The sequence below is a fragment of the Chiloscyllium punctatum genome, chromosome 35 (genome assembly GCF_047496795.1).
Source record: "Chiloscyllium punctatum isolate Juve2018m chromosome 35, sChiPun1.3, whole genome shotgun sequence".
In the NCBI taxonomy this organism is placed as follows: domain Eukaryota; kingdom Metazoa; phylum Chordata; class Chondrichthyes; order Orectolobiformes; family Hemiscylliidae; genus Chiloscyllium; species Chiloscyllium punctatum.
The window spans coordinates 29213945-29358123 of NC_092773.1; the positions used below are offsets into that span (position 1 = coordinate 29213945).

Here is a 144179-nt window from a genome sequence, read left to right on the forward strand (position 1 = left end):
GCCTGGCACACTGTACCATTTTTCCAGGAACGCACATCTCTTTATTTGCAGAATCACTCGTGTCTCCCCTGATACTATTGCTTCACTTCTCACAAGTTGTGGAGCGGTGACTTCCAGCTGCCACTGTCTCTCAAATACCTCATCCTGTGACCTATAAACTATAACGCTACAGTGGACCTCAGACTAAGGTAGTCATGCTCTCGTCAGCATCGTCAACACTTCTGCTTCTCACATCCCCCAAATGTCTTGAATATCACTTGCTATACTCCCTATCCAAGAAACATTAATATCTCTAACTTCTTGCATCACTAATTGTGTATTAGCCTTTTCTACGACCAAGGCCGTCTGTTTGCACTCCAATCTTACCTCTAACAGGAGAAAATCATCCCTATCAACAATTTAATTGGCGTCTTTTTCGTCACTAATATTATTCTAATTGGCAGAACATCCCCCTACCTTCCATTTCTAATCTGAATGGAGCTGTAAATCGATTTAACCGTGATTTCCCTGAGACTCGTACAGTTTTAACAAATTCGCTTGACGTGGGAAAGGGAGGGGCATACTGCGACTGTACACAAGTGAATGTGGCTCCAGTATCTATCATCGCCAGTGTCTGCAGCCCTTCCATATTAACTTGTACTGCTGATTTTTGATCAGCCTCCAATGTTACTACAGGATCGTGCCACTGCCCATCCAGGTTCTCAGGGCATCCAGAGCATATCTCATTCGTGTAAACAGGTCCTGCTGGACATATAGGTAAATGGTAAGTGGACTGGGGACTCCCGCCATCTAGGTCTGCTCTGGGGCAGCGAGGGTCCAATAAGGGCAATTCCTCCTGATGTGGCCGGGTTGATGGCATCCCCAGCACATCATTTCTGCCTCCCCCTTGAGCCTGATTATTTATCATGACCTTAGTCCCTTTTCCAAAGCCGCTGTCCTTGGGGATCCCAGTTTTGTTTTGGCTGCTCTTTAAACGTGACCTGCCCTGGTTGCATCTCCAGCGCGAACATTTCTCAAAAAACCTCCATTGCTGGCATGGGACTTTCTGGCCCATGACCACCTACCTGGTAGAACACCCCTTTACACCAGCACTTGGTGCAGCCAGTGTTCATTACTGTGTCGGTTCTTACTGGCAACACATTGTTAGCCTTCTCTTTTTCTTTTTTTTGAAGCTCTTCAAGCTGCATTTGCGCCAGCTTGCTTTGCACCTCCTCCTTCTGCTCAGATAATTTCTGTTGGTCTTTTCGAAAGCTTTCAACTGCATGAACTAGTTGATTACTAAACTCCTCATGGCTCAATGAATACGCCACACCCTCAACGTCCTCCCAGTGGATCCGCTCTTAATGACTGAGGGCCCATGTTTGGAGGATTATAGTCTCTTTCGGCCTGCCATGCTCGATCAAACCCAACCCCATCAATCATTGGATTGTCTGCCACATTTCAAACGGCCTCGGGCTATTGTTTCCTTTAACTTATTGAGCCATTCTAACCTAACCAGCAATACCTTCAAGATTCCTATATCCAGCAATCGCCCTGTGGTTTCACCTTCAGACCCCGATGCACTGTTCCGCTCCCTCATGTAAACTGGGCAGTGCAGTTTCCAGCCCTTCCAGATCCTGAGTTCTCCAAGGAATGTATTGTGGCTTTCTCCCCTATTTTATAAGCAGCGGTAGCATCCTTCCCTGTTGGTCGCTTTCCCCTTTATCTGTGTTACTTCTCAATAATTCCCCCTTGGAGTCTGTGTCCGATGCTATTTCCAATTCCTCCCATTCTTTAGGCACTCAGTTGTTTTTCTTTCCTTGTCTCTCTTCAGCACTTTCCACTTCCTCTGCGTCACCTTCTCTTCTTCTCTCTTCAGCCTCCCTTTCAATAAGCCAATAATCAACAACTGCCTTTTGTTTCCTTATCCCAAGCGAGACAATGAACGGTTGCCCGTCAGATCTGCTCTGCTTTTGCTGGTAGCGTAATCAGGAGGAATAAACGTGTGTTTTCGGACCAGAAATTGAACCCAGGCAAACGTAGCAAAAACGCTGAATCCTACTGACGAGACCACCATGGATAGAATTGAGCGCTACTTCCATCGTTTCTAACGGGAACAGTTTTAGCTTTTTTTATTCATTGGAGATAAAGTTTTCATCCAAAATGTTGAGGTCATCCAGTTGTTACAGAACTGATAAAGGCCCATCATCCTACATTCCATAATTTAGCCGATTGCTTTTCATGGTCTGACGTTTCAAGTGTTCATCTCATTTATATTTTCCCTGAAACGATATAATCTCAAACGACACAACGACAAGGACTGAAGTTTGAGATGGCGAACAAAAACACACGTTGTAGAAAAAATGCTGAGCAGGTGTGGCAGCATCTGTGAAGAGAAATACTAGGTAATGTTTCAGGTCCATTCAACCTTCCTCAGAACCAGCTTTTCCAACAATTCCTATTTTTTCTGTGAGATGTGAAATCTATGTTCACGCCCCCTCGTGGATCTGAATCGTATTTCCACCAACAGAGGTTAACGTGAGGACACATTCCCCCAAGAGTGATAGATGCCTCAGGAGAGGGCAAACAGAAAGGAGGATTTCACCCACTTGGTTAATTTTGTCCCATTTCAGACTTCAGCAGCAGAACCTGGTTGCATTAAAGTACTCCTTTGGATGGGGCAGGTGTACAAAAGTTCACATACGTATAAGCTACACTCGCTCTCACAACAGCAGGTTTTTAATCACACAACTTCAACCACTGAGCGACAGCTGCACGATAGTCCAGCTGATCTCTCATGAAGTAGATACAGTTGTATAATAGACGACTGGATAGCGTTTCTGATGAAATATAATGTGACAGAGCCCAATTAATCCGCACAGAACGATGAGAGAATGCATTGCTGAATCAGATAATGCCGGAAAATATAAACAGGAATCTTCTCTCGTCGTCTAGTTATTAGGATACACTGCTATCTGTGCTATGGCCTGTTAATGGATAATTTCTAGAGTATTAATATGAAATACTGACTGATCTTTCGTCGCAGAATATTACAGTGTATCAGTCATAGAGTCAGAGACATGTAGAGAATGGGAACAATTCGGTCCATGCCGACCAGATATCCTAACCTAATCTAGTACCATTTGCCAGCACTTGGCCCACGTGCCTCTAAACTCAGCCATTTCAATACCCATTCAGATGTCTTTTAAAATCTGTAATTTAACCAGCTTCCACCACTTTCTCTGGCAGCTCATTCCATGCAAGTACTACCCTACGCCTTGAAAACTTAGCTCATTTGGTCCCTTTTACATTTTACCCTTTTAACAATGGATCTATGCCCTCTAGTTCTGGATTAGCGCCAGCCTAGTGATAAGATATTGTGTATTTACCCTACGCATGCCCCTTATAATTTTATAAACCACTTTAATGTCGCTCCTCAGAATTAGACTCTCCAGGGAAATGAGTCCCACACTCGAGGAATTACTGACTGTTCGTTACTCCAAAGCTACGTGAAGAAGGTAGATGGGATACCGTCAAGGGAAGGAAAGTGAACCAGCAGGCAGTGCAGGGATCTCCCATTGTGGTTCACCTCAACAACAAGGATACCATTTTGCATACTGTTGGGGGAGAGTACGACTTACCAGATGTAAGCAGTGGAGCACAGGCTTCTGGCGCAGAGACTATCCATGTTGTCAGAAGGGGAAGGGAGAAAAGGAGCTGAGCTTTCGTCATAGGGGATTCCATAGTTAGTGGAAGAGAAAGGAGGTTTTCTGGGAATGAGAGGGAATCATGATTGGTGCGTTGACTCCTTGATTCCAGGTTTCGTGATGGTTCTGATCGTGTTTTCAGGATCCGTGAGGGGAAAGGGGTATTGGCCCAAAGCCGTGTTCCAGATCGGCACAAACAACATAGATAGGAAGAAACGTGGGTTTCTAAGGCAGAAAGTCAGTGAGTGAGGGTGGATGTTTAGAGGTAGAATAATCAGAGTTGTTATCTCTTGTTTGTTGCCTGTGCCACGTGCTGGTGAAGCGACAACCACCAAGAGAGTGGAGCGGAAGACCTGGCTGCACTGATGGTTCAGGAGGGTGGTTTTAGGATTCCTGGAAAATTTGAGCTCTTTCTGGGAAATATGGGAGGTTTTCACACAGAATTACCTGAACGAGAGCGGGAACAATATCGGGGGTGGGGGGTTAAATTTGTTAATTCTATTCATGGAGATGAGGGCTTTAACCTAATGTAGCAGGGGGATGGGAATCTGAAATGCAGTTCCACCTTACAGGATGTTGGCAGTAGTGAGGTCAGGCAGAGGTCTGCGGCAATCAGGATGTTGGTTTCATATTTGTGTACATCTGGAACAAGGTGAGTGTACTTACAACATGGGTTGCTACCTGGAACTTCGATGTTCTGGCCATTTAAGAGACATGGCTCGAGAAGGGACAGGAATGATTGTTGCAGATTCCAGGATTTAGATGTTTCAGTAAGAACAGGGAAGATGGTAAAAGAGGTGGGGGTGTATTAAGAGTAATTTTACCTCAGCTGAGAGAAAGTATTAGAACTCATTCACTGGGGTAGTTTGCGCCGAGGTTAGAAACAGGAAAGGAGAGGTCACGCTGTTGGGAGTTTTCTATAGACCTCCGCATTGTTCCAGGGATGTAGAGGACAGGGTATCAAAGACTTTTCTCGATAGGAGTGAGAGTAGCAGGGAAGTCGTTTTGGGGACTTCAACTTCCCCAATCATGACTGGGAATACTATAGTTCCAGTAGTTTAGATGGGTCAGTTTTTGTTCAATGTATCCTTGTGAGACCACTGTGAGTCTGATTTACCTACACATTTAACCCTGACTTTGCCCTTCTCTCTGCCTGCAATACATTTTCCCTGGTTTTGCTTTTCTGTATACCTGCAAAATTTTGCAAAGTATTCTTTTACAGATTTCACTTCAAATGTTAATTTTCCATTCCAATTTATTTGTGACTTGATACACTTCTTCCATGTACTGGTACCGAGTTTACTGTTTTGTTTCCATTTCTTGGTGATCTGAACCGAATCCCCCATTTACAGATGCAAGCAATATTTCACTTTTTCATTGATTCCACCCCATTCTCCCACTTCGACATACGATGTTCCAGTTCTCTACTGTATTGGCACTCGCACCAATTTTCACGTGTACTTTCCTGGCTGTGTGCAACAAATGGCTAATTAACTGGCGCCCAGTAATTCTTCCATTATACAAAATAATTACGCTAATTATTTCCAATTACTGATGCACTAGCCCAATTCTCCCATTTTGAAGTTTCCGACTCGTATTCTCCTATTTAGTGTTGCCGTGTACCAATTCTCTGCTGTGCATAAGTTCTTCCATTTAGTATTTCTCTCCAACAGTTTTCCCATTTAGAGGTCCACTGCAAGATTTCTACAATTTTGACGTGTCCTCCTTGAAATTTCAAAAAGAGCATTCCTGCAACTATGGTGCTAAACTGCAAAAAAAACTCTCCAATTTAGTTTTCTCCATACACTTTATTTAATTTGCAATTTAGAAAATAAAAACTTCTAATTTAGTGGCACTGTGCATCAAATCTATCCTTTACTGATGCCCACCAATTCTTCCAATTACTGATACCCTGACAAGACATCTCTCAAAAACTGAAGCCGTAGCTCAAATCTACCATTTAGATTGCCCAGCATCAATTATCATCGTTAGAATATATAACATAGTCTGCAGAGTATAGAATTGAAAAAATCAGCACCACACTTTTCAACTCTGGAACTCAATCATCTGTCGTCCTCACTTTTTCCCTGCAGAATATAGAATCCCTATCCAGAACAGAAATAGGCACTTCAGTCCAACAAGTCCACACCAGCTCCCGAAGAGAAATACATACAGATCCATTTCCCTACCCCATCACTTCTGCTGTATTATAGATGGGACATTAGCAGGAGCAGGATCTCTGCTTCCTCCTGAATTACAGAAAGCAATGTCGCAGAAACGGCGGCTTTCATTCCTTCTGTTTCATATAAAAAAGTAGCACGAGTAACTTCTCTGCTTCCTCCTGTCTCATACAAATAAATATCCCGGGACCAAAGTCTATGCTTACACCTGCATTATAGAAAGTGAAGCAGCATGTGCAGCGACTTCGATTCTTCCTGCATTATCGAAGTAAGTAGCAAAAATAGGCTCAATATCGTGCCGCATTGTGATGTAGTCAAACTGAGATGTTGCTACGCAGGTATCGGATCAGTGGTGAGGTATTGCAACTCTCTCAGACGGTATGAGTAATTGGCTTTATCTCAGGGTTTGAGCCCTGAGAGTGTGCTGCATTGTCAGAGGGTCAGTTCTGAAGCCGTGTCTCATTGTAATTGGGCCCGAATTGAGGGAGACCTGCACAATTAAAAGGTCTGCAGTGCAGCATCAGAACTGGGAGATATCTTAGAAGTATCTGTAAATTGGAGATTCAAGTCAGTGTACCATACAATGAAAAAAAAAGTAAATTATGCAGGAGTTAGCCGGGACCACAATTCTGGTATTTACTTACTATAATACAGAAAGAAGCAGAGAGGCTGCTCGTCCTACTTTACTTTCCTCCTGTATTATATAAAGTGCTGTAACAGAAGCAGCGTATCTGCTTCCTTTTGGATGGTGAAAAGTGAAGGAGTGGGAGCAGCGTCTCTGCTTCTCCCCGTAAATGGAAAGTAAAGTAGGCGGAGCAGCGTTTCTGCTTCCTTTTGTGTGGTGGGATGTAAAGTAGTCGGAGAAGTGACTCTGCTTCCCCCTGTATAAGAGAATCAGAGACGCTATTCCCGCTAGTTTAATTTTCAGGATATCGGAGGAAGCTGCGACGCTGCTCCTGGTACTTTCCTTATTGTAATACACGAGGAAACAGAAACGCTGTTGCTGCTGCATTCCTTTCTACAACAGAGGAGGAAGCAGAGCCGCTTTTCGTGCTACTTTGCTCCGTATGATAATGGCAGAAGCAGAGCCGCTGGTCCTGCTACTTTACATTTCATGATACTGGAGGAAACTGAGACGCTGCATCTGCTACTTTAATTTCTATAATACAGTAGAAAGCAGAGACGACGATCCTGCTACTGTACTTTGTAAGTACTGGAGGAAGCAGTATCGCTGTTCCTGCAACATTACATATGATGTTGTTTCTCCTTCTCCTTTTATTTCGATCATTCCGTAGGAAGCAGAGACACTTTTCCTATTAGCATACATTCTATCATAGAGGACCAAGCAGAGAGGCTGCCCCTGCCACGTTACTTTCTGCAATCCAGCAGGGATCTGAAAAGGTGCCCCTGCTACTTTATTTTCAATATTGAAGGAAAAAGCAGAAAATCTGCTGCTGCTGGTTTAGTTTCTATAGTTCAGGAGAAAGTTTAGCCGTTGCTCCTTCTAACTTATTTTCTATAATGTCGGATGAAGCAGAGGCACTGCTCCTGCTACTTTATTCTCGATGATACAGGAAGAAGCAGGGACGTTGCTTCTGCCACGTTAATTTCTATAATTATGGAAACAAACAAAGTCGCTGTCCCTGCTGGTTTACTTTCTCTGATGCAGAACTATGCAGAGATGCTGTTCCTGTTACTGAATTGAACTGAATTGAATTGAATTGAACTGAATGGAATTAAATTGCATAGAATTGAATTGAACTTATTTTCACGTGTATCGAGGCACAGTGAAAAGCTTTGTGAGCAAAACGGGCAGATCACATCTTTAAGTCGCATAGAACGTAAATAATAGGAAAACAGCGGCAAAAACAAAAAAAAAGGTAGAGGCGAATGTTAAGAGTTTGTGAGTCCATTTATTATTCTGACAACAATAAGATAGAAACTGTTGCGAAACCCGCGTATTTTCAGGCTTCTGTACCTTCTATCGAAGATGAAAGTGGGCAAAGATGTACAAGGTGGAAGAAAACATGGAAAAGAGGTGTTCATGTGTGTGATAAATTCAGGTGAAATAGTGATCTGCAGAAAAGTTATGATGAAAACTTATAACATCAATAGTCGAATAATATAGATTGAGAAGCTTATAAAATTAATGCAGCACTTGGTGGAAGGCTGCTGTGAAGACTTCTAATTACTTTATCTGGGTTAGCACTTGTCTGATGCTTCTGTTTACAGAGAGCCGATCCAAACCAAAACAACAATATATATCCAAGATAGTCATTGGAACGAGACAATAGTGGTCATTTAACTCAAATAAAGTCATAAATAAGTATAATCATGACGTTTTCAACTCAGCAACTCATTTCAAAAATATCCGTTAAGTCAAAGAAGAATTCTTTCGTTGTGCTAATGAGTTCAGCCATGTGCAATTGGGTAATGGACGAAAGGCATTGATTTGACTTTCACACACACACACACACACACAAAGTAAATGACTCCAACTCTATGACTGTGAGTTGAGTAAACAGATACATTGCAGGACAATAACAAAATGAGAAGATGATGATCAAGAAATCAGAAAAACCACAAGAGATAAAATATGTCTTAACTGCACGTCTGTACTAACGATTAGCAGGTTGAAGTTAAATTGTCCAGGAATATATTCAGAATTGCTGGAGATAATGTTCATACCGATAATATAAACATACTGATCTGAAACTGTACAATTGAAATAAAACATTTTGCTATCATTGTAAATATGCTGAACAGGAAAAATATCACACGATATATTAGTGGTCTGAAATGCACGTCTTCATAAGGGTCATAAAGGTCCATATTTAGATCTTTGCATAATAAGTTTAAACTACTGCCTCTGAAAGTAATGGCCATGGTATCGCGTAGTTTGAAGCCATGTTCCATATGAATCATCTTTACATGGATTGAATATTAATCCGAGGAGGGAGCTTGTTTGTGTTTGCCTTTTGAAGCATTATAAAAGCCTGAGACGCTTCATATCTTTTCGTGGAAACAATGAAAAAGATCACTGAGCAGGTGAAAACGAGTATTTCCTCATCTTCAGCTGTTTTTGTTTTCATTGTCTGAAATATTCAACATTCCATACTTTCTTGTTTTCCTTATCTCTCATCTTGCAACTGAATATAACGCCACGAGGTACCTTCATCTCTGTGAAAACAGGCCATAACAATTGCAGTGTGCCTCTTTTGCTCATTAGGATAATTACTGAATACAGCAAGACGAAAAAAGCTAATTATCTCCCTGGAGCCCGACATACACTACAAATCTGACAATCATTCAGTGCAACGCAAAACGGGTGCAGACTATCTAAACGAAATGCATGGAACACCAAAGGGTTTGCTTATCGCAATTTACTATCCAATCATTGCAGCTATTGGTGTTCCAGGTAAACACACTTTTTGATATTAAATTGAATCAATGTTCCAATTTCACAAATGAACTTTGTGTTCTGAAGAATTTCTAACCTCCAAATTCATGGAAAAGGTTCCCGCTTACGTTGGGATTATTTGGTCTCGGAACTGTTTATGCGCGATTTTCGGAATCTGCATGATATCCCATAGTGTTCCTGACTGTGTCACTGTTAAGTTTTCAAAAATAAAATTCACCCGATAAGGACAACGCTGGCTCGGCCAGTCCTTAATTGTCCACAGGACAGTGAACAGTGAAACACGTTGTTTGGATTTGGAGTCACATGCCGACTCCAAACACTTGGTGTGGTAAGAATGGCAGTTTTCTTCTTTAAAAGATGGAAATAGATCAGCTGGGATAGCCGACATTAACAATTGATTCATGGTTATCACTCGATTCGTGATTCCAGATATTTGCTCAATTTACATTCCACTATCTGCTTTGATGGGATTTGAACCTGAGTCTCAAGATTGATACCTCAACCGCTGTGCTAATACTTCAGTGATAATGCTACTCAGACATCGACCCCCCAGTGCATGTTATTTAGTGTTGCTGAAATTAATTCTCCCTCGAAAATGTTCATGGTGTAAACCGAAATGTACAGTGTTTTTGTCACTGTCACTCTGAGGATGCTTGGTAGTGTGGAGGAACAAAGGGATCCTTGGGTTCATATTTTTCACTGAAGATGAGACTGTTGTCAAAAAGGTACGTGGTGTGTTGGCTTTCATTTGCAGAGGGATTGAATGTAAGAGCTGGGAAGTTATGCTGCAGCTCAAAACAACCCTGGTTCGACGCCACTCGGGATATTGTGTCCAGTTCAGTTCGCCTCGTTAGAGGAAAGATTCTGAAGCTTTAGAGAGGCGACAGAGGAAATTTAGGAACATGTTGCCTGGATTGGAGTGTATGTCTTGTGAAGAATGATTGAGGGAGCGAGGGATTTCCTGTTTGGAAGGAAAAAGGATGAGATGTGAGTTGATAGAAGTGTGCAAGATGTTGAGAGGCATAGCTAGAGTGGATAGTCAGAGATTTTATTTTCCCACGGTGGAATGTCTATCGTGAGCGGGCATAATTTTAAGGCAATTGTAGAAAGGTTGATTGGAGATGTCAGAGTCAGGTTCTTTGCACAGAGAGTGGTGGGTGCATGGAATGCACTGCCGGAGTGGGAGTAGTTTCAGAAACATTAGGGACATTTAAGCGAGTCTTGGATAGATATGTGGAAGAGAGTACAATGTAGGTTATGTAGTTTAGTCCGATCTTGGAGTGGTAAAACAAGCTGGCAAAAGATCGAGGGCCGAAGGGCCTTTATTGTGCTATTCTCCTCTGCGGTCTCTGCTCTTCTCACATTCTAAAACGGTGTAGAAGTTTGACAATTGTGGGAATTTGCATTTTTCGTGTATGCAGTGTTAGACTGTCCGACAGGTTTGAATTTTGCTGTCGTTTTGGGTTGACGAATTTACCTCTGCTACCACAGCCTATTTCAGACCTAGTCTCATTTGAATAGTTACACTGATGGATTAATTTCTGAAAACGGTAAATTAATTAGATGCTTCAGCGATTAGATGATTTTTTTCATTGATTTACTAAATTAATTGAGTGAATGGATAATATGCGTCGAATGGCTTTCACATAAAAGCAGTAATTATTTTGTGACCAAGAATATAACCTTTCTACTGTAAGATTATGAGACATTGAATTCCCAGTTTCTCCTCCTTCACATTATTTGATGAAAACAATTTAATAATTCTCATTATTTGCATCTGTCTTTTTTAAACCTTCTTCACCTGCCATCTGCCAATACATGTATCTTGGTTTCTTCAACATTTGTGAAGTAACATCGATATTTGTGATGTCACTCGATTTGAGGAGTAATATTCACCACTAAGTATCCACTTGATTCCTAAGCAGCGGGCAGTACTGAGGGACTATGCTATTTGGAAGGAAACGTTTATCTGTATAAATCTTCAATGATCTCAATCTTCCTTGTGCCAGATGGGCAAGGTAACTCTCAAACTACTTTGGATTTATCGCTTTGACTAAATCAATGCCTCTGGAATCAAACACCATTGAAGCTCCTGCATAATGATGCTTGATTAGTTTATGTTATTTTCCAATCAAATTATTTTGAGAAATATAAATGTTCAGAGTGTACAAACACAAGTATTCATCTGAAAGCAGTAAACCTGATACAAATTTAGTGGAAAGATAGATGTTCTAAAGTATTAACACCCCTTTCGCTTTCAGGATCCAAGGTTTCCTCTTTCGATAAACAGAGCCTTACTGAGACAAGACCTGGTCAATTGTTGACCGTTTTGGTTTTCTAACCTTAACAAACGTGATATGGTGATGTCTGCACAGCAGCAAAGCTTTACCAGGCTCATTTTTGTGATGGAAGGACTGATATTTGACGAGAAAATGTACCGGTTCAGAATGGTTAACCATCCACTAAAATGTCGGATTTTATATCTTTGGAAGGTCCCTGGACATGAAAAATAAAATCTGTTTTCTTAGCACAGTTACAGCGAAAGCTGTTGAGATTCTTCAGCAGTTTCAATTTTTCCAGCATACGCAGTTCTTTGATTGTTTGTTCTGGAGTGGGGGTGAGTAGGGTGAGGTGCAAACTATGTTCACTAGAGTAGAGAAGAACAAGAGGAAACTCATAGTGAACTATAATAATTAACAAGGGCCAGAGAGTATAAAAACAGGAATGCTGTATTTCAAGTTCAGGCGTTACCGAACCAGATGTCACAGTCTAGGGATACAAGATCAAGCATATAGGAAACAGATGAGGATAATTTCTTCAGTCAGAACGTGTTAAGCTGACTGTTGACATTCTCTGGCAAGAGAATGGAAGAGGGAATCACATTGAACAGGGTGGACCAGTGGATGTTGTGAACATGGATTTTAGCAAAAGATTTGAGAAGGTTCTCCATGATACACTCATCCAGAACTTTAGGAAGAATGGGACACAGGAATGTCTGCGCTCTGGATACAGAATTATAGACGACAGAGACGATAGGCCCATAGACGACAGAGAGTGATAGTGGATGGAAAGTATTCACCCTGAAGTTCGATGATCAGTGGTGTTCTGTTGGGATCTGTTCTCGGAACTCTGCTCTTTATGATTTTCATAAATGACTTGGATGAGGAAGTGTAAGTCTGTTTGTGTATGTTTGTCGATGACAGCAAGGTTGGTGCAGTTGCGGAGAGTGTAGAGGGCTATTCTCGGTTGCACTGGGGCAAGAAGTGACAGGAAGCAGAGAACGTCTGAGAACTCGTAAATGCATTTAAGCTTGAAAAATTGTAATGTGATTAATTTTAGACTTTAGAATTTGGATGTAGAATACAGAGTTAAAACACATGTTTCTTAGCAATGTTGAGAGACAGAGCGATCTTGGGTTCTATGCCCATAGATCTCTCAAAGTTACCAAACAAATTGTAAAGAAGGTGTATTTTGTTTTGGGTTTCGTTAACAGGGGGCTTGAATTTAAGAGCTGTGAGATTATGCTGCATTTCGATAAAGCCCTAATTAGACCACATTTAGAATATTGTGTTAAGTTCTGCTCGCCGCAATGTAGAAGGATGTAGAAATTTTCGAGAGGCTACAGACGTGATTCATCAGGATTCCAAATGGACTGGAAGGTATGAATTAAGGAGAAATGCTGAGGGAGCTAGACCTTTTCTCAATGGAGCAAAGAAGGGTGAGCGACGAGATGATAAAGGTGTACAGCATGATGAGTGACATTGATAAAGTGCATAGCCACAAACGTCTTCCCATGGCAGAATTGTCTATCCTGAAGGGGTACGATCTTAAGATTATTGAAGGAAGGTGTAGGAGAAATGCCTGAGGTAAATTCTTGCTACAGAGAGTTGTGGGTGCGTGGAATGCACTGCCAGCATTGCTATGAGAGTCAGATACATTACAGCAATTTAATCGAATCTTAAATCTACACATAGCTGATAGTAAAATTAAGCGCATGAAAGATAGTTTGATCTCAGCGTAGCATGAACATTCAGCACAACATCGAGGGCCGAAGTGCCTGTACTGTGCTGTACTATTTTGTATCCTCCGTTCGACGGAGAAGACGAAATAGATAAGAGTACCTAACGAAAAATAGATCGAAGATATGCAGTGAAAATGGAAATATGTTCTGATTTGATGACAGAACTGGCTTGAAGGATTGAATGACCAATTGCTGTCCCAATTTCCATATCTCCATATTTCATTTTTTCACTGTTATCACTTCCTCTTTCACCTTAATGCACACAGATATGTGTTATTACAACATCTCCTCTTCTCTCTTCCTATCTGTTCTCCAGCAAATATTGCTGTTATTGTGATCCTGGTTCGAGGAAGGTGTGGACTCTCGAAATGTATTACCTCCTATCTGGTGTCCATGGCAGTGGCAGATCTGTTACTCATTATCACCGCTGTCGTCATAAATCGGATTTTTGGGATTTTCTTGCCATTTAGTGTCTTATCTCTAACACCATTATGCAGAGTCCGTATTGTATTTATCTATGCAGTCATCGACTGCTCTGCCTGGTTAACAGTTGCTTTTACCTTTGATCGATTTGTTGCCATTTCTTGTCAGAAGCTGAAAGCAAAATACTGCACCATGAAGACCTCTCAGCGCGTCATAGGAATCATTTATATTCTTAGCTGTTTGAGGAATACGTTTTTCTATTTTGTATATGAACCTTTATACATCATTGACAATGTTCCCTGGTTCTGTGCCATTAAGGAAATATTTTATACGTCAGCTGCATGGGCCACATTCGAATGGGTGCTTATTATTTTTACTCCTTGTCTCCCTTTCATTCTAATATTGTTACTCAATGCCCTGACCGTCAAGCACATTCTGTTAGCCAACAGAGCTCGCAGGAGACTCCAGTTCCAAATAAATGGAGGAAATGAGAATGACCCAGAGGTGCAGAAGAGGAGAAAGTCAATTGTTTTACTTTTTGCTATCTCTGGCAGTTTCATCTTGTTATATCTGTTATATTTTATAACTATTGTCTATGTTCGGGTTGTCGATGTTTCTTATTTCTCAGGAACCAATTTCAGTGACACATCCCTTTTGGAAGAAACCGGATATATGCTTCAATTTTTGAGTTCCTGCATTAACCCATTTATTTATGGAGGAACACAGAGCAAATTCAGGGACGAATTAGAACTTGGGTTAAAATATCCACTCAGACTTTTGAAACAGTTCAGTAAAAATTAAAATTGTAAGACAAAACATTAATTCTTTCCTAATTTCTGTGTCCCGTGTTTCTTACAGGTGTCAGAAATGGCTCATATTGCAACATGTGTAATTAATTGCTTTGAGATCTTTCGTGCCCTGAATTTAACAATGCAGAGCAATAGCGTATTCTAAACACGACGTAGAGCCATAAATTCAAATAAATTAATTTCAAGTTTCAACCATGTTGCTGACAGCATGCTTGATGCTCATTGCCGTAAAAGTGATGCTTTCCACTCACAGTCTGACCTTTAATCTATCATGAAACAACAAAAACCTTTGGCAAATGAAGGATCTCTAATTTCTATCTCCATAAACATCCAATTAGTACATATTTGTGTCGTATTTTTACGTCGATGCGAAACTTTTTTAAAAAATTATGTGTGTTGTTCAATATGTAATGTCAAAAATCACGTATCTATCACCATAATCTCTGGCAAAGAAGAAGCCAGAGGTGGAGTGTGGAGCGTTGCGGAAAGTAATTACTGGGCATTTTATTTGTCACTGATAGCAGTCAATCCATAGTAATTCATTGGACAATCAAACGGTTCCCAATATATGGTTAATTATGTTGAAATATGGCAAAGTACAATTGAAAATTGGGCGATCATTAAAAGCACAATCATTTCTATAATTAGTTTTAAATTTATTAGCAGTGAACGGTACAAGAAATATACAGGGGTGGAAATCAAGGGCACACAATGAATTACAGGAATGCATCCCAACCTGTTGTCTGGAATTTCCGAACCCAGACAACCGTCTCTGAAACACAAGTATGAATTCTGCTTACACTGTTGTAACAGTGCAGCTTTGGAATTCCAACTGTATGCAAACGCTGAAGAAATTGCACATGAAATTGAATATTTTCCATGCGATTTTTCTACACCTGAAGATGTATGAAAAATTCATATCAATCCTAAATCCCAAGAGGTCTATTGAAATGAAATAAATTGTTATTCCGAAAAAGGTAGATACTTAAGAACATTATTAAACATATATTAAACACGCCCCTAACTAATCTAACACACGACGAGTAAAACCTCCATTGGATCCTTTGCAGCTACAATCGTCCACCGTGTTCTCCAGCATATCGAGTCCTTACTTTCTCCCAGTTGATTTTAAAACTCCTGCGAAGCCCCTTCCAATGATGCCTACCTTATAGAAGTTCTCCTCCCTCTCCACAAGGATCCCAGTGAGTCGCTCTCTACCTTGAAGTTCTTCAGGCATGTTTTCAAGCAGACTCGCTACTTTAGCCACATCTCCTTCCCCAGTACTTGCCGACAGAGTCGACTGATCACGCATGTACTCTGGAAAAGTAAGATTTGGAGTTCAACAGGACAACAAGAATATATGACAAATCTGAAACATTCAGAAATGGTTTTCCTTTTGGATCCTCCATTCTACACTCATAACTATGTGCTGCCAATTCCCCTCCTTACTATCATTCCTGTCTCCCCTCAGGGCCACAGTATCACAGACATGCAAATGACCTCTGTTGTTTAACATTCTCAGAAGTATTCACACGCTAAATAAATGTTTTTTTCTTTACCATATCCATCATAAAAGAACGTACGTTAAACAAACGTTCATGTACTTAAATCAAAACTCGGATTTGCACGGCCATCCCAGAACCTTCTCTGGGCCTCTTGAACCGTTCAGAGGGAATTAGCGACTCAGCCACTTCAGGCCGACGCCGTGGAGAATTATGAGCCGCTTCCACACCCACTGAACCAAAGATCACAGCTACTGCCAACTGCGCCTCCTTCACGATCGCCATCCAGACAACAAACTTCATTATCCCTGGGAAGATGACCCCCTCCGCGACCGTCGCAAGATCTCCTGCTGCCGTGATCGCCAGCACCGATGAGATACCTAACCTGTACGTCACTTCTGCCATCGCAAATGCCGCCACCGCAGTCACTTCCATCCCAAGATATATCACTCACCAGAACACCGACGGCTAAAGCATGACATCAATTCTGGCATCAGTGATGTCACTCACCAGAGCTCAACTGACGACGTTGTCATCACGCGTTATGCCACTTCGTCCCGCATGTCCTGCAATCAGCCCCATTTCCGCCTCTATGATCAGTGTCATGGACGTTGGTGATGTCATCCCAACACCTTGGCGGGCCAATTCCCGTGGCAGTCTCTGCCCCCAGTCCCAGCTCCAGCCAGACCCCAGGTCCTGTGTCCATACACTGCTGCATTTTCACTATTTCCCCAGACCTCCCCCTTACTGCGGATGAACGTTCAGTCCTTAGCAATGGCCTCAACTTCATCATTCTATTCTCCCAGATTATTGAGTTCCACACACGTTGTTACATGGAACATTTATTTTACTGCTTCTCCCTTCCGGCCCACTTATTCAATCCAAACTCTTGCCCACACTCCGCAGACGCCCTCTCTCATCTCCAACACCGCCAACCTACCTGAACACCCCGTGCTGGCCTGTTACCCTTCCATTTCTAACTGCTGCCATGATGTAGACCATCTCGGCTGTTTCACCCCCTCACCAACTCCAATGTCCCGCCCTCGCAACGAGCAGCACTCCACGACCTCCACTCCAACCCCAAGCTCGCCAGCAAACCAACTGACAGTGGGGGCGGGGTACAGTGCCAGCTTGGCGCATTGACTTCTACACAACTGAAGTCAGGTGCCAACTCGCTGACAGCTCCTTCTTTTGCCCACTCGACCATGATCTCAACTCCTATCACCAAACCATCGTCTCCCAAACTATCCACAATCTCAACACTTCCTGGGATCTTCAATCCAAAACCTCCAGCATCATCGTCCAAGAACTACACACTGCCTGATCCTACCTCCGATGATGATTCATGAACTTGACTGCCCCGGCTGAATCATTGTCTCGGCCTGCACCTGTCCCACTGAATCCATCTCTGCCTACCTTGATGCAATCCTGTCCACCTTAGTCCAGGATCTCCTCACCTATATTCGGGACACCATTCACGCCTTTCAGCCCTTCCAATACTTTCCTTTCCGTGGCCCCATCCTATCTTCACCATGGCCATCCCTCCCCTGCATTCATCTATCCACCACGATGAAGGCCTGCAAGCCCTCCGGTTCTTCCTTTCACTCTGTCCTAACCAGTAATCTTCCACTGATCTACATGGCTGAACTGGTTCTCACCCATAACAGTTTCTCATTACAATCTTCCCACTTCCTCCAAGCAAAAGGGGTAGCCATGGACACACGCATGGGTCTAAGCGAAGCCTGACTGTTTGTCGCATAAGCGGAACAGTCCACCTTCCACAGCAACACTGGCATCATTTCCAACCTTGTCTGCTGCTACATCAATGATTAAATCGGCGTTGCCTCGTGCTTTCACAACTCAGCGCAAACAAACCTGACACTCCCATCAATAAAAAGGGGCTCCTGACTCTGTTCCAGTACTGAATCGGCACTCTTCCCTGCCCTAGCTCACTGACTCTTTTTGTGATCAAAAAAAGTATGCCACCTGCATCAACAATTTTGCACAGATGAGGACCTGAACCCATGTAATAGCCACAAGCTCTCTCCCTTACTTCAGCAACTCTGACTCTCCATTGCATTGTGATATTCTTTACAGAGTCCATCACATACCTGGCCACATTGTAAACCTGCACCCTAACGTCCTCGGGGACTGACCATACGGAACGTTAAAATGTATGCAACCGAACCTCCTGCCCTGGGATGAATAATCACCCTACATTCTACTGGTTTGTACCCTATCCTCTCCCTCGTTACACTTTATCAAACGACCGCCATACTTACCTGGTATCCTAAATCACGATCAATTTACATTTCTTCACTCCTCATTGCGTAATGTCGCGCTTACTTTAACCCTTAATGTTTAGAATAGGCTGTCAAATTATCTGCCTGCGATGTTTGATATTTAAATTATAGAAACTGACAATTCACTGCAGTAAAATAGTGGAAAAGAATTGATTTCTTTGGCAGTTCTGCCCAGTTGCTGGCCATCTGATATTTCTGAAGGAGCCATGAACACAAACTACTCAAAGTCATGCAGGACTCTTCTACTGCAGAGAGAATAAGCCATGGAGAACGAATCTGAAAAATCGCATGCTTGCAGGAACGCTGCCCTGATGTATTTTTCCTGCAGTCTACTGCTTCCTGCATTTCCTGCTGCCATTCATTAAAAATGCTGAAGTCGAATGTCAAGCCTGCAACGAATCAGTGTCAAGCTGCTGTCAAAGTTTCTAAACTGATAACACAAAAAAAGATGTGAAAACTGATCAATGCTGACAATGTCATTGTAAGTTTTGTTAAAAAAAAATCTTCACTTGTGGTCGTCACTGGCTGGCCTAAATTTATTACCTGGACCAAGTTGTCCTTGCGATGGTGGCGATGTGCTGCCCTTTTGAACTGCTGCAGCTCCCGTGCTCTATTAGATCAACAAGGCCCTTCGCAAGGAACTTCCATTGCATGAATCGCAGAAATATATATCTGACCATCCTGCAACTTGGTAAATCGACAGATTAGTCCCCAAAAAATTATTTGAAGAGTTTGTTCTCTTCATTGAACTGGAAATTTCATGTGTTGCTACTCGAATGATATTCATTTTGTTTTTTTTTAAATTCCAGAGCGATGTGTTGCATGTTGTGAAAAGTAAAATATATTTTGTTATCTCTTCACACAATACGACAACTTGTTATAGTCCAACAAGGTAATTTGAAAGTACATGCTGTGATCGTGCACGGAAATTGGATGTCTAAAATATGACAGACGAAAGTCAAAATAACTGTCTATGCGAGTCAATGAAAAAAAATTCCTCCAATAACAATTACTTTACTACATTTCCCAGGGATTAATTTTAAAAATTGCATATCTTAGAAATTGGGTAATATTTAAACTGTTCAATGCAAATACATTTCAACAACGACAATGCCGTAGTAAACACATAAGAAATGGTGAGAAATCCAATTTCCTCTCAGACGAATTTTTTTTCGGGCAAATAAATACCATCCACCATACTATCAAACATAACTGGTAGCCTTCATTTACAAGATACGGCTTAAATATTGAAGAGACAGTTATACCTGATTTTGATTGTCTTATTTTCTGACACGGGTTAAAGTAACACTATCAGCAATTGGTGTAAAAAATACTATGTTGAAGTTTCCTGTTCTGATTTAGCAACTAACATGCGTCGTCAAATCCATACAATATACAATACAAAGAACAAAGAAAATTTACAGTCCAGGAACGATCCAACTGTACTGTCTAAACCTATCGGTCAATTCCTAAGCTTCTGTATCCATCTGTTCCCCAGCTACCCATTCATGTATCCAGAATCTACCGTGCCTGCCTCTGCCACCTGTGCTGCCAACACTTTCCAGATGCCCGACACCCTGTGTGAGAAGTACTTGCTTCGTTTATCCCCCTTAAGCTTCCCAGCTCTCACCTTGAAAGCGTGACCTCTTGTTATGGAATTCTTCACCCTGGGAGTAAAATCCTTGTCTCTATCCACCCAGTCTATACCCTTCATGATTTTTGTGAACCTCAATCAGGTCCATTATCAATCTGCTCTTTTTTAATGAGAATAAACCTAACCCAATCAACCTGTCGTCATAACACCTTCTCCACCAGGCAACATCCTTGTAATCCTTCTCTGCACCGTCTCCATAGCGTCCACATACTTTTGGTAATGTGGCGACCAGAACTGTACACAGTATTCCAAATGCTGCCGAACCAAAGTCCTGTAAAATGTTAAGATGACTTGCTCGCTATTATACCCCGTCCAATGAAGGCAAACATTCTATATGACTTCTTGATCACTCCATCCACCTGTGCAGCAACCTCCAGGGTACAATGAACCTGCACTCCAAAATCTCTCTGCCCATTAACTTTTCACAAGGCTCTGCCATTCATTGTATAATTCGCTCTAGAATTATTCTTGTCTAAATGCATCACCTCACATTTGTCTGGATTGGAGTCCATCTGCCACTTTTCTACCCAAATGTCCAGTCTAGCTGTACCCTCCTGTATTCTTTGACAGGCTCTTATGTTCTTTGCTACTCCAACAATCTTCGTGTTATCTGCAAACTTGCTGATCATATCAACAGTGCCCTCTTCCAGATCATTTATCTATATTACAAACAACAGTGGCCCCAACACTGACCCCTGTGGAACACCATTTCGGACCTTTCTCCATTTCAAGAAACTCCCTTCAACTGCTCCTCTCTGTCCCTTGTTGCTCAACCAGTTCTTTATTCACCTAGCTCGAACACCCTGCACACCATGTGACTTCACTTTCTCCATTCGTCTACCATGGGGAACCTTATCAAACGATCCCATCTTTGTGTAAAATGTTTTACAATATACATATTCTGACTTTCTTGTGTTTTCTTCGCAAGCATGGTATACAGCCATTTTTTTCCTGATTTATCGGAAATTTCCATTCATAAATAAATTTGGTGGTTCACGAATAGTGTTATTTGAACCACTTGAAAAAGAAATTCTTCAGTTTCATTTTCTACATCTGTAACTCAATCCATTTTTTCGTAAAAGATGTTGCAGAAATAGCTTTTCGGGACTTTTGCGTTCTGTGTACCATGAGTTGTCATTCCGAATTTCCAGAAACGCTAATATACTGTTACTAACATAACTTTCTAGTTGAACAAAATATTCTTCCAACGATAGTTAGAAATTTATCTTCAGTTGTAATCAACTCCCCAGCTGGTCTTCCTAATTTGTTCAATTAACAAATAGCAACTTCTTTTCTATTAGTTCTATACACATTGTCATGGATCCATGAAATGTGGTTTCGGTTAATGTGCAAATACCTTCCAGCTACTTCTTCACCGCGTTTGCCTTTACGCATTGAATCTATTTAAAATCTGCTGTGGTATTTCAGGATCATCTATGCTCCTTCCATTATCTTTACATATGGCTGCAAGGAGTGGCAGGGTCACAGCACCATTCAATCTTTCACGACATGTCAACCTGTCATCACGAAGGACGATCACAATTTTTGTGATATAAAGACATGCTCGGACTGTAAGTTCGTTAATTAATTGTAAATTCAAAGAATCCATACAGGGTGGAAACAGTCGGTTCGGCCCAACAAGACCGCATTGAGCCTCCAAATCCCAAACTACAAAGACTCCCATCACTCTACACCTATCACTGACGAAGGCACCAAAGCTACACATCCTGAACATTACGGGCAATTTAGCTCATCCAATTCACTGTGGGAGAAAGCAGAGCAGTGGACAGAAACCCACGAAGACACCGGGAGAATGTGCAAACTCGACATGGACAGTCGCCAGAGGCTGGAATTGAACCCGAGTTACTGGCGCTGTGAGGCAGTAGGCTGCTCACTGCGCCACTGTGGCAAATTTCCAGCCTTTTACCATTGTTTGGACAGTGCTGGAAAATGTTAAAAATCATCATAAAGAAAGGACGATGGACCAAATGAACGGGGTGGAATGGAAATGTGATTAGTTATTCAGGGAGGTGTTAACTTCTTGAGGGCATATGTTTGTAAAGAAAGGCAAGAGGTGATGAGGCAAGTGCATTAACTTCCTTCGAAGACATAAGTTTTAAGAAAGACTGATTAATCTATGAAGTGGTACCGTTTTTAAGGAAATAAGAAATGGAAGTATGTTACGAAATTGTGTAGAGTGTGTTTGAAGTGGCAGGCTGTAAGCCAGGATTTATTAGTAAAAATGAATGGAAGGGAAGAGTGCGCTCTCAGTAAAAGAGGTGATGAACTATTCAATAGTTGGAGATTTTTTTAAAAGCAACTCTTTTAAAACCAAGCAACTGACATTGCCAAAATGAAACGTATGTATCAATTGGCTGAGTGCTTGGCAACCTCAGCTTGTTTTGGTGTGCCGGCAACTAGTTTGAATATTAGCCAACTAATTTAAACCAGGATCTCGAAATCAAAACCCTTTTATATTTAAATCTATTAGTTATCACTGCCTGAAGCAATCGGCTTTTAAATAAGTTAATATGTTAGCTGTTGAACTAAAGTGGAATTTGAAAATAAGACGGAATGCCAACTGCCACCTGAGGTAAACAGAAAAGAGAACATCTCGTTCTGACAGAAATCTCCAATCTCTCTAAAAATTGACCATCCGGTCATGAAGGTGTATGGTCCATATAGGTAATATTCTTGACACCATAATTCAATCAGATACGCTTCCAAAACGGAAAACAATGTCCCATAGAGAACATCCATGAAGGATGAATCAGCTGAAAGAGAAGCGTTTATGACTGGAGAGACAGAGAAACATTCCAGAAGACATATCCAGTTTGGAATTTGAGTTTCTAAGTTTTAATTTATAATTTTATTCCTACTTAGGTGTACTGGAACAGGATACCGCTATAATTTGTTTCATATAACATAGAATATAGAACTTTACAGCGCAGTGCAGGCCCTTCAGCCCTTGAAGTTGCACCGACATGTGAAATTAATCTGATGTCCATCTAACCTACAAAATTCCATTATTATCCATATGTATGCCTAATGAACATTAAATACCCTTAACGCTAGCCAGTGTACTGTTGTTGCAAGCAGGCCATTCCACGAGCTTCTTATTCTGTGCATAAAGATACTTCTGTTATGTATGCTAAATCCATAATCCCTCAATTTAAAGCTATGTCCCCTCGTATTAGTCTTCACAATTCGAGGAAACAAAACGGTCTCACTGTCCACTCTGTCTAACCCCCTGATTTTTTGATACGTTTCGATTTAGTCACCTCTCAACATTCTTATCTCCAACGAAAACATCCCCAATTCCTTCAGCTTTTCTTCATAAGACCGTCTTTCATACCAGTCAACATCCTATTAAACCTCCTCTGACCTGTTTCCAAAGCTTTCACAATCTTCCTCTCACATGGTGACCTGAAATGTACACAATACTGCAGGTGCGGTCTTACCAGTGTCTTGTTCAGCTGAAGCATCACCTCGTGGCTACGAAACCCCATCCATCCTCCCAATGAATTTCAACGCACCATATGCCTTCTGAAGATCTCTATCAACCTGAGTAGCAGCTCCCAGAGATTTGTACACCTGGTAACCGAGATTTCTCTGTTCATCTTCACTGTCTAGAATTTTACTTTTAACACAGAACTGTTAGTTCTTCTGAAGTGAACTACCTCACACCTTCCGGCATTAACTCCATTTACCACTTCTCAGCCCAGCTCTGCACCTTATCCATGTCGTTCTGGAACCAACAAAAACCTTCAGCACTTTCCACAATGCTGACTGTCCTAGCATCATTCACAAATTTACTTACCCTTCCTTCTGCACTTACATCGAGATCATTTATAAAAAAAAGTGGTCGCAAAACAGATCCTTGCGGCACACCACTGGTAACTGTGCTCCAGCATGAACATTTCCCTTCAAGCACCAGAAACTCTCTTCTTTCAGATCGCTAATTTCTGATCCAAATCGCCTACAATCTCAAAACTCCGTATTTGGTGCAATAGCCTAACATTAGTAAAACCTTACTGAAGTCTATATACACTATATCAACCACTTGACCTTCATCCACCAGTTTTGCAATCTTCTCGAAGAACACAATAACGTGGGTGAGGCACGACCAACACTTCACCAAACCGTATTGACTGTCCCGAATCAAATTGTTCCTTTCCAGATGATTATAAATATTATCTCTCAAAACCTTTCCAGCACCTTACCCACAACCAAAGTAAAGCTCACAGGCCTCTAGGTTCCTGTCCACAATGACACATGAAGATCAAATCAAAATGTTCTGTAATCTCCTCCCTGGCTTCTGAGAGAGTCCGACGTAAGTCCCATTTGGCTCAGGGGTCCCCGCTATTTTCAGATCTTCCAAAATTGCTAATTCCTCCACATCTTTGTCAACTGCAATCCCATCTAATCTTGTCGCCTTTATCTCCGCATAACTACTAACATTGCCGTTTTCCAATGTGAATACTGATGAAAGGTGTCATTAACAGTTTCCAATTGTGCAGAGGTGCCACATACAACTTCCCAGTTCTATATTTCATGGGCACTAATCTTACTCAAGGCATTCTTTTATTCATGATATATCTATAGAAGGGCTTGATCATGTCCGCTAACAACTTCTCATGTACCCTCCTGGCTGTTCTCGGCCCTCTCTTGAGAACTTATTTGGCTAACTAATAAATCTCGCCATTTGCAAACCCCCCCCCCCCCCCCCGCCCCATGAACTTTCACTTCTCCTCCTCACATAAGCGTTTTTCTTCCTCTTAATAAGAGATTCAACTTCTTTACTAAATTTTGGCTCCCTCTCTCGACAAATCGACAAATACCTCCCTGCCTGATAGGAATATAATTATCAAGGACCCACAGTAGCTGTTCCTTGAATGAACTCCACATTTCAATTAGTAACATCCACATTTACATTTCCTTCCCGATCCTATGCATTCTAAATCTTGCCTAATCACATCATAATTCCCTTTCCCCTAGTTATACCTCTTTCCCTGCCGTATATACCTATCCATGCCCATTGCTGTTGTAAATATAACTGAATTGTGGTCATTATCACCAACGTGCCCACCTACCTCCAAATCTAACACCTGGCTAGGTTCATTCCCCAATACCAGATCCAATCTAGCATCGCCCCTTGTTGGCCTGTCTACATACTGTGTCAGAAAACCCTCCTGCACACTGAACAAACGCTTCTAAACTACTCGAACTAAATTTTTCACAGTCAACATTGGAAGGTAAAGTCCCCCAAAACAACTATCAATCATCATCTTTGTTATCCTATCCTCTACATAACTGAAACAATTCGGAAGCCGATAGAAAACTTCCAAGAGAGAGACCTATTCTTTTCTGTCTCTGACCTCAGTCCAATCTTTCTCAGTAGAGTCGTCGTCAAACGTTATCGCAGCTGCTATAATACTAACTTGATTAACGCCATCACCCCGTTTTACTATCTTCTCTGTTCTTATTAAAGTAACTAAATCCAGGAATCTGAAACGACCACTCATGTTCCTCCTATATCCATGTCTCTGAGGTCGCCACAACGTCGAAATCCTATGGGCATGTTCAGTCAACATATCCTGGTATTTAATCACACATATTTCAAATTGGTGCACTCTCCTAATCTTGAAAACCTGTCCCTAATCTCACTCCCCTCAACCTCTTTTCCACTAGAATTAAAATTCAGGTTAGCATCTGCATGTTGCATGAGCTTAAAACCCCGCGAACAGCATTAGCAAAGTTCACTCCCCCACGATTTTGGTATCCCTCTGGTTCAGGTGAAGATCATCCAGTTTGTCGATGACCCACGTTCCCCAGAACGAAATCGAATTATCCAAGAATCCAAAGTTCTCCCTCCTGCTCCATCTCTGCAGTCACGTGTTCGGCTCCACTCTCTCTCTCTGTTCCTCGAATCACTAGGACGTGGCGCGGGCAATAAAACTGACATAGCAACTCTGTTTGCTCTAGCTCAATGTTTCAATCCTTGATCACTGAATTTCTGCCTTAGATCCCCACCTTTCTTCCTACCTGTGTCGTTAGTGCCTATGTAACCCACGACTTGGCGCTGCCGTCCCGTCCCCCTCAAGGATCCCACAAACTCCATCAGAGAAATCACGAACCTTGCCACTTTTCTTGAGGAGCTGGAATTAAGTGCAATTCCTAAAATGAAGTCAGTAGGGACACGAGAAGTGACTCTTACCTTCCACATACTGCAGGAGGAATATTCAATTGACCTAACAGCCATTCCCACTCTTCTAAATTCCCAAATAAGACCATAATACCATAAGGCATAAGAGTAGAAGCAACGACATTGGGCCGATCGACTTCACTCCACCGTTTAATCATGGCTAATGGGTGTTTCAATTCCATTTATATGCAGTCTCTCCGTTGCCCTTCATTTCTTGTGAGATCAAGAATGTATCAATCTCTGCCTTGAAGTTACCCCTCGTCCCGGCCTCTGCTCCGCTCCATGGCAATGAATTCCCGCTATTCTCTCGTTGAACAAATGTCTCCTCATTTCCATACTAAATTGAGCCCCTCTCGTTTTAAGGCTCTGCCCACGTGTCCTAGCCTCCGCACCTCATGGAAACATTTGCCAGCGTCCTCCCTTTCTAAGCCATGCATGAACTTGTACGTTTCTATTAGATCTCCCGCAACCTTCTAAACTCTAATGATTGCAATCCCAGGATCGTCAACGAACCATCACATGTTAGGCCCACCATACCAGGCATCATCCTTGTGAATCTCTACTGCAGACGCCCAAGTGCTAGTATATCCTTCCTGAGCTGTGGGGCCCAAACTTGGACACAATATTTTAATTGGGGCCTGACTAGAGATTTATAATATCTCAGAAGCACGTAGCATTTTTTTTTAAATTCACACCCTCTTGAGATATGTGACAACATTACATTTGCTTTCTTAATCACAGACTCAACTTGCAAATCAACCTCCAGAGAATTCGGGACGAGCACTTGTCGTGGACAAAATGTAGGGAATCACCAGGAGAGGCAGAAAGTACTTCAAGGCGAAGGTCTTTTATTTGCAAAGAAAAAACCGTGACACTTAGAAACCAGATTCTTGAATCTCCACGAACATCAGAATCGGTAGTTCTTTATATCATTCTTATCATATTTTTGTTAGCTTATCAGCATGTCCGATCGTTCTCATCAAAATTACCTCACACCAGCTAACGTACGAATCCTCAAATGTCTGTGACATGATGCATGTCCAGCCGTCTCTTAAATATCCCCAATGACCTCACTTCCACAACTGCTGCTGGCAACGCATTCCATGCTCTCACGACTCTCTGCATAGAGAACCCACCTCTGACATCCCCTCTATACTTTCCGCCAAACAGCTTAAAGCTGTGACCCCTTGTGTAAACAATTTCTGCCCTGGGAAAAAAGTCTCTGGCTGTGAGCTCGATCTATGCCTCTTATTTTCTTGTACACCTCAATTATGTCCCCTCTCTTCCTTCTTTTTTCCAATTAACAAGGGCCAAGCTCAATCAACCTCTCTTCGGAAGATAAGCCCTCCATTCCAGGCAGCATTCTCGTCAACCTCTTCTGAACACTCTCCAAAGAATCCACATCTTTCCTATAATAGGGCGACCAAAACTGGACACAGTATTCCAAGTGCGGTCTAACCAAAGTTTTATCGAGCTGCAACAAGATCTCACGGCTCTTAAACTCAATCACACGGTTAATTAAAACCAAAACACCATATGCTTTCATAAATCCATAACACCAACCCTGTCCACTTGGGTGGCAATTTAAAGAGATCTATGTACCTACACACGAAGATCCCGCTGTTCCACGACACTGCCAAGAGTCCTGTGTTAAATCCTGCACTCAACTTTCAAGTTTGAACTTCCAAAATGCATCACCTCGCATTTATTCATGTTAAACTCCATCTCCCACCTCTCAGCCTATCTCTGCATCCTGGCAATGTCACGCTGCAGCCTACAACAGTCCTCTATACTGTCAACGACACCTCGAACCTTTGTGCCGTCTGCAAACTTGCTGACCCATCCTTCAATCTCCTTATCTAAGTCATTAATTAAAGTTACAAAGACTAGAGACCCAAGAACAGAGCCCTGTGGAACTCCACTCACCACTGACTTCCAGGCAGAATGCTTTCCTTCCACTACCACTCACTGTCTTCTGTTGACCAATCAATTCTGTCTCCAGACAGCAAAATTTCCCTGTATCACATTCCTCCTGATCTTCTGAATGAGCCTACCATGGGGAACCTTAGCAAATGCATTGCTGAAGTCCATATACACCACATCCACCGCTCGGCCATCTTCACCCTGCCTCGTCACATCCTCAAAGAACTCAATAAGATTTGTGAGGCATGACCGTCCCCTCACAAAGCCCTGTTGACTGTCTTTAATCAAGCCATGCTCTTCCAGGTGGTCATAAATCTTATCCTCAGAATCGTTTCTAACACCTCGAAGACGGCAGACGTGAGACTGACTGGTCTGTAATTGACGACGATTACCCCATTTCCTTTCTTGTAGAGTGGAATTATATTTGGATCCCTCCAGTCCTCCAGTACGACTCCGGTGGAGAGCAAGGATGCAAAGATATTCGCTACCGGCAAAGTAATCACATTTCTCGCTTCCCAAAGAAGTCAAGGACAAATCTGATCTGGCCCTGACGACTTATCAATCTTAATGTTTGTCAAAAGCTTCAGCACATCAGCTTCCTCAATCTCCATCAATCCCAGCATGCGTACCTGCTACTCAATGGTTTCATTCACTACAAGGTTCTTTTCTTTAGTAAAGAGAGAAGCAAAAATCGCATTTAAGGCTTCCCCTACCTCCTCAGATTCGATACACAGTTTCCCTATGCTATCCCTGATTAGCCCGACTCTTTCTTTGATCATTCTCTTACTCCTCACATTCACTAATTTTTTGATTAGTGTAACAATTCACAGACCCTTTGCAACAGACCACCAGTGGTCTGCATGTTTTAACTCATCCCATGTTTTTATGCTCTTTATTTTTCCGTATTCCCCTCTTTGAGACCAACTGGTCTCAACGGAGAGAAAGAAGACATTAGGCTCAGCCATTCTGATGCACAATACAGGCAATGCAGTTGCCAACACGGTCTAAATAATTTTCGGAGTCCGAATCGTAAAGAGTTCTTTCTCCATTCGTGGAATCCCTTGCGTCAAAACGTCTCCTCGAATAACCAGAACCGGAAAAATGGCCAATTTCCCTCATCATCAAGGACCTGCGCATTCATCACAAGTATAATCAATATCCTCATGTGGACATATTCCTTGCACCGTGCTGGTTCTGAGATCATGACAATAGAGCAGTGGGGTTCCGTAGAGGATGAAGCACATTCTGGGGTTGTGGAACTGACCACTCGTTGCCGTGTAGTGACAGAAACTAAAAAATACTGAATAAAAGGTAAAACACAACAAAAGACAAAAGCAGCAAGAAGTAAAACCGAACTTAAAGTGAGACCAAGCTTGACAATCCTTGCTCCCCAAGACCCCAGTATATTATTCAACCAATCAAATGCCTGATGAACATACCCTGCATTGTCTTCTCGCTCCTGTCTTAGATTCTTTAGTTTTTCCATCGTTTTAGTCAAAGATACCCCAGGGCTTCTGTTGTTCAGTACAAAGATACAGCGATGATCCCCAAACATCACGCACACCCCGGTTTTTCTGCCAATATCTAATCTGAGGCCTTTCTGTATTGCTATGTGATTTTTTCAGGAGCATCCAATTTCCTTCAAGTCCAAAAGGGCATCATCAGTATAATTGATTAATCTCGCCTGTTTGTAATAAATGTAATTGATCCATTCACTATTCTTGCTAACCTCTATCCCTGGGATGAGAGCCTCCCAGGATTACGTGGGCAGGGAGCTACTCCAATGGTGCTGTGGTTATAGTACCCCGTGGTCCACCAGCAAGAGTGCCTGCGGCAAATTCATTGCGAGCATTTAACTTATTAGGAATTCCTTCTGGCTGTCTTTTGCTATGAATCTGAATCATTGTATCAAGGACATCTCGTCGCTTAGTTCAGTGCAAAGCTGCTTGTAACATAAAGCTGCTCGTTTGATGATATGACGACGTTGTGTTGGAGGTCTTCATATCAAAGGTACAGCTGCCACTCCATTCAGCAGACAGCAGCGCACGCAACCGTACTTTCCTACCACACATGCACCAAATATATGCCAGTTGGACGAATTGACAATTTTATATAGCCCCAAATGTGGTGTCTGCCTCTAGTTGAATCGTATTCCCGTAAAGACCCTTAAAATAAGATACTGATGTGGAACCATTTTGCTTTAAACATTGAAAACTTAACCCTTGCTGTATCCTGAAAGCAGCCACAGTGAACGTGTAATTAGTCTTACTGCTGGACAACGGAATACGATATCTGCAACACTAATGGAGTTGCTACCTACCCATCATTCTGCTGGGAGAACATAGAGGCCTGAATTAGAAGACACAAAAGAAGGCAATGTAATTTGATGAATCATCTGGATTAAGAGGTCAGCTAGAGTACTGTAAATGCCATTGAGTACACGTAATCTAGTTATAGGGCATGGCGACAACAGAGTATGAGGGTGTCGCCTTAGTGCACAAGAAACAGTCTTATCCACCCATTATTACGGCCGTTTAGTTTGCCCATTGAAAGCAATGATTGTCACGGCCGTGTACCCTGTTCGGACAGCGAGGTCTACACGTCTAATTCATCTTTGTCTCCCTGTCATTAGAAATCCGGGTCTGCCAGGTTAATAACCTCCAAGTCTGCACATGCTGGCCTGGAATCAGAGAAGGGAGTATCAGGGGCTTCTCCCTTGTCTTTCAAATCTCCACTGCCAGGAGAAGAGATATGCTCCACATCTACATCACTATCATTCCTGGAATGGTCAGTATCCCCAAGAACTGCACCTGTACCCTGTTTGGAACCCTGCTGGGCCGTAGTAGCCTCCTCTGTGCCCGCCCCGTGTCCACGTTCCTGGGCCTCATTTCCACTTCCTCAGTGTCAGAGTTAATTTGTGCTGGAGTGAGAGCTTTAACACAATGGTTAAGGTGGTACCATGCGTGTTGTTCTGTCACTTGGAAGGATGCCGGTGATCCGTAGTCACGACGAAAGGTCCTTCTCTCCTCGGCACATTCCAGCATCTTCAGAAGCCCCGCACGTATATCCAATCCCGGTCTTAATAGATCCTTCTTCGTTGTCAAGTATTGGTTCCCATCGCGTTTCCTGCACGTGGAAAATCTCCTGCAGCACAGTTAGCTGCTGCATATATTGCTTAAGTTCTAGGCTTAACTGCTCGAAACGAGGCACTTCGTTGGGGCCCCTCCACTTTAGCACTGTCATCGGTCTGCCTGTGAGCATCTTATACAGTGTTACATCGGACATGCAGTCATTCTGCATGTGAGAACTCATTGGCGCCCGCAGTAGCGCATCGACTCAATTAAGGATGCTGCTTGCTCGGATCGTGTTTAATTTGGATGTCAGTGTTCCATTAATCATTTCCACTATACCCTGTGACTGGGGGTTGAACATGCACCCAAACATCTGATTCTCAATAAGTGCAGAACCAACTTAACTATTTTCTGAATGAAGGCAGGCCTATTATCTGAACCGATTTCTGATGGTACATCAAACCTTGGGATAACTTCCTTCGTCAGAAATGTCACCACTGTCCCAGCTCCTGCAACTTTGGAAGGGATAGATTCCACCCGTCGGCAAAACTTATCAGTCACGACTAACATGTACCTTTTCGCTCTCAACTTTTTTTTTATCGCATCCATATCGTCAATTACGAAATGGTTAAATGGCCTTTCCGGTAATGGCATGTTGTCTGTAAGTGTCGCTATGCCCTCCTAACATTATACTGTGCATACATTGTGACAATAAATAGTCCACCGAAGCCTGCAGATACGGTTACCAGAAACCATCCCGCATTATCCTCCTTCGCACTTGGCCTGCGCGCACAGTGATCCAATCCATGCGTCTCTGAAATAAGAATTGTCAAAAATTGGGTGTGTCCTACTCATAAACCTTCCTCTGTGGTCCATAAACCTTTTTGATTCTGTCTAACACCCCTCTGAATCCATAGGGTTCGCACAGCCAGGGGAGCCCTCCCTTGCATTTCAATGAGGTCCTCGATCCTTGGTTCTGAATCTAACTGCACCTGAGGTGCAATCACAGATAAAATAAAACAAGCTTTCTTAGCTGCCTCACCCGCTGCCTGAATTACCCCTTATCACCATGTCACCGACTTTTCTGTGTGCTTGGCACTTAATAATACCTCGTGCCTTCGGCTTCATCATTGCAGTCTTCTGTTCCAAAAGCTGCTGGCAGTTTTGCATGTGATCCCCATTACTCTTTGTCAAGTCTCTTTCCGTCCACACTGCCCTAAATAGGTGGCATAAACCAGGTGTATAAATCAAATCAGTATAGCTGTCAGCTTTTTACCCTCCATCATTTCACAGACCTCCATCAATGCCTTAAGTTTAACCAACTGAGCTGAACACTGCTGTTGTCAAGATTCCAGTTTCATTGTCCTATACTGGGACTGGTCCTGTCTTACAATCGAATACTCTGCATAATCCCCGTCATAATCCCTATAGCAAGAGACCTATCATCATCAGGCAGGGGCTCGGAATCAGAATCAGTTTTCAGTTTGAAAAATGCAGTCATGGGGTCTCCCTCATACTCAAATGAGACATAGTCTGCTCTGGTCCTTGTTGTGCACGTCTGTATGGTTTTGTCGGTAAATGTCAGCAGCATCCGATATGCTAATCCTCTAGCTGGCGTCAATACAAAATTTTCCGTTCTCTAATAATTCTGCCACCTTATGATGTATATATAGGATGACGGGGTAACCCATTGTTACTGAGGATGCTTTTTCAGACGCAAAATAGGCAGCCGCCAATCACTGATAGCACAGAGGACGGCCGTGAGCTACTTCATCTCGGCGGGCGCAAAAGGAAGCAATCGGCTACACAGTTCTCCTTACACTCGTCACCTGCACCAGTACTGCAACGGTGTATCCTGTCCACCTGGTTGACACCTAAAGGTAAAAAGGTTTGTCGTTATAGGCAAGGCTAATACTGAGGGTGGCCTCAAGGTTTGTTTAAGGGTATTGAAAGCTGTCATAGCCTCTTCATTCGACTGCAAACCGCACCTTCAATATGAATGCATGACATCCTTCATCATTTTCCTTTCGGGTGCCACAATCTCAATATACTCCTCAATCCAATCTGCGCTAAACCCTGTGATGCCCCAAAATGTCATCATTTTCCCTACTGTCTCTTGTCTAAGAATTTTATCATTTGCTTCAATGTGACTTGGTGCAATTGCCTTCATTCCCTTCGCAAACAGCCAACCCAAATACTCGACCTGCTGTTTGCAAAACTGCAGCTTTTTCCTGGATGCTTTGTGCCCTCCATCCGCCAGTATTTTCAAGAGGAAAAGGGTATCTTGTTAACACTGTTTCTGACTATCTACGCAGACAAGCAAATCATCAACTTTCTGAAGACGTACCCTCCAGTTCTAATTCTCACACTTGCTTGAAGACATGTAGTAAACGCTTAAAACAATGGGGCATTCTTGTCTAAGTGTATTGTTGACCTTTGCACGTCAACGCAGCAGACACTGGCAGTGATCTGCTCGGGGAATGCTACACAAAACATAACCTGAATCTACAACCAAGAACCAAGCTGACTGTGCAGGCATATTAGTCAGCAGCATGTGCAGATTAGGAAGAACTGCTGCCCAATCCTCCACAACCTCATTTGTTGCTCTTAAATCATGTCCAAATCTCCATTATGAGCCGTCGGCCTTTAAGAATGGTAACAAAGTAGAATTTCAGGGATTACAAGTTACTTTAAGTACCCCTGCCTTCAGCAATACTTGTATTGTAGCTGCTGTTCCCTCTACTGCCTCTGGTTTTAAAGGATACTGCGGTCTCCTAAGCAGAGTAGCTCTAAGTTTCAATCCTGTTTCCACTGGGCTAGCTGATTTCACTATTCCCACATCTGTCTATTGCTGTCACCACAAAGTGGCTGGCAATGTATCCAATTGCTCATTACCATATTGACGATCTTCCTGCACTGTCACTGGCATGCTCCGCTGGGGCGTCACCTTGACTTTCTTCGGAACCCCTGTCATGTTGCAGCATGCTAGGATTTTAATATAGATGCCATCCTCGGATTCTAAAACCACTGTCGTAAGTATATGCCATTCTCGAACCTGTTTCTACATGCCTACAATTCTACAATTTTTATTTTGATATCCTTTATTTACCAGTGCGGCGCCTGGCACACTGTACCATTTTTCCAGGAACGCACATCTCTTTATTTGCAGAATCACTAGTGGCTCCCCGATATTATTGCTTCACTTCTCACATGTTGTGGAGCGGTGACTTCCAGCTGCCACTGTCTCTCTAATACCTCATCCTGAGATTTATCAACTATCACTGTACAGTGGACCTCAGACTAAGGTAGTTATGCTCTAGGCAGCATCGTGAACACTTCTGCTTCTCACATCCCCCAAATGTCTTGAATATTACTTGCTATATTCCCTATCCAAGAAACATTAATATCTCTAACTTCTTGCATCACTAATTGTGTATTAGCCTTTTCTACGACCACGCCCTGCTGTGTGCACTCCAATCTTACCTTTAACTGGAGTAAATCATCCCTACCAACAAGTTAATTGACGTCTTTTTAGTCACTAATATTATTATAATTGGCAGAACATCCCCCTACGTTCCATTTCTAATCTTTCTGGAGCTGTAAATCGATTTAACCGTGATTTCCCTGAGACCCGTACAATTTTAACAAATTGTATTGACATGGGAAAGGGAGAGGCATACTGCGACTGTACACAAGTGAATGTGGCTCCAGTATCTCTCATCACCGGTGTCTGCAGCCCTTCCATATTAACTTGTACTGCTGGTTCTTGATCAGCCTCCAATGCTACTTCAGGATCGTGCTACTGCCCACCCAGGCTCTCAGGGCATCCAGAGTATATCTCATTCGTGTAAACAGGTCCTGCTGGACCTATAGGTATCTGGTAAGTGAACTGGGGACTTGCACCATCTAGGCCTGCTCTGGGGCAGCGAGGGTCCAATAAGGGCAATTCCTCCTGATGTGGCTGGTTTGATAGCATCCCCAGCACATCATTTCTGCCTCCCCCCTTGAGCCTCATTATTTATCATGACCTTAGTCCCTTTTCCAAAGCCGCTGTCCTCGGGGATCCCAGTTCTGTTTTGGCTGCTCTTTAAACGTGCCCTGCCCTGGTTGCATCACCAGCGAACATTTCTTGAAAAACCTCCATTGCTGGCATGGGACTTTCTGGCCCATGACCACCTACCTGGTAGAACACCCCTTTACACCAGCACTTGGTTCAGCCAGTGTTCATTACTGGGTCGGTTCTTACTGGCAACACATTGTTAGCCTTCTCTTTTTCTTTCTTTTGAAGCTCTTCAAGCTACATTTGCGCCAGCTTGCTTTGCACCTCCTCCTTCTGCTCAGATAATTTCTGTTGGTCTTTTCGAAAGCTTTGAACTGCATGGGCAAGTTGATTACTAAATTCCTCATGGCTCAATGATGACGTCACACCCTCAACCGCCTCCCAGTGGATCCGCTCTTAACGCCTGAGGGCCCATGTTTGGTGGATTATAGTCTCTTTCGGCCTGTCATGCTCGATCAAACCCAACCCCATCAACCATTGGATTGTCTGCCACATTTCAAACGGCCTCGGACTATTATTCCCTTTAACTTATTGAGCCATTCTAAGCTAACCAGCAATGCCTTCAAGATTCCTATATTCAGCAATCGCCCTGTGGTTTCACCTTCAGACCCCAATGCACTCTTCCGCTCCCTCATGTAAACTGGGCAGCGCAGTTTCCAGCCCTTCCAGATCCTGACTTCTCCAAGGAATGTATTGTGGTTTTCTCCCCTATTTTATAAGCAGCAGTAGCATCCTTCCCTTTTGGTCGCTTTCCCCTTTATCTGTGCTACTTCTCAATAATTCCGTCTTGGACTCTGTGTCCGATGCTATTTCCAATTCCTCCCATTCTTTAGGCACTCGGTTATTTTTCTTTCCTTGTCTCTCTTCAGCACTTTCCACTTCCTCTGCGTCACCTTCTTTTCTTCTCTCTTCAGCCTCCCTTTCATTAAGCCAGTATTCCTCAACTGCCTTTTGTTTCCTTATCCCAAGCAGTACACTAACATCATGCTCCAGGTTTTCTTGCTCTCGTTGTATGGCTTCCATTTGCTCCGACCTGTACCTTTTCTTCCTTTCTCTTTTTCCCCTTAGTTCATTTTTGTCTTCTGCACATCCGTCCCACGCTTACTCTCCATCTATTTCTACTATTCTGTTTATTACTGGGCACTGTTTCAATGCCTCTTCATTCGAGTAGGGAGGGAATCTATTCAACTTCTCCACCTCTGTGTATAAGGCGTGGGTGGGGTTGGTGCTGATTCCTGCTTTTCTGCTTCCAATAATTGCTCAGCTTGTTCTTTTGCACCTTTCTGTGCCACCATAAGTGCTGATAAGCTACCTTCAGTTCCTCACCCTCTTTACAAAAACGTTTCCGTAAGACCATCTCCTGATCCTTCCTTTGGCTCCTATTTTATATTTATCTTTCAGCTTATAATTCTTAATTAGTCCTTCCATCTCATTGCACCTGTGTGTATCAAATGTACCTTTTTCTGCCCATTTAGTCAATAAATCGTTTGTTCTTTCTTCCCATTTCTCAGAAATATTTAAAATATCATTACTTGCCACAGAAAAGTTCTTTCTCAGTACCTCAACTGTTGTCTCTTTATTCAACCGAACATATATTTCTTTCCAGCTAATGTATTATCTCTCCTCTCACAGATCACTTCCTCATGGCCTTCAAGTCCGGTAGGGCTTCGTCAACAATCCGTTACTCTAGAACTAGCAATTGTCCCTTACTAAACGATCAGTTCCTAAACGTCCTCAATTGCAGCTAGTTAATACAAACAAGCTATTCTCATTCGTTCAGCCTAAACCGATCAAGCACTGCATCTCAAAATACAAAAATCACTAACAGTTTCTTCAAAAATCTCTCTCTCTTAAACAAAAACATAAATAGTTACAGTACAAAAAAAAATCAAAATACCCAGGATCTTGAAATCAAGGGAAACAAAGAATAAACATTTAACCATCAACAAAAAATTATGCATACAAAAAAGGACACAATTATTAAACTAGAGTCTCTCGCTCCCGGAAACATACAAATGCAACCTTTCTGCACGCAGCCAAGAACTCAGGGTTAAATCACTGTCTCTCTCTGTCAGACAGAGGCTTGCTGCAAGCGGACGCTTTGTTCATTTCGAATAGTGCAGTCTAATTATCTTACAGGCCTTGTCTTAGGCATTCAGCATTCTAGTAAAACTTTAACACTATGAATATTCTCTAATACTTTACTTTTAATTATCCACTACCAATCTGCTGGATTTCGAAATAGGTCTATTAGCGCTTTTAATAAAACAAAATCCCTTTATTTATTTTGCACTAGATGTTCAGGTCCTCTTATCCCCCAAGTAGGTATCGATCGGGTCTTATGTTCTCCATGTGGAATGTTCACTAACAACACGTGGACCCTTTACTAACACCACGTGAATATTTATTAACAACACGTTGAATTTTCACTACCACCATGTGGACTTTTATTAACACCAAGCGGAATTTTCAATACCACTATATGGACTTTTATTATCACCACGTGGAATTTTTACTCAGGCAATTGCTACGTTCCATTCTTGCTCACCCCTTACCCCGCTGCCCAGGTTCCTTGAACAATTCGCACGTCTTCTTCAGCTGTAATTTACCCCTCGCCTTTGGATCTTGGATCGGAGAGACATTCCACTGGATTCTCGCACCTTCGAGTCCCGAAGGACCACCCCAACAGAACATACACCAAATATGCTAATCTCTTTTTGGTTGTTACCCTCATTCTGTCAGTCTCAGGACTGCCCCCGTGGACTAAGAACCGTCCTGTTATTGCTTCCCTCTTTCCAGGTAAGTCTCTGCACGACCCAGCTCGCTGCACCAAATCTGTAATGGAGAAACTGTAGAGAACCACCAGGAGACGCAGATATTTCTTCAAGGAATAGGTCCTTTATTTGCAAACAAATAATCGTGACAGTCAGAAAGCAAATTGTTGAATGCCCCCGAAACTCAGAGTCCATGGTCCTGCATATTTTTTAATCATATTTTTGTTCGCCTATCAGCATGTCCAACTGTGTTAATCAGAGCTGCCTCACTCCAGCTATACAATAGATCAGTGATGTTAGTCCCCATTATCTCTTTAGCTCTGCGACTATGGTGTTTCTTAAATTCTACTTAATGTTGTTCTAATGTCACGATTCAGCATTTGGTGTCACCTCTGAACTTCCATCTCAGACTAAACTGTCATGATTAGATATTTAGTTACCCCATCTATTAGTTACCCCATCGAAGCTGACTTTATTAACTATGTTACCTCATCCCGCCATAGTGACCATTTGACTAGTGTAGCATTTCACAGACCACTTGCAGCAGATCGCCAGTTGTCATCATGCTTTAACCATTCCCATGCTTTCTTGCTCTTTACTTGTCATAGTAACAACTTTGATGGATTTATGCACTATAACACCAAGGTCCTGCCGTTCTTCCACACTGCCAAGAATCCTATTTTTAATCAGCATTCAAGTTCGCCCTTCCAAAATGCATTACTTCACACTTATCCGAGTTTCACTCCATCTGCCATTTCTAAGTCCAACTCTGCATCCTGTCTATGTCGCACTGCTGCCTTCAACAGACGTGGATACCATCAAATGTACGTCCAACCTTTGTATCGTCGGCAGATTTACGAACCCCCCGTCAACCTCATCATATGAGTCATTTTTTAAAAAAACTTCAAAGCGCAGAGGCCCAGGAATATAGCCCTGCAGGATGCCACTCACCAATGACATCCAGGCAAAATTCATCCCAGCTGCAACCACTCTCTGCCGTCTGTCAGCCAAACAGGTCTAAACCCAGGCAGCCAAATCTCCCGGTGTCCTATAGCTTCTGACTTTATGAATGAGCCCACCATGGGGAAACTTACCAAATGCCTTGTTGAAGTCCATATACACCACAACCACTGTTCGACTTTCATCGACCTGTTTCGTCACCTCCCCAAAGAACTCAATAACATTTGTGAAGGGTGACCTACCTGTCACAAAGCAATGCTGACTGCCTTATATCACGTTATCGTTTTCCAAACAGTCTTAAATCTTTTCCCTCGAAATTCTTTCCAAGCCTTTGCTGACAGAAGACGCAAGACTGGCTGGGTGGCAATTGCCAGGGATTTCCCATCTGCACTCCTTGAAAAAAGGATCAACATTCGCCCCCTCCAACTCTCCAGTACGATTCCCATGTCGAGTGGTGAAGCAAAAATCTTCGCCAGTGGTTTCGCAGCCTCCTTTCTTGCTTCCTGGACCATCATACGATAAATCAGCTCTCGCCCTGGGGACTTATCGATGTTAATGTTTGCCAAAATGTCCAGCTCATCAATTTCATCAGTCCTGATTTGTTCAAGCCTATTTACCAGCTCCTCAAAGTTCTCATTCACAGCACGGTCCCCCTCCGTAGTGAAAACCAAACCGAAAAACTCATTTATGTCTTCCCCTGCCTGCTCAGACTCCACACACAAGTTCGCTTTGCCATCTCTGAGAAGCCATTCCTTTTCCCTGATCATTTTCTTATTCCTCATGTATGACTAAAATGCATTTGGGTTCTCCCTTCTCCTGCCCGCCAAGCTTTGTTCTTGCCCCCTGCTGGCTCTCCTGAGTCCACTTCAGAAGTATTTTCTCGCAAGCCTGCAATCGCCCAAAGCCATTCTAGACCCTTGCTTCCTCCACCTTCCATAAACTGCCTTCTTCGTTTTGACAAGAAACTCCTCTGCTCTCGCCATCCAAAGCTCCTTACTCTTACCCTTTCTTGCCTGTCTCAGAGGAACAAAAATGGATAAGTCGCCATAGACGTTGTGGATTGTTATTCGAGAGAGAGGATTAGTGGTGGTTTACTCTAAGGAACATCATGCTACAGATGAGCAAAGGAGTTGCAAAGGAGAGTCATTAGTTGTACCTGATGGTTTGAAATCCCGAGTGATGGCATAGTGATGGCATAGTAAGGTAAAAAGGCACAAGGCTCTGAGAACGATTTTACCTTTCAGAAATGTTTTCAAGGAGGAAAACGTAGAGGTCCGGTTCCAAGAGCTGACAATGTATCCTGTCATTGGTTTAAGAAACTGTGTTTTTTTTTCCCAATTGAAGCACTCAAGACATGGAATAACTATTTAGATGAGCATTTAAAGCCTTATAAAACACCAGGCCCTTTCGATATTGCGTTGAGTATTGCCATGCTTGATGACTGAAGGGACTGATCAATTCCTGTTAAAGCTCAGTAACTCGATTATTTTGCAACTGAACAAAAAGCCAAAAGCCGTGTCAAGAAGGAACGTTAGAAGCATTGTAACCCCCGAGTTGTTGGGCTTCAGTCCTCTCATTGATGATTCCTAGTTTTGATTCCCAATCAGGGAATGAGGATTTATTGTCAGAGTAAAAGCTCTGAACACATGAATTTCTGACAATAGAAACAGCAAAGGGAGTAGCTCCATCAGACTCGGTGAGAGTTTCACATCAGAGGTTAAAACAAATGGAGATCAATGGAAATCCATTGCCCCGCCATGCTTAGACGCAGTCCAACAACAAATGCTCCTTTTTAAAACATACAAGTTCTTTGCAGAGTTAACTTGGTGCATGCAGAAAGGTTTGTTCCTTCCAGGAGAGCATAGTAGCAAAGAGCCGAATATCAGAACGGGGATATACATTTAAGAGAGAGATGAGAAAGAATTTGGGAGCAAATTACTGAGGCTACTGGAATCTCTACGAAAACAAAATCGAAATGCTGGAAATCAAAACGGTTTATGGCACCATACATGGAGAGAAAGGGAGCTACTGTTTTCAGTCTTGGTGATACTTTATCAGAGCTGATGTGAAGTGTGGAGGTAGCAGTATTTTTGCAAGAGTGCGGTCTGCTGCGGGAGAAAGAATGCTCATACTTCAGATTAAGTATTTGGAATGTGAGAATGGAATAACATCGGTGTGATTATGAACCAACTGCCACATCTACTCCTTGCCTTTATTTTAGCTTTACCTCGTGCAGTGTCTATCACCTTGACCTCTCCCCACCCCCACCGTCCAGTGTCTCTTTTTTTCCAGTCTGGTAGTTAGACACACCATTGTTCTAACAGAATGATATTTCGGTGGAATTCTATACATGGGCTGTCGGGTCTGGGTCATTCAGTATGTGCAAGGCTGAGATCGACAGAGATGGAAATCGTAAAGGCACGAAGATTTATGAAGAAATGCAATACCACGGTTCGAGATTGTCAGAACGGACACGAGCTCATTGAGTGGCGGAACAGACTTGGGCTGAATGACGTTTTCTATTTCTTAAAATTAAATATGCTCATATGAATCTGCAGAACTGCACGGAGTAACGTTTGTCAGGTTAAAATGCATGGATCCGCCCAGTGGACTGGTCCATCATGAGATGTACAAAGGTCAAAACACAAAGGGCAGTCAACGTGGCTGATTGATCCAGAGTGAATTGTACATCAGGGTAAAAAGGAAGAGTGGTCTTCAGCACCACATTAAGCCTGGCTGCACTCTGCCCACAGTCATTTCTCACAACCAACCATCGCCCTTCCCTTTTACTTACTCTCCCCTGTTCTTGTTTAGAACTGATTGCAGGTCAGACAATATCAGCTGGCATTGGTGATGTGGGACTGAATCATGCAGGGAAGCGATTCTAACTGCTGCAAAGCATCATACTGCATCCAAGTCTCAGTGAGTAATTAATGTTGGTCACTGTAAATATTTCCCATTAACAGGCCATGAGAGTGAAAGCTTTAAATCCGAATGACTGAACTACCCGGGAAGCAATCTCTTTACATCAACCTGGTCAATGTCTGATTCAGCATTGCATTCTCCAATTTGCCTCCGCATGATCCACTCGACTCTGTCTCATTTTTGTTATCTTGACGTGGTTTATGAGACACAGGCCATCAATTCATCTATTAACTTGCATGAGACCTTTTCTCTCAGATGGTCATGTGGTGGGTCAATCGCTCAGCGGTTAGAACACTGGCCTTATAAACCAAAAGTGTTGTTGAACTATCCTATTCCTGTTTGTCTTTCCAGTATTTTGAGGAAGACCATTTGGAAGGAGAGGAAGCAGCTGACGAGTGGAACATTCTAATTTGGCAGAAAGAACAAGGTGAGACAGTTTCAATTGCAGAGTGTGGGGGAATCAATTAGGAAGGAACATGCACAGGGGAGTGACTATTTGATTTCTTTCCTTGCTGTAACAACTCTCTGGTTTTGAAGTGTGAAATTGGACAATATGAGGCAAGTGGGTGAAATCCTACTTTCTGAGCGTTGGGACCTCTGTCACTCTCGGGGCAATGTGACTGATTGTTTCCGTCTGTGGGTGAAAATGAGGTTGAATTCATCTCGGGAGAGCTTGCACAGTTTTATTGTATGAAACTTCAGTCCCGTTCATTGTGCAGCTTTAGATTAAAACGTGTCAGCGAACGTATGATTGGGACGAACATTTTGAACGTCAGCGTACATAAGGCTACAGCGCAGATTTGGAAAATTGGAATGACGTTCCTTTTTCCATGCTGTAAACACTCGATCACTCAAACATTTTGGAGGAGAAACTTAACTCCAGTGAAAAATGAAGTCAAAGGCCATGTCATGAAGAAACGATGCAGTGATTCGGATTCACCACTTGTGATTAAATTCCCTGCAGTGTGGAAACAGGCCATTCGGACCAACCAGTCCACACCGACTCTGTGAAGTGTAACCCACCCAGACTAATGCACTGAGCACGATGGGCAACTTCGTATGTCCAATTCACCGGCTGTACGCATTTCTCGACTGTGGGAGAAAACGGGAGCCCCCTCATGCAGACGCGCTGAGAATGTGCAATTCGCCCAAGGCCAAAATTGAACCTGGGACCCTGGTGCTATGAAGCAGCAGTGCTTGCCACTGAGCCAGTCTGCCGTCCCCGCGGCTCGAATCCAATTCCCGGTCAGGGAAAAAAAAACAGGTCTCCTTTATTCCTGCTGATAAACGACAGGTGTCTGGTTAGAAGCTGCAACTTTTCGAAACTGATTTCTGGGGTATGGCTGACATTTAGTGGGATAGGATTAGCTGAACACCCCTAATTACCGCAGAAATGTAGGGGATGAGTTACTGTCCTGAAGCCTTGAACTCCTTAGCTCAATGGTACAGCGGTGTTGCCGCTGGGGAGGGAGTTCCAATATTGAGACACAGCAGTACTGAAGGAACAGCGAGATATTTCCACCTCAGGAAGGTGAGATGATTGGAGGGGGATTTCCAGTTTTAGTATTTCCGTATATCTGGTGGCAGCGTCGTTCTGGACTGATGCAAACAATCACTGGGCTGATTCTGACAGGATCATTGTGTATGTTGTGTGTAAACCTGGAATTAGGTTCCATTGGGATAATTCAGAAGAAGTGAAATAAATCTTCATTTCCTGACAGGGAAATGTATCTAAGACTGGGATGTGCAAACTCGGTTTCTTAAGCAGGGCTCTCCAGTGATGCTGATAGGAAACCTTTCAAAATGACTTGCACACACTCTTGTGTCTGAACTTCACTTCATAACCACCTACAGCAGCAATGTTTTTATCTTCAACTTTTTAATAGTTAATGTTATCGCCCTGGGTTTCAATGTGAACAAAGTGGAGCTGTGATAATCTGATGTTGCTCAGCAAATGTGCTGCAGGAAGGTATAGAACAGGCTAATGTAACAGGTGTTGGTTTTGAGGCGCTGAGCTGTGAGGAAGGGGTCACATCCGTACAGGCTTCATTCAAAGTCTGATTCTACATCCGAGGCTCGAAAGGACCAAAGGTTTCTCGCTGCCCTCAAGAGTGCACAACTCAAAGGCTTGAAATAGGGCAGTGACTGTAAATAGAACGATGGAAACTTCCCGTCGAGAAGGAGATGACCCTGAAGGAGGACAAATATGTGTCCTTTTCCAGTTAAAGACGCCGCTTCACTTAGTGGGAACTATTGAAATGAAACAGTGACATGATTATCTTTGCTGATTGTTTACCTTGTGAGTATTCCCATTACTGCTCATGTCCGTGGAAACATCAGAATTCTGCATTATGTGGGGTGCGAGGTTTGCAAAGGGCCAGGGGCGCAATCTGTTTGACTTTTATTTTGTTTGAGTTCAGTTCCCAGCTTCATTATACTTCCAAACTCATCTTCCTCATTTTCCCAAAGCCGAGATGAGGTTGAAATCCTGTTCTGCAGAAACGAGACTTTTTTCACTGTCTCACATCGCTAAAAATTCCATAGAAGACCAGAGTCAATCTCAAAGTGCTGTCAGAGGAGGGAAAGCTGAAATTGTCCCATTGGCAGCTCATCAGCACGTTTCCATTTCCCAAACTCAAAAATCCAATCACTGCGGCTCCTGGGAATGGAAAGGAAAGAAACACCAAAACGCAGACTCAAATTTCTGAGCCTTCAGAAACTCGTTTGGAATAGAAAACAGGAGAACTGTCCGAGTGAGCAGAGACAGACTTGATATCTTCCCCTTCTTTCAGAGAAAATTCTAATGCTGTAGAGAATATTAGAGACAATGAACGGTTGCCCGTCAGATCTGCTCCGCTTTTGCTGTTCGCGCAATCAGGAGGAATAAACGTGTGTTTTCGGACCAGAAATTGAACCCAGGCAACGGTAGCAAAAACGCTGAATCCTACTCACTAGACCACCAAGGATAGAATTGAGAGCTACTTCCATCGTTTCGAAAGGAAACAGTTTTAGATTTTTTAATGCATTGGAGATAAAGTTTTCATCCAAAATGTTGAGGTCATCCAGTTGTTACAGAACGGATAAAGGCCCATCATTTTACATTCCAGCATTTAGCCGATAGCTTTTCATGGTCTCACGTTTCAAGTGTTCATTTCATTTATATTTTCCCTGAAACGATATAATCTCAAACGACACAACGACTAGGACTGAAGTTAGAGATGGCGAACAAAAGCACACGTTGTAGAGAAAATGCTGAGCAGATGTGGCAGCATCTGTGAAGAGAAATACTAGGAAATGTTTCAGGTCCATTCAACCTTCCTCAGAACCAGCTTTTCCAACAATTCCTATTTTTTCTCTGAGATGTGAAATCTATGTTCACGCCCCCTCGTGGATCTGAACGTTATTTCCACCAACAGAGGTTAACTTGAGGACATATTCCCCCAAGAGTGATAGATGCCTCAGTGAGGGCAAACATAAAGGAGGATTTCACCCACTTGGTTAGTTTTGTCCCATTTCAAACTTCAGCAGCAGAACCTGGTTGCATTAAAGTACTCCTTTGGATGGGGCAGGTGTACAAAAGTTCACATGCGTATAAGCTACGCTCGCTCTCATAACAGCAGGTTTATAATCACACAACTTCAACCACTGAGCGACAGCTGCACGATAGTACCACTGATCTGTCATGAAGTAGATACAGTTGCATAATAGACGACTGGATAGTGTGTCTGATGAAATATGATGTGACAGAGCCCAATCAACCGAACAGAAGGATGAGAGAATGCAATGCTGAATCAGATAATGCCGGAAAATATAAACAGGAATCTTCCTTCATAGTCTAGTTATTAGGATACACTGCTATCTGTGCTATGGCCTGTTAATAGATAAGTTCGAGAGTATTAATATGAAATACTGACTGATCTTTCGTCGCAGAATAATGCAGTGTATCAGTCATAGAGTCAGAGACATGTACAGAATGGAAACAATTCGGTCCATGCCGACCAGATATCCTACCCTAATCTAGTACCATTTGCCAGCACTTGGCCCACGTGCCTCTAAACTCAGCCATTTCAATACCCATCAGATGTCTTTTAAAATCTGTAATTTAACCAGCTTCCACAACGTTCTCTGGCAGCTCATTCCATGCAAGTACAACCCTATGCCTTGAAAACCTAGCTCCTTAGGTCTCATTTACATTTTACCCTTTTAACAATGGATCTATGCCCTCTAGTTCTGGATTAGCCCCAGCCAACTGATAACATATTGTGTATTTACCCTACGCATGCCCCTTATAATTTTATAAACCACTTTAATGTCGCTCCTCAGAACTAGACTCTACAGGGAAATGAGTCCCACACTCGGGGTCTTTTGAGAGGAATTACTGATGTTCGTTACTCCAAAGCTACGTGCAGAAGGTAGATGGGATACCGTCAAGGTAAGGAAAGTGAACCAGCAGGCAGTGCAGGGATCTCCCATTGTGGTTCACCTCAACAACAAGTATACCATTTTGCATACTGTTGGGGGAGAGTACGACTTACCAGATGTAAGCAGTGGAGCACAGGCTTCTGGCGCAGAGACTATCCATGTTGTCAGAAGGGGAAGGGAGAAAAGGAGCTGAGCTTGCGTCATAGGGGATTCCATAGTTAGTGGAAGAGAAAGGAGGTTTTCTGGGAACGAGAGAGAATCATGATTGGTGTGTTGACTCCTCGATGCCTGGTTTCGTGATGGTTTTGATCGTGTTTTCAGGATCCTTGAGGGGAAAGGGGTATGGCCCCAAGTCGTGTTCCAGATCGGCGCAAACAACATAGATAGGAAGAAACGTGGGTTTCTAAGGCAGAAATTTAGGTAGCAAGGGTGGACTTTTAGAGGTAGAATAATCAGAGTTGTTATCTCTTGTTTGTTGCCTGTGCCACGTGCTGGTGAAGCGACAACCACCAAGAGAGTGGAGCGGAAGACTAGGCTGCACTGATGGTTCAGGAGGGAGGTTTTAGGCTTCCTGGAAAATTTGAGCTGTTTCTGGGAAATATGGGAGGTTTTCAAACAGAATTACCTGAACGAAAGCGGGAACAATATCGGGCGGGGGGGGGGGGGGGTGTAAATTTGTTAATGCTCTTCATGGGGCTGAGGGCTTTAACCTAATGCAGCAGGGGGATGGGAATCTGACATGCAGTTCCACCTTACAGGATGTTGGCAGGAGTGAGGTCAGGCAGAGGTCTGCGGCAATCAGGATGTTGGTTTCATATTTGTGTACATGTGGAACAAGGTGAGTGAACTTACAGCATGGGTTGCTACCTGGAACCTCGATGTTCTGGCCATTTAAGAGACATGGCTAGAGAAGGGACAGGAATGATTGTTCTAGATTCCGCGATTTAGATGTTTCTGCAAGAACAGGGAAGATGGTAAAAGAGGCGGGGGCGTATTAAGGGCAGTTTTACCTCAGCTGAGATAAAGTTTTAGAACTCATCCACTGGGGTAGTTTGCGCCGAGGTTAGAAACAGTAAAGGAGAGGTCACGCTGTTGGGAGTTTTCTATAGACCTCCGCATTGTTCTAGGGATGTAGAGGACAGAGTATCAAAAATGTTTCTCGATCGGAGCGAGAGTATCAGGGTAGTCGTTTTGGGGACTTTAACTTCTCCAATGTTGATTAGGAATGCTATAGTTCCAGTAGTTAAGATGGGTCAGTTTTTGTTCAATGTGTCATTGTGAGACCACTGTGAGTCTGGTTTAACTATAAATTTTCCCCTGACTTTGCCTTTCTGTCTGCCCGCAATACATTTTCCCTGGTTTTGCTTTTCTGTATGCCTGCAAATTTTGCAAAGTATTCTTTTACAGATTTCACTTCAAATGTTAATTTTCCATTACAATTTATTTGTTACCTGATACACGTCTTCCATGTACTGGTACCGAGTTTAGTATTTATTTTCCATTTCTTGGTGAGCTGAACCGAATCCCCCATTTAAAGATGCTGGCAATATTTCATTTTTTCATTGATTCCACCGCATTCTCCCACTTAGACATACTCTGTTCCAGTTCTCTAATGTATTGGCACTCGCACCAATTTTCACATGTACATTCATGGCAGTGTGCAAGAAATGGCTGAGTAACTGCCGCCCAGAAATTCTCCCAATTACACAAAATGATCATGCTAATTATTTCCAATTACTGATGCCCTTGCCCAATTCTGCCATTTTGAAGTTTCCGACTCGAATACTCCTATTTAGTGGTGCCAGTTACCAAATCTCTGCTGTGCACAAGCTCTTCCATTCAGGATTTCTCTCCAACAGTTCTCCCATTTAGAGGTCCACTGCAAGATGTCTAGAATTTTGAAGTGTCCTCCATGAAATTTCAAAAAGAGCATTCCTGAAACTATGGTGCTGAACTGCAAAAAAGCTCTCCAATTCAGTTTTCTACATACTCTTTATTTAATTTGCAATTTGGAAAGTAAAAACTTCTAATTTAGTGGCACTGTGCATCAAATCTGTCCTTAACTGATGCTCACCACTTCTTCCAATGACCGATACCCTGACAGGACATCTCTCAAAAACTGAAGCCGTAGCTCAAATCTACCATTTAGATTGCCTGGCATCAATTGTCATCGTTAGAATATATAACATAGTCTGCAGAATATAGAATTGAAAAATTCAGCACCACATTTTCCAACTCTGGAACTCCAGCATCTGCATTCCTCACTTTTTCCCTGCAGAATATAGAATCCCTTTCCAGAACAGAAATAGGCACTTAGGTCTAACAAGTCCACAACGGCTCTCCGAAGAGTAATACAGACAGGTCTATTTCCCTACCCCATCATTTCTGCTGTATTATAGATGGGACTGGAGCAGGAGCAGGATCTCTGCTTCCTCCTGTATTACAGAAATCAAAGTCGCAGAAACGGTGGCTTTCAGTCCTTCTGTTTCATAAAAAAGAAAGTAGCACGAGCATCTTCTCTGCTTCCTCCTGTCTAATAGAAATAAATATCCCGGGAGCAAAGTCTATGCTTACACCTGCATTATAGAAAGTGAAGCAGCATGTGCAGCGACTTCGATTCCTCCTGCATTATCGAAGTAAGTAGCGTTAGAAAAATAGGGTCAATATAGTGCTGCACTGTGATGTAGTCAAACGGAGATGTTGCTACGCAAGTATCGGATCAGTCGTGAGGTATTGCAACTCTCTCAGACGGTATGAGCAATTGCCTTTATATCAGGGTTTGAGCCCTGAGAGTGTGCTGCATTGTCAGAGGGTCAGTTCTGAAGCCGTGCCTCATTGTAATTGGGTCAGAATTGAGGGAGACCGACACGATTAGATGGTCTGCAGTGCAGCATCAGAACTGGGAGATATCTTAGAAGTATCTGTAAATTGGAGATTCAAGTCAGTGTACCATACAATGAAAAAAAAAAGTAAATTGTGCAGGAGTTAACCGGGACCACAATTCTGCAATTTACTTTCTATAATACAGAAAGAAACAGAGAGGCTGCTCCTCCTACTTTACTTTCCTCCTGTATTATACAAAGTGCAGTAACAGGAGCAGCCTATCTGCTTCCTTTTGAATGGTGAAAAGTGAAGGAGTGGGAGCAGCGTCTCTGCTTCTCCCCGTAAATGGAAAGTAAAGTAGGCGGAGCAGCGTTTCTGCTTCCTTTTGAATGGTGGGAAGTAAAGTAGTAGGAGAAGTGACTCTGTTTCCCCCTGTATAAGAAATCAGAGACGCTGTTCCCACTACTTTAATTTCGAGGATTCAGGAGGAAGCTGCGACGCTGCTCCTGGTACTTAACTTATTGTAATACACGAGGAAACAGAAACGCTGTTAATGCTGCATTACTTTCGACAACACAGGAAGAAGCAGAGCCGCTGTTCGTGCTACTTTGCTCCGTATGATAATGGCAGAAGCAGAGACGCTGGTCCTGCTACTTTACATTTCATGATGCTGGAGTAAACTGAGACGCTGCATCTGCTACTTTACTTTCTATAATACAGTAGAAAGCAGAGACGACGATCCTGCTACTTTTCTTTGTACAATGCGGGAGGAAGCACGGACGCTGCTCCTGCCACGTTACCGTCTAACAATCAGGAGGAAGTAGATACGCTGTTCAAATTCCTTTACATTATATGATATAAGAGGACGAAGAGACGGTGCTGCTGATGCCTTACGTTCAATGACACAGAGGAAGCAGGAACGCTGCTCCTGCTCTTTTACTTTCCATATCACAGGAGGAAGCAGAGTCGATACACCGACCACTTTACTTACTTTGACAGAGGAGCACGCCAAGGTAGTGCTCCTGCGACTTTACTTTTTTTATAATACTGGAAGATTATGTGTTGGTATATTAACAAATTTATTTTCCGAGATAAGGGAGGAAGCACAGACGCTGATCCTGTCGCTTTTCTTTCTATGATACAGGAGAAAGCGACGACAAAGTTCCTGCAATTTCACCATTCATGATACGCGAGGAAGCAGAGACGTTGCTACTTTACTTTATATAATTCTGGAGGAATCGGAGAAGTTAAAATATTCACTTTACTTTCTGTCATACAGCAGGAAGTCGTGACGGTGCTCATGCCAATTAAGTTTATATATTACAGGCAGCCGCAGAGACACTGCACCTGCAACTATTGTTTCCCTGATATTACAGGAAGCAGAGACTCTGCTCCTGCTGTTTTAATTTCCACAATTTCGGAAGGAAGCCGAGTCGCTGTTCCTGCAACATTCCTTTCAATGATACAGGAGAAAGAGTCGCTTCTCCCGCTACTTTACTTTCTATCGTACAGGAGCAAGCAGAGACGCTATCTCTGTTACTTCACGTCCTATGATTAAAGAGGAAGCATTGACGCTGCTCTTGGCACTTTACTTTCTACAATACAGGAGGAAGCAGAGACGCTGTTCCTGCAACTTTACTTTCGATCAGACAGGCCAAAAGCAGAGGCGCTGCTCCTGTAACTTTACATTCTATGATGCCTAAAGAAGCAGAGAATCTGCTCCTGCTCATTCACTTTATATAATATTGGAGGAATCAGAGACGTTGCAGCATTCATTTTACTTTCTTTGATAGAGCAGGAAGCAGAGACGCTGCTCCTCCCGACTGTAGTTTGGATGATACAAGATGAAGCTGATGTGCTGCTCCTGCTACTTCACTTTGGATAATTCCAGAAGAAGCAGTATCGCTGTTCCTGCAACATTACACATCATGATTCTGGAGGAATTATTTTGCTTCTCCTGCTCCTTTTATTTCGATCATTCCGTAGGAAGCAGAGACACTTTTCCTATTAGCATACATTCTATCATAGAGGACCAAGCAGAGAGGCTGCTCCTGCCACGTTACTTTCTGCAATACAGCAGGGATCTGAAAAGGTGCCCCTGCTACTTTGTTTTCAATATTACAGGAAAAACCAGAAACTCTGCTCCTGCTGGTTTAGTTTCTATAGTTCAGGAGACCGTTTAGCCGTTGCTCCTTCTAACTTATTTTCCGTAATGCCGGATGAAGCAGAGGCACTGCTCCTGCTACTTTATTCTCGATTATACAGGATGAAGCAGGGACGCTGCTTCTGCCACGTTAATTTCTATAATTATGGAAACAAACAAAGTCGCTGTCCCTGCTGTTTTACTTTCTCTGATGCAGAACTATGCAGAGATGCTGTTCCTGTTACTGAATTGAATTGAATTGAATTGAACTGAATGGAATTCAATTGGATAGAATTGAATTGAACTTATTTTCACGTGTATCGAGGCACAGTGAAAAGCTTTGTGAGCAAAACGGACAGATCACATCGTTAAGTCGCATAGAAAGCAAATAATAGGGAAATAGCGGCAAAAACAAAAAAAAGGTAGAGGCGAATGTTAAGAGTTTGTGAGTCCATTTATTATTCTGACAACAATAAGGTAGAAACTGTTGCGAAACCCGCGTATGTTCAGGCTTCTGTCCCTTCTCTCGATGGTAGAGGTTATAAAACAATATTGTCACGGTGGGATGGACCTATACGATCGCTGGTGGCTTTTTCTTGATAGCGAGCCTGGCAGATAGATTGTATGGATAGGAGGTTGGACTTTGGCAGTCTATGGCCGAGTTCACCACTCTCTGTAACCGTCTGCGATCTTGAATGTTACACTTGCGCTACCAACTAGTGATACATCCAGACAGAATGCTCTGGAGAGCTCACCTATAAAAGTTGACAGGGGTATTCATCGTCATGCCAAATTTTATCAGTTACCTTAGGAAGAAGAGACGTGTTTTGGGCTTTTGTAACCAGTGCGTCCACATTAAGAGTCCAAGAAAGCTTGTTTTGAATGACCACGACAAGGACCTTGACACTCTCCACCTCTGTGCTGATAACGCTTAGGCGGGCATGAGTAACATGTGTAGTATCTGCAGTCCTCACTTTCTCCATGACTAACATCCCGCCGACTGTCAATAATGAGTTCCTTGGTTTTGCTGGCATAGAAAGCTAACTTGTTCTCAGTGCACTATTTTGCCAGTTCTTCCACATCCCATCTCTAGTGTGTTTCGTCGCCATCTGAGATTCGACTGTCCATGGTGGTATCATCAGCGAACTTGTCCATGGCAGTAGTCTGCTTTACTTTCTGTCACACAGGAGGATGAAGGGAAAGTGCTCCTGCTACTGTACATTCTATCAGACAGGAAGACGCTGAGACGCGTCTCCAGCGACTTTACGTTTATTGATACAGAATGAAGCGTTGACTCTGCTCCTGTTTCTTTACTTCTGACAATATTTGATGAAGCACAGACACTGCTCCTGTTACGTTATTTTCGACGAAACAAGAGGAAACATAGGCATTAGTCCTGCTAATTTACTTTTTGTAATACCTTAGTAATCACGGACGCTCCTCCTGGTATTATAATTTCGACAATATCGGTGGAGGCATAGACGCTGCTCCTAGTACTTTAATTTCTATAATACAGCAGGAAGCAGAGACACTGAATCTGCTGCCTTTTTTTGTGTGATACAAGAGGAAGCAGAGACGTTGCTCCTGCAACTTTACTTTCGATCATCGAGGAGATGTGTCATCACTGAATGGGGAAATTGGTGAAGTTTATCACGAAATTGAGGCACCATTCTGAATGGGGAAACTGATGAGTTGTAGCAATAGATGGGCGAATTGAGTCTGAACAATGTTGAATGGGCAAATTATATTAGGGCGCCTGTCAGTGGGAGAATCGGGAAATGGGAGAACTGGTGTCACGCAACACTTAGTGCAGAACCTATTCAGGACATCAGCAAATGGGGAATTGATGTATTGCAAAACTGGAAGCAGAGACGCTGCTCCAGGACCTTTCCTTTACAGCATACAAGAGGAGGCAGTGACGCTGCTCCTGCTTTTCTTTATTGAATGCAGGAGGAAGCAGAGATGGTATTCGTGCTATTTTATTTTTCGTAATAAAGGAGAAAGAAGAGACGTTGCTCCTGCTATTTTACTTTCTCTGATACTTTCTGTACTTTATTCATGCAGTCGGAAGCGTAGACGACATCCAGAAGCAGAGACGCTGCAACATTCACTTGAAAATTCACAGGAAAAAGCAGGGACGCTACATCTGCTACTTTACATGCTGCAATACATCAGGAAGCAGAGACGAGGTTAGAGGAGGATAGAGAAGCTTTATCTGCTCGGTTCCAGAAGGGATAAACATTACAGTCAAGCCTAATGTCACACCGTCGAGGTAATACTGGAGAGAAACCATTTGTGTACTCTATGTGTGAGAAGGTACAATTAAATCAGCAAAGCTTCAAGGACATAATACATAACTGTGCATAAACTTTGGAGACACTGTACGCCTACACTAGATGTTGGTAGAGGTTCATTTTGCAATCTTTACTCAGTGAAAACCAATATTTTGAGAAGAGGGTGAAAACGTTTCCTTGTTCCCTGTTTTTGGAAGGTGTTCACTCGGTTCTGCATTTTTGCAGATGTGACCTTGTTCACACTAATGAGAGAAAACTTATATTCTCTGATTATTAAAAGAGCTCTTTAGGAGTAAAAATGATTTGATGAAACACCAGCCAACACAGTGTGGGCAGCAGCCTTTCACCTGCACTTTGTAAAGCAAGGGATTCAATGATTCATTCACACGTGTCACCTTCAATGCGGTCGGTACAGTTTAGCTCAGTTGGCTGCTTTGATTGTTGACAGAGCTCTCTGATGTCAACAGTATGAGTTCAGTTTCTATCACCTATATGAGGTTATCATGAATCAGTTTCGTTCGCAACCCCTTCCCTCAGCTGGTGCCTCTGTTATTAAATCACCACCAGGCGCTTCTCTCTCTCTCTCTTACACATGAAAAAAAGCCCGATGATCTGTTAAGACTTTGGCTACACACACAGACACTCCATTGGACATATGTGATTGCATTCTGCTGTTAACAATGTTCAATCTGTCAACAAAGTTGATTTCTTTGGATGTGATAATCTCTCCAATTGAAATGGTGTTTAATTGTGTCGGTAACAATCATATCAATTATACAGACTTGTTTCCCTGATTTCTCTCCAATTAATGAAAACTGGTAGATATCAATTTTCTGACATGTTCCCTGGCTTTTCTTCATTGGTGCGGCTTGGTGTGTATTTATAAGTTTATTTTAACACATTCAGGATTTTAGGATGTGCTTCACAGCAACTGAAGTCCTTGAAAAGTGACGTTACTGTTGTAGGAGATACAGCAGTTCAATTGTGCCAACGCACATTTGGAACCCAGTCCGATAGTCAGAACACGTGAATGGTTTCACTTCTGAAATAGAAAAGATTTATCCCGTGCAGTAATCTGTACAGGTTTGAGTGGACAAGAATAATGTAAAGTAAAAATTAACATCTTTACTTCTTAAAGTATAATAGAGAATAATTGACACATCACTATTTGCAATTTATTTCTCTAACCTATCTTTTCGCTTCTCTTCTTTAATACGAGTCCGATAAAACTCCCAATTAAGACTGACAAAACAACATTTCTTATCTAAAAACCAAGCAGCTATAAGTTTTTCTTTCAGATTTTCCTGTGTCTTCTTTTTACTTGTTAGAAATTTCTACGTCTGAGGTGACTAATCGAAAAGTTACCTTTAAGAGAGATTTTTTTTCAAGCAGTGTGATGCATGTTAGGCATGGCAGTTCTACTCTCAGTCGTTAATTTCTCCCCTAGTCTTATACCCCAAAGCATCTGACTGTGTAATTGGCTTTTGAGATTGCCCACACTCTCGATTCAAACTTAATTGGAAATTGGTATTTTTATTGTGGTACAATTTAAGCTGAATGGCTGAATTCGAATGTTTTTTGTCTCCAGGCAACGAACGTCTTGAATTGTTCATCCCAGTGTTATGCACATTGTTGCCTTCCAGAGAACACTTGATGTGGTATCGGGAATTCAGCTGCTTTTACCTCTCTTAAAGGTACGCCCATATTAACATAACATTTATCATTAGTGTGAACACATTGATGGAACTTCAGTTTCTAGGAAGTTCCCACAGTCTGGACATTTAAACAGCTTTTTGTCTCTGTGAAAAAGTTGCTGTATCAGTAAGATGGATGACTTAAGGCGTCTTTACAAAATTCGAAGCATACAAATGCCATCTCGTCAATGTGAATTCGTTGCTGTCTCAGCAAGTTGATAAGTGAGAGCATCCTTCCCCACATTCAGAGCAGGTGAATGGCCTCTCTCCAGTGTGAACGCACTTATATTTCAGTAGATTGCTGGAATCAACCAAGTTATTATTTTTAAAAACCAGCAAATATACGGTGTCTCCTCTGTATAAAAACGCTGGCTTCTCAGCGGATAGAATGACTGAGTGAATCCTTTCCTACATTTAGAGCGGATAAACGGCCTCTATGCAGTGAGTTCACAGTTATAAAGTGAGATCAGACGACGGCCCGTCCCCACTCCCACTGTCAGAACACATGAACAGTTTCTCGTCAGTGTGAACATATTGATGGACAGCAGTTCCTGAGAATTTGAAAGCCCTTTCCATACTCTGGACAATGAAATGGCCTCTTCTCAGTGTTAACCCACTATTGTATCGGCAGGTCAGAAAACTGAGCAAATTCCTTTCCAGACACGAAACAGGTAAATGGCTTTTCACAATATTGGTTGCACTGATGAATTTTCCGTGCAGGCGAGCAATTGAATTCTTCCACTGTCATTATATTTTAACATTTCTTCTCCAGCGTCCCTCCATTAATGTTTTGACAGACCAGATCATTGGCCGAAGTACCACCCACAGATAGAACACGTGAATGGTTTCACTCCACTGTAGCGGTTGCTTCCTCCTTTCATTTTCGAAGACGGATGAGGTTCCGATTCCGTTAAACAGAGAAACTCGAACAGATTCTTATGTGATATTTCATTTCAACGAAAATAGAAATTGCTCAGAGAAAACTTTTAATGACACTGAAGCATGCAATATTCATTCTTCAACGGATGTGGGTATTCTTGAAAAGGTCAGCATTTACTATCCATCCTAATTTCGCTGGTCAGGGTCACGATGAGTTGACTTCTGGAATCCCTGTTGCCCATGTGCTATCGGTAGACCCAAATTTTAAGGCGGCGGGAGGAATCAAGAATTTTGTCCAAGTGAAACTGCAGGCTTGGCAAAATACGTCCAGGTGAGCTTTTCAATATTTTTGGACATGCACTCCGGAGTCCTCAAGAAGTTTATGTTGAAAGGTTTATTGTTACTTGGATGCTACCAGATCTGCTGTGCTTATCTTGTGCCATCCTTTTCTAACACTGCACTCGTCCAAGCAAGCAGGAAGTATTTCATGTTTCTTCCTCTGCGTTGTTAAGGAGTGAACAGTAGCAGTAAGAAGAACTCATAACATGAGAAGAACAGTTGGAGAAAGGATGGGATAAGAATCTGAGTAGGAGAGTGATTAGCCTTTAATGGAGACTGCTGGCCACTCAACATAGGTAGTGTTTAATCGCAGTTCATGTGACAGACAGGCTTCAGGGAGCCAGGAAGCGTCTTAATTGCTGTAGAAATCCTAGACTCTGACCGGTTCTGGTGGTCACATTAATGCTATTGCTCCTGCAGGTAGTTTCTAATCGAGACTGGGATATTTGCCGCGCTGAAAGAGAACTTCAGGCCTAACATACCAATGTCATTCATCAAGCATCAATCCTCTGTTCTTTTTTCTAAAACTTGGTCTGTAGCCTTATGCACTGGGGAGCTGCAAATTATCATCAATGTTTTTTTGAACTTCAACCACCTCCATCGAAATGCCAGCACGTTATGCATATTCCACTCCCCTCCTTTGTCAGCCTTCCGCATGAATCATTGCCTTTGGGACACCATGCTGCACTCTGCCTTCACTCCAGACAATGCCCCCACGGTATTTTCCCATGCAGTCGCTAAATATGTGACACATTCATACATAGAACATAAGATTTCGTTGTAAGAGTAGGCCGTTCGGCCCTTCCAAACTGCTCTGCAATTCAATTAATTCATGGCTGAACTTTCCGTGGACTCAGACCCACTTTCCCGCTCTCTCTCTGTGTCCCTTAAAACATCTGTTGTTGAAATAAAAAAATATCCACCGTAGCTTTCAAGACATTTACTGAAATAGGGTCAACTACTTCACTGGCAAGGAATTCCATACATTCACAGTCCTCTGGTTGAAAATGTCCTTCTGAATTCAGTCCTCTATTTGCTCCCTCTAATCTTGAGCCTGTGCCCGATTGTTCTGATTTGACCCCCCAGTGGAAGCATCGTCTCTACTTTTACTTTGCCTGTTCCTTTCAAAACTCTCCGTGCTTCTGTAATATATCCCCTCATGCTTCTGAATTCCAATGAATAGAATCCCAATCTATTCTATTCTCTTCTTATAAGCCAACCCTCTCAAACCCGGAATCAACCAAGCAAACCTCCTCTGCATCTCTTCCAGTTCCAATACATTATTTTTCATCTAAGGTGACGAAAACTCACTCAATGTATCTATATTTCACTGTCCTCTCCACGCTTTGTCTTTCACTCACCTATGTGTCATTTGCAAAGGTTAATACTACATTTGCTCCCCAACTCCAAATCATTGATATAAATGTTAAATAACTGGGGTCCCAAAGGCAATCCGTTAGGAGCACCAATAGTCACTGATTGCGAATCAGAATAGCACTTATAACATTTATCTCAACTCTTTGCTTCCTGTTCGTCAAACAAACCTCTGTTCATGCGAATGTCCTGCCCCGAACGCCATGCATCGTTGTGCAAAACCTCTTGTGCAGCACCGTGTGCAAGTTCTTTGGAAAATATATGTACACCACATTCACTGGGACCCGTTGTCCACATATTCGTAATTTCTTCATAGTATTCTCAAAGATTTGTCAAGCATGACCTGCCCTTCACAAACTCACGCTGCGTCTGTCCAATTTCTATCAAGATTCCCCAATATTCTTTACTTGAAAAGAGATTCAAGCATCGTCCCAGCTACAGAGGTTAAGCTCAACAACTTATAATTGTCCATTTTTTGAGTTCCTCCATTTTTAAACAGTGGCGTCACATTTGCTGTTTTTCACCTTGCAATCACTGTTTCAGAGTCCATTGTATTTTGGAAAACTACCACCAGTGCACTTGCTATTTGTCACACTATCTCTTTTAGAAGACCCTGATGCATTCCATCAGGGCCAGGATACTGAAATATCTTTAGCTGTATTAGCTTTAACACTACAACACCAGCATTTCTATAATAATATTTTTTTCCAGGTAATCACCTACCTTCGTCTCTTTCTCAATTACTGGCATATTATTGGTCCACTGTGAAGACCGATACTAAACACCGATTCAACGCCTTGGCTATTTGATCATTTCCCATAACCAATTGCCTCTTCTCAGCATTTAAATGATTAATGGTCAGTCTTATTCATTTTTATTTTTTATAGAAGCGTTTGTTATTTGTCTTTATATTTTGTGCTATATGTTATACTCATGCTCTTTTTTCCGTTTGTTATAGCTGTTTGTGAATCTTTTTTCACCTTTAACGTTTTTCTAATCTTCAAGTTTCATTCACATTTTGGTCACTTTGCATGCCTTCTCTTCCAGTTTGATAGTCTCCCTTATTTCCTTAGAGCAGACCAGATTACACCGCTTGTTGGAGCCCTTCCTTTTGTCTGGGGTATACTTTTGCTGAGTACTTCGAAAAATGTATTTGGAAATCCTCACACCTCGCCAACATGCCCACCATAAAGTCTTTCTTTCCAGTAGTGCACTTTTGCCAGGTCCTACAAAAATCTAATTTAGTCCCCCTTGTACGAGGACAAGACACATGTATTGGATTTTATCTTCACGCTCTCCATCTGTATTCTAAATTCACAGATACTGTGATCACTTCTTCCAAGAGGATCCTTAAATATGATGTCAGATCTAGAATATGTTGCTCCTTCGTCGGGTACATTGCACAATATTCAAGTAAAGTATTCACGGAGACACTCAACACTCTCCTCAATCGACATGTAGATTAAATTTACCAACGATAATAACAGTACTTTTTTTAAAATGGCATTACTTATTTCTTTATTTATTGTCTGCTCCAATGGGATGTTACTGTTTGGTGACATATGGACTATGCCTATCAGTGGCTTCTCCTTCTTAGAACTTCTAATTTCCACCAAAATAGATTAAACCTCATTCGCCATCGAATCTACATCATCTACATCAGCTCCGCCTTGATGTTGTCCTTAAATGTCAGAGCTACACCACTTTCTCTCCTGTCTCTCCATACAAATAACCTGGTACCCCTTGGTATTTAACTCCCAGTCGGGACCATGCTTTCACCATGTCTCCTTAATGACTACTAAATCATATTTATTCGCAATGATTGTGCCATTAACTCTCCAATCTTGTTTCGAATGTTATGAATATTCAGGTAAAGTGCTCTTATGGCAACTTCGTCACGCTCATGATTTCAAACATCTCTAATATTGTCTCCAGAGTTTTCTTTCATTTCTTCTTCTTGTTTCGCCTCACCTAACCATTTATGTCCTCTGTCCTCAGTAAACAAGCGTCCAAACACATCTTCGACGTGGCCCGTCACTTTACCTACACTTCACGCAATCTAGTCTACTACATTCACATCTCGCATTGTGGTCTCCAGTATTTTGGGCGAAAAAAGTGGACGAGGTGACCGCTTGGCAGAACATACAATGTCTGTCTTCAAAAAGTTCCCTCCGCTTCCAGTTGCCTACCCGTTTATTACACCACAGTCTTTCCTGGCCAACATCTGTGTCTCAGGCTTGCTGCAGTGTTCCAGTGAAGCTCAGCAAAATTGAAAGATCAACATCTCATTTTTCATTTCGGGATTCTGCAGCCCTTCCGACTCCAAATCAATCACAATAATTTTCGGGCCTGAACTCCACCATGACCTAACCTCCTACCACACACTCCAGGCCTTGTTATTACATAGCCAGGCATTACACACGACTCATGGTTAGCCACTAATGGTCTCCATAACCAGCTACTCACCCTCCAAGTCACATTATTCTCATTTAATTGGCTCAGCTGTTCGTCTCTCTCTGTGAGCTCTATCCCCACCAATCGTTTACTTCATACCATTTACCATCCTAACAACATCTGATCTTCTGTATATTGACCAACATTTTCCTCCGTACCATCAGTTCTGCGGATTGGTCACTGGATCCGAAATGTTAACTCTGATTATCTTCTTAGATTCTGCCAGACCGGCGGAGTGTCTTAGCTCCTTTTGGTTTTGGTCCGGCTGGAGTCTGATAATGTGAATGATCGAGGAAGAAAGGCAGTGTGCATGCCCTGGTGGAAGTCTGATGCTGTGCTTGCGCAATGATACTCTGCGGAGAAGACATGATTCTGTTCCTGTTGAAACATCCTCTTGCTAATGGATCCCTTTCCAATTTGACCCAGAGTCATCAACTTCTTAGTACGATGAATACAGCAATCAAGTGCATGGGACTTGGACGACAATTCTATCCAGTATGCGATGAACAGCAGAGAGAAGCATATCATTCATATCAGATGTGAACAGACTGGAGTCTCCGTAGGAGTTGGAATGAAGTTTCAGATAAAGAATACTCAAGTCCTTTCTCTTGGAATCAATATGCCATTGCATATCAACGCTGAAAGTGCAAAGGCTGAAAACCGCGTTTTCCAGATAAGAAATCTGAAGGAACTCCCTCCAGTGTGACAGTACAACTGCTTCTGTAAATGGGATAATTGGGTGAATCACTTCATACATTCAACTGGGGAACAGTCGTTTTGTGGTACGATGTATGTACAGAATGCAGGAAGAGAGACTGAAAGGTTATTCAGCAGTTTCACACATGGACAGAAACGGTATTGCAGGTTCTGACCAGCTTAAAATGAGCAAATCCCCAGTTCACGATGGAATTGTAGCTCACGTTGCTCTGTGAGACAAGAGAAGAAATTGCAGGTGTTCTGAACAATGCTTTACATTCTTCTTTGGCAGAGTGGAGTTGGGAGAGACCTGCAGGATTACTAACGTCGCACCAATTTTCAACAAGAGTGGTAGAGCTAAACCAGGTACTTACAGAGCAGTGAGTGTTACATCAGTTGTCGGAAAAAAATAGAGAAATCTCAGAAAGTGAGAATAAATTGCCACATGTACAAGCAAGATTAGAGCATGGACAGTCAGCATTGTTTTGTCAGGGAGGGTCCTGCCTAACAGATCTGAATATATATTTTTTGGAAGTGATCAGGAGTGTAAACGATGGTATTGAAGGTGATGTAGTTTATGTGGATTTCAGCAAAGCGTGTGACCGTGTGACAAGATCCCACAAGGTAGACTGACAACGAAGAACAATGAAAAGGGAAGCAGGGTCACGTGGTCGGTTGGTTGCAAACTTAGTTTGTTGTTAGGAGACAAAGAATGGTGATAAAAAGCTGTTTGTGTCCCTGGAAGCTGATATTCAGTGGTGTACCACAAGGATCAAAGTTGGATCCCTAATTAATTGCGATTTCATACCAACTATATGGAAACAAATGTGAGGGAAATGGTAAATAAATTTGCGGATGATACGAAGATTTGTAAAATGGTTAACATTGAGGAAGGAAGGCTTAGGTTCCATGAGGTTAGAGATGTATTTGTCAAATGGATACTTAGTGGGAGTTGAAGTTAACCATGAAAAATGTGAGGTATTACACTTTGGGAGCAACACGTCAAGGAAGTACTGAATGAATGGCAGTTCACTGGGAAACACAGAGGAATAGAGATATTTTGTATGCTGGTCCACAGATCCGTGAAAAGAGCAGAATATCGTAGTTGAGAAGACAAACATAGCTTTATTAATCAAGGAAAAGATTATTGAGCAGGTAAAGTGATGTAGATGGGAGAAAATTTGGTAAAGAAAGCATTTGGCACGCAAGATTTAGTTTCAGATTTCCAGCATCCGCAGTTATTTGCTTTGATATTTATGGTTGATCTGACGTTTATGATTAACAGAATCCTGCAGACTGTTAAAACTGTGACAGAAGAATCAAACAGCGGTGACAAGTGCATCGTTAATTTTCTGGAGCAGACGACCTGAGGTGGGATAGAGTCAAATCATTTTGTGCTGGCAATTCACAGCAGGTCAGAAAGCATCTGAGGAGCATGAAAGTCAATATTCCTTTTTATTAGGAATGCGCGAGACGTCGACTCTCCAGCTCCTCAGATTTTGCACGACCTGCTGTGCTTTTCCAGCGCCACACATTTTGACTCTGATCTCGAGTATCTGCTGTCCTCACTTTCTCCTCCCTTTCTCCTGAGGTTGACCAGAGGTATTTACTGTCCCTGAGATGTAATAACGTGACTGTAATGATAATGTGGAGGTGTATTGGAACTCATCTGTGACGCAAAACATTATTCTCCAAACACTTCACCATAGAGATGCAGGTCCTGGGCCTCATCCATCTCCAAAGCCTAATCACCCAACGCCTGGAGAACGAACGCCTCATCTTCAGCCTTGCCAATCTGGAACCACACGGGATAAATGTGGATTTCAACAGTGTCGTCATTCCCCCTCCCCATATTATTCCAATCCCAAGCCTCCAACTAGACACCATTCTTGACCTGTCCATCGCCTTTCCTAACCATCCACTCCAACCTCCTCTCCAAACTATCACCTTATTACCAACCCGCATCCACTCATTGCATTCTCAGGTACCTTCGCCACAACCCCATTCTTACCTATTTAACTATAAGCCCTGTGGCCCACTAGCCTCATTCCTGATAAAGGGCCCGAAATGTTCATACCCCTGTTTCCTGAATGCTGTCTGGTCTGCCGTGCTTTTCCAGCACCGAATGCTCGACTCTGATCTCCAAAAGCTGCAATCCTCACTTTCGCCATGGTGCGGAATTGAGAAAAAGATGCTTTATTGGAAACTATCAGTTTTTGTTGCTTTCTGTGTCATTAATTCCATTTGTTCAATCGGATCTCACGATAGTGTTGTCTGCAATTACCATTAATGCAGTGATGTGATAGGACTGAAAACGGTGCCAAACAGATTTCCGAAGATATTGTCTGTTTGAAGAGTTTCAGTTCTGAACAGAAATTAGACAGACTGCAATGTCACAATGTTGGTCCGTTTTCTGAAAAACAAATGTTCATTTCCTCAAGGATGTGTTGTCCTCGATTTTGTTTCGGAGAGTGTGTGAAACAGCCCAGGCTCCGAATCGAGGGAAATGATGCAGAGATAAAAGGGTTTACTGAGAGGCCTTGAAGAGATGTGACTTTAAGTGAAAACCTTTAGGGTTTCGAAGTAACATGTCTCATGAAAGGGGAGTGGTCAGTTCTGAAATTGGAATTTTTTTTAGTTATTTTAGCAGAGGTGCGTGTGAAGAAGGGCTGCTGGAGTTAGTCACTTGAAACTGGATCTTCTCTCTCTCTCCTTCTGCCCTTCGAATTTGGACTTGTTAATTTCTGTTTCATGTTTACTGTGTGTTACAGGGGTTCGTTAATAGGGCCTGTTGTGCATTTTCGGAATAGTATAATTAAGTCTAGTTTGAATAGACTGAGTTCTGAAGGTGTTCTATGTTCTGTTCTTTCAGTTTCATTTCATAATTTTGGAAAATAAATCTCTGTTGTAAAACAGGGTAGTCAACGTAACTAACTAACTCCGGGTAATTTTCACTGTACACTTACTAAAACCAATAACCAAGTTACCTTCTCCATTGCCTGCTTAAGAATGTTTTGAGCGTTCTGGATGAGTTCATATTAGATCGGGGCCTCGTTGCTAGATTAAAACAACAAGTGGCGCGTGCTAGTGTCTTTATTTCATATGTTGGCTTGTTTGGGTAGACAAAACTAGCGATAGCAATGGCTCCTTCAGTCGCCACAATTGTTCCGCAGGTGGAAGAGGTGAAATTAATAGTTTCACAAAAAGGTATCTCAGACGAAGCTGCAGGACTTAACAGACAAGCTGAGATTGTAGCTGCATTCTTTTGTGAGGAACAAAGAAAGATAATTACAGCAGGAACTCAGCATTTAAACTTGCCGGTGAAACCATCAGAATCCACAGAGATGGCAAAAATTCAATTGAAAATGAAACAGATTGAGTTAATGGTGAGAGATAAGAAAGGACTGCAGTTTTGAAACAGTTTGAGTTAGAGTTAAAAGAGGAGGGGAAGAGATCTGCACGAACTGGACCAATGGGCTCAAAAGTGGCAGATGGAGTTTAATTCAGATAAATGCGAGGTGCTGCATTTTTGGAAAGCAAATCGTAGCAGGACTTATACATTTAATTTTAAGGTTCTAGGCGAGTGTTGCTGAACAAAGGGATCTTGGAGTGCAGGGTCATAACTCTTTGAAAGTGAAGTCGCAGAAGGAAAGTGAAGAAGGCGTTTGGTATGCTTTCCTTTATTCATCAGAGTATTGAGTACAGGAGTACAGGAGTTGGGAGGTCTTGTTGCGGCTGTACAGGACATTGGTTAGGCCACTGTTGATATATTGCATGCAACTCAGGTCTCCTTTCTATCGGAAAGATGCTGTGAAACTTGAAAGGGTTCAGAAAAGATTTACAAAGATGTTGCCAGGTTTGGAGGATTTGAGCAATAGGAAGAGGCTGAACAGGCTGGGGCTGTTTTCCCTGGAGTGTCGGAGGCTGAGGGGTGATCTTATAGAGGTTTACAAAATTATGAGTGCCATGGACAGGGTAAATAGGCATAGGTTTTTTTCCTTAGGTTTGGGGAGTCCAGAACCAGTAGGCATAGGTTTAGGTTGAAAAAGGAAAGACATAAAAGAGACGTAAGGGTCAAAATTTTCACACAGAGGGTGGTACGTGAATGAAATGAGCTGGGAGAGGAAGTGGTGGAGGCGAGTACATTTGCAACATTTAAGAGGCATTTGAATGGGCATATGAATAGGAAGGGTTTTGGAGGGATTTGGGCCGGGTGCTGGCAGGTGGGTCTAGATTGGGTTGGGATATCTGATCGGCATGGACGGGTTCCATGCTGTACATCTCTATGACGCTGTGACTCTATAACAGCAGAGTAGAGAGAAAATGGTAGAACGCGTGTGTACTCGAAATTAAAACATCAAAAATGAAGTCTGCTTACATGGCTGGAGATAATGTTAAATGGGAAGTTTAGTGCGGCAGAGCAGGGCGTTAAACTGGCAAGTTTAGCAGCTAAAGTGGCGAATGATTACGAACGTGTCCATAAAATATGGTATGGCTTCCAGTGTCAATTTCAGTCCATGAGGGATAGAAATTGAGGCAGAGACGGGAAAAGTAGTTCCCTGAATAAATCATAAAGATAACTTACCACACTGTAAAAAAGAAACCTTTGAAGTGGACAAAAAAAAAGCTCCAATGTTTTCATCGCAACTACGGAGGCCATGTGAAGGGGCAGTGTTGGTGGGCTAGGAAACATAGAGAAAAAAGCCAGATGTAGGAAAACACAACCACCTGGGCGTTTTGTCAGCATAGTAACAGAAAACACAGTGGAAGCTAGAAAGCTGCATTGGAGCGAACAAGCTGATCAGAAGTTGTTTGAGGAAAAAATGCCAGGCCTGCTTATAAATATAACTGCAAATGCAACGTTTATTCACATCGGGCAGGAGCAGCAGATAAAGAGATAATAATAATAATGCCGAAGAATGAGGAGATGTGTACAACTGAAGGACTATCGTCAGAAAAGGTACTGCTAACGCGATTTCACGGTGAGGCAGAAAGCACTCAATTATATAAATGTAGGCTACAACTTTAGGGATAGAGTGGAGAATTTGTGGTAGAGTACTGGATAAGCTCTCAACTCCAGGAAGGCAATTTGTTCTTGCAAATGACATATCAGATTAACGAGTGCTGCCTACTCGAGTTGAAAAGTGAATGGAGATGAAGTTAACAAAGCAATGCAGGATATTTATCCTGGAATATTTGCAGATTGCACCTGAACGAGGTTGTAGAGTCACAAGCTGAAGCAGGAGAGATCACAAGGCACAGATAATGAAGCTAAAATAGCATCTTCTCAGACTTTTTTAAAGAGATCAATGGGATAGATCAGAAACCAAATGTTATAAATGCAAGTGTCTTAAACTCTGCTCAACTAATTGAGTTACGGCAGAATGATTAGAACTTAAAAGAATTGTATCAAAAGGCATATAAGTGAAAGGAGAGTGAATTCATCTCTGTGTGTTATTACTCATCAAACGATGTTTTATTGAGGAAATGGAGACAATCACGCTTTCAAGCAGATGAGAAATAAGCAGTTCATCAAATTCTTTTGCCAATTGTGTATATAAACGAGGCACTTGGATGTCATTTAGGAAGGAGGAAAACACAGGCCAAAATACAAAAACATTTTTAACTGCCGAAGAGTGTCGAAGGATGTAGTTGATTTTTGCCAGATGTGTCATCTATGTCAGTTAATCGGAAAACCACAGGCAGTCATAAAACCTGCACCTTTAATGCCTATTCTAGCCATTGAAGAAACTTCCACCAGTGTCTTAGTTGATTGCGTAGGTCACCTACGTCAAAGAGAAAACAATTGGGAATAAGTGTGTGTTAACAATAGTTGATGTGTTGAGGAGATTTCCAGAGGCTGTTCCACGAAACGATATCACAGCGAAAATGGTTGGAGAAGTATTACGCAACGCTTTTTTCCCTAGATATGGACTAGTCAAATGAAGTGTCAAACGTCACGTCCAAACTCTTCAAGGAGGTTGTAGCTAGCTTGGCACTAAAACAATTCAAATCTAGTGTGTACATTCAGAATTGCAGGGACCACACGGAAGCTGGCAACAAACATTAAAGGCCAGGTTTAGGGCTTGTGGTTAGGACTATCTAGATGTTTTCAAGAAATGTTCCATTTGTGCTTTTTGCTATTAGCGATGCACCAAATGAATCGAACAAACTCATTCCATTTGAACTAATTTTTGAGCATAAAGGAAAAGAATTGTTAAAATGATTAAAGAGAAATTCGAGACCAGAATTCAGAATTCAGAAAGCATCAGTTTGGACTATATGTCAAATTTAGAGTACACGAAATAGAGCCAGGGATTTGGCGAGATAGTATTTAAACGTAATGCAGCATACAATGAAGCAGGAAGCGAATAAGAAATGAAAAAAAAATCACAATTTTGCCACTGTGGTTATGATGTTGCTGTTGCGTCCCGTAATAGGTGAACCTTTAAAAGCAATGTTTAATTGACCTCATCAAATTGAGAGGAAATTGAGTGAGGTGACATACTTGATGAGAATACCAGACAGGAAGAAATCTTACAGAGTGTGTCATGTGATTATGATCAAAAGGTATTTGGGCAGAGAAGGGAAAAAAGATAAAGTGTCTTACTGATGACAACGCAGAGGAAGAACAAAGTTTACAGTATTCGAATTGGACATTGCTCAAATCGCATTTAACAATGCGGAAGTTTTCAAAATTTGAGGTAAATTACTGAGCTAACTTCCACAATAAAATCGAAATGACCTGAAAGATGTATTACTTTCACAGGGGGAGATATGCAGAAAGAAACTGGGAAGTACTAACCGAATTCTGCATGATGCAGTTGTAGGAGATGTGGATCCGATTAAGCAGATCCTTATAGGCATAATACTCTCACGTTGGCAAGGCTTCAGAAGGAGATGGAACACGTGCTGCAGAATGGCATAATTGAAGTGCGTTTCAGTGACTGGATTTCACCCATAGTCATGGTTTCATCCTCAGATGATACCCAGTGGTTATGTCTGGACGATCTCAAAGTCAATGCCGTGACAAAGACTGATACCGTCCCATTCTGCGGTAGGAGGACTGCGTCTAAAAGGTGGGACAGCCAACTTACATTTCTCAGTTGGACTTGCTCAAAGGCTACTGGCAGGTGGCTTTAAAAAGAGAGGAAATGCAGTTTTAGCTTTTGTAACACTAAATGGACTGTATCAGTTGAAAGTCATGTCATGTGGTATTAGAAGCGCTTCTGCTAACTTCAGAGTTGAACTAGCAAGGTCATTTAGGGATTACCCCAAATGAGTCAATGTGTATTGATTACCTGGTGATTTTTAGTCAGTCTTCATTAGCTTAGATCAAATTCGTAACAGTGTGGAAACAAGCCCTTCAGCTGAACAAGTCCACACAGACCCTCTGAAAACTAACTCAATTTTCCTACAGTTATCCTTGACAATTGCACCTAACACTATGGGTAATTTAGCACGGCCAGTTCACCTGAACTGCACATCTTTTTGCATGTGGGAGGAAAGTGGAGGGCGCTGAGAAATCCCACACAGATACGAGGAGAATATGCAAACAAGACAAATACATTCACCCGAGTGAAAATCGAAACCCGGTCCCTGGCACTGTAAGGCAGCAGTGTTAAACCACTCAGACATCGTGTTGACACGCGCCCGCAACCGCCCCCGCTCCCGCCCCCGCCCTTTTTGCTCCGTCTGCTGGCAATGAAAGGAACGTTTACAGCATTTATCAGACTTGTTCGATCGACTTCGGAAGGTTGGTTTGGCGGTAAACATAACTCAGAGTGAACTTGCCAAGCCCCAGTTACCTTCCTGGGACATGCAACTGAACACGGACAAATGGCCCCTCGGGATGCGAAATTGAAAGTAATCAGGTAATGTCACAAACCGTCAACAAATCTAGCAGTAATACGGTTCTTGTGATTGAATGAATTTTACCAAAGGTTTGTGCAGAATTGTAACAGTATGGCTGTTCAACTCACCGAATTGTTAAAAAAAAGTGCAAGAAGTTTCAGTGGGCTGCAGATTGTCAAAAAGCATTTGATAACTTCAAACTGGTGTTAACCACTGACCTGATTACATGAAGCACTTCAGGGTGGCTATCGATGCCACTGATGTGGGTGTCAATGTAGTGCTCTTGCAGGAGGATGAGGAGGCGATATAGAGACCTCCATATCACGATGTATATAGCGATATATAATTTTTCAGGAAGTTGAATGTTCATCAACAGAAATATTCAACACTTCAATTAGACACGTTGAGCTTGGTGCTGGCTTGACGACATTTCACGTTTGTATTACCAGCACCTCATCTGAGACGGTCATATAACTCGTTGACTTTTGTTGAAAAAAACTAAGGACCAAAATGCCAGACTGTTTAGATGTTGCTTGTTACAGCCATTCAACTTGACAACTGGGCATGTGGCAGGGCACGGAAACATGATTTCCGACGTGTTACATATCGAAGTTAGAAGGGCAGAAGGAGAGAGAGAAGTTCCAGTCTCAACTGACTGATTCGAGCAGCCTTTCCACACAATGGGAAGTGTTCAGTAGTGGTTCTGTCACGGCCTCAATTCAAAAATGGTTGCACATGTTTGATCGTGTATTGTCAGTCTACTGTATATGTGTGTTTTAGTGTACTAACCAGTTTTTGAGGGGTTTTAAAAATGAAGCCTTCTTTGGCTATTCATGGTTCATTTTCTTTTAAAGTGGGAAGGTGTCACAAAGCTGATCGTTTTCATTTTTGAAAATCGTTGGACCTTTTCTCAAGAATACTGTGTCCTTGTTTATTTTTCTCAGAGGTGTCTTAAAATAGCAACAGGCTCCGAATCGCCTGAAGTGATTCAGAGATGAAAGGGTTTACTGAGAGGCCTTTTGTTTATATGTAACTAAGTTGGACTTTAGGACAAAGCTTTTATGCTTGAGAAGGAACCTGTGTATTGGAAAGGAAATCGTCAATCCAGTAAGCTGAATTCCTCGATTTAGTCAGTTCAACTGTGATGTGCGTGAAGAACGGCTGCTGCAGTCAATCAGTTGAGACTGGAATACCTCTCTCTCCTTCAGCCCTTTTAATTTAGACCAGTAAACGTCTGTTTCATTCTTACTCTGTGGTTCAGTGTTCTGTTTATTGAGACTGTTGTGTATTTTGCAAGCAGCATAATTAAGTTTAGTTTGGATAGACTGAGGTCTGTGGATATCCGGTCTTCTGTTCTCTGTTTTTTTTTTATATTTTTCTGGATACATTTTCGACTGTTTTGAAACCTTTTCGAGAACCCAGCTAAATTTCATAGACTTACATAGAAAACATAAAAACATATAGCGCAGTACAGGCCCTTTGGCCCTCGATGTTGCGCCGATCCAAGCCCACCTAACCTACACTAGCCCACTATCTTCCATATGCCTATCTAATGCCCGTTTAAATGCCCATAAAGAGGGAAAGTTCACCACTGCTACTGGCAGGGCTTTCCATGAACTCACGACTCGCTGAGTAATTTCTTGATAACTTTCAATTTACACTGACCGAAACAAATGGCAAAGTTATGGTCAGGGCTGACAGCTTAAGAATGTTTGATTGGTTTGACCGAGTCCTTGACAGGGGTTATTTTTCTTGAACCTGAGGAGATTGTGAGAGACATGATTGACCTGTACAAAATAACGAGGGTTATGGAAAGTGGTGACTGAAAAAAAATGTCCTCTTGAGATATCACCGAGGGCATAGATTAAACTTTAGAGGCAGAGATATTTGACGCGATTTGCAGCAATCCTTCATTAGCCAGCAGGTCGTCGAATCGGAAGACCCCCCCACCCCCTTAGGATCACAGAGGCAAACAGCCACGTTACCTCCGGAAGTATTCACATGTGAATTTGTGATGCTAAGGCATACAAGGCTAAGTTATGGAAAATGGAGTGAGGTTAGTCAAGCGGCTGTTTCTCATATAAGAACGTAAAAGCACTTTGTGGCGTGTTACTCCATCCGTGCGTCCGATTCGCGCAGTCATCCTTGGTGTTGTAATTGTTAGGATATGCTATTTTTACCGCTGTTGCCTGGATTCAATTCCCGTTCATGTAATCTGTGCATTTTTTCCCCTGATAACGACAACAGCAAAATGGGAGTTATTTCATTGCCTAAGATCAATTAATGCTCCAAGAGAGCTTTAGTGTTAATATCCAAGCCGCTTAAAGAAGGGGATTGTGCCTCGACTGTCCCAGGTTAATTGGTCAGCACACCCTTCGACCTTCTCCGATTCCGATTCTTAAAGCTGCCAGTTCTTCTGATTCCTTGTCATTGAGGAGCCGTTCTGATTGAATGGGTTGATTTGGGAAATGGAACATCGCCCACGAGCAGCGTGCGGGTCTATTTCAGCTTCTCCTCCTGTGTAGACGTTGGTACATTGTTACCGGGGGCACATCCTGGAGGGACTTTCGTTCCTGCAGATCAAGAATTCAAACGTCATCTCTGTCGCAGAGCGATTGGTTCCTAAGTGTAAGAAAAGCCTGTATTGATCTTCAGCAAGGTAGGTGCCAGACCTGCCGTCTCCTGATCTGTAGTCAGTTGCGTTATCCTTTGCACCGCTGGCCCTGTGCGTGTTTTTCAATTGCATGATGCAGAATTGTGATGTTAATGCAGACATGAGTAAGAGCAGTCATGCTCACAAATTGATAAACCAGTAAATATAATCACCGTCACAGCTTCACTCCAGTGCTCACCATTTTTGAATCAGTGAGTTTTGAAAAGGAAAACACATTTGCCCTCATGAAGCTTTCATTTTCTCTCTCTCTGTCTCTCTCTCCTCAGACGGTCAATGGGATCACCATTCAATATGAGAAATTTCAACTACCCATTTCAGCTTTTCCACCATAACTTGAGACTCATCACAGCATCATGTGTTCCTGTTAACTTTCAATAGTTTATATTACTTTAATTGATTGTGCGATGTCCCAATGCTCACTCCTCTATGTCAATTTAAGCTGCTCTCGATGATGTTGGATCCCAGCCTGATATCCCAATGCTCCCTGCTCCTTGTCAACTCCGAAGCTGCTCCAGGTGCTCTTGGGGTTCCCTGCCTTGGTACTTCACGCGCCTCTGTAGCATCAGAGATAGACGTTGCGCTCATTGATTGCATTATAGGAGCCACATCCATACGATCATTCCCGTCCTCACTTTCAGTTGGATTTTCGGGGCTTGAATACTCACTGTCACTGATTCCGGGCCTGGCAGCTGGGAACTGAGATGGGCTTTTGTTTTCTTCCTTGCTAGTCCAAGGACCTGCAATGATTGGGATCTCTTGTGTGGCATTGTTTAACTAGAAGGGAGAGAAACGTTTGCATAGACATGACTAAAAACTTTATCAACCAGCGGCTGGTTTGGAATCTGGAACTCACTCTCAGGGTCAGAGAGGCAGAAACCCACATAACCTTCAGATGTATTCCTATGTGAACATTTGATGCTAACACATGCAAGGCCAAGTAGTCGAAAATGGGATGAGGATAGTCAAACAGTTGTTTTTGACAGGAGAGCATGCAAGGAGCTTGAGGGCTGCCTCCAGCTTTCCTGTCTTCGGTAGTATAGTGGTTAGTATCCATACTTCTAGCGCCGAGGGACCAGGGTCCACTTCATCGACGGGAAAGTCCTGAATTCTGTAGGGTTTCATCTTTTTGCAACAATTTATACTCCATGTGTAGGTGTTTGGTGGATCCTCGCTGTATCTGGGAAGTTGGGTTACAGCGGTCTCCTCCCTTTTCTCGGTGATATGTTCAGTGCTGTGAAGCGTTGCAGTCGTTTGGCAGTTTGAATTGATTTCATTTCGTTCCAACTGCTTCCGGTTGTTCATTGCAATGATCAGCATATTGGGTCTCGATCAATGTATTTGAAGTTGGAGTCTGTGATGTAGTTCACTGCTTCTGGGAATATTCTGGATGCTTCTGTTTGGCTTGTTGTATGAGCATTGTGCTGTCCGAGTTAAAATTGTGTTTTTTTGTCATCAGTGCATGGTTACTCGGGACAGGTTGCCAGGGTTCAGTAGCTCGCCCACATATTCTTCACCAAGAACGTATACCTCGTCAACTTCAACAGCAGATACCAAGCAGAAAAACAATGCAACGAGTTCATAACACGACCCAAAACACGAACCACTCTACGTAATATACAATGATTTCTCAGAACTGACAAACGGACTCCTCCAAATCACTTGCATTCATGACAGTGCATAAACCGGCACCCACACTCAGACAACAATTCGCCATAACAAAAGCATCCAATGCCCACCATGTGCAGGACAAACATATGTATGATGTTCCATGCAAGGTTTGCACGATGCACAATAGAGGATAAACAGACAGACAACTAACGGTCTGCATCCATGAACGCCAACTAGACATGAAATGCCAATGTTCCTCGTAGCTATATTCAGGGGACTGACTGTCCTGGATTCCGGGGCTGCGAACTGGGATTATGGTGTCTGCAGCAGTTGTTAGTTTCTTATTTTGAGAAACTGATGAAGCAACCGATGCAAAACTCATTTGCTGCTGAGACGTAAGTAAATCAAATATGGTAACCCAGAAAAAAAAAACACTTCTGATGTAGTATTATGCTAATCCTGCATGCACTCCGGCATTGTTTGGTGTTCACGACAGTTCCCTCTGTGCTTCTGTGATCCGATTGCAGGCAGTACGCTGCGCTGTGGCTGAACTAATCTGCTTTTGAAACCCAATCCCACCAGTGTCCATTGCTGCTGTTTTGTTTTTCTCTTAATAAGTGTAGCAGTAATACGCTAAAGTATCAATTAATATTGCAACAAAACCACAAGAGGTACGTGCAATGCAGAGGTTGTGGTGACATTTGTGCAATTTTTGGACATTACCTTTAGTGAAGACTTAAGAATGTTGAAGAGATTTGGGTAAAGGTGAGGAATAGGGGAATAAATTATTGGTCGGTGTAGATTTCAAGCTCAGTAAGTTTAACCACAGTGTAAAATTGTAAGAGCACGAAAACAACATCGTGTGTGCGAGTTAAAGGATAGCAACAATTATTTTTAGATTAGATTCCTTACAGTGTCGAAACAAGCCCTTTGTCACAGCAAGTCCACAACGACCCTCCCGAAGAGTAACCCACCCAGACCCATTTTATTTTGACAAATTCACCTAATCCTCCACTGCTAACTCCCTTGTAAATAAAGTTTAGAGAACTGAAAACTTTACATTAGCTATGTCTCATAGAACAACACTTTGAGGACTTGGGGCTGTTTTCATTATAGAAAAGAAGGTTTAGGGGTGACTTGTTAGAAGTTTACAAGATGATTAGGGGGTTAGATTGGGTTGACTGTGAGAACCTTTATCCATGTATGGAGTCAGCTATTACGAGGGGGCATACCTTTAAATTAAGGGGTGGTAGTTATAGGACAGACGCTAGGGGTAGGTTCTTTACTCAGCAAGTCGTGAGTTCATGGAATGCCCTGCCAGTAGCAGTGGTGGACTCTCGCTCTTTATGGGCATTTAAACGGGCATTCGATAGGCATATGGAGGATAGTGGGCTCGTATAGGTTAGGTGGGCTTGGATCGGCGCAACATCGAGGGCCAAAGGGCCTGTACTGCGCTGTATTCTTCTATGTTCTATGTTCTGTAACACGAGACATACCTTTGGTTTTGTTTAAATTACAGGCTCCTTAATTTCAATCTTTACCGAGGAAACGACCTCTTTCATTGTATGCATTAGAAAAGGTCATCCTTTTTGCCAGAAAATTCAATTTGTCACTAACCTTTGTTTATTTCATGCACAAGTCTACCCAGGATCCTCTGCTCTTTTTGGAGTTACTCTCGATTTTAATAGCAGTCTGTCTTGTGACTCTTCTTACCAAAGTGTATGACTCCACACTCCCGACATGACACGGCACCTACGAAGCGTTCGCCTACTAAGTTAACCTACCTGTATCCTTTGTATATTCCTCTGTCTTCGTGACAATGTGCCCTCCCACGTATTGGCATCGTCAGAAAAGTTGATCACACTTCACTCTGCCCCTTTTCTCCACGTTATTAATATAGAGAGAAAGCATTGATGCCCGATGACTGACCATTCTGAAGCTTCACTAATTGTATCCAATACCCAATAATATAGATTTTGTGTCTTCTGTTAAACAATTAAATACCATGCTCATTTTTTCCCACACCGTGTACCCCGCTCTTGTGCAATGATATTTATATGGTCCCTTATTGAATGCCCACCAAAACTTCAAATACACTTTGTCTATGGTTGCCCTTGATCACCTCTGCTTGTTACATGAGCAAAGAAATCTGGAAATTTCTTCAGTGCGATTTCCCTCACAACAAATGATGGTGGAAGATTTGAGCTACAGGGAGATGCTGAACAGGTTGGGCCGTTTGCCCTGGAGCTTCTGAGACTGAGGGTGACCTTATAGATGTTTACAAAATAATGAGGGGCATGAATAAGATAAATAGATAAAGTATTATCCCTGGCGTCGGGGAGTTCCAGAACTAGAAGGCACGTGTTTAGGTTGAAAGGGGAAAGATATAAAAGAGACCTAAGGGGCAATTTTTCACGCAGAGGGTGGCAGGTGCATGGAATGAGCTGCCAGAGGTTATGGTAGAGGCTGGTACAGTTGCAACATTTAAGGGACATTTGGATGGGTATATGAATAGGAAGGGTTTGGAGTGATATGGGCCGGGTGCTGGCAGGTGGGACGAGATTGTGTTGGGCTATCTGGTCGGCATGGATGGGTTGGACCGAAGGGTCTGTTTCCATGCTGTACATCTCTATGACTCTGTAACTCAGTTTGAATGCGATCATGGTTTCTAAACAAACTACATGTTTTTTTTCCTTCACAATGCTCTCTAGCATTCTCTAAATGGCAGAAAAGGTATTGGAGCAGATAGCAGCCACTCAACCCATCAGGGTCAGTTACACCTTTAAATCAGGGAAGGGTTGTTTGCTGTTCTACCTTGTCACCGAGACTGTTCATTTTCCCAAGTAAATACATACATGTCTGTCTCATTTCCAATTATCTCCAGACTGGATCACACTGTGTTGTAATGAATTCCATAGATTTGCTTCCCTCAGACAAACAGCATATCATCCTTCTCTCCGTCTTAAAGAAGCAATCCCTTCCCCTGACGTCAGGCTCTCCTTACTCGACACAAATGTTGTTTTTCATTACATATCTTCACTCTCCGTCCTCTGGCAACTGACTCTGGTCAGTAGCAAACCATCATTAACACGCACCTCCTCACCATTCCCTCCCCCATCATTATACGGAGCCCCAAGTAATCTCCAGTTAACCTGCTGTGCTACAAAGACAACCTTTCCAGCCTCAGGCATTTCTAACCAAAACGGGATTTCCTCATACCTGGACATGTTGAAAGGCGAAGGATGATGAAGAGATTTGTCACGAAAGAAAGTATTGTCCGGTGGAAAGATGTTAAGGAAGCAAAATCGAAAACGCTGTCTCTACCAATGGGAATCCTAAAAAAGTGTTTGGGAAGCAGAATCAGAGAGAATGAAGGCTGAACTGTCTGACTAAGCAGAGACAGTTAAGACACCTACCCTTTCCAAAAGAGGCTGGGACCTTGTCTTTAATGACCTGAAACATTGAAAGGATGCTCGTTCCCGTGTATCGGGAATTCAAATCTCATCTCGAATTCAGGATAATGAGAAAACTCTGGAACGAAGAAGACACTGACAGGATCGAAGGAAGACGGTCCTGTTTGTCGGAGAGTTTGTTCCCACGGACATGAATGCGTCTGTAGAGGGTGGGATCAGACTGTCTCAATGTGTTGAAAAACCGTGAATCTTAAGCCGGATCATTTCAAATAAAGTAGTCAGGAGAGCAGACCTTGAACAACTTATTGGCTTTTATTGATGCCCATGTGGAATACCTCTTCATTCGAAGAAGTCCGACATATTCCAATGAAATGCAGAATGTTTCAAAACACAAGCCCACTGCCCATTAAACACGCAACCACAACCAAATGGCAGTCGCAACATTCACATACATTTCCCAGACCTGCATATTTTAATGTCGACAAAACTGAATGCTATTTAAGCTGCAGGTTCAGATTGACTAGGACAACCATTTCTGGACAGAACGATACAGTGCATCAATCTATGAAGCAGATCTGTCTAATGACCTGAGGAGCAGCGACAGATGCAGCAGCAATATCAGGCTATCAAAACAGAATTCTTCAGCCAGATCTCAAATAACACTTTGCTGGCAGGCTGCATTTTACTGCAAAAATATCTTTGTGTCACATAAAAGCCATGTTTGTGTCCATTTTGGTTAAATTTCCCCCACATTTTGTCTCCACAACGAATGCCCCAGGCTTTACTTTCGAGAAGGAAAACTGATATAGGACAATTGTCATTTCGGGACGGGAAGGCTGAAGCTTGAATTCACGAACAGCTTGCTTTATGGGTTCATGCGAGGTATATGTCATAAGACTCTATCGCGCAGTGGCTCAATGTGTTTGGTTGTTACAGGGAGATTTAGTGGATCAGGGCCGTCCAAGGACGGCGCTGTCGATGCTCTCGTTTCATCAGTTTTCGTTCCTGTAGAGTTCCAGGTTTTTACTTGGGTCAGGAAAATGTTCCCCAAATGGAAGTCGTATCTGGAAAAAAATAAGGGGTTTCTGTATGATTTTAATTGCTGATGTAATATACTGTCGATGTTGGAAATCTGAAAGAAAACCAGCATCTGCAGGTTTTGGCGCTACCTGTGGGAGAAAAATTAGTTCAGATAAAGTTCTCTAGTTGTTGTGAACCTTGTCTCTGATTCTGTCTCCACAGATACCGTCAGACTTGTTGACATTTTCCGACAATTTCTGCATTTAGTTTTAAGTGAATGTCCATTCCATCAATCAGGATAGAAAACCCAGCCTGGCCATGTGTCGGCATTCAACCTTTCAGACAGCTGTGGTGATTGAATTGAAATTAATGTAACAATGAATCACTTTCTCTCAGATTCACAGAGCAAAAGACCCGGAATGGCATCGGTACAGGGTGGTACAGTAGACGTAGTCGAGTGGTAAAGGCGGTTAACTTGAAATCCACTGGGGTTTCCCCACGCAGGCCGCACTTGGATTATTGTGTACAATGCTGGTCACCGCATGATAAGAAGGATGTGGACGCTTTGGAAAGGGTGCAGAGTACATTTACTAGGATGTTGCCTGATATGGAAAGAAGGACTTACTAGGAAAGGCTGAGAGACTTGAGGCTGTTTTCGTTAGGGAGAAGAAGGTTGAGAGGTGACATAATAGAGACATATAAGATAATCAGAGTGTTAGATAGGGTGGACGGGGAGAGCCTTTTTCCAAGTATGATGAGGGCGAGCACGAGGGGGCATAGCTTTAAATTGAGGGGTGATAGATATAGGACAGTTGTCAGATGTAGTTTCTTTATTCAGAGAGTAGTAAGGGTATGGAATGCTTCAACAGCAAGGGTAGTATATTCACCAACTTTAAGTACATTTAATTTGTGATTGGTCAAGCATATGGACGTACATGAAATAGTGTAGGTTAGATGGGCTTCAGATTGGAATGACAGGTCGATGCAACATCGACGCCCGATGGGCCGTAATGTTCTATATGTAATGCGCTGTAATGCTGTATACGTGCTGTATGTTCTATGTAAGTAATTGCAGTCCCAAAACCCATCACTGAGCCACACCAATACTCATTGTTTGCCAGCCAGAAAGTACTCATTTATCGTCAATTTTGCTTCCTTTAGTTAACCAATCCTCTATCCATGCTTTTACCCGACCACTAGCACCATGCATCATTACCTTATGCATCAGCCTCTTGTCGGCACCTTGTCGAAGGCCTTTTGGAAATCTAGTTGTATCATACCCACTGAGTCCCCGTTGTCCACCATACTTGTCTTGTCTTCATAGAATACCAAATGATTTGTCAAGCATGACCTGCCCTTCATGAATCCATGCTGTGTCTGTTCAATCTCTATCGCGGTGACCTCTTATCCTTCGTTGATAATCGATTCAAGCACCTTCTCTTCTACAGAGATTAAGCTAACTGGTCTATAATTCCGCCTCTTGTCTACCTCCCTTTCTTAAAGCAGTGGCGCCAGATTTTGAAGCAGTGGCGCCAGATTTACTGTCTTCCAATCTGCTCAAATTGCTCCAGAGTCCAGCGAATTTGAGAAATTACCGCCAGTGCACCTGTTTTCTCCCCCGCCGATCCTTTAGCACCCTGGAATGCCTTCCATTAGGGCCAGCAGACTGTCTATCCTGAGCTGCATTAGTTTGCCCAACCCTCGTTTTTCCACAATAAAGATTGTTTCCAAGTCCTCACCGACCTCTGTCTCTTTGTCATTACTGGCATGTGTTAGTGACTTCCGCTGTGAAGAACGGTGCAAAATACCTGTTCAATGACTCAGTCATTTCATCACTAACTAACTCATAACTAAATGCCTAAGGGCCAACGTTCACCTTAACCACTCTTTTTCTTTTTTTTGGTTGAAGCTTCTGCTAAATATATTATATTCTGTGTTAGTTTTTTTTTATCTTGTTTTTTCTTACGGTTATTTACATCACTTTTTGTGACTTTCTTTTGACCTTGAAGGCTTTCAAAATCTTCCAGGTTCATGCTGATTTCGACCACTTTGTATGCCTTCTCCAGGAATTTGATAGTCTCCCTTTTATCTTGAGCCACCCATGGCGGATTGCACCTTTCCGTACAGTCCTTCCTTTTCACTGGAATAGAATTTCGCTGAGCGGTTTGAAAAATGTATTTGAAAATTCAGCTCATCAGCTGGTTCACCATAAGTTTTTATTGTTTTCAGTCTACTTTAGATAGGCCCCCACTATTCTATTATAGAGCCCCTTGCACATGCACAGGAATCTGGCATTGGCTTTTAAATTCACCCTCTCTATCTGCATTATAAATTCAACCACACTGTGATCACTCCTTCTGAGAGGATCCTTAACGATGAGGGAATCAATTATGCCTGTCTCACGACGGAGGACTAGATCGACGATACCTTGCGAACTTGTCGCTTCTTTGGCATACTGTTCAGGTAAACCATCATGATTAAATCGAACAAAGTCCTCCCCAACGCAATACTGACTGAGCTAGTTCGATACATCTACATTTTGATTAAAATCCCCAAATAAAGTAGCCGGCCCATTTTGACCGGCATTACTTAGTTCTTTGTTCATTGACCTCCTCAATGTAATCGCTTATTTTGTGGTTTACATACTACGCCTATTAGTGAAGGTTTCTTCTTAGACTTTCTAATTTACACCAAAATGAATTCAAACTCATTCTGCATCGAACCCATACCACCTCGCAGTACCGCCATGAAGTCGTCCTTGAATTTCAGACTCTCCTGTCTGTCCTTCCGAATAGTCTGAAAACCTTGGATAATTAACTCCCAGTCATGACCATCCTGTAACTATGTCTCCGTAATGGCAACTAAAACAAAGTTATTCGTGATGAGTTGTGCCATTAACTCTTCATCTTTGTTCCAATTGCTACGATCATTTGATAATCTGTCTTCATGATAGCGTTCTTACCCTCATGATTTCCAACATCTGTCATAATGTCTCCTGAATAATCCTTCCTTTGTGCATTTTGTTTCCTCACCTGTCCATTTACGTCCGCCCTCCTCAGTATCGAAAGGCTCAAATACACCTTCAAGGTGAAGCAACACTTTGCCTGCACTTCGCACAACCCAGTATCGTACATTGACTGCTCGCTATGTGGTTTCCATTATCTTGGGAAATGAAGTTTGGACTCACTAGCTGCTTTGCAGAACATCCAAGCTCCGTCTTCAAGAAGGACCCTCAACTATCACTTCCGGGCCCTATTAACAGACAAGCCCGTTGCCTGGTCAACATCTTTGTCTAGGCGTACTGCAGTGTTCCAACGAAGCTTAGTACAAGCGTGAAGAACAACATCTCATTTTCCATTTGTGGATACTGCAATCTTCCGGACTCCATCAATTTCAATATTTTTAGGGGCTGAACTCCTTCATGTCCTCGCCCCCTACCCCAAACGCCATTCCTCATTATCACATAGCCAGACATTACACACTAAGTACGTTTAGTCACTAACAGTCTCCATTAAAAACTACTGACACTCCAAGCCAGATGGTTATTCATTTGTCTGTCCAATTCTTCTTCTCTCTCTTTTTGGTCTATACAGACCTACCATTTACTGATTACCCCAACCCCACCACCCTGTCTTCTGCATATCGGCCAAAATTTTCTAGGTGCCAACAGTTCTGACGAATGGACACTGGACCCGAAATGCTCACCCTTATTTCTCTACGCAGTTGCGGCCAGACCTGCTAAGCTGTTCCAGCACCTTCTGTTTTTGCCCTGGTTGGAATCTGATACTGTGAATGATCGAGGAAGAATGGTGGTGCGTGTGCCCCTTTGGAAGCCTGAGATTGTCCATGTTCTCCTGCATCGAAGACAGTACTGTGTTCCAGTTGAAAACTTCTGTTGTGGATTAATCCCAGTACAATGTGTGCCATAGGCATCAACTAATTAGGTTTGTTAATATAGCAATCATGTGCACGGGCTTTATAACGCAGTTCTGTCTTGGATGCGATGAACAACAGAGAGAGAAAAAATTCCTCATATCAAATCTGAACAGACTGGAGTCTCCGCAGGAGGTGGAATTAAGTGACTGCATTTTGTTTTTACAGATAGAGAACACTTGAACCTTTTCTCACTATGACAATGTGCCATTGCTTGTCAAAGCTATAGGATTTGTAGGTGCAAAGGCTGAAACAGCGTTTTCCACTTCTAATACATGAATTATCTCCCTCCAGTGTGATAGCGCAGTAAAATCAGAAAATGGATATCTGAGTTAATCACGTTACAAATTCAGCTGGGGACAGTCCTCGTGTGGTAATATATATTTACAGAAAGCCGGCTGAGGGACTGAGGTTTTCTGGAGCTGTTTCACATCGCAACTGAGATGGTATTGGAGATTTTGACAGGCTAAAATGAGACAAATCCCCAGCTCGGATGGAGTTGTGACTCAAATTGCTTTGTGAGAAAAGAGAGAAAGTTACACATGTTCTGACCAATGTTTTACATTGCTTTATGGACAACTGGGAGTAGTTCGAGGACCGCAGGACTACTAATATATTTCCAGTTTTCAATAAGGCTGGTAGAGATAATGCAGCGAATTACAGAGCCGTGAGTCGAGCATCACTGGTCGGGAAACATGTGGAGAAACCTCTTAAGGAGAAAATTAATTGCAACTTCTCCAGACAAAGTTTGACAAGCGAGAGTCAGCATGGTTTTGACAGAGGAGGTCATACATGACGGATCAGATTAAATATATTTTAGGGAGCGATCAGAGATGTAAACGAGCGTTGTGAAGTTGATTTTGTTCATGAGGATGTTGGAAAGCCTTTAACAAGATTCACACCGGAGACTGCTAACAGGGTTAAAATAAAAAGGATTCAGTATCACGTGGAAAGTTCGATGCAAACTTATTTGTGTGCCTGGAGACAAAGTATGGTGCTGTTTCTGTGACGTGGAGCTGGCATTCAGTGGTCCACCACAAGGATCAATATTTTGTCCCTTAATGGTTGTGATTGCACATAAAGAATGTGGAAATGATGTGGGGGAGATAATAAGAAAATTTGAGGAGTATATGAAGATTGGCAAAGTGGTTAACATTGAGGAAGACCGTCTTAGATTCCAGGATTTTAGACGTAGATTTGTCAAATGGGCAGATATTGGGAGCTGAAAATAACAATAAAAACATCAAGCTTCGCATTTTGTAAGTAACACGTCATGGGAGTACTCAAAGAAAGTTAGAGCACTGGGACACCCAAAGGAACAGAGTGACCTTGCATGTGGGTGCACAGATTCGTGAAGGCAGCAGAAAATAGTAGTTAAGAAGACAAGCACGACATTATAAGTCAAAGCAAAGACTATGACAGCAGTAAAATTGGTGTCACGTGTGGAAAAGTTCGTGAAGAAAGCATTTGGCACACTTGTTTTCATTAGTATGAACATCGATTATTGGAGTTCACATGTCATGTTGTGGCTGTACAGCATATTAATGAGGCCACACTTAGAAGACTGTTGACAATTCCAATCACCTTCAACAGGAAAGATGTTGTAAAACTTGAAAGTGTGCAGAGAATATGTACAAGGATGTTGCAGTGTCGATACGGCTTGAGTTGTAAAGAGAGTGTTTGAGCAGGGGCTTTTCCCGGCAGTGTTCCAGGCTGGTGTGTAACCTTCTAGACGTTTATAAAATCATAATGAGGGCTGGATAGGTGACTGACCCAGGTCTGCTTTTAACCCAGGATGGCGGAGTTCAAACCGAGAGGTCTCAAGTTTAACGAGTTTCACACAGAAACACTAAACAAGGGACAAAGAGTGGTAGAGCGATATTTGTATTTTCCAACAGGCTTCATTTCAGCTTAGTCTTCGATTTAAAACAATGAGTATCTTCTTGGTGAAAGTAGTTTGGAAGTTAAACCGTGAATTGAACGTTAAAGGTATTAAACTTGTATGACGTCGTGATGAGGAACCTTATGCGTAAAGTATTGACCCATGAAGAATGAAGTACAGAATGAGATGTCTGTCAGTAACATTCAATAATGAACCTTTAATTTAAATGAGATGTTGCAAGACTCTGAAACACAGAGAGGTCTGGCAGTCCTGCTTTATGAATCAAATTGACATGGTCTGCAGGGGTAGCAACTGATGAGCAACGCAAAAAGTTTTTTTTTCATTTGTTTAGCAATGGGTGGGCCAACATTTATTTCCCCATTCCTATCAGCACTTGAGACGGTGAGCGCCTGATCGAAACACTGCACTTCATAGTTTTCTTTGGAGAAACTACATGTAGCAGTTCTTAAATTGCGGCTTTTTCATTTCCTTCTCCCAACTTAATGTTCAACTATTCAGAGAATACAAAGTTTCTCCAGCAATTATTGCTTGTGTTTCAGATTTCCAGCATCCACAGTTTATTTTCATACAGTAATCTGGATGATCTGATACATATGAGGAATAGAATGTTGAAAGCTGTCAAAACTGAGAGCAGATGAGCTGAGGTGGGGCAGAGTCGAAAAGTGTGGTGCTCATCAAGCAGCATCCAGGGAGCAGGAAATTCGTTGTTTCACGTATCAACTGTTCATCTGGAATGCTCGAAACGTTGACTCCCCTGCTCCTCAGATGTTGAATGACAGGCTGTGCTTTCCCAGGGCTACACTTATTGACTTTGACTCCAGCATCTAAAGACATCAATTTCTGCTGAGGTGCGGTACAGTCAGGTACAGTTCCTGAGATGTAATAAGCTGGTCGTAATGATAGAGTGGATATGCATTTGGAAACTTACCTGGAGTTGGAAACTTATTATTCTCCCGCTCCCATTCGGCCAAATAGACGGAGCCTGTTGTTAGAGCCAGTCAATTTGACAATTGTGCATTTGGCAGGTCACGGAAACGTGATTTCCCATATATTGTCGAGACTCGAATAAGATATGGATACGTTCGGTCTTGAGTCTTCCAGGTCCTGAATTTGAAAGTGGTTTTGGAAGTTTGCAGCTGTATAGTCAGTGTACTGTATAATTGACTTTAAAATGCTAAACAGTTTTTTGAGGGGGTTTACAAATGAAGCCATCAACAGAATACTGAGTTTCATTTTTCTTTGATGATGTAGATCTGAACGAAAAAAAACGTGAATTGTTGGAGAAAGTCATCAGGCCTGGTAACATCTGTCGGGAGAAACCGAGTTAAAGTTTCAAATCGACAGAACACGACAGTTATACATTTCCATACTGAATTTGCTGGGAAAATAATCAGTCTTATATGTCGACTCAGGATATTTATCAAAAAAACTCAATGGCTGACAGATATCACCTTTAAAAATATAAAAGGACTTTATTGGCTGTAATGCTGCCTCCGTTGCTCTCAGCTGGTAAAAGGCTGTGCTTAAATGATTGCCTTTTCTCGTTTCCTTCCTGTCAGTTTGCAGCAATGTCTAATGGAGAATCGTTTCTTTCAGTATCTAACTCAGCACGTGTCTCCATTTGTCTCTCTTTGTCTCTGTTTATCCACCTCACCCTCTTTCTTTTTCACATTCTCCAACACTCGTTCTGTCCATACAGCTCATTACCTACTTATGCTCGATAAAAAGTCTGACATTTCGAGACAGTTTGAGTGTGCAGCTGATGAGAAGATTTTTGCTCATTGACTGGAGTGTGTAGATCTGTCCTCACATTCTCCGGATAATGTGTCTGTCAATTCGATCTCAGCTCAGGCGACTTTTCTTCCTCAATCATTTGTGACTGTTTCGAATTCAAAGTAGAATTCTGAATCCACCATAAGAAAAAAAAACGCAAGTATACTACAACTAAAGAATCACAACGATGTATATACTGTTGGTTTAAATGAATGATCGTTGACATCAGAGAATGAGAGTGATCAGCTGGTGGTGTCTAGGTCATTACCAGAAAGTTCTCCGGCAAATTCGCAACACCTCCTGTGTAATCTCGTTATTCCTACCAAACTGGGAATGAAGGACGGGGAAAAAGAGGAAATAAAGCTTGTTGAATAACGGAAAGAAACCACTGACTTAATTGATAGTTCGGAACTAAAGGGAACAACCACTGTTGTTACTTAACCTGGAACTCCAAATGTCCAAGTCGACGCTGACTTGGTTGATACAGCATTTGTAAAGAGTTGAAACACCAAGCTCAAATACGTATGCAACAAGCAGGCGCCGCTGGGAATTGAACCCAGGATCGCCTGATTACTTGACAGGCGCTTTAACCAACTAAGCCACGGCGCCGCATGTCGGATCCATTTGCACATCCATACGTGAAGTTGGTTAACCACTTCTTCACAGGACTTGGAAATGTGTTTTCGGAATAATGTTGTTCACAGAGAATTGTAATCAGTCCTCGAATTTAAAAATTCAGACAGTTTACATTTGAACATTCTACACTGAAAAGGCATAGAAAAAGATAATCTCCCCTTGCATTAATTTCAAACGGATACCTTCACCTGTTTAAACTGACAGGAGAAAGAGGATGTGTTCATCCTCTCCGTGCCCATGAACCACGTTAACACACACAGAGAGGACCTCAACAAGAGGAACAAGGTCATTGTGGAGATTTGACGAGGTGTAATGTGTTAGTAATTGTAAACATTGGGCAGTAAAAGTTGACCGATTGGCACTGACATTGAGTCTTGCACCACAAGTTCCACTCTCACTTCCTGCCTCATGCCTCCCAGACATCATTGCCAATCACTTGATTTCACTGTTCTGCTCCACTTCTCAACTTATTTCCAAACGATTGCAGATGTCTGATAGGAACCTTCAAATTTTAGAAACGTTTTCCTGGAATATAGTCGTCACTCAATGGGATAGTATTCAGTTCATATACCGAATTACCACAGTGATGGAGGGGATGAGTTACTTTGCTGAACCTTTCTACTCCTCAGCACGGACACACAACCATTAGACCGATGGGAGGGGGGTGAGTTCCAGTATTTACACACAGCGACACTGAAGGATCAGCGAGATACTTCCAAATCAGAAAGGTGATGTAATCGTTGGGGGATTTGCGGTGGTAGTTTCCCATGTATATGCTGCCATTGTGCTGATAGACGGATGGAAAGATTCACTGGACCAAGTCTGGCAGGATCCAGGTGTGTGCTCTGCACGCAAGCAGGAATTAGCTTTCCTTCGAATAATTCAGAAAACAAGAAAGGTATCTTCATTATCTGCGTGGGAATTATATCCAGGTCTGTGTGATGAAAACTCCGACTCCAAAGCAGGGACCTCCAGTGATGCTGACCGTAAACCTTGTGACATGACTTGTACACAGTCTTGTGTCTGTCGTTGACGCCATAACCAACTTCAGCAGCAAAGTTGCATTCTCCAAGTTTCGAAACAGTTCATATTATCGCCTTGTGTTTGAATGTGAAATAAACAGCTATGATAATCTGATGTTGTTCAGCAGATGTACTGCAGGAAGGCACAGAACAGGCTGATGGTCACAGGGCCTCGTTTTGACGCGCTGGCCTCCAGTGAGCGGGCGGCACCAATAAGCGAACCGTTCAACTCGTCTTATTCTAAATCCGGGGCTGGAAATGAACAGAGCTTTCTCGTTGAACTTGTTTAGGCTCTTGAAGGGAAGAGCCCTTGACTCAAATTATGAAAGTACATTTTACAGAAGTGGATCATGAATCGTGTAGTGGCTGTGAATACAACAATGGAAACTTTCAGCAGAGATGCTGACAACGCTGAAGGGGGCACTTGAAGACAAATGTGTTTCCTTTAGCAGGGAAAGGCACTGCTTCACAAAGTGCGACTTTTGTATTAAAGCAGTGACGCTGATTACCTTTGCAAGTTCTTCACCTTGTCAATCTTATTTCTCCCAATCTAAATGTCTCCATTAAACATGAAAAAGCTGAGAGGAAGGCGGCGCTCAGTCGGCCCAGTGTTGCAATGGGTAACGCGTCTGAATGCGAATCAGACTATCGTCGTTTTGAGTTCTGCCGAGTTCAATTTCAGCATGTCGCTTTGCTGACATCAGACATAACTGGTTTTATAAATACATTAAGGACAAAAAAAGAATCTGCCATGAGTAGAGGGAGTTCTTCAAAATCGATAAGCCAGTCTCTGTTTGGTGCCACTCGAGATGGGGGTTGTTATGAATCCTGACCTTTATTTGAATGTTTACTGTGGGGAAGGACATATAACATGGAACATAAAGGAATACAGCGCCGACCAGGACCTTCGGCCCTCAATGTTGCGCCGAATTTGGACTATTCTCAGCTTATCCCCCTTCACAATCCCATCAACATCCATGTCCTTATCCAAGGATTGTTTAAATCTCCATAATGTGCCTGAGTTAACCACACTGGCAGGAAGGGCATTTCGCGCCCTTTCAACTCTCCCAGTAAAGAACCTGCCCTTGACATCTATCTTAAATCTATCACCACTCCATTTGTAGCTATGTGCCTTCGTGCAAGCTGACGTCATCATCCAAGCAAAACGACTTTCATGTCTACCGTATTTAATTCTCTGATCATCTTGTATGTCTCTACCAAATCTCCTCTGAGCCTTCTTCTTTCCGAAAAGAACAAACACTTTTCTCTCAGTCTTTCCTCATTAGACCTTCTCCAGACCAGACAACATCCTGGTAAACCTACTCTGCACCTTTTACAATGCTTTCACATCCTTGCCAACATACGGCGATCATAAATGTACACAATATGCCAACTGCCCCGGCAATGGCATTTTGTACTATTGCAGCATGATTTGGCGGCTCCGAAACTCAATCCCTCTTCCAATGAAACCTAACACACCGTATGCCATCTTAACAGCACTATCGACCTGGTGGCAACTTTCAAGGATCTATGTTCATGGACTTCAAGATCCCTCTTCACATCCACACAAGCAACAATCTTTCCGGTGACCCAATACTCTGCCTTCCTATTATTCTTCCCAAAGTTAATCACCCCACATTTAGGTGCATGTAATTCATTGTGCCACCTCTCACTCCAATTTTGCAATTTATCCAAGTCCCCCTGCAACCTGTGACATTCTAGCAAACTGTCCACTGCACCACCAACGTTATTGTCATCTGCAAATTTCCTAATTCATCCACGTCCATGCCTGCGTCTAAATCATTTATAAAAATGATAAACAGCAGTTGTCCTAAAACAAATCCTTGGGAGACACCACTGGTAACTGGACTCCAGGTTGAATATTTTCCATCAATCACCACTGCCTGCCTTCTTTCAGAAAGCCAGTTTCAATCCAAATTGCCACATTACCTTCCATTCCATGCATCTGCATTTCTTTTCAATAGCCTACCATGTGGAAACGTCTCAGAGGCTTTACTGAAGTCCAAGTATAACACGTCAACTGCTCTACCCTCATCTACATTCTTGGTCACGTGATCAAACAAGACTCAATGAGGTTTGTGAGACATTACCTGCCCTTGACGAAACGATGTTGACTATCTGAAATCAATTTGTTGCTGTCTAGATGATTATACATCTTACATTTTATAATTCTTTCCCAAAACTTTCCTACAACAGAAGTAAGGCTCACTGATCTTTAATTACCTGCATCATCTCTACTGCCCTTCTTGAACAAGAGCACAACATTTGGAATCCTCCATTCCTCTTGAACTAAACCTGTAGACAATGACGACTCAAATATCAAAGCCAAATGTTCTGTTATCTCCTCGCTGGCTTCCCAGAGAGTCCTCAGATAAATCCCAACTGGCCCAGGTGACTGGCCTACGTTCACTCCTTCTGGGATTGCTAACGCCTCTTCATAACTAACACTGACCGTTTTAAGTCTAAAATCTTGTATCTCATTCTTCTGCTCGACAATATGCTCCTTTTCCTGAGTGAAAAACGGTGAGAAATGTCCGTTTAGTCCCTCTCCGATCTTTACAGTTTCCGCACTCAACATTCCACTTCTGTCTTTGACTGGCCCTCTTCCCACCCTAGTCATCCTTTTAATCTTCACATTCCGATAGAAAGCTTTAGGTTCCTTTATCTATTTGTTAAAGGCTGCTCGTGTCCTTTCTTTGCTCTTCTTAACATTCTCTTTAAATCCTTCCCAGATGACCTGTAACTCTCAATTTCCACATCTGAACCATTTGTCTCTCAACTTATAAGCCTCCTTCTTCCACTCTACAAGAGATGCAATTTCTTTCGTCAACCACGGTTCCCCTACCTTATCACTTCCACCCTACCTGACTGGGACGTACCTATCAAGGACACGCAATACCGGTTTCTTAAACCAGCTCCACGTTTCCATTTTCTGCATCCCTTGCATTTGCTACCCCATTCTATGCATTTTAAAATTGCCAAATCGCATTATAATTGCCCTTGCCCATCGATAACTCTTGACCTGTGGCATGAAACATGGAGTCTGTGGGGAAATATATGTTGTTATCTTGAAATAAAGATTATGTTAGAGAGGAGGAAGCACTGGATGTATTGAAACGGATAAAAGTTAATAAATCCCCATGACGTGATCAGATCGCAACTCAGAGCTCAGTCGGAAGTGAGGCAAGTGATTTCTGGGTCACTTTCTGAATATTGTGTCATCGATAATCAAAGGTGAGGGGCCACAACACTGTAGGCTGACTAACATAATACTCCATTTAAGAAAGGAGGTAATGAAAACCAGGCGACTATAGACCTGCGAGTCTGACGTCGGTGGTGGGCACGTTGTTGGAGGGAATCCTGAGAAACAGGAGTTAATGCATTTGGAAAGGCAAGACCGATTAGGAAAAGTCAGCAATGGCGTTATGCGTGCGAAATGATGACTTGTTAAATTGGAAGAGTTTTTTTTATGAAGTACAAAGAGGATTGATGAGTGCAGAGCCATGTGCGGGATCTATGCGGACTTCAGTGGTCGACAACGTTCGCCATGGGAGTCTGGTTAGCAAGGTTAGGAGATCCAACCATTTGGATTCAGAACTGGCTGGAAGGTAGAAGACAGAGGTTGGTGGTGGAGTGTTATCTTTCATACTGGAGGTCTGTGACCACTGGAGTGCCACGAGAATCGATGCTGGGTTAATTTTCGTCATTTTCATAAATGTTTTGGATATGAGCGTAGGAGGTACAGCCAGTAAGGTTGAACATGACACAAAACTGGAGAAGATGATCACCTCAATTTACAACGGGATTTTAATTGGATGATCGAATGAGCCGAGGAGTGACAGAAGATGGAAATTGAGAAAGATGAGGTCTGCATTTCGGAACGACATATCAGAGAAGGACTTGTACATTTTGTAGTAAGCTCCTGTACAGTGTTCAAGAACAGAGAGAACGTGGACTGCATATTTATTTTACCATTAATGTGGAGTTGCAGGTAAATAGATGGTGAAGAAGGCGATTGTTATGCTTGCCTGTTATTTTGCACGACATTGGGTACATGAGTTAGGAGTCGAGAGTGTGGTGCGGGAAAATCCCAGCAGGTCAGGTAGCATCCGAGGTCCAGGAGAATTGACCCTTCGGGCAAAAGCCCTTCATCCTGAATTCCGGACAATTAAATAAGACGGAATTCCAAAAATTGAAACAAGACGGGACCAACACCCCACGATTTTACGGACTACCAAACATCCATAAACCAGGAGACCCCTCAGACCCGTATTCTCACTACACGGAACACCAATTTACAGACTGGCCAAAGAACTACACGCAAGACTGAAATACCTAGTAGAAGAGTCACAGCACTACATCCACTCCATCCAGGAATTCCTAAAAAATCATCAAAAACGCCAAAATAGAGGAAACTGAAGCAATAATCTCATTCGACGTTACAACACTGTTCACCTCCATCAATATCGATCTGGTAAAGAAAACACTTTTAGAAGATACAATTACACACACCTCTACCACCATCAATCACATTACCAACGAAAACATTATGAACCTCGTGGACCTGTGCCTCACCACCCACTTCACCTATATCAACATAACCTACAAACAAACCAACGGCACACCCATGGGAACTCCGCTATCAGGATTAATAGCAGAAGCAGTCATGCAAAGACTAGAACAAACAGCCCTTCCAACCATCAAACCAAAACTCTGAGTCCGCTACAGTGATGGCACTTTTGTCATCACAAAACGCAACAAGATAGAAGAGAAATTTAACATCATCAACGACACCCTCACAGGCATAAAGTTCACCAAGGAGAAAGAAACCGACAACAAACTCACATTGCTGGACGTCAGAATCGAAAAAACTGACAATGGAGAACTACAAACCTGCGTATACAAAAAACCCGACAAATACTGATCAAATACTTAACGGCACCAGAAACCCTCCCAACACATAAAAAACGAAGCTGTATCAGAACACCATTCCAACGAGCCACCTCACACTGTAGCACAGACGAACTTCGTAAAACACAGGAGAACCACCTTTACAATGTATTCAAGAAGAACGGATACTCAAAAACATACAGTCCGCAGATTCCTCAAGAACGAACCACGACAAGCAGACCAAACACAGACAGAAACACTAACCACCTTACCATACATCAAAGAGGTTTCTGAAATGACAGCCTACTAAGACCTCTCGGAACACACAACACGAACCCACCAACACTCTCAAACAAAAACTAACCAAAATAAAAGACCCAGTACAACCCATGGACAAAACCAACGTTATCTACAAAATTCCATGCAAGTACTGCGACAAACACTACGTAGGACAAACAGGAAGAAAGTTAGCCACCAGGATACACGAACACCAGCTAGCCACAAAAAAACACGACCCTCTCTCCCTCGTAGCCCTGCACACGGAGGAAAAACAAAATCACCATTCCGACTGGAACAACGCACTTATCCTGGGACAGGCTAAGCAAAGACATTCCAGAGAATGCCTCGAGGCCTAGCACTCCAACCACAACGCCATAAACAAACACATAGATCTGGATACCATCTATAATCCCCACAAAAAACGAACAGGAAATGACATGACCACAAACTCCAGGATACCCATCCTGGACAAACATATAAATAGAAAGCAGGAGAAAACAGCTTCGCTTCACTTCGAGGTCACCACTGATGATGTTACCAAGCCAGGTAATGAAAGGTCTGGATATCAAACCTACAGCTCAGTGAGCAAACCTAAACCCTAAAGCTCAACCTGAGGTACAAACCTTCACATAACTTGCAAAAATGCAGTGTTTTTTCCAGCAACACACTTTGGACTCAAATGTCCAGCATCTGCAGTCCTCACCTCTGCATAGGTGTTAGGAGGTCATGCTGTGGCAGTACAGGACATTGGTTTGGCTTCTTTTGGAACACTGCGTGCAGTTCTGGTCACCTTGCTACCGAAAGAGTGTTGTGAATATTGGAAAATCTCAGATAAGATTACCATCTATAGGGAGAGGCTGAATAAGTTAGGGCTATTTTTCTAAACGTCATGCTGAGATATGACTCTTTAAGGTTCATAAAGTCATTTAGGGCATAGATAGGGTACATGGACAATGTCTTTATTGTCAGCGAGGGCGAGTCATGACTTCACTGCATAAGTGTACGGTGAGGGGAAATATTTAAAAAAGAACATGAGGAATACCGTTTCCACAAAGATGAAAGTGCTGCATGAAATAATCTGTCAAATAAAGTGGAGGAGTTTGGTTCAATCAAAACAGTTAAAAGACTTCTGGATGGGCAAAGAAAAGGAAAGGTTGAGAAGGATATGAATCAAATGCTTGCAAGCGGGACGAAATAAATTCAGGGTCGAAATGGATTAGTTGGAATGAAACAATTGGTTCCATGCTGTACAACTGGATGACTCTATGACGGCATTCTGCCATAATACTTAGTTTACAGTCAGTTCATTCCCAAAGCTCGTGCTCTGCAACATTTGGGATATCTCAGACCCAAGTTCCCATCTATTCCATCCGTTCACCTTCCTTACGTGTCATTCTTCTAAAATATACTCTGCAGTACCTGGGCGATAATATTTTCTCGTGATTCTTTCTATTCGTTTTCCAACCACTCTAAATCTCTGCCTAATTGGTCTCATTACTTCCAAGTGAGTATTTTCTTCATCTTGCTTCCATCTGTCCCGCCTCCATGCATTTAAAAACTTCTGTTATATATCCTTCGCGTGATATAATTCTCTTAGAAGTGTCCCAACCTTCCAATCTACCTCGTCACTGACGTTCCTCATACACGTTACCTTCTACGTCACCTTGTTCAGCGCTGCTTCCAAATACTTCACTTCCCGTTTCCTGACGTTTCATACTCAGAATTGACCAATAATACAGCTGGAGGATTCATTCAGAGTCTGATTGCACGGGTGCACATTCAGAAACACTTACTTTCACTTTGAATAAGTTTTTCCATTTGCTGTAGTCGCTGCAAGGGTAGCTCTGACCCACCCCTTTTTAAGATAGATTGATCTCAGTAAATGAAGCTGCTTTTTGATAAAATTAATCTTGCATTTTGGAAAACGTGATAACTGGAAACGAAGGCTCGAACGGGAAACCCAACCCGGGATCTCTCACACGTTTCTATTGTAGGAGGCGCAAAGAGAAAATCATTCCACTTGACCAATGACCCACAGACTCAGCACGGTTTCTCAACACGAAACAACTGAGGTTTTCACAGCATGAAATACATTCCACTTTGATCTAGGATTCCCAAGAAGCAAAGAGTTTCCAGGATATCTGCTTCTCATTTTGTCTCCCTGCTCCCGCGACTCTGCTGTGTGACCCTTCACCAGGGACCATGGTTTCTCCACTGGCCATTAATTAATCCATTTTGCTTCTATTTGCAAACTGTACTGTGGGAGGGATGACCCCATTCCATATTCTGCTATGTGGCATTCATTTGATATGGGAGGAGTCAGTTACTCAAATGAGCAGGATTTTCTCCAGACGTCTGTTAGCGGTGAGATGGAAAGATGCTCAGCTGACCAGAAAGAGAGAAATGGAAATGCGAATCTCCTCCCTCAGGTACATTATTATAATAGAGTTCTGTTTTGTGCTTCCTGTTTCGTGTCCAGAAACCAACCTTATATTGCAATCCTGTAGAAAATGCTTTAACAACTTGATTCACGTTGTTTGCTGTGAGGGGGCAGCAATTAACAGTGGAGTTCTGGCTGTTCCAGATGAAGAGAATCCGAGTGAAACCCATCCGCGCTGTCCTGAGGTGCGAAGCTGCAGACAGTCCAGTGCGGAAGGGAGGGTGAAAAATGAGCTATTGTTTCTCTGAAATCGGCTCTATCCCAGAGGAGAAAGTGAGGACTGCAGATGCTGGAGATCAGAGCTGAAAATGAATTGCTGGAAAAGCGTAGCAGGTCAGGCAGCATCCAAGGAGCAGGAGAATCGACATTTCGGGCATTGGCCCTTCTTCAGGAATGAGGAAAGTGTGTCCAGCAGGCTAAGATAAAAGGTAGGGAGGAGGGACTTGGGGGAAGGGCGTTGCAAATGCGATCGGTGGAAGGAGGTTAAGGTAAAGGTGATAGGCCAGAGTGGGGGTGGGGGCGAAGAGGTCAGGCAGAAGATTGCAGGTATGGAATGTGGTGCTGAGTTCGAGGGTTGGAACTGAGACAAGGTGGGGAGAGGGAAAATGAGGAAACTAGCGAAATCTGAGTTCATCCCTTGTGGTTGGTGGGTTCCTAGGCGGAAGATGAGGTCTCCTCCTCCAGCCGTAGTGTTGCTATTGTCTAGCGATGGAGGTGTCCAAGGACCTACATGTACTTGGTGGAGTGGGAGGGGGAGTTGAAGTGTTGAGCCACGGGGTGGTTGGGTTGGTTGGTCCGGTTGTCCCAGAGGTGTTCTCTGAAACGTTCCGCAAGTAGGCAGCCTGTCTCCCCAACATAAAGGAGGCCACATTGGGTGCAGCGGATGCAGGAAATGATGTGCGTGGAGGTGCAGGTGAATTTGTGGCGGATATGGAAGGATCCCTTGGAGCCTTGGAGGGAAGTAAGGGGCGAGGTGTGGGCACAAGTTTTGCATTTCTTGTGGTTGCAGGGGAAGGTGCTGGGAGTGGAGGCTGGGTTGGTGGGGGGTGTGGACCTGACGGGCGAGTCACGGAGGGAGTGGTCTTTTCGGAACGCTGAAAGGGGAGGGATGGAAATATATCCCTTGTGGTGGGATCCGTTTGGAGGTGGCAGAAATGACGACAGATGATACGATGTATAAGGAGGTTGGTGGGGTGGTAGGTGAGGACCAGTGGGGTTCTGTCCTGGAGGCAACCGAAGGGATGGGCTCAAGGGTGGAGGAGCGGGAAGTGGAGGAGATGCGGTGGAGAGCATCGCAGATCATGTCTGGGGGAAATTGCAGTCTTTGAAGAAGGAAGCCATCTGGGTTGTACGGTATTGGAACTGGTCCTCCTGGGAGCAGATGCGGCGGAGACGAAGGAGACATTGCGTTTGAACCCACCCTGCCCACTTTTGAATTCTCTCCCCGAGGCGAAAATTATACCCTTAAACCAACGAACCAGTTTCATACCAGTTGTGATACCAATAATCTAGTTATGTGTTTCTTTTTAATAAGGGAGATTTTTGTTGCTGTGGGGAGGGAAAGCAGTACTGAGATTTAATAACAGCTTCTTCCCATTGTGGCTCCATGCTCCCAGAAGGCAGTGATATTTCCCTTCCCCCCATGCCGGGTTATGTCGATCAGCGCCTCAACTCACCCGTCTTCAACTGACAGATAGTGCTGGGGGGGAGCAGCACAAATACGGTCTTCAGCTCGTGGCCAAACACGGGACTGCGGGCAGGGGAGTATGGATATCGTGATTCGTAATTATAGAAGGTGTGGTAGGGTGTGAAAAAGTGAAATCATGCATGCACAAGAACTAACATTCTGGTGGGAACCTTGATAAAATTATTTCATCTAAGACAGAGTGGAAGTTGCAAAGGTGCTGAGAAAGAGACAATCTTGCCCAATAATGTGAAAGTTTGCCTCTGTCATTCTAGATGATACAGGGTGGTCACTGCGGTCTGATTCAGCATGGGGTGTTACTTCAGGAATTCATGTCGCTCAAGCTCAATTATATTCATGTACATGAACTTCAACACGTTGTAGGATAAAGTGCGGACTGCAGATGCTGGAGACCAGAGTTGAAAAATGTGATGCTGAAAAAAAACAGCAGGCCAGGCAGCATCCGAGGAGCAGGAGAATCGACGTTTCGGGCATAAGCCCTTCTTCAACACATTATACCCAGCTCAGAGAATAAATGTTACTGTTCAATTCATTCCACAGTGGCAGGGAACAGGAGAAAGGAATTCAGACCAAATTCTTGACATAACCTGTTGAAACAAACGGATGTGTGAGAGTGAAACGTGTCGGCTTGGAATAGATTGGGTTGTGATCTCTGTTCAGCATGGATGGGTTGGACCAAGGCTCTCTTTCCATGCTGTATATCACTATGACTCTATGTGAGTGCATGGTTCTGCATTTACAACTTTGGTTCGTGTGTCAATGAACGCAATTCGAGAGATTAGTTCAATTAATTGAGAGATAGAGAGAAGGTGGGAAGTGAGAGACAAAGAGATAGAGTTTGAATATGAGAATTTGCCACTTTGTCAGCAAAGTGAAATTAACAGGGAGGAGACTAAAACAGGATATAGTGATGTAAACAAGCATATCGAATCTCTGCCACATTTTTGATGAGAAAGATGTTGAATCCCTTATTTATTTCATTGAATAAAATGGGAGGGAGATTGAGTGATTCAAGGATATGTGGGTAATGCTCGTACAGACTAAACTGGTCGATAGAGCTTGTGAGATATTTGCGAGCTGTCAGATTAGAGGTCAAATGATTATAAAGGGATGAAGCAGGCTATTTGAAATGTTCATGAATTGGTTCCAGAAGTGCACAGACAGCCGTTCAGAAACATAAAGAAGGAACCAGGTCAGACTTCTGATGATTTTGAAACAAGTAAACATCGTACTTTGGAGGGATCTTTGCGTGTCTTAAAAATCGATTTGACATATGAGGCTCCAAGAAGTACTACTCTGATGGAGGAGTTTAAAAACTCACTTCCAGAGATGGTAAGAATTCACCTGGTGGAACAGAAATTTCAGGAAGTGATGAATACATTTTTCCGGCATTACATGTTTCAACTATGGTCTCCAGCATCAGCAGAATCTTCTCGTGTGAGAGATAAAAGGTGAGACAGGAGGAGATCCTAAACGACAAAACCAAGAGTAGAGAACACTGGTAAGAGTTTACCACAGATTAAGCAACGTCCATGAGGGGGCGAAGCACGTGAAAGGCCTTACCTGATTCCATTGTGGTAAACTGGGACACATAAAGTCACAGTGCTGGTCGTTAAACAGAGGCACTTTGGGATAACATTCAGCAAACGAAGGTAAGCCGGTGGCATTGAGCAATGTAGTAAAGGAAAGCCTAATAAAAGCCGAGGGGCTGCAGGACAGTGCACAGCCCAGGCAGGGGCTGGGAATTAAGTTATCACCTGATCTCTATAAAGAATTCCCCACTGTGTGTAAAGCTCATGCTGAACGTTCTGGGGGAAAAGGTCAAGAAGTTATGATTTCGAGAGATACATGATCTAACCGGTCGCTGATTTTAAGGGATGAGTGAACTTCCTGATTGTTCATTTCACTCATTTTGTAGAGGTATCTTAACTTTCATTTTTGTGGTAGATTGATAAAAGTTGATTTATCATGGATGTGCGTATGTTTATAGATACCTTCATGAATAGATTAATACACTGGAGGAACTTATCAGTGTTCAGATGCGTTCCTGGAGTGGAGCGGGGCGCGGGGGAGGGGTGGGGGCAGCGGATGTGGGTGAGGGCGTGGAACGTATCGTTCTTTATGATGTGTTACCTGAGAGTGTGGTAAATTGTGGGCTACGTGGACAGAACTATAGCGTTCCTTACGAAAGTTTGGTTTGGACTGACATCCAAATACTGAGGAATTTACATTACGACTGATTGACAGTCTTAGTTCCAGGTTTTCTGGTCCTAAAAGAGTAAAAGACTTGCAAGAGGAAGACAAAACTATAAAAGATATATATTGGACGCATATTCCGAAGAGGAGGACGAATATAATCCTGAGGATGATTATCAAAAAGATATAATTTTTAAACAGAAACGGAGACCATGGCAGGATAGTGCAGAGGAGAAATGGGCCGAAATGCACCAGATTGGGTTGCTGGTAACATGAATGGATGTGTTATGTGTAGCACACGACCTAACTGTAGGAGGTCACCTAGCAGTATGAAAGATATAGACTCAGGCACAAAAACATTTTCATTGGACTGGAATGCACAAGGATGTGGATACCTTTTTGCCTTACTGCCATTCATGCCAAAATCGTTAGCAAGCCAGGAGCGGTACTGAATCCACTACATTTGTTAAAATTTCAGCATTTGAAGAACATTTCACTCGGCTTATATTGATTGTGTCGGTCCCCAACCGACAACTAAAAAATGGGAACCAGTACTTGCGAACCATAATGAAGGGGTCTACCACATTGCCAGAAAAAATTCCATTACGGTGTTTCAAGGCACATAGATAGGTGGTGAAGTTAGTAGCTTTCTTCACACTGTATGGGCTATACAGAAAGAGTCAGTCGGATGAAGGGGCACATTTTACTGCTCGGCTGTTTATGGAAGCATAACTCAGATTTACAGCACTTTAAATCAAATGAGTGTCATCCTGAGTGATCTTTAGAAATGTGTTATAAGACATTGAAGACCATATTGAGAGCATACTGTCAGGATTAACCGAAAAATTGGCATAATGGTATCCCATCCGTATTGCTTGCCATTGGAGATGCACCAAACGAATCGACTCACTTTGTAACCTTCGAGTTCACAATCGGACATGAAGTGAGAGGACCTTATTAATTTATTCAATAGAAAATGAGAGGAGCAAGTTCAGAGATCTCACACTTAGATTATGTATTGGAGGTGAGCTACCGATTAAATAGAGTATGTGAGTTAGCTAAACAGCACCGAGGGAGGGCACAACCCACAATGAAACAGGTCGCAGATTAAAAATCTGAGAATCGAACGTTTACCCAACTGGATGACGTTTTACTGCTATTACCAGAGTTAGCATATGCCTTCAAAGCCATGTTTTTGGCCCCTATCAAAATGAGAATAAGAAATGAGACAGGTGCACTATGATGCCAGATTTTAAAAATCACTGTGTTGGGTATGTCACGAGCACGTGTCCAAACCGTATTATATGTGAGAGTTTTAGTTACTACCCCGCAGAGTAAGGAATGAAATTCAGGAAGTGGGCATTTTGATGTGCCTCAAAATAAGTTTTAAAAAGCCCTTGATGAGTGGGATAGGATGGTAAACTATCTGTCGCAGAAGCAATGAACGCACAAGAACGTTTTGTTCCTTCAGTGTGAGGGCAGATGTTGGAATCAAATGGGGAACACTAATGCTATTGCTCATGATGGAGAAGTTGGGTTCGCTGTTCCAATAAAAGAACACGTGAATCGGATTTCTCCTTCAAATGCAGGCACGTCCTGAGTGAGGTGGAAATCATTCTCAACGGGGATTGAACCGAGCCAGAGCTGATCGGGACTCAACGATTTTGCTTGGATTATTAGAAGGTCAACGCTGTAACTGAATTGGATATATATCAGACACCAAGATTGGAGAACTGCATGGAAAAAGCTGTACAAGCTATTAACATCACCAAGTTAGAACGCCTGCATGTTTATTAGCAGGTTCCTTCATCAGAGATGGTGAAATAAATGTCGGTTATTCTAATGCGATGTGATGCGTTTTGGAATGAAGAATGGACCCACCACATTCGAAGGACTCATGAGCAAAGCTGTGGCTGGGTTTAAAAAAAAGTGCAATTTATCTGGATGATGTTGTGACCATTGGTGAATCCTGGTATAATCGCATGGTACCGTGGGAGAGCTACGACTACGAATAGCAAAACCAGGAAGAAACATCAACAAAACTGACTTTGTGAAAGGAATGGTATGTTCCTGAGACATAATATCGGTCATGGAAGTTTGATCCCATGGAATGTAAAGACGAATGCCGTCGAAGAATGCTTTCACTCAATCTCGAACAAAGACATGTTTTGATTTTTGCGACTAAGCAGATTCTATCAGAAGAAAGTCTTAAGATCAGCAGTGGAGAGGAACCATTATCAGATTTGATGAAGAAGAACAGAAAATGTCCGCGAACAAAACAATGCCAGGAGGCATTTGCTCATTTAAATGCATTATTAACCATCCCGTCAGTTTTAATTACAACAAACTTTTCGAACCCTTCAAAGTTGTTATTGACATCGGAGTTTGAGCTGTATTGCTCGTGGAAGATGATGATAGCATTGAACTGCCTGTTTCTTCTCTTAGAAACTCAACATCCACCAGGAAAAAAAAGAAACTCCACGCTTGAAAAAGAATTATTGAGTTTGTAATGACATTAGAACATATTAATGTGCATGTCACAAACAACTCGTTAGAGAGAATTGTGTTCATGGATTACAAAATCCTTGATATTCTTGGAATGCTTTCAAAACAAGATTATGAGCATATTTCGTTGGAGTATTATGTTCCAGACTTTTAATTTACAAACATAAATGTTGGGAGTTGTAAGAATGTAATTGCAGATGAGCTTTAGGATATTTAGCGGACAAAATTTAGATAAGATTCGTTTCCAAACAATGTTTTTCCACGCATGCACACACATACGCGCGCACAAACACACACACACAAACACACACACACACACACACACACACGTTAAGAAGAACTTCGATTAAATTTCTATGTATGGCATAGCAAAAAAATGAAGCCATCTTTTCTTCATCATGATTTATTTGTAATGAATGGGGGAGTTGTTATAAAGTTGTCAAGACGTACTGTACCTTTAAAGGAGCTGAATTTTCTGACTGGCAGTGTGCACTGAAAGACTTAAAAATGCAACATTTGCTAGTAAAGCAAATGCTTGGAGCCACATTGTCATGGTATGTACACAGCAAATTCAAATTCGGTCAATCAGTTTAAATTATGTCCCATATACTAAAATCCAATCGCATTTGAATTTTACTCTTTTCGATTACCTCGAACCAATGATCCGGTCCAATGTTTTCGGGGCTCATCGCCAGGATTTGAACAGTTTGGTTCTCGGATTGCTGAATTGGATAGGTGTAGACAGATCCGGTGTGTGAATTGGACAGATTTGAGTGTCTGTGGCGTGTGAGAAAATCCAGTAGAGTTCAAACCTTGCCCCAGTTAATGCCCTAGATACTGAAATGAAAGTAGGAAAGAAAATTTGGTTACTCTTGCTGACTTGTGGTCGGGAAAAATAACAGAAAGAGACATGCATCTTAAAATTTAGGAAGAGTATTTGGGATTTGAAGATGATCCTCCAATTTGTCACGAAAATTTAGAAGGTAAGAATAAGGCCGTGATTTTAGAACTGCAAAGAACAGCCAATCGCCAACAGACTACCAGCCGAATAGCTCTGTGAAATATACCTGACTACAAGAGCGTTTTGCAGTAGAAGACTGAAGACGACCTACAGAAACGTCCAAAAGATGTTCGAAACCAAGGTCGACAAATGGTTTGGAAAATCGATTTGTCATAAATTTTGCGGTGATTTTATCGTACCAATACTCTAGATTGTGAGGTAAAAATAGTGTCAAGAGAAAAGACTTGTAACAAGTTGTTGTTTCATGTTCTCTTTTGGGCTTAAAGAAAAAGGTGTCTTTTTTTCTTTAAATAATGATATTTGGGATAACTCCTTGCCACTCGAAACTGAAGGGACCACGGCATGATGCTAGCTTTCCTGCGTGTCTAGTTTAAATGTGCAGAAGGGTTTACCCTGTGTCGTAACACTACAAATGCTAAGAATTATATAAAACAAAATCCTGGAGAAACTTTGCAGGTCTGGCAACAGCTACGCATAGAGAAACGAAGTAAATTGTAGAGATGGTTCGTCCTAATTACCCAACGGAAATGAAACAATATATTTTAAAAAAAACAAACATTCGTCGTTGCATATGGATGTGTATGTACGGGGAGGAAGTTCTCAGAGGAACAAGTACAACAGGACAGAATATGGCGGGTGTTTCGAAAACTTAAGACACAGGGAGTGACAATAGTAAGAAAGGAGATTTAGAAATATAAAATACCCTTAAATATGAGATGTAAAATTGGGAAAACTTGTCTGCTCTACTTCTAGTAATACAAAGAAGTCACAACTGAATATAGCTGTGTTGGATTCTCATCAACAGAAATTTTGCTGTGAAATTACTTAACTGAAAATTGAGTCCAAGACGGTATGAATTGCCTTCCTGGAAAACCAGGTGATGACCATCTGCATGCGTTTTCTGCGACTGGAACATGCACGCATGTCGGTTGGATGACTGCAGACTCAGATATTCCAACTCTTGTCTCAACAACATTCCAACCAACCTCGAAAAACTTCAGCTCATTCACAACTTTGGTGCCAGGATCTCCAATTTCTCAGAGTCTTGTTCACCCATCACTTCTGCCCTCACTGACCTACACTGGATTTTGTCGTGCTAAGGATTCCATATTCATATTCCCTACATTTGTCGGGTCCATCTGACGTTTACCTCCACCAATGAGCCACATTCCGACACCTTTTTCACACTGACTCTGAATCTTTTCAATTCCAGAATTATGGAAATCTCTACTTTTAGTGTGAATGGTCTTTGTCTTAATTTCTCATCCTGACCATGAACGTGGACTCTGTACAGCGGTTCTAGCGTTATAAAGTTCAGGACCAATGAAATGGTAAAACTTGCGCTGAATTCAATTCCTTTGTCTGCAAAGGACCTCTCTGTTGAACATGCAATTTGAGTCATTTTGACATTCGTTTTTGTAAGTTGATTTAATTCTCTTATTTGGTTGTCTGCTTGTCATTTTGATCCAACTAAGGAAGCCCTATTCCACGCCGCCAACCCGTACCCTCGGCTTGAAACAGTAGCAAAGCAGAAACAAAGTTTTGTTTGAATTACTAATTGATTAATATCAGCCGTAAAAATAGACCAAAGGGAAAGTGAGTTGACGAACAGCAGCGTATATGTGAAGAAGTATTATATAACTTTTAGCAAAAAAATGTCAAAATAACTCAATGAGATGACAGATGTCCATGATTAACGAAACTTTTTTTGGACGATGTAATTATCCAAATAAAACCAAGGTCCGATGCTGAATTCAGGGTGATCAGAATGCATGTCAAGCTGACCCTGGAAATTTACAGATGATATGTACGTAGTGAATCTTGGTCGACACTATGACCAATAAATTAAGCAGAAGTTGCAGACGGAGGAAGGTTTGTATAGCGACGATTTGACAGGGGGTCACAGATCCGTTTGTGATCTTCGCCATGCTTCTCTGTCTGTCTATGCTATCCATAATTTGCTCATCGGTCAAAAATGTAAGGGAGCCTCCATGTAACTTAGAGACACCCAATGCGAGCATTTGTGTGCCACAGAATTCTACATTCCAAAGATCATTACGAAACATTCTTCATATCTGTCCGAATGAATTTTGGAATGATTACTCTATCGATTTCAGTACCCATCATCAGGTCACAAAAAAAATCAATGTAAACTGTCCTATGATATAGCCTCACACAAGCACTGAAACAGTTGGAAAACCTTAAGCCTAGCAGTATCTGCCTGAGAAAGCAGAGTGAACCTTTAAATTCCAAGTACCCGGCGACGCAACAGAATATTGTTACGGTCAATTATATAACGGTATGACGTTCAGTGTGAAAAACAAGTCAGCCAAGTTTCTTCAGTCAGCAGTATACAACCGGTTAATTGTAAAGATCATCTTCCTCAACAAACTCGCAAAGACATCTGATGAACAGTTTTGAATATGCAGATATGTTAATCTCTGCACAATTCTGTAAAGTACTGATGCATACACACAGACTGACACGACACAAGTATTCTGAAATAGATATACTCACTCACATACAAATATTAAAACACATACTGATACAGACACACATGAACATAGACATTGACGCAGAAGCACATTCACGTGATATAGACAGGCACAAATGCATTAACACACTTAGACATAGATACAGACAAACACAGACACACTGATGCAAACAGGCACACTGAAACTGACACGGGCACAGAGGAACACACATGCACACACAGACGTGTCAGTGCATCAGTGCAAGCACAGACATGAAAATTCCAAGAAATAATTACTAGAAGCTCTTTCTCGAAGTAATAGATAATGTATTGGCAAAACGGAAAGTGACAGTTTCTCACGAATGGCATTGCAAAATTATCAATTTCAGGCAAGATCCTGCCTCTGGAAGTTCATTCTCGTCCAGCTATATTCGATTCACTTCCTCTTTGCTACAGAGAGTTGGAAGACTTTAATGAAACGTCTATGGGACTCATTAAGGTCTTCCAACAATGTGACAGGCTTTCAGCTCAACGAGTTTGCTGTGAGGAGTAACGAAAAATGAAAAAGCGAGCATTCGGCTGTTGTTTCTCTTCACGATTGCATTTTCTCGTTCTCTGAGTTGAAATATACATTTGTGTTATTTGGTCCCAAGTTCGACCAAGTGAACTTTCCCCAGTCGGTATGACTCCATCGCAGCTCCTTCTTTCATGCCAATGCACCATACCTGCTCTCATTCCCGGTGCGATCTCTTTTGAAATCAAGAAAATCCCATCTTTAAGGTTGAAAGTTAAGCTGGAATATCCTTTGTAAAGGTAATGTCCGCACGCTGTACTATTTGTTGATTTATGTTTTCTAATTTACTTGCCATTTCTGCATCCCATTTCACACTCTCCATCCATCCATCTGACAGTTTATTTAATGACTGCGTTCTTGTGTGAGCGAGTTGAGCTCTAATCCATACATTTCCCTGATCCAAATTATTGACACAACGGTAAATATTTGCTGATCCGTTCTTGGATGCCATCGAATAGTTATATCTTCACATTACAACTTAACAGTTTATCTAAATATTTTTTTCCTGTTGTCTAAACAGGGCTCTGCCTTTCTGTGGAGAAGCTGTGAAATATTGAATGGCCTCGTCGACGTTTGTGTAACTGTTTTTGTTTTGATTCTAATAGTCCTGACTCCTCGGATGATATTTTTATGTGTCTGTGCAACAGCCTCAAGAGCTTGACCGAGACGATATCACATGAGGTGGGAGGTGTCTTTCACGATTCCGTCCCTCGAGCCTATTACACAATTTGCAAACTTTATGGTTGAACACATGGTAGCCGAAAAACCATGTTCTCTCTGTTCCCATCGAAGGGTCCATTGAGGACCTGTGCAACACAATCCTGAAACCTTCAGTAACCTTCACTGTTCCGTGAAGAAGGGAAGGCCGACACACAGCGCATCCCGACATCCAACTTCACTGGGAATACCAGTACTTTTGCAGAATGCTGCTTCACGCCACATGACTTCATTTTAATGACACGAGGCAAAAAATTGTTGACCTTGAAGCTCCTCCAACTTTTCCAATACAACTGTTGGCTTTCACAGCAACAAAATATCTAAAATTACTCACGATTTCTTATCATGGTGAGGAGTTTTTTTTAATGCTTTGAGTCCTTGGAATAATCTTGCCCATAGAGCTTTGGAGGCAGACTTATTGGTTATCATTAAGGCACAAACATATGTGTGCGTGTATTTGTGTGTGCATATGTATGTGAAAGTAAATATACATATATGTATGTCTGCGTATACATATGTATATATATATATAATATATAAACATGACAATCAAGAGCTATAGGTGAGGGTGTGTGAATAAAGAGCTCGGAATGCAATTTGGTAACCATTGAAAGTTGTGAAGGATTTCATCGTATCTCTTTGATTCTGTTTATAACAAGCGACCCTGTTAATCCTCATGACAAAACATTGGAGATGAGGGACATGTAGCTGCGGTAGAGAGGGCGGTGTGTTGATGAGGTATGTGGTCCAATGAGTGGGATTGGCCTTATATGAAACTCAATTTATCGGCTTATTCTAGAATATATCAACAGAAAGTCAGTTGATTGATAAGAAGGCAGAATGAAAGTGGAAATATTTTATTTCCTTTATAAGTTACCTCGGGCGTGGGAGTGCGCCATTTCTGTTTTTCAGCAGGAGCAGTAACTCGAAGGGATCTTGGACCAGGAGCCTGCTGGGAGCGGTGAGTCAATGATTCGAACCACATTGCGTCACTCTCTCTCTGTTTATCCCAAGTTCGTGTAATCTTCCAGTTCCCACTCCACTCTGCTCCCTCACTAGTTTACCGTCTCTGTTACTCCCAGGTACGTGAAATGCCCCAGCTCCTGCTCCAATCTGCTCCCTGACTGTCTCACCGACTCTGTGTCTCTAAAGTGCGTGTTATTCACCAGCTGACATTCCACACTGGTCCCTCACAGGTTTACTGCCTCTGCGACTCTCAGTTACGAGTAATCCTCCAGCTCCTACTCCAATCTTGTCCCTCACAAGATCGTCGTCTCTGTGCCTTCCAGGGACGTTTAGTATTCCAGCTTTCACCCCCACTCTGCTCCCTCACGTCTCTGAGGCACGTGTTAACTTCCAGCTCCCATTCCAATCTGCTCGGTACTACTCACGGGGTCACAGTCACTGTGACTCCTTGGCAATTGTCCAACCACCACTCCATCTGCAGCTTCCCCGTCTCGGTGACTGTCAGGCACGTGTCATATATCAGCTCCTGTTCCACTCTTGTCATTCACAGGATAATCGTTTCTGTGAATTCCAGGTACGTGCAATCTTCCAGCTCCCACTCCTCTCTGCTCCCTCACATTGTCACCGTCTCTGCTATTGACAGGTTCGTGTAATCCTACGGCGCGCACTGCATTCTGCTCCCTGAAAGCGTCACCATCATTGTGATTCCCAGGCAAGTGTCATTCTTCAGCTCCCACTACACTCTGCGTCCTCACATGTCACCCTCTCTGTCTCACCCAGGCACGAGTTATTTTTTTTTCCAGCTACCAATCCAGGCTGCCTCCTCATAGAGAAAATTTGACTCCCTTGTACCGGTGGGTCTTGAGCTTCACTACCGATCTATATTCACCGACATGTTTCGAATCGTTTTCAAGTTCTCTGCCTTTGTGACTCCCAGGTAATGGTCGCCATCAAGCCTCAGATTAGAGTTGGAACATCATTGGTGCCTCATAGGGTCGCTTTTCTACCTACAAGGCAGCAGAAACGAGGATGAGATTAAGAGGGCACAGAGGTCTTCCAGTGATTGAAAGCACCGTAGAGGTTGGGAACATTTATATCGAAACTTGAGAAAGTCGCAGGCCCTGAGGTAGGTTACTGGAAATTGTCAGCAGAAATGCTGCAACTGAAGAGGTAAATGAAAGTTATTGTAGCTTGTTGGTGTTGGAAATACTTACTCGAGTTAGTGCTCGATATCTCTAAATGGCTTCGACTAAATGGTTACAGAAACATGAATACTTGAACAAAGGGAAAATAAAATGAGAGACAGGGACATTATGGTACGAGAATCTGGTGGATTTTAGAGTTAAGTTACTTATAGTGACTAGAGTGAGTACATATTTAGGTGGCACTCTAAGGCAGCATTATCGGGGCTGCATGAGATTAGAGAAATAGAGGAGTTGTGGGGGATTGAAGAGGAAGCACAGACAGGGAGGATGATATGTTCCTGAAATATTTTACTCGATATTGAATGTGTCAAGATGTGTGGAAATGCACAGCATATCAGGCAGCATCCGTGGAGCAGCAATATCAACTTATCGGGCAGGAGTCTTTCGTCAAGCCACTGCAATTCTTTGGGATTTAATGAGGGGAACACGTGCTGCAATTGGTTGCTGTAGCGATGGAAGAATGGAGGATCTGCAGGAGTTTACTGAGATCGTGAGGTGTGGAGGGGTTGGATGAGTTAACAGAGAGACAGAAACAGGGAACACAGAGGGAAAGTTACAGAGTTTCACAGGGAGACAGTGGTTGAGAAGCTGGCGGGGTTGTAGAGAGTGCAGGAGCAAACCGACATGGTGGAATGTTATTGCAGCTCAGAGGGTTACAGATTATAGGATGACTTGCAGCGCCTGGGGGATGTTAGAAAGCGACTGGAATGCAGAGTCTATCCGGACAGCTTTGGGTCTGACAGATGTGGAGTGATATAAGGGCTGGAGGTAGTTCCAGACACAGAGAATGGTGTGAGGAACGAAGTAGTTTACAGATGTAAGGAGTGCTACGGCGGTCTAGTATAGGTTGCAGACACAGAAAGGGCTGATAAACTAAAAAGGATCATTCAAACAGGGAGGTTTGTAGGATAAGTTAACAGTGACAGTTAAAGTTACAGTTCGGGAAGAGTTGTCAGTGTGTGTGATAAGGCTACAAAAGCAGGGGGCTGTAGGGATTGGAGGGGTACACAAAGCTATGGACGCTGCAGGATATGGAGTTACAGAGATCGGGTCGGTTCCAGCAGCTAAAGGAAGTCATAAAGTTTGGGAAGGTTTTGGGTTGGAGGATAAAACAGATTTGGAGGGCTGTAAGTACTGATGGAGAGATAAGTAATATTCTGCTGTCTGGGAAATTTCCATGGTGAGCAGGTCGTGTGGGTTTAACACAGATAGAGAAGGTAGTAGTGACTGAAGGAAGTCATGCAAACAGAGAGTGTTTTGTCGAGGTGCAGATGTATGTTATTCAGTCCCATGAGCCCACCCCTCTGTCTAATGCAGTCAGGACTGATAATCTAACTCAGTACGCTGCTTCCGCTTTCACATTAATACTTATGACGTTGCCATCACTGGAGGAAGTAGAATGACAGGTAGGGTTGGAGTGACTGGAGGTGTGGCAACGATAGGGAAGTTTGGAGTGAGTGGAGGAGGTGACAGAGATAGGAATGCTTGGAGTGACTGAAGGAGGGAAAAACATTTTAGGCTTGAATGAATTTAGGAGGTGATAGCAAGAGCGAGGATTGGAATGACTGGAAGAGGTGAAAACATTATTCTGGGCTGGAGTGACTTGAGGAGGTGAGAGAAATAGGGAGATTTGGAGTGACTGCAGAAGGTGACAGCGATTGGGCGGGGGAGTGAATGGCGGAGGTCACAATAGCACGGAGGATTGGAATGCCTGGAGGATTGTACAGTTCAGTCAACGGGAAATATATAGGGAGGGTTGTTCAGTGTGAAGATTATGAAGATATGAGGGGCAAGATTTTTCACACAGAGAGTGTGAGGAATCTGGAGAATGCTGAAAGATATGGTTGTGGATGCATACACGATCTGGGCTATTAAGTGGCGTTTCGATAAGCACATGATGATACAATGAATGGAGGGAACAAGGGCATGCAGAAGGAAATAGTTAAATTTTCTGTCATGTTCAGCACCACATCTTCGGCCTGATTCTTTGCTGTATTGTTTAATGTTCTCCGCAACACCTTTGCAATGATCCATCAAGGAAGGTTCTGGACTTACAAAAGACTCTCAAGGTTGAAAGAGAGAGATAAAGGGGTGGGGAGCGGTTGGGATAAGAGTAGCAAAGGGAATCGTGTGTCTAAGAGTGAGCACGATTTATGAAAGCTAGCAGGAGCTTTGGAGAGTGCGAGTGATGCTTGCGAAAGAGGCCACGTATACGAGTAGAATACATGAGCAGCACATAGTTAAAGGGATCTGCCGTGGTGAAACCGTCTTTTGAATATGAATGGAAGAAATAACAGCAAACTAACTCACAGATTTAAGAGGCTCATTATTAAAGATACGACAAGTTGGACAATGGCAAAGTTTGGGAGCAGATCTATGGATGGTCATGGATTTACATCCACTGTGAAGGGATCACAACAGGACCTGACCAATAAACCACAGCAAAGCAAGTTAGGTGTCGAATTCTAGATGAATGCTCAATGATATTCACCTCTAAAAGAATGACATCGTTCTTCAAGGCAAGCTGTCCTGATGGAACTTGTAGCTGAAAAGATAGCACAGAAATGGGATCAGAGAAAACCCTTCAGTTTTCATATCTTCCACTTCTTTTAAAAATGAGATTATAAAATAAATATGTTGAGAGACATTCAGAAGAAACAAATACATCTCTTCGTTTGAGTGCCAACCATTCACATGTTAAAGGACTTTCCAAAATCCATCACGCTCTGTTCAGGATGGGAATTTACAAATGGTTTGAGGAATCAATTATTTTAATGACAAGGTTATGTTGTCGAGAGGTTTTAAGAGATGTGAAAGATGCATGCAATTTAAGATGTCTTTGTAACCACCAATTTACTTCTCCAAAGGTTATTTGGAAGCAGAAGCTACTCGTATAACTGTATAGAGCATACAGCACTCAGTAAATGCAGACGTCATCGAAACGTCATCAGTTAAACCCACGACAACACACCTGAAATTCAAGTATTACAATTCGCAACGTGTACGAAATTTAAATTAGAGGGCTGAAGCTTAAGGTCCAACGAAATAGTCGCATACTCTTGACTTCAACGCGTTGTGTGAACGTAAGGGGATTGTGACACGTGCACAGAACCGTCTCCAACACATTGTTCGCGACATACACATTAAAATGTTGTAAGACCAGTACCAAATACAATAGTTTTTTTTTGTTCGTGTAGCATGTCCTCTGTTGGATGTTGATCTTCTTCGAAAAATTTCCAACCAGCTGTTCCACATCTTCCTGTGCGATTACAACTCCAACTCCTATGTCAGTAATATCTATGCCGACTTTCAAAGGTTCTGAAAGGTTTGGTGTAGGTAAAACTGTTTTGTTGCTTAATATTATGTAAAAATGGTCGAATTCCGCCTGGAATTTTTCTGCTTCTGCAAACGTTGAGTTCTTCTTCAGCAAAGCGGTTAAACGCTCCACTACACTGCGGAAATCTGGAAGCAATTTCCGATGGAATGTGCTGAGTCTGAAAATTCGAAGCATCTCTTTCTTCGAGGTTGATTGTGGAAATTGCTGAAATGGCCTTCGTCTTTCAGTTCTCTAGGATCAACCCCCCGTGACCGATGCTGTTTAACAAGAACGTCCCTTCAGTTTTGTTTAAGTTTATTACCAGTTTTGTTTCCCGTCGTCGTTCAAAGAGCTCAACCATCTGTACCATGTCATCACTACATCGTACACAGGTTGCTAACCCACCCACATTACTGTGCATGAGTCTTCGGAATGTGGCGGGTGCATTCGTCATTCCAAAGGGCATCACTTTAAATTGATATAACCATTTGGCGTTACAAGCACAGAAATTTCTTTTCACATCTTGATAAAGTACCTGTCAGTTACCACGCATTCAGTCCAAATTGGCGAAGCAACTGGCTTGTTCGACTTTCTCCATGCTAGAAATGAGATATGAGTGCGGTTTTGTAGCGATGTTGACCTTCGGATAATTCACGCAGAATAATGGAGTCCCGTCTGATTTCGTAACCAAGACTATCAAAGATGTATTGAGCAGATGGGTGCGTTGTTTTGTCAGAGCAATTTTCCCTTTGTTACTTCCTGTACAGTGGCATTAGTCCTCCCCATCTGATTGGTACATATGTCCTTGTACTGCAGTGAGAAATCTTTCAAATTAGGTTTATCCTCCTGAGACAGATAACTTACTTAGTTATCGCACTCCTCAAGGACTTCTAATGTATTTTGAGGAACATCAAAATCCACATCACCTGACTTTGATGGCTCATCCTGCAGAGCAGCAAGTCACAACTGTTTCTCCAGCTATTTCTCTCGCCTGTTTCCTTGGAGGGCACCGATACCCTCAAATATAATGCAAGTGAAATAACCTTCAAATATGAGCATTAGCAATAAATGTGCAGATTTTATTGCCGCTGTGTCTTACCTACCAATTTGAATATACTACACAGAGACCAAAATCTAATCATATCTTTGTGCATTCCAGGCATAGAAAATATGTTTTTGTGCCTTAGCCTGAAACCTTTGTGCCTCTCGGTGACCTCCTACATACATGTCATGTGCTACTTGCCACACCCGAGGACGTGTGTGTGTGTGTGTGTGTGTGTGTGTGTGTGTGTGTGTGTGCGCACGTGTCCGTGTGTGTGTCTGTGTGTCTTCTATTACCTTTCTCGCTGCTGCAATTCCCTTAGCTTTTCAGGACTATACACATTGGCTTGCCATCTACCTATTTAAATAACAAATAGCAAAGAAAATTTACAGCCGAGGAACATTCGGCCCTCCAATCCTGAGCCGATCCAAATGGACTGTCTAAATCTGTCGGTCAATTCCGAAGGATTTGTATCCCTCTGTTCCCCACCTTCTCATGCATCTGCCCAGACGCATCCTAAATGAATCTGCCCTGCCTGGCTCTACCACCTCTGCTGGCAACGCGTTCGAAACGCCCACCACTCTCTGTGTGAAGTACTTGCAGCGTGTTTCCCCCTTAAACTTTTCACCTCACCTTGAAATCTTGACCTCTCGTTATTGAATCCTTCACGCTGGGGAAAAAAAAACTTGTCTCTATCCACCCTGTCGATACACTTCTTGATTTTTAAAACCTCAATCAAGCTTCCCTCAATCTCCTTTTTTTAGTGAAAATAAACCAAACCTCCTCAAACTCTCTTCATAGATATCGCCTTCCATACCACGGAATATCCTTGGAAACCTTCTCCGCCCCCTCCCCAAAGCGTCCAAATCTTTTGCTAATGTGGAGAGCAAAACTGTACCCAGTATTCTAAATGAGGCCGAACTAATGTCTTGTACAATGATAACATGACTTGCTAGCTCTTGTACTCAATATCCGGTCCACTGAAGGCAACCGTACTATTAGATTACTTACAGTGTGGAAACAGGCCCTTCGGCCCAAAAAGTCCACCCCGCCCCGCCGAAGCGTAACCCTCTCATACCCCTACATCTATATCTACCCCTTACCTAACACTACGGGCAATTTAGCATTGCCAATTCTCCTGCCCTGTACATCTTTGGACTGTGGGAGGAAACCGGATCACCCGGAGGAAACCCACGCAGACTCGGGGAGAACGTGCAAACTCCACACAGTCAGCCGCCTGAGGCGGGAAATGAACCCGGGTCTCTGGCGCTGTGAGGCAGCAGTGCTAACCACGGTGCCACCGTGCCGCCCACTATATGCCTTCTTGACCACTCTATCCACCTGTGCAGCAACCTTCAGGTCACAATGGACCTGCACTCCCAGATCTCTCTGCCCATCAACTTCTTCCAAAGCTCTTCCATTCATTGTATAATTCACTCTCGAATTAGGCGTGCCTAAATGCATCACATCACATTTGTCTGGATTGAAAGCCCTCTGCCACTTTTCCGGCCAACTGTCCAGTCCATTTACATCCTCCTGAAATATCTTACAGCCCCTTACGCTTTGTGCTGCTCCACCAATCTTTGTGTCATCTGCAAGCTTGCTGCTCATACTAACAGAGTCCTCTTCTCGATCATTTATGTCTATCACAAATAACAGTGGCTCCAATACTGACTCCTGTGGAAACCATGGTCAACTTTCTACCTTTCGAGAACCTCCCTCAACTATTACTCTCTGTCTCCTGTTGCTGACCCAGTTCTTTATCCACCTATACAGAACATCCAGCACTCCATCTGACTTCACTTTCTCCATTCGTCTACAATTCGGAACCATATCAATTGCTTTACTAAAGTCCACGTGTATGATATCAACAGCCCTCCCTTCATCTAACAAACTGTCCACTTCCTCGAAGAACTCTATTAATTTGATAAGGCACGATCTCCACTCATCCCCCACAAAGTCATGATGCCTATCACTGATTTTCCAACTATTTTCTAAATATATGTCGGTCCTATCCATCAGTACCTTCTCCAGAAACTTTCGCAGCACTGATGTCAGGCTCACTGGTCTGTAGTTACTGGAATATCCTGGCTTGCCTTCTTGTACAGGGGGAAAACATGAGCAGCCTTCCAGTCCTCCGGCACCTCACCTGTATTTAAGGATGCCACGAAGATATCTGCCAGTGCCCCAGCTTTTTCCTCTCTCGCTTCCCTTAGCAACCCGGGAATAGCTCACGTCCGGTGCTGGGGATTTGTCCACCTTTATAACCTCTCGCATACCCGTCATATCTACCCTACTAATGCCAACGTGATCCAGACTAATAAAACCTCTCTCTCTCATCTCAACAATCATCATATTCAGGTTTCACCTGCACCGTTAAGTCGAACAAGGTATCAGTAGACAATAGATAATAGACAAGAGGTGCAGGAGTAGGCCATGCGGCCCGTCAAGGCAGCACCATCATTCATTATGATCATGGCTTATCATTACCAATCAGTATCCTTTTCCTGCCTTATTCCCATAACTCTTGATTCCACTATCTTTCAAAGGCCTATCCATTTCTTTCTTGAAACTATCCAGAGACTTGTCCTCGCCTGCTTCTGGGGCAGAGTATACGATTTATCCTCGACTCTCTGGGTGTCCTCTGACTGAACCTCAACTTCTTCATCTTTCTCTTTACTTCTCACTTCGTGCTGTCATTTCGATAGTGAAATCGGGTTACCACACAGTCTGGGAAAATACCGAGATATTTCTGTTTTACCTCGTCAGTTTCTTGGTCTTTCTTGGACTTCTTCACAACAATTGGTGTCACCCCGACCTTGGATCCTGCCAAGTCATTCACAAGGACAAACTTAATTCCTGCAACTGACATTTTGTCAAACACTCACACTGCTACTTCCCCAGACTTGATTTGATATTACGACCTAAACTTCCATAGGCATACGCTAACTTTCTGTCAAACTATCCCACAAACTAGGACACTCTCGAGTGACAGATTAGGAAGAGTGCATTTTCACTCATCCCTTACTATCAGTGCATGGTTAGATCCTGTATGTCTCAAAATTCTACCTAGTTTTCCATCTTCCACGTTCTGTCTGATAAACTTGAACCACAGAAGCGAATTGTTTCTCGAGATAAGGTACTAATTCCATACCCAGCCCTGTCTCAGCTGTACAACCTCGTACAGCTCCTCTGCTCTTCTGGGATTTCCTTTCCAACCTGTACTCATGCCACTGGTGAAGCTTCTTTTATGGAATGTTTTCCCACTGCGTCTTTACTTATCGACCAGCACTGTGTCTATACATGTCCCACTTTCAGGCTTTGAAAACATCTTTTGACAGAGACGTTCTGAAATCACCAACACCGTAAACTTCAGTGTCCCACTCCATTATGGTGTAAACTTCTAAGGACGTTCACCTCTTGTCCACCTTCTTGGGCTTCTTTAACCTGTGGTGAACACTTACCAGTGTTCTCTACTCTTTGTTTCTTAGTGTAGGGTCTCCCATTCTCCCAACATTTGTCCATGACCGGACAAAAGTTTGGCCGGAAGATTTTCTTATGCACCGACATGTATTCATTGGCTAATTCTGGTAGCCTTCTCACTTTCTGAACGTTTTGTTCCTCCACATGAATTCTTACAATCTCCGGAAGTGAGTTATTAATCTCATTCAGCAGAACAATCTCTTCGAGCCTCAATCGTGTGATCTAATTTCAAAGCACGTCAAGTATCAAAATGACTATGTCTAATTCTTTCGAACTCGACGCAAGCCTGAATTACTACCTTCCTTGTGTTTCTGAACCGCTATATATATATTTCTGTTACCAACTGATAAGCAATTAAAACAGCTTGGTTAACCTCTTTAAAATCTCTTGACTCATCAGCTGCCGGCACGGCAAATGCCTCACTATCACTGCCGAACAGGTTATCCGGAATTAGCATTATAAATGAATCCTGGGAGCACTCCATCTGCCTTGCCAATTCCCCAGGTGAAATAAAGAAGGTAGGAATATATTTTTCAACAAAATGTAGCAGAGTTATGACAACTTTGTACATGTCACTACCTTCTCATGCTATCTCCTACCTGTGAACTTGAATTGCTGACTAAGTTGCAAGTTCCGTAATTCAACTTCTCTCTTGGTTTCTCTCTCCATTTACTCTCTCTCTTTTCTCATGTTTCTCAGTTTGAATCAACAGCAAATCACCAAAATTAAACACATTGTCTCATGTACACTTTACATAAAGATCTAGGATCTGCAAGTGTTTAAATTTGCTCGGATTTGTCGCTTCATAGCATATAGAATATCGAAAGATTCAGCACAGAACAGGCCATTTGGCCCACGACGTTGTGCCAAGATTTAATCCTAATGTAAAATATGGCAACTGAACTCGGCCACCCCTCACCTCACTGCTATCCATGAACATGTATAGTCGTCGCTTACTTGTCCCCACTGACTCTGCTTCCACCACGACAGCTGGCAACGCATTCCATGCATTCACAACTCTCTGCGCAAAGAACCGTCCTCTGACGTCTCCATTATAACCTCCTCCTAATATTTTCAAACTATGACTCCACCGAACCAGTCAACCCTGCCCTGAGGAAATCTCTCTGGCTATTGACTTGCATTATTCCACTCATTATTTTGTACACCTTGATCACGTCTCCTTTCTTCCTTCTTCGCTCCACAGAGAAAAGTCCAAACTTATTCACCTTTCTTCATGAGGCAAGCACCCCAGTCCAGGCAGCATCCTAGTAAACCTTCTTTGCACCCTCTCCAAAGCCTCTGTATTTTTCCCATAGTAAGACGACCAGAATTGGATGAAATATTCCAAGTGTGGTCTCACGAGGGACTTGCAGAGCTGCAGCAAAACCTCACGGCTCTTAAACTTGATCCCCTGTGAATGAAAGCCAAAACACCATATGCTTTCTTAACAACCCTATCCATTTGGGTGGCGACGTTGAGGGATCTATGTACTTGCACACCCAGAACCCTCTGGTCCTCCACACGGCCAAGAATCCTGTCTTAAATCCTTTCCGCAGCATTCAAGTTCGACCTACCAAAATGCATCACCTCGCATTTATACAGGTTGAACTCCATCTGCCATTTCTCAAGCCAGCTCGGTTACCTGCCTATGTCATGCTGCAGCCTGCAGTTACCGTTTATACTGTCGAAGACACCTGCAAACTTTGTGCCATTTCCCCAAAATCTATTGAAAATGTTCAAACCTGTTCAAATCACCAATCAACGACCTAAACCATTCAAATCCAGCCGACAAGCCCACAAACTGTTACGACACAGAGTAAACCCCCACTGCAACACTGCTCATTCCAACCAGCATCACTACAAAGATTAGTCCAATGCAGTAATCTGTAAAATTTCAAGAGGCAAATAACTATTTAAAGTTAACATTAGCAAGTTCACTTCTTAAAGAACAACAGAAAATAATTAACAAGCAAGTATTTGCAACTCATTCCTCTAAACTATCTCTTCCTTTCTCTAAATAATATTATTCCCATAAATACCCTAGTAAGATTTCCCAAAAAATTCACATTTCAGAATCAGGCATCTGTCGAAACTTCCTGTTCAATTTTCTTCTGCAGATATTCTTCTTCTTCATAGCGATATCTGATGCACAGATTACTGATAGATAATGACACTTTTAAGAGAGCTGCATTTCGGGCAGTCTGTACATGCTGGTGGTTTGGGAGTTCTCCCCAGCTGTTCATTTTTTCTCGGTCTAAACTCCAAAGCATCGACTCGTTCCATTGGTTCTTAATATTGTCAATGTACTAAACTTAAACTTGATTGGAGATTGGCATTAATTTAAACTTATTGTTCGAATGTGAATGTGCTATTTTACCCTGGCAACACAGCCAATGCAAGATATTCTGAACCAAGAATTACACAGTAATTTTTTTAAGAACACAGATTCCTTCTCTAAGTCCTTGCTTTCATTCAACTTTCTTAAAGGTACAGTATCGCTTAACACTTTCACCATTACCACCCTGTTCCCTTGCAACGTTACTTGAAATCATATCCACTCTGCTGCCCGGGAACATCCTATGGAACAATGCCCACTCTGTTCTCCAATATCCAAACGTTTCTCTACTAACAACTGCCTGTGAAACAATCCCCGCACTGTTGCCCTTACAACACCCTGGCACCCCATCCAAAATCTGTTACCCTGACAAAGGCCTGTGACCCCGTCCCCACTCTGTTCCCCAAACAGCTTGTCAACCCATCACATACTGTTTTTCCAGCAATTACCCGATAATCCATCATGGCTCTGACAATGGCTGGTAATGCATCCCGCACTGTTTCACTAATAACTGCAAGTGAGCCGATCCCAACTCTGTGCTTCGCTCAACAACCCGTGCACCAATCGCCATCCAGTTTCCCTGGCAGCGTCTTTTGAAACCATCCCCACGCTGTTCCACTCGCAATGGCTGGTGGTCCTTTTCCTACCATGTACTCCTCAGAACTAACTGTGGCCACGTCCACACCATGTCCTCCTCGCAACTGCTTGTGAAGTGTCCTCATTCTGTTCACGTCATAACAGTCTGTATCCCCATCCCTGCTTATTTCCCTCAAAGTAGTCTGTGAAGTTTATCCTATTCTGTTTCAAAGAAACTTCCTGTGACTCCATCCACACTCTGTTTAATGAGCAGCCGCGTTTGACCATGACCTCATTCTGTTTCCTGAGCAACGGCCTCTGAACCCATAACTACTCTGCCCTCCGAGCAACAGCTTGTGAATGCATTCCCTCTCTGTGCCTCTCGCAACAACATCCCAGGCCTGTTTGCATAGCAACGACCTGTGAAGCCATATCGACGCTGTCTCCGGCACCGGCCAATGAGCCCTTCACCTTAGTGTGGCTCGAAAAACCACATTTGATTCCATTCCCATATTTTTCTCCTCGCCATTGCCTTTGAACCCTTCCCCAATCTGTTTGCGAAGGAACAGCCTGTGAAAACTCTATTCTGTTATCAACAGTTTGTGAAAGCATTCTCACTCTGTTCTCTGAGCCTCGAATCCCTCGTCACAAAGAATGGTCATCCGATCCCCTCTCTTTTCTTATCACAACTGTTTGTGAACACATCCCAAATGTGCTGTCCGAGCAAATGCTTGTGATTCAATCACCACACCGTTCCCCTCACATCAGTTTGTGAGTCCATTCCCTGGCAACAGCCTGTGATGGTCATCGCCAATTGGTTTTCCATCCAATGGCCGGTGAAATGATCGCCACTCTGCTACCCTAGCAATGGCCGGTGAACTCGCCTGACTCGGTTTTCCCAGCAAAACTGCTTGAAACAATTCCCACTGTTTCCATAGGATCGGTCTGCGACCCCATCCCCAGCTTGTTCTTCCAGAAAATGCCTGGAAACCCAATGCAGTCTACTCTCCTGGAATCGGCCTGGAAACCTTCCCCACACTGTTCTAAGTAGGAACTAACTGTGAACCTATGGCCAATCTCTCTCTTTGCAACAACTTTTGAACCATTCGGAACTCATTTCTCATGAAATGTCCTTGGAACCAATCCAGACACTCTTTCCTTAGCAACGTTAAGTGATGACCCTCTCCACTTATTGTCCTAGGAACTGCCTATGACCCCTTCCCCCATGTTCTCGTAGCACCGATCGCTGACCTAAACACATCTCTGTTACTCGAGCAAAAGCGTGTGACGCTAACGCCACTCCATTATCGTAGCAACAGCCTGAAAAGTCCATCCCGACCCTGTTTCTCTGCCACTGGACTGTGAACCTGACCCCACACAATTCTCCGAGGAACCGTCAATGAAGTTGTCCACACTCTAGCAAACATCTGTAATACATTCACAGGCTGTTCTCCTGACAACGGCCAGTGAACCCATGTCCTCACTTTTCGCCTAACATTAGCCTGTGAACATATCCCTATTATTTTCTATGGCAACTACCTGTGAAACCATCCCAACGCTGCTCTTCTCGCAATAGCCTGGTTACCCATCCCCACTCTGTTACCTGAGAAAGAGCCTGTGACTCCATCCCCCTCAATCTCCCACCTACAGTCTATGAAAACCTCCTCACCCTGCTCCACGTGCAATGGTCTTTGAACCAATCCACACTCTGTTTCTCCTGCAACTGCCTGTGAACTCATCCCCTTTCTATTCTCCTCGGAATTGTGTTCCCCACTCTGTTCTAAGTAGTAACAGTTTCTGACCCTATCCCCTGCTTTGTTCCTTAGCCAGAGCTTGAAAGGTCTATCTCTACACTGTTTTCCTACCAATGGACCGTGAGCCTATCTCCAGTCAGTATATTAACCCATCCCCATCCTCGCAACAACCTGGGATACATCCACACTCTGTTCTCCTGGCAACGACCTATGAACCCAATCTCCACTCCGTTCCCCTAGGAATGCCCCGTGAAACCATCCCATTCTGTTCCCCTCGGAATTGGCCTGTGAAGTCAACCCGCTTTGTTGCTCTAAGAGTGGTCTCTGACCCCATCCTCACTCAGTTCTCCTAAAAACTGCACGTGAACCCATCCATACTCCGTTCCCTGGGGAACAACCTGTGAACCCATCGCCGCTCAGTTATCCCAACAACATCCGGTGAACCCAACCCCGGAATGTTCCCAGAGTAACATTTATGATGAAGGCCTCAGCCCCGAAATGTCGATTTGCCAGCTCCTCGGATGCTGCCCGACCTGCTGTGGTTTTCCAGCAACACACTCTCAACTCTGAGCTCCAGCATCTGCAGACCTCACTGCCCCGGTAAGCGTGCTGTGAGCATAGCCGCAGTATTTTCGTCTGGCAACAGCTTGTGGACACACAACTGCTCTGCCGCCCATGCAACGGCTAGTGAACTCATGCCCAATCTATTCATGTCGTAACGGCTGTGTTTCCAAAACCACATTGTGCTCCGAGCAATAGGCTATGACACTGCCCCCATTCTTTCCTCCGGCAGCTACTTGTGACTCTATCCCCATTCTGCTCTCTTACCTCTGTGCTCTGCACTCAGAGAACACTCTTGCATTCACGGAAATCGCCTGTGAACTCAGGCCCTCGCTGATTTGCTAACAACAGCCAGTGAGACCACCCTCAATCTGTTCTACGAGCAATGACCCATGAACGGTCCCAAATCTTATCACCAGCAATGGCCTGGTTTACCAATCGTCACACTTTTCAGCGACCAGCAACCTGTGAAACCATCTGCACTCTGTTTCCATACGACCTCTCTATCACTCCCTACACTGTTTCTATAATAATGGCCAGTGATCCCAACCTCTCTCTGTTCACGTACCAACTGCGTCTTATTCCCACCCTGTCAACTCTTCACAAGTTGTTCTCCTCACAACCACCTACTAACCTTTGCCAACACTGATTTCCGAGCAACTCCTCATGAATACATCCTCCCTTTCTTCTGCTCGCAATGTGCTGGGAGCCCAGACTGACTCTTCTCCTTTTGTTGTGGCCTGTAAACTCATTCTCACTCAGTTTTCCTACCAGCTGCTTCTGAAACGTTCCCCACTCTGTTCTGCTATTAACTGCCAATAAACCAACCACTGTGTTTGCCAATCAACAGAGTGTGACTCTATCCCCACTCTGTCCTCTTAGGAAACTACCTGTGGCACCATCCCCTCTCTGTTCTCCAAGCAAAAATCTTGCGAACCAATCCCTGCCCTGTTCCCCAGGCTTGTGACACCCAACCCCACTGTGTTTCACGACCAACAGCCTGTGCAGGTCATTCCCATTTTCACAGTAACGGCCAGTGAACCCATCACCCCTCTGTTCACAAAGCAATAGCCTATTATCCGCATGTTAAATGCGCTCTAAGTCGCAACGGTCGGTAGCACCAACCACACTCTGTTCTCCCAGCAACGGCCACTACATCCACACCCTAATCTCCGAGCAACTGTCTGTGAACCCCTTCCCATTCAGTTCGCCAAGAAATACCCTGTGAATACATCCCCATTGTGTCCTGCGAGCAGTGGCGTGGACAAATATTCACATTCTGTCCTCCCACCAAAAGTATGTGACCGCTCTCAATCTCTGTTCACCTCCCAAATGCCTTTGAATTCCATCAACACTCTGTTTTCCGAGCAACTGTCTATGAACCCATTTCCACTGTATTGTCCTTGCACCTACAGCTGAACCCATCACAAATCTGTTCCCCGAGCAACAGCCTAAGTCCCCATCTCCATTCTATTAAACTAGCAACAGACTGAAAAGTCCATCCCCATTCTGTTTTCCTACCAGTGACCATGAACCCATCCCCACTCGGTTCTCGTTGAATCTGCCTTTGAACCCGTCCAAACTCTGGAAGCCAGCGTGCCATCCACCTGCACTCTGTCCTATCAACGGCCTGGAATCTCTTTCTCACTCTGTTCATTGAGCTTTTGTCTGTGACCTTATCCTCACTCTCTTCTCCCATAATAACCTTTAACTCCGTCCCTGCACTGTTCTTGTCGAAACTGCCTTTGAACCAATCCCCACTGTTTTGTCCACGCAAGGGCCTGTGTACCATCCACATCCAACATCTGTGATGACAGCCGCACCTGTTTCTCCTAACAACTGCGTGTGCACCGAACCCCGTCCTGATCTCAGAACACCTAACTGTCAATCCAACTCCTTTCAGTTTGCAAACCCGTGAACGCATCGGCTTTCTGTTTTCCAAGAAACAGCATGTGACTACATCCCCACATTGTCCTCCAAGCACTGCTACGTTACCCCATCCTAAATCTGTACTTTTAACAGCGGAATGTGATCCTGTCCTCACTTTGTTACCATCCCAACAGCCTGTGGATTCCAACTCCACTCTGGTGTCCTAAAGGCGGACCGTTAATCCATCGTCAATCGGTTCTCGGTGCAGCAACCTTCAATCCGTCCACACGCTGTTCTGCTAACAACAGCCTTTACTTATCCCTGCACTGTTCGCCAAACTATCTGCTGTGAATCCATCCCGACACAGTTACCCGAGCAGAGTTCGATAAATCCATTCCCACCCTGTTGCCCAAACAATGGTGTGTGACCCCATCCCTAGTCTACTCTCCTAAAAACTCTCTGTGAAACCATCACCACCCTGTTCTCCTCGCAATGGCCCATGAACCAATCCCCACTCTATTCTACAAAGAATCCCATGTGAACATATCACTTTTTATTTCATCCTGGCAACAGCCTGAGAGCACATAACTGCAATGTTTCTTTTGCAACAGCCAGTGAGCTGATTTCCAAATCATTCCATTAACAATGGCACGTGTGTTCGTCAGAACACGGATCTCCTGGCAATAGCCTCCGGCCCCGCCAACACTCTTTTCACCTGGCAACGGCCTGTGAACATATTCCCACGCTAATACCCCAGAAATGATCGATAATCTAATCCCCACTCTCTTCTAATCGTAATGCTCTCTGGCTACAATCCCGCATTATACTCCTAGCAATAGCCTGTGACACCATCCCCTCTGTTTTCTGACCAATTACCTCTGCTCCCACCCCTACTCTGCTCACTTGGCACTCTCGTGTTAGACCATTCTGACTCTGTTCCCCTTACAAAATCATGTGAGCCCATCCAAACACTGTTCTCCTGTCAATGTCAGGTATGCCCATAACTACGGAAGCTGTGTGGTAATCTGGGAGAGGGAAATTGAGAATTAGAGAATGTGCAAGAGGGAGGGACAGTGAGGACAATGGGCAATTTGTCATGGCCAATTCAGTCTAATCTGCATGTCTTTGGACTGCAGACGGAAACTGAATCATTTGAACGAAAAACCCACAGACACTGATAGATTGTGCAAACTTCACATAGCGGCTCGCCCTATGTTGGAAATGAACCCAACTCCTTGGTGGTCTGAGGCAGCAATGCTGACCACAGATCTACAATGCTCCTCCTTTAGGTTCTAACATTTTATTGTGGTTGACGATAAAAACCTGCCTGATTGTTCCTTTCACTGAACCTGACGCAGTCTGAGGCCTTTTTCATTTACCATGTCTTCAAATTGATTACAATTGAAATCTGTTGTGATCACTGGAGGAGTGGAATTTGAAAATGAAACAGCGACTCTCTGAGTCAGAACAGAGAAGAAATTTACAAATTAGGAATTCAGTCTGTTGATAATTCTCCTTCCGAGAAATTTGTGTTGGTCGGAAATTTAAATTCTATCGAAGCTGAGTTCATTTGTTTATTGATAGACAGGCGATTGAGGGACAATGATGTATTGACCGAATAGTGCATCGGGGAGCACAAAGAGATGAGCCATGACCATATTTACTGGTAGAGTCGTTTCAAAGGATTGTATTTGATGCCCCTCACTCCGATGTTCTGATGTTCCAATTAGCCCTAAAAACCTGCTAAACAGGATTTAGGTCGACAAGACAATAGACGTCACCGGTTAGCTATTGTTTGGAAAATGTGTTTAGAAAATCCAGGCTGAGGTACGAGTCAGACCACACCTACAATATCATGAACAGCGTGAGTGCCCAAAGGAACGATATCCTTCCATTGGAGGAGGGTCAGAGAATTTTCACTCGACTAATCATGGGAATGAAGGGATTTTCTGATGACAAGAGTTGGAATATATTAAGGTTGAACACATTGACATTTTAAAGAATGATCTATAAACTTGATGAAAGATCCAAGGTTCTGAAGGGATTTGAGAAAATAAATGCTGGGAAGGTAGAATATCGAACAGGAAAGCACATGAATAGGCCATTTCGTTCACCATAGCTTGACTGACCATGATGTCATTGCAAACTAATCCCATCTGCCTGCACGTGGTCCACACCACTCTATTCTCTGCCCGTTCACGTTTCTATCTAAGGGCCACTTCAAAATGCTGCTCAGATGTCCGCTTCAACACACCTTATGGGTTGCTTCACCCCACTTTAGACAAAAATATCTTTATTCAGTCATTTCGTTTAAAATTTCTCACTCTCATCGTAAACTGATGAGTCCTATAATATTACATTTCCACATTGGCAAAGAAATTCCGATTATCCACATTATCCACACCTCATGTGATGCTACAAACCTGTATAAGGTCGACCTTCCAACTCCGACACTCAAGCAAAACATTCAATTACGTCCAAACTTTCCTTATCATAACATATTCTCATCGAGGCAACAGGTAAACTCTTTTGCATCCTCTCCAAATCCTCCACATCCTTCCTATATTGGGGCGATGAGAATTGCACACAACATTGCAAAAGTGGCCGATTTGAAGTTTTATTAGGTCACAACATATCGTGCAAATGTCTTGACTCAATGTTGTGACAGAGAAAGGGAAGCGTGCCATTCCGATACCGTATTATCTATCCTGCTGTGTTTTTATTCTCGGAGAGCTATGATTTTCCATAACCCAACTGTATATGAATGTTCCTTAGAGTCTGGTCATTTGCAGTGCAATTTTCTCTTCCTTTTGACTTCCCAAAATGCATCACCTCACATTTCTGCCGATGAAATTGAATTTTCCATTTCTCTGTCCAGCATTCCATTTGATCAACATATTGCTGTAAACTTCAACATATATCCTCACTGCCCACTATTTCCCTCAAATATCACTAATTAGAACATGCCTTTCCAAGTGTCGACGGCAGAATTACCAATCAGGTTCTGGAAATTTCCATCTTACTTACGAATGAAAATAACAAGTAGCAATTACAACACTGATCTGTGCGAATCACGACTGGCCACAGACCTCCAATCAGAAATGCACCACTCCACCTTCCTTACCCTCAAAAATTAACGTTGCCACTTCCTTTGTTTACTTGTGCAAAAATATGTAACGGGGGCATAAAACCCCAGAAAGAGCTCACTCTTTCAAGATGGAGACGAAGAGTAATTCCTTTTTTCAGATGGTAAGGAATTTGTGGTAATTCCTCACTGCAAAGGGCTGTCGAAGCTGGGACATTAAGTATATTTAAGAAGGGGTGGCGTTTATTCAGGAAGCAATAAGGGAGGAGGTGTAGTCTTGGTAGCTGTGGGTCTCGGTGGAGTTTTATTAGATGTCTGTGGTTAGTTGGTCGCTGGAGATGGTGATGGAAGGTCCAGGAAAGGGAGGGTGATGGTTGAGATTGGTCAGGTGAACCCCGTTCTCTTAGTACAAGCCCACCGACTTCCACAGCTGCCTAAGTTACTCCTCTTCCCATCCGACCTCCCTATTTCCCAATTCCTCCTCCTCTGCCGCATCTGTTTCCAGGATGACTAATTTTAACTCAGAATGTCCCATATAACCTCTTTCCTTTGAGCTAGTAACTCCACAGGATTAATGAAGCGCTCTAGTGCAGCTTCTCGACGTCAAGTACCACTGCCATTGAACCCCACCCCTGCAAATGCAACAAGGTCAGTTTCCCCGCTCCTCAGCTTCCACACCAGCAATCTCCACATACATTGCATCATTCTCCGTGACTTCCTACACCTCCACCGGACCCCTCCACAAAAGATACATGTTCCTTGTTGTTTCAATCAGCGTCTCAAAGAGACTTTCCCCTCCGTGACTCTCTTGTCACGTCCACGCCCCCATCAGCGCGCACACTATTCCTGACACCTTGCCCTGACACTGCAGGAATTGGAAAACTTGTGCCCAAGCCACTCGTCTCATCTCAATCCAAACGCAACATAAGGATCCTGTCACCTCCTTCAAAAATTTATCTCTACTTCTACCAATGTCATCTGCAGCAAGCGTTGCATCCGATGTGGGCTGCTCTACTTCGGGGAGAAAGGATGCCTTCTTGCAGATCGTTTCAGAGAACATCTCTGGGGCACTCACACCCACCAACCCCACCACCCCGTGGCTGAACATTTCAACACTCCCTCCCACTCTATCAAGGACACACAGGTCCTGGGCCGCCTCCACTGCCAAACCGACACCAACTGACGCCTGGAGGAGGAACACCTCATATTCCGCCTTGGGACGATGCAACCACACCGGCTAAATATGGATTTCAACGGCTTCGTCATTTCCCCACGCCCACACGTTATCCGAGTCCCAAGCGGCCCACTAGGCACCGCCCTCCTCATCTGCCCACCAATCCCTGCTCTGACCAACCACCTTCTCCCTCACCTTCAATCACCTATCTCTTTCTCAGCCACCTTGTCCCCAATACCACCCTCTCATTTTCATCTCTCAGTATCCGGCCCACAAGCCTCAATCCTGATGACGGGCTAATGCTGGAAACATAGATTCTCCTGCTCCTCGAATGCTGCCTGAACTGCCTTGCTTCCCCAGCAACACACTCGCGACTCTGACCTGCAGCATCTGCAGTCCTCACTTTCTTCTGTGTTCTCTGAAAGACTTCTTCACTATTTGCTACTCCCTCAGTTTTAATGTCATCTGGAAACTTGCTAGTCAGGCAGCTTATATCTTTCTCCAAAAAAATGTACGTACATCAAAAAAAGTGGTCCCAGCACCAATCCCTGTGGGACATTATTAGTCACAGTTCTCCATTTTGAGTAACTCGATTCCACTATTCGTTTCTGTCTCATGTTTCCATTCCATTTCTCTGTCGATTGAGCTATTACATGCTTGACCACATGCGAATTGGCCTTGTCCACCAGGGAATGAGATCAAGCGCCATACGGAAGTCCACTTACATGATATTTGCAGCCCTTCCCTCGACATTAACTTTGTCACTTCCTCAAAGAATTCTATTAAGTTTGTAAGACATGACATCCTCTGCAAAATAACATGTCGCCTGACACTGATAAGCCTATTTTCCTCCAAATGGTAATAGATCCTACCCTTCAGTATCTCAGCCAGCAGCTTCCCTACCATTGACATCAGACTCACTGGTTAATAATTTCTTGGATCATTCCTGTTTCCTTCTTTAACAAGGGGCAATATTATAAATTCTCCAGTTCTTCGGACCACACCCGTGTTAAAGAAGGCTGGGAAAAATATATGTAAAAACCACAGCCTTTTCCTCTCTTTGGTCTCTCATTAACCTGGGATAGATCCCATCCGGACCTCCGCATGTGTCCACAATCATGCCTTTCAGAATACAAACATTTCCTCCTTTCTAATGCCGACTTGCTCGAGAGTAATCAAAATCTATTCCTCACCTTAACATCCGACATTCCCCTCTCCCCGGTGAGAAACGATGCAATGTACTCTTTAAGAATCACATGCATTTCCACTGACTCCAAATATAACAATCTTGCTTTGCCCTGGTTGAGCCAATCCTTACTCTAGTTGCACGCTTTTTACTTTTATATGAGTAAAAAGGATTGAGATTTTCCTTAAACGTGCATGTCTCATGGCCCCCTTTAGACTTCTTAATTCGTCGTTTCAGGTGGTCATACATTCCCGATATTTTTACAAACCTTTGTCTGTCTTCAGCCGCCTAAACCCTGTACACGCTTCCTTTTTCTTCTAAGCTAACGCAACAATTTCACCTATCATCCATTGTTCCCTAATCTTGTCATTTCTATCCCTCATTTTCACAGTAACCTATCTCTCCTCAACTCGAATTAAACTCGTTTGAAAAGACCTCTCACATTCAAATACGGAATTACCTCCAAACGGCTGCTCCCAATCTATTTTCTCCATCTCATCCCGAGTTTTGGTATTATTGGATATCTCCCAATTTAGCAGCTTCAATTTGGTCCACACTGGTCTTTGTCCATAAGTATTGTAAATCTGATGGTATTGTGACCAATATTCCCAAAGTAATTCCCGACTGAAACTTCAAACAACTGGCCAGACTCATTTCCCAAAACCAGGTTCATTGCAGCCCCTTTGCAAGTTGGACGAGTTACATACTGCGATAGAGAACACTACTGGATGCTCCGTACAAATTCATCTCCATCCATACTTCCACCGCTACGTAAATACCAACCAATCTGGAAAACTAAGATCCCCTATCGCCACCATGCTTTTACTGCGACATCATGTCAAAATCCGTTGACATATGCTTCTCAATCCCGTTTGCCTCCCTTTACTTCCCGCCTGAAGCATCGATACCTGAGGATACTTAGATGCTAAAAATAACCTTTGGTCAACCAAGTCTCACGAATCGCAATAGCATTTAAGAAGGTTAAGAAGGCATTTGGCCTGCTTGCTGTAATTGCTCAGATCTCCGGTCATAGGAATTGGGATATCATGTCAAAGTTGGACATGACAATGGTGAGGCATCTCCTGGAGTAGATGGATTAGATGGATTAGATTACAGTGTGGAAACAGGCCCTTCGGCCCAACAAGCCCAAACTGACCCGCCGAAGCGCAACCCACCCATACCCCTACATTTACTCCTGACCTAACACTACGGGCAATTTAGTATGGCCAATTCACCTGACCCAGCACATCTTTGGACTGTGGGAGGAAACTGGAGCACCCAGAGGAAACCCTCGCAGACACGGGGAGAACGTGCAAACTCCACACAGTCAGTCGCCTGAGGCAGGAATTGAACCCAAGTCTCTGGCGCTGTGAGGCAGCAGTGCGACAAGTATTGGTTACCGTGTTATATTGAGGATATTTTAGGTTGTGGAGGGTTTAAAAGTGATTTAGAAGGCTGTTTCCATGAAAATTTCGTTTGAATCAAATCCAATAGAACAGCTCAGTACCGTCAGCAGGGTCAGCAGTTGGAATCTTTCTGCAAAGTTTGCTTTGTGTAAAAATGGCTTCCACAGACATGTTGTGTCACATCTGCTGAAATTTTCTTTCATAATCCCAAAGCACTTTTTATGCAGAACAGATTAGAGGTGTCAGCAAAATGAGGTCTATACTCAGAGCCGGGTGACTTTCAGGGGTGGAGGTTAGAGATCGGATAGATCATCCTCAGGTTCAGAAAGGAAAGGGGCAGAAGGCTGCACGGACTGGGATCATCATCGGGGGTTTCATCAGGAAGGGGAAATCGGGGCACCTGTGAGTGCGCTGGAGAGGTGGGTGACAACAGTGAACTGAATCAAACATGGGATTATGTGTAGATTTACTTCGATCTTATGTCCAGAAGTTTCAAATGCAAGGGAAAGCTGCAAGTCGCTCAAATTCGATACTGGCTCAATGGTGCGAATTTGGACCGGATGGGGATATGGGTGTATGCCCATCAGCTAGAGTTCTTGATATTTTGTGCACAAACTAAAGTATGTGACACCTGTTTTTTGGAGGTTATCAGGTTATCTGTTGTGCCCCAATTAATCACAGTTCGTGAAAGAAAGAAAATAAAGAATGTCGCGAAAGGCAGAGAGATCAGGCTGAGCCATTCACGGAAGGAGGCTGAACCGGTATCTCTTCAGGACCTTCTGGTTTTCCTCCGGGGTTTCACACTCTTTTGCATTGCATCGCGTGTATCCTTTTAGGCCTCCAACTGACCTTGCCTGAAGTACAGATGACCAGCACGCCAAGGCACAGACCTTATCACCAAGGCTCCAATTGGTCCCGGTCCTAATTATTTGGCTTGGCGTACATGTGAAAATAAACTTTGAAGTGTTTTGATTAACTGATGCAGGTATTTCCCAATTGTTCAATATTATTGTCGTTGCATCGTCAGTCGGTAGGATTGTTTTCATTTATCTACTCAAACATTTGCTATTATTAGACTACATTCATAAAAATCTATGTAATGTAATTATATCAATGCAAGTTGGAGACGAGTAAATGTCCCAGGACGCAAGGAAGTGGTTCATCAAAACAGGACATTCCCTTTACAGCATTTGTCTTTTTTCGACAAATCAGTCATTCTTCAGCTCTTTATTCAGCCGCTTTGTGAACATCTAGGTGCCACCAAGTTTGTAACAAAGTATTGACTATTCACTCTTCTCGCACGTGAGTGAGTAAATCAAATGGAACAGGCATCAGCGAATAAGGAACACAAAATTTCCAGCAGTGCCCACCCACATTATGGTTTGAGAATCGAGGGAAAACCCGATTTGAAGCCATAGGTTGTGAAATTCAGCAGGGGCTTCCACTGTGATTACTGTAGCTAATGTAGTTCTGAATTGCCCGTCCTTACCTTATCTCTAACCGTGTTTTGCTGGACAACCAATGCGACGAAAAGTTTGGAGTGTCATTTTGCCTGCTTGGAAGTAGCGACTACCAGCTCGTTTCCTTTCGAGACTGCATCAGTTACCTCAGCGTGAGTCGAAGATTTTAATAACTGCCAGGCTGTTTGGACAAACCAGAATCACTAAAAGGATGTCCCTTGGAACGCTGAAGCACCCCAAGGCAGAAGATGAGGCGTTCTTCCTCCAGCCGTCGCGTGGTGAGGGATTGACGATGGAGCAGGCCTATGATCTGCATGTCCCCTACAGAGTTCAAGGGAGAGTTGAACTATTGGCCGGAGGGTGGTCAGATTGATTGATGCGAATATCCCAGAGGTGTGATCTGACGCCCTCTAAATGTCACATCCTGTCTCCCCAGTGTGGAGGAGATCACATCGGGACCAACAGAGTAGAAAAGACATGTGTTGATGAGTAGGTGGAACATTGATGAATGAGGCAGACTCCTTTTTGGCGGAGAAGGAGGTGAGTGGGAAGGTGTGGTCGCAGGTTTTGCAACTCCTGAGGTGGCAAAAGAAGGTGTTGCAAGGTGTGTGTGGCTTTTTATGCAGGCGTGATTCTGACAATGTTGTGGAGGGAATAGTCTTTATGGAAAGCAGATATATTTGTGGAGGGAATTATATCTTTGGTGGTGTAGTCCGTTTGCAGTTGGCAAAAATAATTGAGGATGATGGGATGTATAAGGAGGTTGGTGCTGAGAACGTGAGTGGTTGGAGGGCGGGTTTCGAGGGTGGAGGTACGGGATGTGGTTGAGATCAACTGGAGGGAATCATCGCCAAAGTGGGGAGGAAAATCGTGTTTTTTTTAAAGAAAGAGGCCATCTGGTATGTACTGTGGAGGAACCTGTCCTCCTGACGCAGATGCGGTGGAGGAAGAGCAGTTGGGAATAAAACATAGCATTTGTGCAGGAGGCAGGGTAGGAGGACCTTTACTCCAGGTAGCTTCGGGAGTCAGAGGGTTTGTGGAAAATGTCAATATTTGGTTGGTCACTGTCGGTGGAGATGGTGTGGTCCAGGAAAAGGAGAGTGGTATCAGATATTGTCCAGATGAATTGAAGGTGTTGGGGAATGTGTTGGTGAATTTAATGAACGTTCAACCTCCTCGTGGGAGGACAAGTTGGCGCCGACGCAATGATCAGTGTCGCGGAGGATAATGTGGAGAGAGGTGACGGTGTAACGACGAGAATTGGTATGTTCCATTGGCCGACAGAGACAGGCATCGCTGAGGCCCTTGCGGTGCCCATGGCTCCCTCTTTCATCTGAGTGAAGTGGTATTCGTAGCAGAAATGTTTGAGGATAAGGGCCACTTCAGCGAGGGGAATAAACGTGTCATTGGAAGGATACTAGTGAGGACATCGGGAGGGGGATAACAATATCAATGGAGGCCCTGGCCATGACAGATGGTGGTGTATAGTTACTGGATGTCCATGGTGAAGATGAGCTATGGGGGTCAGGGAAACAGAAGTCTTGGAGGAAGCCGAGGGCATGGGTGGAGTCGCGAATAGATGTGGTGTGTTCCCTGACTGGATTTGGTTAGAACAGTATCGAGGCATATGGAGAATTTGGAGGCGCACGAAAAGGCTGAGATGATATGTGCTGGGGTACCCAGGCTTGTATGTCTTAGGACGGAGGAGGGATTGGGCGGTGCGGAGTTTACACACTGTAAATTTGGAAGCTGTGGGTGGCTGAGCCCCTGAGGTGATGGGTTTGTGTATTGTTTGGGAGATAATGGTTTAGTGATGGGATATGAGGCCGTGGTCGATGGGGAAATCGGAGGAAGTGCCTTTCAATTCACACCCGGCTTCAGTAGTGTGCAGGTCAGTGCGCTAAACGACGACTGCAGCCCGCTAGTCCGCTGGTTCGAAGGTGAGTTTGGTGTTTGAGTAGTGGGAGTGGACCGTTGCATGTTGTGAAGATGAGATGTTGGAGTGGGAGAGTGGGGTGGACAGAGTTAAGCAGTGACTATATCTCAGTATCAGTTGGACATAAAGAGTTTGGGGCCGCGTAACGGACTGCCACGTTGTGTCTAGGTGGATGGAGTGTGTTGGAGCCAGATGAGCCAGAAGGTGGGCGGGAGTGTTGATTGAAAAAGTGAGCTCAGAGTCGGAGACGGCAGAAGAAGTGGTCGATGCCACAACATGTATTGAATTCATTGATGTGTGAATGGATGAAGATAACTGGGGTGGGGGTGATAGAGGGGGTCCAGTGGTGCTATCATTTGACTTATTGATGACTACCCACGGTTTCTATGGTGCGGGGCGAGAACACTGAGATCTGTGCTTGGAGCGTTGTCGGTGTGTGGGTATGTGGGGTTTGAAGTGGTTGTGACGATGGCAGCTGCGGGGATGGATGTGGTGAAGCTATGGTGTAGGTGATGCTGATGTTGACAGTAGTGGTTGCAGTAGGTTTGAAGCTTGTGTTGGTCTCCGCAGCAGCGGATCTTGCAGCCATTGCAGTGGCATTTGTCTAGCCCTTGTAATGATTGTGGTGGCAGTTGTCTGGCCCTCATGGTGATCATACCCGAGGGTGTCTAGCACTCGTGCAAATCTGGGAAGAGTTTGTCTGGCCATCCTAGCGATCATGGCAGCAGTTGTCTGGCGCTCGTCAGATAAAAGCCGAGGTTGTCTGGCCTTCGTAACATTTGCAGTGGTGATTCTGTGGCCCTCATCACGTTCAGGGCAGCGGTTGTCAGTCCCTCATAGCAATAGCGGTGGCAGTTCTCTGGCCCTCGTAGTGGTTATGGGGGCGGATTCTGGCCCTCGTTGCGGTCACAGCAGTGGTTTTCTGGACCTCATTGCGATCACGACGGCATTTCTCTGGCCCTCATCCCGATCGTGGTTGCAACTCTGTGGCTCTCCTAGCGATAACGGAGGCAGCTGTCTGGCCCTCGGAATGATGATGGCAACAGTTTTCTGGCCCTCGTAGCAATTGTGGGGGCGTTTGTCTGCCCTCATAGCACCATGGCAGTGGTCATCACTGTCAACACCACTGCCCCCAGAACCCCTGGATGAGCATCACTTCCCAAATGTCATCACTCCCAGTACCCCAATACTCAGCCCACCTCAGTTACAGTCTCCCACCCCCCTCGCAGATCCAGCCCCATTCCAGGATCTGGCCCCTAGCCCTCCCAAGGTTTCACTTTCTTTCCAGATCTCTCCCTCACTGAGAGCAAACAAACAATCATTAGTATAGGCCGTATCTTTATTTCCATCCCTTCACATACCAACGAATTCAATGTGTGATGTGACGTCAAACACTGCAGCGATGTCTGCCTCTGAGCTCACTTTTTCAACGAAGACTCCTACCCACCATCCAAGACCCCATAACCCACCAACAAAACACTCCATCTCCCTGCTCAAACCATACCCAATTGTTTCCTGCCCTCAAGCCCTTTACTTTGAAATGACGACGAGATATTCACAGCCTCAGCCTGTCTACACACTTCCGCACTCCAAGGTCTTACACTCACAAAGCCCAGTCCACCACTCCCTTTGCTCCGATGTTAAACTCATCATCAAACCAGCAGAGACTGAGGTTCAGTGGTAGTTTTATGCACTGACCTCTACACTGCTGAAGCCAGGGACCAACTTAAAGACACATCCTCCTACCACCCAATCGACCATGACCTCGCTCCCAGCACCAAAAGATTATCTCCCAGACCGTACACAACCTCATCACATCAGGGGATCTCCCAGCCACAGCTTCCAACCCTTCGGAAACTGCTCACCACCCGATTCAAACCCATATGGAAGATCTACAAGCCGGACCACCTCCGGTGACCTGTCATCTCATCCAGTCGTGCCCCAACAATACATCTCCAAACACCTCGATATTGTCATTTCCCCAACCCCCCCACCCCCGCCACTCAGGGACAGGAACGCCCCTCATATGTTTGGAATGCCACTAACGCCCTGTAGCTCCTCCAAGATTTCCGTTTCCCTGCCCCCCAACGCTTCATATTCACCATGGACATACTTTACCTATAAACTTACACACACCATGACCAGGACACCAAGCGCTCAGTTTCTTCCTCTTCTGACCACTCCATCAGTACCCTTCCACTGACAGTCTTATTCCCTTGAGTGAACTGGCCCTCACACTCAACAAGTTCTCCCTTCGAACGCTCCCACTTCCTCCAGACGAATGTGGTAGCCATGATCACCCGTAAGTGCCCGAGCTATGCCTGCCTTTTTTATCAGCGCCATGGAACAGTCTAGCACCCGCAACACTGCAGACATTTTCCTCCAATACATTGATGACTGCTTTGGCTCAATCTCATTCTCCCACGTGGAGGTTGAACAGTTCATCAACTTCAGCACACATTCCACCGGCACGTCATATTCACCTGGACCATCTCTGACACCTCTCTCCCCTTAATGGACATCGCCATCTCCATCAACGTTGACCAATTGAACACTGACACTTTCTGCCAACCCACCAACTCCCACAGCTACCTGGATGACACAACATCCCCCCCCCCCCCGCCTCCTGTAAAAAATGTTTTTTTTATTCCAAAATCCTCTGCCTTTTCCGCATTTACTCCCAGGAGAACCACAAAAAATACCAGAGGGCCTACTTCTTTAAACAACGCAATTTCCCACTCACGTGACTGATGATGCCTTCCAGTGCAACTCATGCACATCCTGCATCTCCGCCCTAGAAACCCACCCATCCAACCGCTACAGATCCAGAATCCCGTTCCTCACCTTCCACCTCACCGTATAATCTGCACCACCATCCGCTATATCTGCCACCTACAAACAAACGTTACCACCAGAGATATATTTCTCATGCCATCCCGATCAGCATTCTGTATGAAAATTCCCTCCAAGACTACCTCCTCAGAATCATGCACCCTTTCAGTCCGCCCTCCTCTACCGACCCCTTTTCCTGCCAGTGCAGGACCTGCAAAACCTGTGCCCACACCTCTCTCTCAACTGCATCTAAGGCCGCAAAAAAATCCTTTAGTATTCACCAATGTTCCACATGTACTTCCACACATGTCATTTACGAAATCACTTGCTCCCGATGGGGTTTCCTTTATATCATCTCCGGGACACCCGCAACAATCAACCTAACCGCACCGTGGCTGAACACTTCACCTCCTACTCCCACTCTGCCGAGAGCATGCAGGTCCTGGGTCTCTTCAATCAGCTGTTCCTTACCATCTGAGGCCTGAAGGAAAAACGACTCATATTCCGCTTCGTGACCCTCCCACCCCAGGACATCAATTTGGATTTCACCAGTTTGCACATTTACCCGCCACCCGGCTTACTCCTGTACCAATCTGCCAGCTCAGCACTGTTCTCAGGACCTGTGCATTCTGTCCATCTTTGTTCCCATCTATCCCTTCCACCCTCTCCTCCGACCTATCACCGTTATCCTCACATTCAGCCACCTATTGCACTCTCGAGCTAAATTACTCAGCCCCACCCAATCCAATTTATCTGTCCATTCCCACGCCGGCCCGCCTAATTCCTGATGAAGGCTTTTTGCCAAAAGTATCAACTTTCCAGCTCCTCGGATTCTGCCTGACCTGCTGTGCTTTCCTCAGCAGCATACTCTTGGCCATTATCTACAGTATCTGCACTACCCACTTTCTCCTCTTAAACAATGTTTGTATATTCCTCAGCCTTAGTGGCCTTACACTGTTTCCCTTTGTTTTTTTTTAAATTTTGTTTCGACCCATTCAAGGTCAGCTAAGAACATCTCCAAGCTTATGCGAGATCCATCTGGTAAACATATCTCTATCGCCCTATAACATGCAGAATTCTTTCAAATGGCCGGTAAGGTATCTTTCCATTCTTTAGTTAACAATGAACGAATGCAACAGCATTTCAAATTACGCGAGGAAATAGATCACTGACAATATATAAAGAAATAAAACCAATCAACCCTGCCAAATAATTATGATTTTGTGATTCATGACCAGTACAATTGATTCTGAAAAGAAAATGAAATAAATGATTAACGGTAATTCAGAGGTGGAAACTAAACAAGTGATGAAGACACTTCAAAAGTCACCAATGGAAATTCAATTATTCAACATTCAATATGAAAATCTAAAACTCGCACAGTTTTCAACACTGCAGTCCATTATAATTATCTGGTGCTAATCCGTTAATATAAATCCCAGATGAGAAACCTTAAGTAATTCTGACCAATAAGTGTTCATTTATAATGTTAACGGCTGTGAAATGACTGCAGCTACATAAAAACGTGTGTCCGCTTTCATAGATTCATAAAGTTATAGAGATGTACAGCATTGAAACAGACTCTGCGGTCCAACCCGTCTATGTTGACCGGATATCCCAACCCAACCTAGACCCACCTATCAGTACCCGGCCCATAGCCCTCCAAACTCTTCTTATTCATATACGCATCCAAACAACTTTCAAATTTTGCAATTGTACCAGTCACGAGCAATTCTGCTGGAAGCTCATTCCATACTCGTACCACCCTCTGCGTGAAAAAGTTACCCTGCAGGTCTCTTTTATACCTTTCCCCTCTCACGCTAAACCCTCTTGTTCTGGACTCCCCCTACCCCAGTGAAAAAGACTTTGTCAATTTATCCTATCCATGCCCCTCATAATTCTGTAAATCTCTATAAGGTCACCACTCAGCCTCCGACGCTCCAGGGAAAACAGCCCCAGCCTGTTCAGCCTCTCCCTATAGCTCAAATCTTCCAACCCAGGCAACATTCTTGTCGATCGTTTCTCAACCCTTTCAAGTTTCACAACCCCATTCCGATAGGAAGGACACAAGAATTCTACGCAATATTCCAACAGTGCCCTAACCAATGTCCTGTACAGCCGAAACATGATCTCCCAACTCATGTACTCAATACTCTGACCAATAAAGGAAAGGATACAAACACCTTCTTCACTAGCCTATCGAACCTGCGACTCCACTTTCAAGGAGCATTGAAACTGCACTCCAAGGTCTCGTTGTTCAGCAACACGCCCTGGGAACTTACCATTAAGCGGAAAAGTCCTGCTAAGATTTGCTTTTCCAAAATGCAGCATCTAACTTTTATCTGAATTAAATTCAATCAGCCACTTCTCAGCCCATTGACCCATCTGGTCAAGGTCTTGTTGCAATCAGAAGTAACCCACTTCGTTGTCCACTGCACCTCCAATGTTTTTGTCATCTGCAAACTTACTAACTGTACCTCTTATGCTCGCATTAAAATCATTTATGTAAATTACAAAAAGTAGAAGACCCGGCTCCGATCATTGTGGCACTGCACTGGTCACTAGCCTCCACTCTAAATAACAAAACTCCAAAAACATCCTCTGTCTTCTACCTTTCAGCCAGTTCTGTATCCAACTGGCTATTTCTCCCCGTATTCCGTGAGATCTAACCTTGCGAATCAGTCTCCCATGGAAAGCTTTGTTGAGCGCTTTACTGAAGTCCATATAGATCATATCTACCGCTCTGCCCTCATCAATCCTCTTTGTTGCTTCCTCAAAACCCTCAATCAAATTTGTGAGACATGATTTCCCATGTACAAAGCCATGATGAGTATCCCCAATCCGTCCTTGCCTTTCGAAATACATAAACACCCTGTCCCTCAGGATGTCCTCCAACAACTTGCACACCACCGACTTCAGGCCCATTGGTCTATAGTTCCCTGGCTTGTCCTTATCACCCTTCATAAACAGTGACACCACGTTAGCCAACCTCAATCTTCTGACACCTCATCTGTGACTATCGATGGTAAGAATTTCTCAGCAAGAGGCTTCAGCTTCCCACAGAGCTCGAGGGTACACCTGATCAGGTCGTTGGGATTTACCCACCTTTATGCATTTCAAGACATCCAGCACTTCCTCCTCTGTAATATGGACATTTTGCAAGATGTCTCCATCCATTTCTCTATCTCGATATTTTCCATATCCTTTTCTACAGTAAATAATGATGCAAAATACTCATTTAGTATCTCCCGTATTTTCTGCGGCCCCACACAAAGGCCGCATTGCTGATTTTTAGGGGGGCGCTATTCTTTCCCCAGGTACCCTTTGGTCCTTTATGTATTTATAAAATCTCTTTGGATTCTCCGTAATTCTATTTGCCAAAGCTAGCTCATGTCTCCCTTTTGCCCTCCTGATTTCCCTCTTAAGTTGACTGCTGTTTTATTTATGCTCTTCTAAGGAACCACTCGATCTCTCCAGTGTATAATTTACATTTGCTTTCTTCTTTTTCTTAAACTAAACCTCAATTTCTTTAGGTTTTCCTATACCTACCAGCATTCCCTTTCCATACCAGCCTTTCCTTTCACCCCAACAGGAATATACTTTCTCTGGGTTCCCGTTATTTCTAATTCTGAAGGCTTCCCATTTTCCAGCCGTCACTTTACCAGCGTACGTTTGCCCCCAATCAGCTTTCGAAAGTTCTTGCATAATGCAATCCAAATTTGCCTTTCTCCAATTTAGAACTTCAACTTTTCGACCTGATCTATCCTTTTCCATTATTATTTTAAATCTAATGATGCTTATAAGGGTAATGAGGCAGTCGCAATCCAGAATATTCAAGTTGGAGTGCTAAGACTCATAAATCATGACTGTGACATGGCTGCTAAAACAAAATCTAAAACATTCCAGCTGTTTCGTTTGCAATTCTAACAGAATGAGCATGGCAAGTTGTTCGTGCCACTACGTGTGTCCAACACCCAGGGGAAATACAACTGAGCATTTAATAACTGCCCAATGTTGCCCAAAGATTGCCCAAATTCATTAAATTCTGGACATCCTGAAGTAAGCAACTGGAATTACTGCAGATTTGTAAAGCCAATTAAAAATCAGATTGGACACTCTAATGGATCGGGGCATGTAGGGGCATGCTGCGAACCTTAGATTGTGTCCATGGCTTATCAAACGGGTTTTCACCTGTCATAACCCTGGATCTACCAAATCTTTAAAAGCTAATTTTGAAAAGCCTAAGCTGCTCTCAGCATCACTTTCGTTCCGGAAACTAGGATCCCATTCAGTAATCACGCCAATATCTTGTGGCCAATTAACGAGAATTGAATTAGCCTGTCTCGGAGCATTTTGTCCCTGGCGAGCTTTCCTTTTTATTTTTGAACGGGACAAAAGAGCAAACGCCCACTATATATCATCTCTCAAAGATTATCGGCTGGTGACCTGGAAGAACCAGGATATCTATTGCCTTGATTGGAGCAGATTTACCACGACGCTTCTGTGTTTTCCTCGAGACGCAAATAGACTATGATCAGCGAGATTAGTTTCATTTGCTCCTGCCGGCAGGCATCCTCCTTAATTTAGAATTCAGCGATTCCATTATCCTGGAATGGAAGAAAAGAAAAACAGGAAGTAAAGGACAAACACCAAAACAAACAGGCCAAAGCCGAACACAGAAACAAGACAAAACAGCAAAGCATGACAAGCCAAAACAGATACAACAGAGAAACAGATACAGACAACAAATATCGGGATCCCTCCCAACAACGCAATGCAAACACCGCTGAATTAAACACAAAGTGTGGCGCAGTCTCCTTCAACCGAAGATTGCTTCAGAGATTCAGAACAGCCCGTACTTAATAGGGAACCGAGCTCCCTACTCATACTAGTCGCCTCAAAGGACAAAATGCTGGGGCAGTTTTATGAAACAGTCCAAAAACAATCGCTCTTGCCACAGGCCGTAGCCCGAAGCTCAATGTTTGTAAGAGGAAAAAGAAAACGATCCTGCGGGATCAAAACAAAATGAAAAAAAGTCTCTGGAACCACAGCCAAAAGAGAAACAATCTGGCAGGCACTTAGGGAAACGGCGCCAGCGGTGAATTAAACTCCCCTGTGTTGTGGCGAGAAAATTGTATTTAAAACAACGCAGGACCCCGTACATACAATGAGGAACCGTGTACGCCTTCTAAACTCAAACACAACCTCTTATCAGTGAAATAAAAACACATAACATCGTAGGCTCAGGGATAAAACGTCGTCTACCTTCTTCAACCAAAACACTATTCCTTAATCGTAAAGCAAACACAGAACCACGTATCTTCAGGGAGGAAACCGCCCCTCAATTCTCAACTCCAAACTCAACCCCATTGTTTAAGGGAAGAATTCTCGTCTCCCTTTTCAAGTTAAAGCAAAATCACCGACTCAGGGAGGTTGCAAATAAAAGTAAAAAATAAAAGTTTCAGGTCCAAAAACCTCATGTAATAGAAGTCCTGCAGACGTCTCCAACTGTGAGAACTGGGATAATATTATGCTGTGGGTGACTCGCTTGTCGCATTCCAATTTCACGGAACAATAACCTGTGCCACACAAATCTTGAGTTATTGACTGTTTATTCATGTGCTCAAGGGGAGAGACAAGGCGACCTTATGGTCAAAAGTCACTCCGACGAGATCGAGAGAGCTGAGTGGTTGTGTAGGTTACAGTCATTTCACAATTAGCTAAAGTTCATTGCCCTACAATGAGCAAGTGGACACTCAGCCCAATCACGAACCCCAGTCACATATCGTCTGGACAGTGCTGCATAATAGTCGATCAGCAAGTAGTAGTATGTGAATAAATGTCTGTAAGAGAAGAAAATTCCCATAGTGGAACGAATGCACTATCAGGTGCGAGGACATCTGCTGAAGTTGCATCCATCTCACTGAGCCTAGGAACGTACAAGCTTGATGAAACAGACACTCATACAAACGTTAAAAATACTTTCCAGGCTTTGAATATATGAAAAGATGTTTGCGTGAGTTATAGCACGTCTCCCAGAGAAAGATACAGAAAATCTCTCGGAAATACCACGGGATCATGGGACATTTGCAACTAAACCCGGGAAGCATGCATTTCAGTGGCATGTTAGTATCTGGAAGATTGAGTATTGATGAATTTCGCAGGAAGTAGCAATAGATCTACCGATTGTGTTGCCAATCAATTTATTCTTCTTATCACTTTCGAAGATTAAAAAATGCATTCCATTTGTGCAAAAAAGGAAGAAGTGGGACAATGGAGAACTACAGACCATTTAACCTTTCATAAACTAGAAGGAATTTATTATAAAGAATGTGATATTTGATACTCAGAATGTAAGGGCATTCGGAGCAGCACCTAAAAATTGGAAGTTTAAAATTATGTCTGAATCCATTTCAAAGGAATTTCAGCATGCAGGTGATGAAATGTTGTCTCGATTGCAATATTATTTTTCTCTCTTTCCATGGATAATATCTGACCGGCTGTGATCCCGACTATTTGTTGTTTGCAGTAAAGATATCAGCATCTGATCCGATTCAAAGTAACCACGTATTGCAACAATAACACCGTGTTGATGAGACTGTATCTGGTGTGTGTGTACAGTTTTGGTGTCGTGATGCAAAGCATCATATCCTGACTAAATTTGCTCTATGCATTTCTCCAGATTAATCCCTCAGATGCCAAGATTGTCTGATGAGTGAACTCGGACTGTTGTCAACAGTTTCAAGGAATGAGATATAATCGCAGTGAAACTTAGAAAAATCACATGGAGGAGATTGTCTATCACAGGACCCAGAGAACTGTTGGCAGGCAAGCTTAGGGCGAATCCCAGTATATTCTAAGCATACGTCAAGTGTAACAAAATAGTCACGGGACCTTCCAGAGAAACAAACAATAATTAATGTGGTTCCACTGAATGGGAAATATATCAGAGATTTAATAGATAACCATAGAGAAGTGACTATCAAATCATTGCTCAGGAATGTATTGGAGGAACTCCGGAAATGAGATAAAAGATTCCCATTTCGAGGCAAGTTTTGAACAGTAATAGTGATCATAACGTAAACGGTTGCTATGTACAACAAATTTGATTAAATTTGTTTGAGATACTCGCTTAAATAGTTCACTTGAAAAGGACTTTGACAAAACCCCAAATAGGAAACAGATAAAAAAAGTTAAATATCATAATAATATGACCATTTTAACACATTACATTCGAAAATATTTTTGTGCAGTGGGTCGTATTTGAATCCATTTTTGAGCAGGGGAACAATGCCTCTTGGTCTGCTACAGGGATCAGCGCTGTGTTACTCATTATTTGTGGTATTTCTCAATGATGTAGAGAGGAATGTGAATGGGGAGTGTAATAAGTACATTCGCGCATTCCCTGCAAAGGGAGTTGTCAAGGGTATCCTCACAGCCATTACGAAAGAGGAATATATGGATTCAATGGTCAGACTGGCAGTTCAATGGCGGATGAAATGTAACTCCATTAAATATGAAGTCATTCACTGAGGAAGAAGGAACGAGGCGGCGAGTACTCAAAGAATGGCAGCTCATTAACCAGCTGAGAAGGCGATTCTCCACGGATTCCTGAAGTGAATGGACAGGCTCATGGACAAGTTAAAGAAGGTGTAAGGTACCGAAGGCATCGTGTCTATTTATAGAGCCATAGATTAAAAGCCTACACAGCCTACACAGCCCCCACAATCCTATCTCTCCCTTTATTCAGCTCCATCCACCCTCGATCTCTCTCGTGGCAGCCTTACTGTCGCTATACCCACCACTCTCACTCACTTACTCACTTGCTCTTTCGTTCTCCCTACCTGTGTCCCCTTCTCTCTCTCCCCCACCCTCCTTGTTCTTCCGTCTCTCTCATTCTTCTCTCCATCTCTTTCTCGCTCCCTCTTCACTCTCTCTACCCAGCTTTCTGTAGCCCGAATCCTCCCTTATCTTCCTCACTCTTTCTCTCTCTTCCCATATCTCTGTCTCGAGCTTCCATCTCTCTCTGTCATCCCCTTCTTCTCTCCTCAGCATCCTCCCTCTCTTCATCCCAGGCCAAATTCTCTCCATCACCTTCCTTTTCTTTACCCTCCCTCTCACTCGTCCTCTCCTTGTCTCTCCACCCTCGCTCTGTCTCTTCTCTCCCTCAGTCTCCCCCTCTCTCAATCCCACTGCTGTCTCTCTCAACAATCTCTGTGGCCCTCTCTGTCTCCAAACTGCTCTGTCTCTCTTGTTGTCTTTCTCTCCACCCTCTCTCCCTCGTCCCTCCCGATCTCACGC

At 43.2% G+C, this 144179-nt stretch overlaps 1 non-coding gene across 1 annotated transcript; it reads right to left on the bottom strand.

Annotated features, from left to right (window-relative positions):
• Positions 1-85748: 85748 nt before the first annotated feature.
• Positions 85749-85822, bottom strand: trnat-agu (transfer RNA threonine (anticodon AGU)). Its single transcript has one exon. It is a non-coding gene; the product is annotated as a tRNA-Thr (tRNA).
• Positions 85823-144179: the final 58357 nt, after the last annotated feature.